Raw genomic sequence first — 144179 nt, 5'->3', positions numbered from 1 at the left:
CTTGCTGAGCTGCCAAGAATACACCGGACAGCAAAACACACAAGATGTTGGACGGAATGTTGCACAATGGCAAAACATTCACCCCTAGTCACAGATCTGGGTTTAATCCACCATTAATTTGCTCACCAAGCCACCCCAGTTCAGACATGGCCATATCCAAATCAGTCTTAACGCTGTGCCTCATGGGAACAGCCCAGACCGAACTGCCAAGCCATGTCTTCCCTGGACCAGAATCAAGCATCCTAGGACCGGTTTCTGGCTATCAGCCTTCATCAGCCAGGATAGCTTGACTCCATTGGCTTAGTGAGCAAGGGACCCATGTCTGGGCATACCCTACCCACATAGGGTAGACAGCAAAACACACAAGATAATCGACGGAATGTTGCACAATGCCAAAACATTCACCCCCAGTCACAGATTTGGGTTTAATCCATAGTTAGTTTGCTCACCAAGCCACCCCAGTTCAGACATGGCCATATGCAAATCAGTCTTGACCCTGTGCCTCATGGGAACAGTCCAGACCGAACTGCCAACCCGGACTGTGGCTGGCTACTTTATGCATTATGATGACTTTTCATCAAATCCAAGTGAACCTGAGCTGCCGACACCGCCTCTCCCTTCCCTCTTAAGCTTCGGGTTTATGCTTTCTATTTTTGGCTGAAAAACACTTACTATGTTGTTCCTTGGATACATCTATGGATTGCAATTGGCTTACTTTTGCTTGTAGTTTGGATTGGTTTGGTAACAGTCTATTTTCTACTTCTGAAAGTACACTATCTCCCAGAATGCTCTACAGTCCAACACATGAGCGTGGTTCTAAAACCACATGCATCATCACACCGTAAACTGCAGTTTGAGTCGCTGAAAGAATATTATGCAACAGGGTATCGTATGATGTGTATGGTCCTACTGAACTTTTGCAAATTCCATATTTGTTTAAAAAAAACTTGAATTATATTATCACCACTATTACTTTCTCTGATGATTGGGACATTGAAAGAGCTCATAATTTGCTTTCAGATTTAGAACAATCAGCTGCATTTTCAAATGATAAATTGTATGATGGTACATCTAACTTTGGGGACATGCTCTGTTAAGGTCACCAATTTGTACACAAAGCTAGTATCCCACATGCTGTTCACAATTAAACCCAATAAGAACACTGCCACTGAGGGAGTTGGGTGGCAAATTATCCCTATATTACCCTTCTTCTATTGAAACCTGGATCCAGCGGTGAGGGGTAGGCGCTAAAACGTAGCTCAGGCACTCCCAACCATGCGGTGGAAGATCTAACCTGAAGCTTTACCCGCTGGATACTGTTGTTATCTGACCTTTCCAAAAGTTAGGTTTTGGCAGCTTAACACAAGTTTCAATAGAAGAAGGGTAATATAGGGATAATTTCTCACCCAGCTCCCTTCATCCCTAATTTGGCACACTATTGTACATACACTTTAGATTAGGGAATTAGAGTAGACAGTTTTCACTTTTTAGATACTGGCTAATTAGTCCCATAGGTCCTGAAGAATCGCTTGTTTAATTGACCCCAGCGAGAAACATGTTGACCGGACAATAACAAAATCTAGAGGAACTCTGGAAACATAATATTCCAGCACTCTCCTCTAGTATTCGTTTTTAATTAAAGCAGCGACCATCCAAATAAATCATTCTTGGTACCCCTCGCTTTATTTTAATTCACCACTCAACGTCTACTAACCTATCCTGGCCCCATACCCGCACTTCATCCATACGGCTGCTGGAAAAAGATCTCCGCCAAAGAACCCCTCTATGAGGCATTGCCCGTGGGGTATTGCACCGCCGACCCAACGAGGAGCAGGCCCAAATGATGAAGCATGACGCCTGAAAGGGTGTGTGAGGGCATTAAATCCAACAAAATGGATCCCCAGGGTTAACTTCACGTCACCCCATTAACGTCATTCGCATCACACACGGTATCAATTTCCTCCTCCCTCTCTCTCCAGGAACAGCACGGCAATTTTTGCAGAACATACCACTATCACAATACGGTCCAGTCAATCTGATTAAAATGTGTGTTCTCCCAAAGTATACTTATCTTTTTAATAACATACCTCTGGAATTCCCAAAAGCTGAGATTCTTAAAATTCAGGGTAGGATTTCCTCTTTCATTTGGGCAGGAAAAGGGATTAGACTGTCCTGGAAAAAATTGAGGCGTAAACTAACACAGGGTGGCATGGGTCTACCTGACTTTCAGCTTTATTGCTGGGGTCTATCAACTAAAAAATGCTCAGATGTTATTACACACCCCGGATAATTCTTTAATGGGTAATATGTTCAAAGCTATGCTGGAGGGTGTAGGAGACTATGGTTTTATGTTCAAATTTGGCTCTCCCAAATTCTACAAAAGGCTCATCTGAAAACGCAGGGAATGGTGGCCAAGCTTTGGTCAGACTGTTGAGTCTGTCTGGGGCTCTCTTACTACAGCGAATGAGCTCCAGTGTGGGACTCTCCTGGACGCCGTAGTGCCTTTTAGAAGCCCTAGATTATCCGCTAAATGCGGCAGGAGCCCTAGTTTAGGGGGATCTGGTAGTGGACAGTAAATGTACCCTGTGGGAGTTCTGGAATCAAACCACAGCTGGAACTCTGTCCAGATTTACGTACCACCAGCTTACGTCATGGTGTAAATCTCAAAGTTGGTCTGGTTGTCTGGATGATGACATGGAGAAGGATCTGCAAAATCAATCCCTAATGAAGAAAGAAGTCGCCCTATGGTATAATTATCTATTGGCTGCAGCAGAAAGAAGAATGGATAAGCCATATCAGGTCTGGGAGAATTACTTGCCTGGCGAAAAATGGAAGGAGTTATGGCAAGTATCTATTGACATGCTTATTCAGTGATTAAATCTGCTGCACTCAGAAGAAATAATTTCTTCACACTCCATAGGATATACTGGACCCCTCTTAAGGTCTCTAAACTGAAGGGTAGAGGAACAGCAAACTGTTGGAGGTGCAGCTTTCGGAATGCAGATGATGTCCATATATTGATGTCCTGCCCCAGAATATATACAAATTTTGGTTGGATGTTGGTAAGACCCTCTCCAGGGTTCTGGGTGTAGACATAGAGGTAAGCCCAACTCTTATTTTTTTTGGTTTGGTGGTTATGCCGGGTGGGATACAACCTCAGTGTGGGCCTCAATGCAAATTGGTGTTTTACCTGATGTTGTTGGCAAGGAGGGAGATTTGCCTGTTGTGGCGACAGGAAACGCCTCCTAGTTGGAATGCCTGGTGGAATTCAGTTAAATATTACCGAGCCGTAGACGAGAGGGTTAATGTTTCTAGGGACAGGACTGATGGTGGCTGTTCCGGAATTGGCTGGATGAAACCCCCCCCCCCCCACCCCCCACCCCCTCCAAGTAGAGTGTAGATTTTGAATTACCATATGTTAGATCTGGATTCAGGACATCTTCCGATGATTAATACCTTTGGGTCAGCTCAAGTCGGGAATTCCCCGTCCAGAACATACCAGCTGAGACTAAGTAGCCACCAAAAGCTACTTGCGCCAGTGTCGGGACAGGTCGAGAGGCGGCAGTAGCTATGGAGGTCATATGAGGAAGAAAAAAAAAGAGAGAACAATTTGGCTTGTTTTTAAAAATAAGTTTATCCAAAACAGTTTTGTGTTATTTAATTTTTCCAGGCACCATGGTTTTCGGAGTGCTTAGGATGTCAAACAGTATAATCACTTTAAGGCTTTTTAACAGTATAATAATTTTAAGGCTTTTTATGAATATTGTAAAGGGAAGCTTGCTTTTAGATTATTTTAGAAATATTCTTTTAACCTTTTATTCCATTTATGGTATGTTGGCTTCTTAGGTAGCTTTTTTATGTCAACCCTTAGTATGAAGAGTGGGTGTTCTATTCCCGAGTTAGGCCCATGCAGCAAAGCAGCTTATTTCTTACATTGCCCTAACAAATAACATTTCAGCTTGGAACTTTTGCATACATATTGCCACAATAATGGATTAGTTTCTCTGAAACTTCTTTGTTTACATAACCAGCTTCGCACAACATTATCACGATGCCTTCAACATCATGTACCAGGCCTCTCTACACACTGGGTACAAAGGTCGGCCCCACTTCATCCACGAGGCGACAACGCTTTATACATATCCATAAAATCACTAATAAAACACACACATCATGAGGCTGCTTTTCATTATAAATAATATGCATCCTGATAGATTTGTAGAGGAGGAACTTCTGCTGCCACGATGATCCGTGCATGCTGAGAATTCATTGGATCGTCCCTTGGGGCATTCTCGGCTATACGCCCATGCCCACTCTAGGTACACTTAGTATAGGGCCTGTTTAGTAGGAGTACGCTAGATTACCATTCTGCATATCTGCCTGCATATATCTGCATATATTCATTGCTTCAGCACCATGGTAGAAATGTAACTACTCTTCACTCATTTGGTGCTAGTTATCTCATGTATTTGTTTCTGTCTCCTAATCATTGCAGCCATGTATTTTATACAAGAATACCATTGGTTCAATAAACAATTGAAAATGTCCCACTGTGTATTCTCTGTATACTTCTCAGAGACTAAGCAAGCATGAGTGACTGAGCAAATGGTTCTGTACTGTTTCCACGATCTCTGAGTGCTCAGGGTGGTCATGTTCAGTTAGCCAGAAAACCATTTGCTGCCTTGTAGGTTAGGAGAGTCTATGGTGGCACTGTGATCTAGCTAGTCTATAGGCCAACAGATCTTGTGGGATGTCTGGAATCAGTCTTGACACAAAGCCCTTAGGTTATATTGTCCAAATAATCCACAGATCCTACAGATTGGTAGGAACTAGACCACACCTCACCCTCAAGGAACACATCGTCAAAAAAACAAGATGGCTTGGTAACAGTTACCTCTTCTAAAGAATGTGAAACCCTTTCTCCCAGAAAGTGACTGTATGACTGACAAGCTCACCATTTCTGATTCCTGTCTGAGGTAGCAGGGCTGGTCAAAAATGATAGACTGGATTCTGGTCTGAGTGACTGCATGCCCAGATCTGGAACAGCAGCCGTATATGTTTCAGGACTGTGCTAATTCTTGTTCAGTTTAGGAAACAGTTGTAGACGTACATCATTAAGGAACACTGCATCATGACTCAGTAAATAATCCACCCCATGCACGAAATCCAGCACCCCCTGTCTAAAATCACTGTCTAATTGTATATCTTCCCTGTACAGCAGTTGTCAGCATTTCGGGTAGGTTTATGTTGTACATACACACATACTATTCATACATAAATACACACAATCGTGGTTTCTTGCCCCTTGTGCTAATTAATATGGTCTTAGCTCATTAAACCCTGGCTCATTCATAGTAATCTCTGAGTCATATTTATGCTTAATCTGATGATGTATTATATTATGCTGTTGTTTTCCAACACGCACTATGAAATGGGCTTACTAACATGCTGGTGCTTTACAAAATAAATACATTAAATAAAAACATGTATAAGTCAAGCCACCGGAGCACAAAGGAGTCATTTGCAAGGATTTGTTAGAATCCGTCCTCATCAAGTATTCATGACACAGGACTTCTGCGAGTTCTCGTGACTAGCAGCGAGCTCGGAGACAGATCTGCAAGGAACAGCAGACCTTAGCCTCTGCTATGTTCTTGCAATGCCAAAAAAAGTCACTTCGCTAAAGGGATAGCACTTTATGGGCCACAGTCTGCTTCCGCTGTTGCTCGCCGCTCTCCCTCGCTCAGTGAAGATATCCCTCGTGGACGGCTTCCATTTTATGCATGATTACTGGCTGACAAGGCAATTGGTAACCATTTAATGCTTTACAACTCTCGGAGCAGTTACAAATCATTAATACACATATTTGTGGTTTGCAAGGACAAGAATCCGTTCCTTTGTTGCAGCATGCTTCGGGATTTGCAGTGTATGCATTGTGAGTCACAATGACAAGTGAGACACACAATGTGACTTCGTACAAAGCATGTTCCCTTTCTCCTCACAAAGCCTGCCACGTGATGAAGCACAGGCCCTGTGATTGACAAAAGCTTTGATATTTTGCGTCATTTCTCTTTCTGTAGTTGAACCAAGAGGCATATCATTTGCAACATTCACTTTAGAGTTTGAATATACTAATTTGATATGTTCTTACAAGTTGAACAAGCATTTACAATGCAACGGTTTCGTCTTTGGAAAAGCCAAAGCCCCACTCCTTGTGATTTTCACTTAATTGTCTGGCAACAGCTGCACAGTCAAGCAAGAACATAAAAAACAATTTATTAGATCATGACACCCTGTGTATTCCGTACTATTTGGGTAGATAAAATTCATTGAAAAGCAGCTGTGGAGCTTTGGGTTGAACAGAAGATTGTGCACTGACCAAATACCTGGAACAGGCTGTTCATTCCATCCTCGGCATGCTACCCTTAGGAATGTTCTGGCCTTAATTTGGACTTTTCCCAACCAGGGGTACTTGAAGCAGTCAGGAATTTTTGAAATTGTGGGAAATGGAGGAACAAAATTTCAGCTTCATTGTTATGTAGGCAGGCCTGATTGGATGTAAGATAAGACATGCAGTTGAAAGCCCAATTTCATATCCATGTTAAGCTTGCAAAGCATGGTGTGGATTACAACTAAATATTTAAACCTTCTCTACATAACTTTATAAAGTATAGACTCTAAACTTGTAGAATTCTCAGCTCTGTGTGATAGCACTATTAGGGCCCTCATTATGAGTACACACAAAATCTGCCTCAATTTTTCTCATCCTTGGAGTTACGCTATAGAGGGTTTTGGAAATTCTGGAGGTGATGAAAGGTCGGGCTATTACATCAGGGCTCCTTAGAAATTACCAGGGGAATCAGTAATTCTGGGTCCAATTCCCTGGTTATTGCTCATTTTACCCTGGATTCTCACACTGAGATTTTGGCAACAAAGCAGATCTCTTAATTCATAGGTATTCATCCCACATAAATGTAGAGGCCTCTGATTATGAGGTCCAAGGTGCGGCATGAGTAGGTCTATTTCTTCCCAAATCACATTCTACATATCTTATTACATTTTGCTAGTTCAGCATGATTGGCCACGCTCAGTGGGCGCACTTAGTTCATGACTATTTTTCACCTGCCTTGTCTAAACCCGGGTTCTGCAGGCTGCCGTAATCCATAATCAACCGCAATTGGCTAGCTGGCACCAAAGCAGGGATTATAACTGTTGCAAAATGACTGCAAGCAGCAGTTTTCCCCACTTGCATTTTGGTAGAAAAGACCTGGAAAAAGCAAGCAGGGAAGAACAGAAATATGGTGAATTTTGTAGCTCAGATCGGGAGAAATGATGTGGTAATGTCACATCACTTACAGTATCACCCATGGTTTGGCCTAGCTTGACCTTTGCCCTCCTGCCAGATGTGCATTCGACCAGCGTTCTCCTCAGCAGACATAAATTGAACACGGAGGGCAGAAGGGGCCCGAGCAGCATTTATGCAGGTGCATTTCATCAGAAGGCTTTACTACTACCTTGAGTGCTAAAACAGATGTTACCAAACCCCCACTGTTTCTCATTAACGCTGACAGCAGTTCCACGAGACCCTGATTAATATTTGCTGCATTCAAACACACAGCTAATTACAGCTAATATTTAATTAAGAGAACTGGGCTTTTCGAAGAATTCTCAGTAGCAACTTTCAACACTGCGCTGCAGTGTTCCTGCAGGTATGGGCTGGGGGATTCGAACTCCCTACAGGCCACCGTCTTCAGACTGCCCTTCAACGGTCATTAGATCTGTCGACTGCACGTGGCGCGAGGATGAGGATCCCTTATAAAGCAATCCCTGGCAGACGTGAGGAGAACAAAAGACAAATACAAATACAGTCACACACATCAACACAGCTCCCATTTAACGTCACAACTACACCTGCCAACATTTGAAATAGCGGTATTTTGTTTCTTTTTTTTTACCACTCAAGTGGCATAACGTTTGCGAAATGAAGCCGCATCTACTGTAGTTAAAAAAAGCTAAGCCATCTCTTTCCTCGGGGCAGGAACACAAAGCCGCAGAAATGAAGTGCGCACATGCTGCTGCCGTTAACCTGCTGCTGGCGGGTGTCTCCGCTCCAGATACCACGCACTGCGGGGGGCGGGGAAGGTGCCTGCTGAATGACTTGGGCAGCAGGGGCTCGCGCGGCGCGGGACAGATTAACACCCGCAGTGCCCTCCCTGTGACGCAACGCCAGCGCCGAGCGGAAAAGAAAGTGAAATACCTGCTGCACCATCCTGCTCCCGCTCTCCTCCATAAACTTAGCAGATGCTCCAGTCCCCGGCCCGCAGTATCTGCCCAAAGCGGGCATCAATTATGGATGAGGAGGTGTGCGCAGGGCGCGCGCGAGAGCCGGCGGGACGGGAGGGTGGAGGGGCGACACTGTCCCACGCGCTCGCGGGATCCGCTCGCCTCTCAGCCTGCCGGGCTCGAAGCCGAGGTCTCTGCTGTGAGAAAGGCGCTTACGACGTGAGTAAGCGCCGGCAGACGCAGGGCACACGGAAAACTGTTTAAAGGAAACCACGAACTCGTGTAAAGAAACGTAAACAAGTCAGGTCCCGGGCCGGCAGCCAATGACAGCGCGGCCCGGGACAAAGGGGCGGGGCTTAAAAAAAGTCTCAGAAACGCCCCCGAATCGCGTTTTCGTGAGAAAGCGCGATTGACAGCCTCTGTCTCCCAATGGCTAGTCTCCATTTATGGAGCTAGCCAATGAGAGGCAGAGGCGGGGCCGACATCCATACTGAAGACAATAGTTTTCAAACTGGGAGGGGAACTTCGTGCCCCTCGCCAGGTTCGAAACCTAAAAAGGGCTGTATATCTCAACCTTAAATAAACATAAAAAATTGTAACTTTATTCAAGCTCTGTACCTATTGACACGAAGCTTTTCCGCTTGAATATGTTTTTAGTTTTGCGATGATATAGGGGCTTCAATGAGTCAGATGAGAGAGCTGTTTACTTGAAGTGGTATTATTTTTTAATCCATGCTAATTTTCAACAAAGCGCTTTTCAGCGCAAGAGTGCATTAATATTCATTAGAGCATGCTCTTTGCTCCCTTTACTTTTATGCTGTCAGTGATGTTTGCAGTAGGGAAAATCAATTTTCTTATTTAAACAAAATGGAAACGTCGATATTTTCTGGTGCATACAGAACAGGCCATTATCAAAGGAGTTAAGCAAAATAACACCACTTATAAATGTATCGAATGGTGCTAAATGGCACATTGGTGTTATTTTAGGTCACAGTCCTAAAATAGGACAAGCAAGTCAGTTTAAATAACCCAGGTTAATGTCTCAGGATGTCTTAATTGCTCGAAAATCTTTCCTGTCCCAAGGAGTCTTTGGAGGAAATATCTTATGTAAATTTTACTTTATGACAATTATTTTATATTTGCAAAGGAAAGGATCTGCTTGGTGACAGCACACTATTTTAAGCTTCCAACTTTCGGTTTCACCATGCTTTCCAAGGAAAGATCGGGAGTTATCCGCCAAAATACTTCTTATAATGGGCGTATTTGCCTTGGACGAGGCACCTTTCTCTGTAATATTGTTACCTTGCTGCAACTTTACTCACTTCGGGCCCGATTCACAGAACTAACTTCAGTCAAGCTCCTAAACCTACTACCATTTTGGTATTCACAGAAGGCGCTTACTCATTTTAGTATTAACAGAAGGCACTTAGGGCCAGATGTAGGTCGCCAATTACCGGTCGTAACGGCCGATTTCGGCCGTTACCGACCGGTAATTGGTTTTTGAAATGTAGGGGCCATTATTTTACAGAATCGGTAAATTTACTGATTCTGCAAAATACTGAATCAGTAATGTCACTGATTCGGTAAAACCCAGATGTAGGTAGCACTGTTTACAGTGCTACAGGCCTTCAGAATTTGATATTTTACCACCCAATCCAATTGGGTGGTAAAATAATGTGAATACCAAAATTAGTAAGTGCACTTACTAATTTTGGTATTGACAGAAGGTACTTACTCATCAATGATTAAGGGCTAAATGTAGGTAATTCCCATTTACAGACTCTTAAATACCGAATTTTACCGAATCGGTATTTAAGAGTCTGTAAATGGGAAGGGGGCAGATGTAGATAATTCTTATTTTAGAATTACCAAATCTGTATGATTCGGTATTTACCGATTCGGTAAATACCGAATCGGTATTGCCCATTGATTCCTATGGACCTTGAAGCCCATAGGAATCAATGGGAAATACCGATTCGGTATTTACCGAATCGGTAAACACCGAATCCTGCAAGGGTGCAGGGGGTGTCACTTTGACACCCTCTAGCACCCCAAGTACAGGCTTGTGTGACATGTGGCACACATACATGCCCTAAGGGCATGTCTGTGTTTCACATGGCACAGGTGTACATGCACAGATGTGCATGTACACCTGAATTCGGTATTTTACCACCCAATTGGATAGGGTGGTAAAATACCGAATTCTGAAGGCCTGTAGCACTGTAAACAGTGCTACCTACATCTGTGTTTTACCGAATCGGTAAAATTACCGATTCAGTATTTTACAGAATCGGTAAGTTTACCGATTCGGTAAATTTACCGATTCTGTAAAATTATGGCCCCTACATTTCAAAAACCAATTACGGTCGGTAACGGCCGAAATCGGCCGTTACCGACCGGTAATTGGCGACCTACATCTGGCCCTTAGTGCCTTCTGTGAAAACCAAAGTGAGTAAGTGCCTTCTGTGAATACCAAAGTGAGTAAGTGGTCAAATCAGCAATCCTTTGAATTTTGTATTTGCATTTTCAATTAAATAACATAACGATAAACATAATACACATACATTTGCAATAGAGTTCTGAAAAGTGACACCAGTATTCATAAATTACACATCCTTAGAGTTATAGGAGGCCATAACTACACCAACGCAAAACAAAAACTCAGCAGTCATAGTCAGTGGCCCCATTAGACGATCTCTTTATTGTTTAAATCTTTTTATTCATTTTTAGACAGAATAAGAACAGGACCGTATCAGAGTGCAAAGGAGACCGCAAGGTTGCAGTGTATAACATTACCACAGGCAATCAGCATGGAGCGGGTCAATAGAATCAACAAAAGAAAAACAAATAATGAGTTTCCCAAACTGGCCCCCCACCTTTACCTCCTATCCATCCCACCCGTCCCTCGTCCACCGAAAAACATAAAATTGGAAGGGGAAAGGAAGAAGGGGAAGGCTAAACCTTGATCAGTGGCATCTTTTACGATTTTTCGTGGAGCTGTCGCTTGGAATCTGCGTGTCTGGAAGACGCAGTAGTCGAAGATATCTAGACCATGTCAACTCTCAAAATTCAGACACCAGTAGGGTCAGGAAAGGCTGCCACAGCTCAGGGAACTCCAACCCCCTACCAGCCAGTCTGAGTGTGAGTTTCTCCATTCCCAGTACCATCCAAAGCCGTTGAAGCCAGTGTGGGGAGTTGAGCGGTAGGCCAATGGTTCAGGATGTTCTGTAAGGCTGCTCCCCTGGCAATCGCTATTAGTCGACCGTTTCGGGATTTAAGTGGGTATATTAATGGGTTAGGTAGGCCCAAGAGTATGTAGGAGGGAAAACGGGGGAGTTGAGTTTCTAAGTGAAGATCTATTTCGTCCAGGACTTGGGACCCATACGGCTGTATGTGGGTGCAGCTCCAAAGGACGTGTTCTAGTGTACCTCTCTCCCCGCACTTCCTCCAGCATAGATCACTGTGTCGAGAGTCAAATCCGTGCACGTGCTCAGGCGTACAGTACCAATAAGTAGCTATTTTGGTCAGGGTCTCCGTAAGGCCCACATGATACGCCGAGTGCCGTGCCCTGTGGTAAATTCCCTCCCATTCTTTATGACTTAGGGCTCTCCCTAGATCCCTCTCCCATCAGGCGCGGCCTGCAATATAGGTGTGAGTGGTAGGGGCCTAGCAGCACCTTATAGAGATCAGATATGATCCACTTGTCAGAGGTGCGAGCTATCAGCCACTTTTCATGAGGAGATAATAGTTGTTGTGCTTGTGGCCTAATGTGAGGGTGTAGTGCCCAGTGTCGGACCTGAAGATATGACAGGCGTTCCATTTCGGGGAGGCCATAGTGTTCCCTAAGCTGTGGAAATGGGATAATACCCTCTAAGTCAAATAGATGTCCCAGGGACTTGCAAGGGGAAGATTGCCAGGCTTGAAAGGCTCGGGCTTCAGTACCGGGTTGAAACTCCAGGATGTCGAATAGTGGTGTGAGAGTTGATGGGAACGTGGCCAATTGTGCATGAGTATTGGTTCCATCCCAGGATTCCATGATGGTGCTCGTGATATATGATGCATAAAGATTGGCTGGCCTGTGAGTTTTGTGGAGAAAGGGAATTCCCTGTAGTGGTCTGCCAGCTACTGCCAGGTCCTGAAACAGCCAATGCTTTTCCGATTCCAGCCGCTGCCATTCTACAAGATATCTGAGCTGAGTGGCATGAAAATATGACTGAGGGTCGGGCACCCCCACTTCTCCTGGTGGTAAAAATGCAACCTGGTCATGCGGCTGTATAATGTAAAACGCAAGAGGTCTGCCTGTGTCTGCTGAATCCAACCTGGCGGTGGTTGGAGGAGAAGGGTCTGGAATATGTATAGGGTTTGGGGGAGCATGGTCATTTTAGTAGCTGCTATTCTATCCAACCAGGATATTGTGCATTGTTTCCACCTGCTCAATTCCTCTCTGACACGTTTTCGGAGGTTGGAGTAGTAAATGTCAGTGGTGGCTTGAATTGTGGGGGCAAGCTGGATGCCTAGGTACGGAATTGCCTCATTTGACCACTGCAGCGGTGTTCCTCTTGGAGGTGGGAAAAAGTATGTGGAGAGAGGGAGAGACTGAGAGCCAAAGACTTATCCATGTTAATTTTAAAGCTCGACACTTGAGTAAAGTTGTGTAGTTCTATGAAGAGGGCTCGCACGGACGTGATCGGGTCAGAGAGGGATAGTAGGACATCACTGGCATAAAGACTAATGGTGTGTGTATCCCCTCCAAACTTAGTCCCAGTTATTAGAGAATGGCGACGAATTTGGAGTGCTAGGGGTTCCATATAGAGTGTGAAAAGGAGGGGAGACAGGGGGCAACCCTATCTAGTGCCCTCCCGATAGGGAACTGGGATGACGTGTGGCCATTGACCCGGACTGTCGCCATCGGCAATCTGTGGCAGTTTAAGATGCAAGCGCGAAGCTTTTCACCAAAGCCAGCTGCAATCAACACCATCTCCAGATAGGGCATATGCACCCTATCAAAAGTCTTTTCTGCATCGATGGCCAGAAGCATATATTCGCCTTGGGTGCGGGACGCTTTCTCCATTAGGTGTAGTATGCGCTCAGTATTGTTGCTAGTCTGCCTTTGTGGAATAAATCCGGCCTCATCAGGTGCGACCAATTGTGCCATGTAGGGCGCCAGTCGGGTCGCTAGGATGCTGGTGTAAAGGTTATTATTGATATTAAGCAGTGAGATAAGTTTATATGAGCTACAGATTGTCTTGTCCTTACCGAGTTTCGGGATGATGACCACTGCTGCCTCCAGCATCTCCCCCAAGATTGCGCCAGTGTGCTCGAAAGTGTTGAACAGTCACGTCAGAATGGGAGCTAAATGGTTGCAGAAGGTCTTGTTGAAGGCGTCAGTATAGCCCTCTTGGCCGGGGGATTTGCCCACTTTCAGGCGGGAAATTGCCGAAATGACCTCCTCCACTTGTATGGCTCTGTCAAGATATTCAGCCGCGCTAAGGAAAGGGAAGGCATGCCAGACTCCGCTATGTAGTCTGCACTACGTTGAAGATCAAGTGGGTCTCCGGCGTAGAGGACTGCATAGAAATCTCGAAAGATTCCAGCTATAGTCGCGTCATCCATCACCGGCTCGCCCTCTGGTGTATGTATAGTCTGGAACCCTTGTCACTGTCTAGCCTCGCGGAGCTTGTTGGCAACAAGGTGACTGCACCTGTCCCCCCATGTAGTAAGAGTGTCACAGTCTGGGGGCTGCGTATTCTGTTTTATCTTGATCTGGGGCTGCGAGTTGCTTCCTCTCTAGGCAAAGTTGGCGCCATGCCCTAGAGGCCTTCTCCTCTGATGTAGTTGCTCAAGTTCTGAGACCCTCTGAGTGAGTTCCACCCTCTTACGATCCCTATCGCGATTGTGAGCTGACGAGATCCCTATGAATTCCCCCGGAGGTCTGCCTTTAAGGCTGCCCACTGCGTGGCTAGGGGAGTGTCCGGATTAGCATTGAAGGAATTAAACTCTGTGATTGCTTTCTTGATTTGAGTAGGCACTGGTGGTAGCTACAATAGTGTGTCACGCAAACGCCAGTGTCTGAGAAGGCGTGGTGAGCATGGGAGGTGAAAACTGGCCAGGACTGGGGAGTGATCTGAGAGAGAGGCCGTCAGAATATCTATGTTGGTCACATGGGCCTGGAGGGAGGAGGAGCCTAAGAGATAGTCCAGGCGTGCATAGGTTTTGTGTGCCCCTGAGTAAAAAGTGTAACTACGAGTGCGGGGATGAAAATGGCCCCAGAGGTCAGACAGTCCCAGCTCCTGAAGCAAAGCTCGCCCTGAGGGCGGGAATACCCTGGCTTGAGTCTTCCTCTGGAAGGAGCGATCTAGGTCATTGTCAAAGACAACATTGAGTTCTCCCCCAATCAGCAAATGCCTGTATGAAGCAGCAGCCGCCTCCCATATAGCCGTGAGGAGGAACTTCGTCTGCCCCTCATTAGGTGCATAAATAGATCCCAGAAGTCAAGTCAAGTCAAGTCAGAAAATTTATATAGCGTGCTACATACCCAGAGGGTCTCAAGGCGCTTGAAGAAGGGTGGGGAATTATTGGTCGAAAATCCAAGTTTTAAGTTGCTTTCTGAATGTTGGGTGGTTTTGAATGAGGCAAAGGTGATTGGGAAGTGAGTTCCAGGTTTTAGCTGCCAGGTAGGAGAAGGATCTTCCCCCCCATGGTGGTTTTGTTGATGCGAGGTACAACAGCAAGGGCTTGGTTGGATGAACGTAGCTGGCGGGAGGGGGTGTAGAAGGAAAGTCGTGTGTTGAGGCATTCGGGTCCAAGTTCGTAAAGTGCTTTGTGAGCATGGGTTAGGAGGCGGAATGTTATCCTCTTATTAACGGGGAGCCAGTGGAGGTTTTTCAGGTGACTAGAAATGTGGTATTTACGCGGGATGTCTAGTATGAGTCTGGCAGATGCGTTCTGGATGCGTGGGAGTTTTTTCAGAATTTTTGCAGTGGTACCGGCGTAAAGGGTGTTTCCGTAATCCAGGTGGCTTGTGACCAGTGCGTGGGTGACCGTTTTTCTAGTTTCGGTGGGAATCCAGCGAAATGTTTTTTTGAGCATGCGAAGAATGTTGAAGCAAGATGATGAAACGGCGTTGACTTGTCTGTTCATCGAGAGTAAGGAGTCCAGGATGACGCCCAAGTTCCGTGCGTGGTCCGTCGGGATGGGTGCTTTTCCAAGGGCCACTGGCCACCAGGAGTCATCCCAAGCGGAGGGGGAGGTACCTAAGATAAGGACTTCTGTTTTGTCTGAGTTCAATTTCAAACGGTTGTTCTTCATCCACTCGGCTACTTCTTTCATTCCTTCATGTAAGTTGGTTTTGGCGGTGTTCGGGTCTTTGGTGAGTGAGAGGATCAGTTGAGTGTCATCAGCGTAGGAGATGATGTTGAGGTTGTGTTGGCGTTAAGTATGGGTGGAAAATCCGTTCCGCTCGCGGATTTTGCGGATTTTCGGTAAATTCGCAATCCGCGAGATTCGCGAATTTCCCGCAAAATCCGCAAATCCGCGAGCAGCGGATTTTATGGCTTGCTCGCACTGTTCGCGTGAGTTCGCGGCTTCCCAGTTCAACTTCGCGCCCCGCGAATAAGCGCTAAATTGCAGAAATACGATCTTAGCAAAACTGAAACTACTTACCAGGTTCAAAAGTTTAAGCTCATCATTAGTAGCCATTTCCTGTAGTGCTTCCTGAGGGGCCCCTCCAGAGTTCAGTTACCTACTTGCAACTATTATGTGACCCTGCTCTGACCCTCAGAATAGTTACACATATGCCACAAAGGTCCTGAATTACAGCTAAGGGAGACAAGCAGGAGCCAGGCTGGAAGTTCAAATCCAGTGACACATTAATCAGCCCCTAATTCATTATTGTCAGTTGGGGCAGGGCAGGTGTTGTAACTAATTTTGCAACAATGAAAGCACTTAGCAAGTGCAAAAGATCACTAATCAGGAAGCACTAAGGAAGCAGGTGCCAGCTAAAAAAATATTCTGTGACACATTAATCAGCCCCAAATTAATTCAGGTCACTTGAGGCAGGGAAGGTGTGCTTTGCTTTGCCACAATAATGTACACTGGACAACCAGAGGGTGCTGTGATGAAACAGAGGGTGACATGGGTGGGCCAGAGGGTGGCATGAGTAGTCAGAGAGTGGCAGTGGTGACAGAGGGTGGCAGTGATGAAGAAGAGTGTCCCAAACAGGCTGGATACGTAGAAACAACAAGTTCGCAAAACTTGCGACCTGACAGGTAAGTTCACGTTTGCGAAATTGTACAAAACCCTCGCGAACTGGCAGAAACCCGCGCGAACACAAAAAAAAATCGCGGTTATTGCGGATTGCGAGTTTGCAAATCCACAAAATTCGCGAACGCGAGATTCGCAAAATTCGCCCATGCTTAGTTGGCGTGCGATGGTCGCGAGGGGGCTCATGTATACGTTGAAGAGGGTGGGGCTGAGTGAAGATCCTTGTGGCACGCCGCAAATGACTTCAGTGGCCTCTGAATTGAATGGTGGAAGGCGGACTCTCTGAGTTCTTCCGGTAAGGAAGGAGGTGATCCATTCCAGTGCTTTTCCTTGGATTACGATGTTTCTGAGGCGTTGTAGCAGGGTGCTATGACAGACTGTGTCGAAGGCTGCGGAGAGATCAAGGAGGATGAGGGCGACTGTGTCTCCATTGTCCAGTAGAGTACGAATGTCGTCTGTAGCTGCGATGAGTGCGGTCTCAGTGCTGTGTTTTGCTCAGAATCCGGACTGTGAGGAGTCGAGGGATTTGTTGGTTTTAAGGAAGGCGGCGAGCTGATTGTTGACAGCTTTCTGGATGACTTTGGCCGGGAAAGGAAGGAGCGAGATGGGGCGGTAGTTTTTTAGTTCGGTGGGGTCAGCTGTGGGTTTTTTCAGAAGGGCGCTGAGTTCGGCGTGTTTCCAGATTTCCGGGAAGGTGGCGGAGTTGAGGGAGCAGTTGATGATGTCTCGAAGGTGTGGTGCAATGATGGAGTCTGCTTTGTTGAAGATGTGGTGAGGGCATGGGTCTGTGGGGGATCCTGAGTGGACGGAGTTCATCAGGCGGATGGTGTCCTCAGTGGAGATTGTGTTCCAGTCATAGAGGATGTTCAAGGGGGGTGAAGGTACGGCGGAAGGTTGGGTGGGTTGGTCTCCGGGTTGGTTATTGAAGCTGTTGTGGATGTCTGCGATTTTGTTGTGGAAGAACGAAGCTACGGAGTCGCAAAGGGTTTGAGAGGGAGTGATGTCGTTGGAGTTGGCTGTGGGGTTGGTAAATTCTTTGACGATGTTGAATAGTTCCTTGCTGTTGTGGGCGTTGTTGTCTAGTCGGTCTTTGAATGCGGCTTTCTTGGTGGTTCGGATCAGTTGGTGGTGTATTCGGGTGGCATTTTTTGAGGGCGTCCCTGGTGCTGGTGTTTGGGTCTTTTTTCCAGGCCTTCTCAAGGGAGCGACAGAGTTTCTTGGATTTCTTAAGATCATCGTTGAACCAGGAAGCGTTTTTGCTGCCTAGTTTGATTTGACGTTTTTTCAAAGGTGCCAGGTTGTCGGCGCTGTTGGTTAGCCATTGAGTGAGGTTAATGGCTGGTTGGTTGGGGTTCGAAGAGTGGGCAGGGGGGGTTTGAAGAAGCGATGAGGAGATCTGGTCAGTGGTGATTTTGTTCCAGTTTCTTCGCAGAGTAGGTTGAGGATGGTTGTGGGTTGTGGTCTTTTTGTAGGAAAAGTGAACGCAGCTGTGGTCCGTCCAATGGAGAATTTTGGTGTGACTGAAGGAGATATGTTTGCTGGAGGTGAAGATGGGGTCGAGTGTGTGACCTGCGTAGTGAGTGGGGGGTATTAACAAGTTGTTTGAGTCCGAGGTTGGCGAGATTGTCCAGAAGGGTGGTGGCGTTGCTGTTCTTGCTCTTTTCCAGGTAAAAATTGAGGTCTCCCAATAGAATGTAGTCCTCGGAGGGGAGGGCGTGTGGGGTGATGAAGTCAGTGATGTCTTCACTGAATTGTGCACGGGGTCCTGGAGGCCTGTAGAGGAGGGTGCCTCTGAGTGTGGTCTTGGGGTCGGTGTGGATCTGGAAGTGAAGGTGTTCGGCGCTCGCGAGGTTGACGTCTGAGCTGGTTGAGATGCGGATGGAATTCTTATGGACGATAGCGATGCCTCCTCCTGTTTGTTTGGTGCGGTCCTTACGGATGATCTTGTAGCCGTCCGGGATGGCAATGGTGATGTCTGGGGCTGATGAGGCGTTCATCCATGTTTCTGTTAGGAAGGCGACGTCCGGAGAGATAGTGTCTAGTAGAATCCAAAGGTCGATGGCGTGTCTGTGGACTGAGCGGGTGTTGAGCAGGATGCATTTAAGGTGGTTAGTGTCGGAGCTCAGTTTGGTGTTCGTGGATGAGGAGTTGGTCTTGGTGCCGTCGTACTTACAGTAGTTGCAAGAGAAGGGTCCATGGGTGTGTCCAGGAGCGGCTTGGGCGCAGTTGGGGGGTCGGCCGGGGTTTAGGGCTAGGAGGGTGGAGGCGTCATAAGTAATGCGGGTGGGGTGGGTGGTACGGGGGCCAGGGGGTATGGCGCTGGGCGCGGGCTTGGCGCGGACGGGCGTAGACGGGCTTACCTTTGGCGCACCTTTGGCGTGGCCGCAGCGCGTGGACGCTGAGCGTTGGGACATTGGGCATAAATGAAGTTGGGAGGGGGCGGAGCGTGGGAGGGTCAGCTGGGAGGCGGGGTCTGGGAGGAGACACGGGTGGAAGTAAATACAATCTGAAATGGCCGCCCGGTAATAAACCGAAACTGGGGCACAGCCGGAGCTCAACTCAATGCAATGTTGTCACAAAAGTACACAAAAACGCTTCACAGGTAATTACATCAGCCGCTATGCAGTTCGTGGCTTTATACAAATTAGAATACAGTAAAGTGAGCTACAACGATACCAAGCGCTGAGAACTGAGCAGTGCGCTGTAACGGGGCGGCAGGCAGCAGGTATCAGGGCAGGCAAGGCAGGCAGCGAGGAGAAAGCTTCCGTTGTGAGAGCAGGGAGCTGGGGGAGCGACCGTAATGGAGGGAATCCAGACGGTCAGAAAAAAGGTCATTTCTCCTAGCGAAAACTGGTTTGTCAGTAAGCGACCCCTGATCTCTGCTTGCTTCTGTAGCCCCCTCCCTGAGAAGGACCGGGTAACCAGGATGGCCACCCCGCCGATTTTGTGGTGTTGGAGGATAACAACGGTATGGGGAACACCCTAGCCCTCAATATATGATGATCTTTGGAGAGGAGGTGGGTCTCTTGGAATAGACATATGTCAGCCTTAGAATGCTCAAGGTAATGTAGAATGGCCCTGTGTTTGATTGGATTATTCAGGCGCCGCAAGTTAAGGGTAAGAACTTTAAGGGAATTGTGCACCATCAGAGATACTGGGTTGAGGTTAAGTGCGGTACATGGCGTTGGTCAAGTTGTGCAGCAACTAAACCATTAAAGTGGGAGAAAGCGTAAGGTGGCCAGCGGTGCAGGATATGGCAGTGCGCTAGAAGTAACCAGGGAAGGTGGACAAGGAAACCCAAAGCAAACCAAAAAAAAAAAAAAACAATCCCATTAACACTAATATCTCAGACAACAACAAAGAAGTCAAAAATGCAGAAAAAACCAAGTCTCTAGGGTTCGCCCGGAGGAGCTGGGTGGTCGTCAAATGGGGGCTCATGACGTGACCAAGGGAAGAGGACCAGTTCCCCCTTCCGCCCGCCAGAAACCAGAGAATCACAGCAAGGGCACCTAGTGGCCGGTGTCTCACTCGGTGACGGGCTTCCTTCCGGCCAGGGCATCGGCTGCGGAGGCAAGGGCCTCCTGCTGTCCCTTTACGACATCTGCCTTATTTGGTTTTCGGACAATCCGTCTCCTCCTCTGTCTCTGCCACCCCGAAGGCATGATCTCAGGCTCGGGGCTGCTGCTGCATCAGTCTTCGTCCTCGCCATGAGGCACTGTCAGACCCAACAGTTGACAGGACTCTGTGAGGGAGTGCATCTGGTGGAGCTTGCCATCAAAGGCGGAATAGGTGCCCCCAGGAGTACGTGATGTTGTGCTGTCTGCGATGGACCGTCACTGGGCGGAATTGCCTGCGGCACTGCAGGGTGACTAGTGCTAAGTCCTGGTACAATGCAGGAGAATGACCTTGAAAGGAGAGAGGGTGGAGGGTTCTTGCTTTTCCCAGGATGACTTACTTGGTTTTGAAGTCTTGCAGGCAAACTAATATGTCCACCGGGGGGGTGTTGGGTGACCTCGGAGGGTCAACTCTGTGTGCTCTATCTAAGACAATTTCAACATACGGAGCAGCTGCCAAGATATGGCGGAAGAGGCCCTGTATGAAAGCAAAGAGATCCTTGGTGTCGTCCGCCATCTTCACCCCTTGGATTTGGATGTCATGTCGACGCAATCTGTTCTCAAGGTCCTCTAAGTGAGTTTGTAGATCCAGTTTCTGATCATGGAGCCAAAGAACCTCCTGTTGGAGCATGGTCACCTCCGTGGTGGTGGTGTCATGTTTAGTCTCCAGGGTTGCGACCCGCTCCGCCACCTCACACAAGTCCCTGTGGATTTACCGCATCTCGGTCTGTCTTCACCATTTGTATATCAGCTCTGAGAGTGTTGAAGAGTGATTCCAGGAATACCTTAGTGATAGGCTCAGCTACGGCACCAGGAGTGCCATTGCGGGGGATGCTGCCATGGTCTCAGGGGCAGTCTGGACCCTCCCAAAAATGTCCTGCAGTGTTTTCTGCTTCCTCCTCGTCTGAGCCAAGGACATAGTCTTGAGGGCACCAAGAAAAGGCCTGAGCCGGGGGAAAATGTTTGTTCATGTTTCGGGGAGGGGGAAGAGGCCCCAAGTACCGCTGCCCGCTGCGATATGGATCTGAGCTTGTAGCCTCCGTGTCCCAGGGATCCATGCACGTGTTCCGAAGAAAAAGTCTGCCAGCAGTCCAGAGATATGTCGATCCACGTCCACTAGAAATACCACCATCAGAAAGAAGGCCGCCTGGCCAGCAAGGTGGACCAGCAAGACATGTGCGTCCTCCGGAGATGGCCAGCAAAGCAAGCCAGAGCAATCAGGACTGTTAGTGCGCACTCCACCAGGGCACGTAGACGGGCCTACACCACCGCGGGCCGCCATTTTCTATAGTCTGCAATGGTCTTACATGGCTCACACCCGTCCGTGGCACCGTAGGGCAGCGGAGGCCCGTGAGCTATGGACCAGTCACTCTCAGTAAGCAGTAAAGTGCACCCTACAGGGACGTCCAAGAGGGAGAGGGCCGTGACGCAGGGACCCCGTTACTTGAAGCTGATTACACCACGTCCAGCGGCTCTGGTGCACCCCCAATGAGGGCTCTCCCAGTCGCACTTAGCAGGGGCCTACCTCCTCCGCCGGTCTCCGAGCCGTCTCCCTCACCGATCCCCTCAGTGCGTGGTAATCACACTGCTATGCGCTCTGTCGCTACTTCCCGGCTACCGACCTCAGCCTTGCAACAATGGGCTCCGAGCTGACCTAGTCGAACCCGCCAGCGCACACCTGTCCAGTAGGCAAGGTTGGTCAGATGCAAGTCCAGGCTCCTCCGGCCAGATCAGCGGCCTCTGTGAGAGTCCTCGGTAGCCTGCATGCGTATACTGTGGGCAAAGCAGATCTCGCCGGTGCCCAAATCTACCAGCGCAAAACGCTGTATGTGTGTCGTGGCTGCCCGTTGAAATTGTGTCGGGGAACGGTGCTACCCGGCCCCCACCGCTAAATACCTGCGGTCCTCGCTGGGTCCATGCCCCTGTTTTGGCTTCGGTGCTGTGTGTGACAGACCGGTGTCACACTGGCTCAAATCCGGCGTGGTGTTGAGGTGTGTGGACCGCAACTTGTGGGCCCCCTGGGTGACTTTCCCCTGTTCCGAGGCTCACCACTCGTGCCCCAGAATCAACTTCGCTCAACCACTCAGAGCGGGTGGCAGGCCCAGTCCTCCTCGACTCCCTTCTGAACATGGCGCCGCTCGTGGGTCCAGCCAGACCAGGACGCCCTCTCGCCCGCCCGGCCGATGTGCTGCCGAAGATATAACACCGCAGGAGAGGAGGCGGGAGATTGTAAAGGCCTCACCTCCACCTCCAGTGGCTGCCGCTGGCCGGGACCAGCTTCACAGGCCCCTCAGCATACTCCCGGAACGTAGTCCCTGCCGGGCAGTAGATGGCGTGGCTGGCCTCTGCGCTTTCCGTTCCGACTGCCCCTGATGCTAGGCCTCTGCCGCACTGATGATGCAGCCGCCAGACTTGATTCCCTCCGTCCCGTGCTCGGCGCCCACCGCCGGCTGTTGTTCCACAGTCGGTAGAAAGGGACGGCGGGGTCTTCCACCACCAATTTCAGCGCTCCCCAGCCTTCTCAGGTGCTCAGAAGAACACATTTTGTCTGGCTGCCATCTTGGCCACGCCCCTAAATGATTTCTTTAAATGCATTTCTAATATACACTTCATCGTATGCCCAGTATTTCATATTACTAATGATTTGCAAGGTAAAGAGAGATAGTCAATCAATCAATCAAAACGAAGTTAGAAAACACGGCTGGTCACCCGCAAGGTTATCCAGCCACTGAGGTCCACACTGGTGGGGGTGTAAGTTGAATAGCCAGGTCTTGAGTCCCCTTCTGAACTACTGAATAGAGGGTGAAGTCTGAAGATGGAGGGGGATGGGGCTGTTCCAGGACTTCACAGCGAGGTGGGAGAAAGAGCACTCTCCACTGTTGCTTTTGGAAGATGCGGGTGTGTGAGCTAAGGAGAAGGAGGCTGATCACAGGAGTCTGGAGGGTTGGTGGAATCTTGGAAGTGGATGATATGTGCTTTACCCTTGCTGTGTAGGGCTTTGTAGGCGTGAGTCAGAATCTCAAATAGGAATGTCTTGTGGATGGGGAGCCAGTGGAGTTTCTTCAGGTGATGGGTGATGTGGATCTTTCTGGGGAGGTCGAGGATGAGTCTAACTGCTCCATTCTGAATGGTCTGTAGTCTGTTAAGGAGGTGTGTGTTGATTCCTGCATAAAAGTGTGTTGCTGTAGTCCAAGTGGTTGGCGACGTAGGCTTGAGAGATGGTGTGTCTGGTGGGACTAGGTGCCATTTGAAGTTATTTTGACGCATGCACAGAGTGAGGAAGCAGGCGGAGGAGACTGCATTGATCTGGTTCTTCATGGTAAGTTTGAGGTTCAAGATGATGCCGAGAATCTGGGAATAGTCAATGAGGGTGGGAGCGGGTCCCAGGACATTAGGCTACAAGGAGGCATCCCACAAGGAGGAGTCGCTCCTGAAAATCAGTACTTCAGTCTTGTCTGAGTTGAGCTTGATGCTGGTAATGCACAGGTGAAATTTGGGGTTGGTAGATAGGTCTTCGGAAAGAGAGAGGATGAACTGGGTGTAGTCTGCCTATGATTTCTGATGATGTTGGCCAGTGGGCTCATGTAGGCATTGAACAGAGTAGGGCTCAGGGATGAACCTGGTGGGATGCTGCAGTTGACGTTCAGGGACTCCAAGGGAAATGGCGGCAGGCGTATTCTTTGTATTTTTCTGGTGCGTAAGGATGTGATTCATTTGAGAGAGTCCTCTTGGATTCCAATCTGATGAAGCCTCTTGATCAGAATGTGGTGGGACACAGTGTTGAAGGCTGCTGAGAGGTTGAGGAGTATCAGGGCAGCCGGTTCTTCCCGATCTAGGAGGGTACTGATGTCTTCAGTGGCTGCAATCAGGGAGGTTTTGGTGCTGTGGTTTGTGCAGAGTCTGGAGTGGGATGCGTTCAGAAGATCGTTGTGAGTTGGAGACTTATAGCCTTTTCAAGGACTTTGACAGGGAAGGGGAGCAGAGAGCTGGGTCGGTGTTTTTGAGCTGATTAGGGTAGGCAGATGGTTTCTTGAGGAGGGGTTTCACTTCAGTGGGTTTTCACTGGTCTGGGAAGGTGGCCAAGGTGATGGATATGTTTTAGATGGCTGTGACCTTGTTACTAATGGTCTTGCTGCCAAGGTTGAACATGTGGTGGGGACAGGGATCCAAGGTTGCTTCTGAGTAAATAGAGTGCATGATGCCAGTGGTGCTCTGCATTGGGAGCTGGTCCCAGGCTGTGATCTGGTGGTCGGAAGTTGCGGCAGTGGGAGCTGGAAGGATGAGGATGTTTGTGGTGTCAGGTTGAGGTTCGAAGTTTTTGTGGATGGTAGAGATGTTGTCATGGAAAAAGTCTGCTAGGGTGTCTCTGAGTTCTTGGGAGGGGGTGATGATATTTTCCATTGCTGAGGAGTTGGAGAACTCCTTGACAATGCTGAAAAGTTCTTTGTTATGCTTGGTGCTGGCTTGGATGCGGTCGGCTATGTCTTTCCTTCTTGCCTTTTTCAGGAGTCAGTGGTACTGGTTGAGCAATGTCTTGAAGGTGGTCGAGTCAGTGTTTTCCTCACTGGTGTGCCATTTTCTTTCCAATGGCTTGCAGTTGCGTTTTGAGGTTCACAGTTCTTGAGTGTACCAGCCAACATGTTTGGAGGTTCTCTTGAGTTTGGTGGGCTTGATGGGGCAACTTTGTCAGTGCAATCGGAGTTTCAGCAGTGGAGCTTGTTCAGGGTTAGTTTAGTTGTTGGGGTGGGTGATCTTCAGGGCGTTGGTACATTGGCTTAGTTGTACAAGATGCCATGTTGGTGAGGTTGGGCTGTTTGACAGCGTCATCTGTGAGCAGACAGCTACAAAGAGGTCTCCATACATTCCTTGGTCTGAAGGAAGGAGGCTGCAGTTCTCCATAAAATCTCCAGTTGTGCATTACAGTCTGTTAAACATGCCCCCAGCTTTTTGAGATTTGCCTTTTGGCTAGCAACAGCGAAAGTAGAACAAAGTTCCTACAGAGTTTTACCATCAGTGCCACACATCAGAGCAGATAGGATTTGAGGTCCGTTGTTAATGCTTCTCCTAGCATTTTAGTGGGAGTGTTGTTCATCTCCACCCAATATTGATTGATGTACGAGCAGACCCATGCAAGACGAATGAATCCCACTTAGGGAGCACCAATCGAGAACAATTTGAGTCAGCTTGTAACCCCATTTTGCCTAAACTTCGGAGAGTGCAGTACAGCAAATGTAAATACTTGAAATGAATTTTTCGGAGTGCAGTGCTGGGTGTTAATCACGCTGTCTGAGCACAGCAAAATTCCCATTCCTTGTCTGTCAATGGAACCTGTAGAACAGCATCATCCCATTCCATCGTGGAAATTGGCACATGCACGGGGGCTTTAGCATGAGTCAGGGAATATAAAGATTCCATCAATTCTTTGGCTTATTTGGCGCCCAGCAGCATTTCCAAAGTGCTGTATGTGGGCAGTTCCATTGGGAAGTATGGTATGTATGTTATAGTCATAGCCCTGAGGTGCTAGCATAAGAACATCTCTAATGGTGTGTGGGGAGTGTTCACAAGAATACATATGTCAAGAATAGTGCCATCATGATACAAGTCCCCCATGACTCCATGTGTGCTTTCTTGAACTGCATAATCACACTATTTCATTCGTCAGCAGCAGATTTGGGCAGGGAGCGAAGGAAATGGAAGGTGAATATGGAGTAATATCCTATTTTTAAAGTTAAGTTTTTGACAAGAAAGAGACGTGCATTGGGTTGTATTTAATTCAGCAACGCAGCTGTGCGCTGGCTGCGTAGGGGATGAATAATGATGCATCATTCATTTCACCTGCCTATGGTTGTGGATGGTACAAGTAGTAAGCAAATTGTGCTTTTGCCCATTGATTATACAATTTCATGTCGGGTGCAGAGTGTCCCAGTTGGTGCACGGTTGTTTGCCTGCTATACAAGTCTAACCAGAGGAGAACTCAAAAAACTGAAAAACGCTTTAGCGAAGGGAATGGGTTTATTATTAAAATGATATAAGAATTGAGGGAACACCACCATTTTACATATTGAGATATATGCTGAAAGGTACACTGGAAATTTGATCCAGCACACTATTTGTTCTTCTAATTTCGAGATTGCTGCACCATAGTTTTCCCTATCTCTTTGTGAATCCAAATACCAAACATCTCACGCCTCTTATATCCAAATTGAAGGGGAAGGAAGGATGGTATGTATTTAAGTGCCTGGAGTTAGAATAAAGATTACTTACATTCCCCAACTGATAGCAATCCCGGAGATGCCTCCAAACTTAATGACTTCTACCAGGATCAAATTTAGGGATATCTCTTGATCTTGGAGGCACATGGTCATGGCACCAGCATATATTAAAATAAGCACAGTGCGTTATAAATATCTAATGGCATACCTGTCATAGATTTGGCGTAATTTGGCAGCAAGTGGTACTAGGATGAGCATAAACAAAATGGGAGCAGCCCTGCTTCGTGGCGCTGCATATCAGGAAAGGGGAAGAGGGTAGATCGTTAACTCTTATGAGTGGTGTGGTCCGTGTAAAGGAACATATCCATTTAACAAATAGAGGGGTTAATCTCATCTGGTTAAGTATAACAATAAGATAATGCCACTTCACTTTATCAAATGGCTTTGTGACATCCAATAGTGCAGCCACTGCATGTATTTTTGCGTTACTTTGGTGAAGGATACCAAATAATGTGAGAAGTAATGAATCAATAAGCAGTCTGGTACAAAGTCAGACTGGTCTGGCAAAACTAGGTATGGAGTCAAAGGGATAGATCTATTAGTGATGAGCTTGGCAAGAACCTTCACATCGAAAATAAGGAGTGCTGGAAGCCTATATGAAACTATTAGCTCAGATGGTTTTCTGAGCTTGAGCAGAGCAAATACTAAGGCTTCACACATAGATGGGGGAAGCACCCTTTTCTTATATGCCTCTTCATACAGAGTGAGAAGATAGGAAGTCAGCATTTCACAATATTATAAAATTCCACTGGAAGTTCAACTGGACCAGGAGCTTTTCCACTGGGTAGACTTTTGACCACTACTATTAATTCTTCAATAGAGAATAATTTACTTAGGTATTCTCATCTTGAGTCACTAAACCAGGGAAGAGGTGTCTCTTGCAGGTAATCTATATTTAGTGTTTAGTGGCCTGTGTAGTGGACTCGCAAAGGTGTGAGTAGCAGGAGTAAATCTCCTGCAGTACCTCTTCAATTTCAACATGCCTCTTTGTCTCAAATGCATGCAATGCCCACCCTGCCCAGGGCCTGTAAATAATATTGACCAAACATTTGCCTAGACGCATCCATATCTATGGCCCTCTGCATATTATATTATGTGATGTTTGAACTATTCTATATCAGAATATTCGGTAGGGACGTGGCTAGTCATCTATTCTCCAGTTCTTTAATGTTGTGTTCCAACCTATTCATATCTTATGTTTCAAGATATGAAAACTAGGAATAACCACTTTAAGCATGACAGCCACAGGATCAGTATTTAGTTTGAAATGCTCATAGATTTTGTGACACAATTCATTGAAAAACACACTATCTTTAAGCAAGTCTGGTGCCATTGTCTAATATGTGGCTGTACTGCACATACCCGGTATGCTCATATGTTATAATACTGGTAATGGTCAGACAATGATCGTGCAAGGGGATGAATGTCTGTGGCCCATGTGCTGATGTCAGTAGTTGACAGACTTAAATTGAACCTCGACCACATATTTTGAGCTGCGGATCTATACATAGCTTGGAGTGCTGCAATATGGCGCTGTCTCCAAATATCTATTAAAGCATGAATTATCATTATTTGCTTGAGGGCTGTTACAATGTGATCCATCCAGGATGACACCCAGAACATTAAAATCTCTGCTCTCAAGAAGTGAATTTAGGGAGGCACGCATAAATGTTGCCCATGAGGACTGAAAAAATGAAGGTCATCAGTGTTTGGCCAGTATTCATTGACCAATGTCCTGCACTTTTCTTCTGGTAACGTAACGCCCTTGTGTGTCTGCCACAGTGAGCACATGATGAAATCTCGTCCATTTTGTAATCCAAATTGGCAATCCACTGACATCTGATGAAAAAAATAAGGTGAATGTGTATGACGCCCATCTAGAGTACAAGTAGTTGTCCATGTTTTCTTTGTGGTGTGTTTCTCGGATTAACACTAAAGCTATATTTTGTCTAGTGGGGTACACAAAGACTTGCCTAGTATTTGGCTAGTTTTAGAGGTATTTAGCCCCCTATCTAGTAAGGACACTATTTTTTGAGATCACGCTTCATATAGGTGAGCTATTAGGCATTTCATGTTCCATGTCTTCATCTACCACATACTTCATGCTACATGTGTAAGCCTGAGTTTGCTGTGCATATATTTAGCATATCTTCAGTAAAGGCGCTCTCACCTTTTTTTCGCCCTCCCACCACACACACCAGCCACCCAAACCCATCAGTTTCAAGTAAATATAAACAATCAAATACCAAAAAAATACCTCTGACCTCAGGTATTTGAATTTGAACAGATGCAATTATTTTCCAATTCCATTTGGATATACTAATATGAACCATCCATTTTTTGTGCAAATAGATTAGCTCACAAACAGGTCTTAAGAAGTTATAGAAAATGAAACGCAATCCGTGAAACAGTAGTGCCAAATATGGTTAAACTATTCAGTTTTATAATGCCTGTGTTGGTATTCACATTTGGATACTTCAACAGAAATATAACTGAACATTTTCGAAACTGAAGAGCATTAAATATAATTCAGAAAAAAAACTATAAATAAGATTGTATATGTTATTTCTGCTAGTTCAACTAAGGGAGCTATCAGTGCACACAACCTATTGCCTTGTCCAGACAGGCAATCTGCGCACACGTTTTTCTATTGCAAGACCAGCTCCTAGAAACAACTTCTGTGCTGAACATTATTTTTTCAGATAAGAAAGACCTGATCAGAGAGTTGAAAACGTGTATTGGTTCGAAATTTAGAGACCTATTTATGAGGCTGTTTACATTGCTCTTGTACAGTGTTAAGACAGATTTTTTTTTTTTTAAGTTTTAAAACCTTTATTTTCAAATGGTGCACACATCTATTCAGCCTTACATCCCGGAGGCTAGGCAACAATTCAAAAAGCAGCAAATCAGAGTGCAAGAAACAAAGTATCAGAACGAGTGAAGGTTACGTTTTTCCATTTTTATATTTTATAAGAAAAGGAACAGGTACACAAAGAGGCGCCGAAACGAGCGCTAGAAAGAAGTCAATTAACCCAATATGCAGTGAGGCCTAGTCGAGTAGTCAGCCAAGCACAATGACAACAATTATATTCAGAACAATATAGATACTAAGAACCGATGGGGGAAGGAAACACAGGATAATAGGGATATATAACCGTCAGTTGGAGTCATGGGCTATGGGGTCAAGTGTTCTTCCAGTGGAACGGATTCCGGTGGTATGCAGATGTCACCCCTATACTCATTCCAAGCCCCCCACAACTTCTGCCATTTTTTGGGTTTACCCCTGGCCACATACACAGTCTTTTCTCGGAACATACACCAATCCATATTGGCCTTCCACTGTACCACTTTCGGGGCTGTTGTTGCTCCTCACATCTGTGCGATGTCCCGCTTTGCGACCATATTCCCAAGGGTCACCCACTGGGTCTGAGCAGTGTTGTAGTCCGTTGGGCCCCAGATATTTAGGAGGCATCTCCGGGCCTCCGCGTGTACTTCCACCCCGGTCACCTCACTCATGATCATGTGCACCCGCCTCCAGTAGGAAGCTATCACGTTGCATTCCCAAATGATGTGCATGAAGGTGGCGAGAGCACCACAGCCACGCCGACAGAGGCCGTCAGCCGAATGTCCCAAATGTATCAATCTGGGGCCAGTGACATAGACTCTGTGCAGGATCTTTAGTTGCACCAATCGAAGACGGGTGGGGATAGCGACCTCCTTGGGGGATGACACAGCACATTGCCAGTCCTCGTCGTCGATCTCTATCCCGTCCTGCACCCACCGATCTCTCACCCCCAGAAGAAGATCCGTGCAGACATTGATCAGTTTTTTATATGTCAAAGAGATAGCGCTGTCCGGCATGTGGCCGTCCAGTACTCGGTCTTCCAGGGGAGAACTTTCGGGAATCACCTCACCCTCCGGCCTGGCGGACAGGAGTGCGTGTCGCAGCTGAGCGTACCGAAAATATTCCGTTCCACCCAGCTGGAACTCCGTCTGTAGTTGGGCAAAAGACTTCACCTCCCCTCGCAACATCATGTCCTCCACCCTGGAGATCCCGATCATGTCCCACTTATCAAAGCCTTTAGTGTGCCACAGTTTACCCAGAATCTCAGAGTCATAAAGTGGAGTCGCCATTGTAAGCTTGTTCTTCCACCCCTGTGCCTTTGTGATCGTTCTCCAGATGTGTACAGCAGTTTGCTTTGGCCCAGACATCCGCCTATCAAGAGATCTCGTGTACAGCGCCCTATGATATTTCCCGCCATCCAGGAGCCACCGATCCATGGCGTACCCTGGACTATCCACCGGGCCATATAGGCCATGATTAATGGCCGCCAGCTGGGAGGCCCAATAGTATCTTCGCACGTCGGGTAATGCTATTCCCCCATCGTATCACGGGAGCGTGAGCTTTGTGATAGCAATACGTGGCCGGCCATCCCAGAGCAGGGCACGTTGCAAGCTCTCGATTTCGCCAAAGTATCTGGCCGGGACCGGGTCCTGAGTATTTTGCAGGGCATACAGGAATCTGGGCAAGGACATCATCTTAAATAACGCCGCATGCCCAAGCAGGGAAAGAGGAAGTTTACGCCACCCCTCTGACTCACGTCGGAGACGAAGAAGAGGGGGAAGTAAATTGTTCTCATAGCGTGCTTTGGGGTCAGTGGAGATGTAAATCCCCAGGTATTTGAATCCCTGTCTCGCCACCTGTATGCCACAGTCCCTCGGGAGATGAGGCGTCCCCCCTTTCAGGACGTATAAATGCGACTTTGACCAATTATTAACCAGGCCGGAGTATTTTTTTTATTTATTTTTTTTTTTTTTTTTATTAATGAGTTTTATATCGCGCCTGGTTACCCTTGGGCATCCCCGCGCTCATCCAGAGAGATACGCCAAAGCAAGAGACAAAAGAGTTAGGCAGGGAACAAATGAGTTTTTAAAAGTTTGCGAAAACGTAAGGTGCTCGTTTCCGAGCGCAGGTGCAGCGGAAGGGAATTCCACAATGTTGCCACATTTATGGAGAATCTTCTGCCACCGGTTCTGGCCTTCCTTACCCTCGCAACTTGCAGCAGATGTTGATGGTCTGAGCGAAGGGCACGGGAGGCCTTGTAAGATTGAACCATATCCCGTAGGATAGGTGGGCCTTTCCCCTGCAAAATTTTGTGGGCCATACAGAGTGCTTTGAAATTCACCCTCTCTCTGACAGGGAGCCAATGCAGCGTCTTCAGCGCAGGGCGAGCTGATTGACGCCTGGGAAGGTCCGTCAGGAGCCTGGCGGCCGCATTTTGCACTTGCTGCAATTTGTTTAAGGTAGATTCTGGGGCCCCCAGAAACAACGCATTGCTGAAATCCAGCCGTGAGATGATGATCCCCTGGATAAGTAACCTCCTAGAGGCCACTGGGAGGAGAGGTAAGATCTTCCGGGCTGACCGGAGCAGACCGAAACACACGCCTGCGGTCTTTTTAGCGTGTGTCTTAAAAGAAAGGTCCTGCTCCAGCCACACCCCCAAGCTCTTGATCTCCTGTTTGGGGGTGGGTGCCGCTCCCAGGCAGCTAGGCCAGCTACTAGGTGACAAGGAGGGAGGGGAGTTCCCCAGCATCATCAGTTCCGTTTTTGAGCCGTTAAGTTTAAGTGCTGAGCTGCACATCCAAGTAAAGATCTCCGTCCAACACATGTGCAGCCGGTCGGGTTGGTTTTCCGACTGGGGGAGCCCTACCACCAGCTGGGTATCATCAGCGTAGCTGATGATCTTGATACCCAGTGGCAGCACCACACTCTCCAGTGGGGCCATATAAATGTTAAATAATGTAGGGCTCAACGATGAGCCCTGTGGCACACCACACTGGAGAGGGACCGATGTTGACTTCTCGTGGCCTTCCCACACCTCAAACGTCCGGCCTTCCAAAAAGGACGCGAACCACTTCAGGGCCATCCCGGAGACCCCCACCCCTGACAGCCGTTGGAGTAGCACCTGATGGTCTACGGTGTCAAATGCCGCACTGAGGTCCAGGAGGATCACTGCCACCGATCCCCCTGAATTCAAAATGCTCCTGGCATTCTCCACGACTGCCAAAAGGGCAGTGTCCGTCCACTGGCCGGGGCGAAAGCCCGTTTGGGAGTCACCCAGAAGGGAGTTGGACTCCAAAAAACCCGATAGGCGACTATTCACCAACTTCTCCGCCACCTTGCTAAGGCCGGGGAGCAGGGAGATAGGCCTAAAGTTAGCAAGGTCGGCGGAAACCAGGTTAGACTTCTTCAAGAGGGCCTTAACAACCGCTCCCTTCCAACTGGGGGCACCACTCCTTGGGTGAAAGATAGATTTATGAGGTCCGTCACTGGGCCGCCGATGGTAGAGGCTACCTGCTTCAGATATTTCATTGGTGCAGGGTCTTTCGGAGATCCACTCTTCATGGTCGCCAGGACCCCGAGAACTTCTTCCACAGTGGCAGGACCGAGAAAATCCAACTCCACTGACCGCACCCTGGGCTGAAACCCTGGGTTACCACCCAAGGGAGTCTCCTGGGCTAGCTGGGGGAGAGATGCCAAGATGTTATCTATTTTGGTTTTGAAGAAGGAGGCAAGTTCTAAACATTTCTCACGTGGATTGTCGTGAATGACCTGAGGTTCGGGAGTTTTCAAGAGTTCATTGATGACCCTAAACGATTCTTTCGAGGAATTAGAAGAGGAGCCTATTCTCTCCTCGAAAAAATTAAGATTTCGCTACCCGGATGGCGGATTTATAGGTACTAAGAGCCGCCCGATATTCTCTCCGGCTCGTTTCGTTCCAATCTTTCCTCCAAGTCTGCTCCAGCCTCTTGCAGCCCTTCCTCAGTGTGAGTACTGACCAAAGAGTCGAAGCACATCACAGGCCACGATGAGAGACTTGCAAGGGGCAGTGAGGTACAGAAGGATGTCATCTGCATATAAGGACACTCGGTCCTCGAATTCAGGGGACCAGCGAATGCCATGTATGTCCAGGTGGTTACGTATCCATGCCGCCAATGGTTCAAGTGCAAGTGCGAACAAAAGGGGTGACAGAGGACAGCCCTGCCTGGTGCCCCTCTGAAGAGCAAGGGACGCCGAAACTCGACCATTGACCGCCACATTAGCCAGCGGGCTAGCATATAGAAGTTTGACCCACCCTACGAATTCCGGACCAAAGCCGAGCTTCACCAACACTGCCCACAGGTAGTTCCATTCCAGGGAGTCAAAAGCCATCGTGGCATCCAACGACGCCAGAACAGCTGGCTCCTCGAGTATGTGGGCCCTAGCCAGGCCTTTGTGGAGTCTCCGAAGGTTAAGGGCAGTGTTGCGGTGTGGAATAAAGCCCGACTGGTCCGGGTGCGCTAAGTCGCCGATTGCGCCAATCAATCGGTTGGCAAGCAGTTTGGCTAGAATCTTAGGCTCTGCGTTCAACAGAGAGATGGGACGATACGATCGGCACAAATCTCTTGGTTTCCCTTCCTTATGGATAACCACAATGGTGGCCAGCCTCTGGTCGTGGGGAAGCATACCCGTCTCTCGCGCCTCCAGGAACATGTTTCGTAAGGGTGGAGAAACAACATCTGGCTTGATTTTATAAAGTTCCACTGGAATACCATTGGGGCCGGGCGCTTTACCAGACTTGAGGGAGCGAATGGCAAGGGCAATCTCGTCTGCCGTAATGTCCCTGTCTAGGTCGTCACGGTCTGCCTCCGACAGGAACGGGAGATCAATATCTGCCAAGAGAGCACAGGAGTCGGCCTCAGACCGGTCCGAGACCGAAGTGTAAATGCCCTGAAAGTAGTCCGAGAACGACTCAACTATTGCCCTCGGATCAGTGACAAGCAAGCCATCGACCCCCAACACCTCCGGAACTACGCGGACAGCTCTCTCCTTCTTGTCAAGCCAAGCTAGGAGTTTGCCCGCCTTGTCACCGACATCATAGATTCTACCCTGTTGTTCTCTACCCATGACGATGGCAGCGTCTGAGGCAAGATCACGATATTCCAATTGCTTAAGAGAGAGGGTATGGAGCAACTCAGGCGTCGGGCCCGCCTCCAGTTGGGAGTCCAGCTCCATAATCTCTGCCTCGATGCGCACCATGTCGGCATCTCTATGTCTGCGGACGTCCGCTATGAGGGTGAGGGCCTCACCTCGCAGTACCGTCTTAAACGCCTCCCATAAGGTGGCGGCTGATGTGACCGACCCAGTATTCTCAGTAAAATAGAGCTTGATAGCTCTGGCCAGGAGTCCGCGCGTCTTCGGGTTCCAAAAATACCATGAGTTGACCACCACAGGCCGCTCGGTAACCACAATGTCGAAATCAAAGGACACCCCCACCGGGGAGTGGTCCGAGATGCCCCTTGCCAACAAGCGGGCCTCAGAGATCGCCGGCGCATGGGCCGCTAAGGCCAGGACGTAATCTATTCTTGAGAGGCTACCATGCACCCCCGAATGAAACGAGTATTGGCTCTGGGCAGGATGCATAAGTCTCCAGCAGTCAATCAGACCCATGGTGTCAAGGAAATCGGGCAACCAAGATTGTGAACTACGGAGGTCTCTGGGCGGATGTCTGTCTAAGGTCCCGGAGCAGACTGAATTGAAATCACCACCCACAATAAGCAGCACCTCAGGCAGATTCAAAATGGCGCTTCCAAGGTCCTGAAAAGTGTTGTTTTGTAACCCCGGGGGAACATAAACGGAAACCAGAGTCAGGGACCGCCCCTCCCATCTCCCCGTGACGGCAGGAGAACCCTGAATGTGCCACCATTGTGAAACCCTTCCTATTGAGCGCACAACACGTATTTCCCACCAAGTGTGTCTCCTGTAACAAAATAACATCAGGCATACTTCTTCTAAACAATTGCAAAACCACCCCTCTCTTAATGCGGTCACCCAAGCCATTAACATTCCAACACAGAACTTTTAATTTCCTATCCCCCATCGTCAAACCTCGGGCCTCCGCCGACCCCAGTAGACCTCACAGATACATTGAACGAATTAGAGCATACGTTGCATTGCCTTAGAAAAGGAAAGAAGAAACAAAGAAAGAAAGATAGCAAACAAGACCAACCCACACACCACCCCCCACCCTGCACTCCTGCATCAGACTAAAGATCCCCCCCAACCAGCAGTGTGCCTGTCGCCCCATGAACTAAACTACAAGAAGACCCTAGAGGAGTATAGAGATCACATAGTCCCCCCCCACCACCCTCCATGTTAGAGAAAAGGATATTCACATTAAAGTGCTACAGTATGGCTTGTAGGTCATAGTCAACAGGAACACCAACCGACAAAGTTAGTGTCATGAGTACTACTCCTGACGATCAGGGCCTCCAGAGGCACCCTCCGAATGTTCCTCCTGTTCCTCGCGTCTGTGCGGCAGAGTGTCCTGCCAGTCACTCACAGACTCAGGCATGTCGAAAAACATAGCACGGCCATCGCACTCAATACGCAGTCTAGCGGGGAACATCATGGAGTATTTCATCCCCAAGTCTCTGAGACGCCGCTTCACTCCAGCAAAACTTTGACGCTGTCTCTGAACAGTCCTAGTAAAGTCCGGGTAGAAGTTGACATCCGCGTTCTGGAACTTGAGGGGCCCATGCCGTCTCGAGGCCTGTAGGATCACATCTCGATCTCTGAAGTTGAACAGGCGGGCGATGATGGGTCTCGGTGTGGCGCCCGCCTTCGGTGGTCCACCCGGCATTCTGTGGGCCCGCGAAATGGCTGAGGCCCGCCGGGGCTAGATGAGTCTTTATCAGGTCCTCGACAAAGAGGTCAGTGGCCGAGTCCTCTGCACCCTCCGGTACCCCAATAATGCGCATGTTTTGCCGCCTGGCCCGTCCCTCAAAGTCTTCCAGCCGCCTTGAGAATAGGTCATTGAACAACCTCAAATTCCAGACCTCCGTCTGCAGGTCCGAGACGTCAGTCGTGAGGCTCGCAGTTTTAATATCCAGTGATTTCACTCTATCATTAGTCTTGCCAAGATCGGTCCTGATCAGGTTGAGGTCGATCGCCAGGGTATCGACTTTGTGCGTCAGGACCTCGTGTTGCTTATGCATCTCCGTTCTGATGCCAGCTGTAGCCCCCATGACGTCCCCGAGTGTTGGCTCCGACTCATCTGGCGAGCCCGCACGTAGAGAGTCTTTTGAATGAGCGGCCACAGTTGGCGAGGTCCTCTGTTGGGCGTACCGGTCAATCTTGTTGGTCTGGGGTTGGACTGTCTTCCTGCTGACCCGGTTCACCGTTCTGTCTGGGTCGCCCTTGCCCGCCATGTTGGAACCAGGGGCAGAACAAAGGGTTGGAGATCCCTTCGAGTACTCAAGCAAGTGCGGAGCGTAGCAGCCACAGATGTTCAGTCAGCGATAGGCCACTCCGCAACTCTGCTTACTCCGCCGGCTGGAACAGGAGTCACTCACTCGGCATATCGATCATGCACTTCATTGTCGCAGCCGTCGGCCATCACCGAGACAATGGTCCGCCCCTGGCACGGAACTTCAACACGACGTATCTTCGTCAAGGAGTGTCGGATTTTGAATCGGAAAGCAGATCCCGTCTCTACGACCATTCACCAACAAGAATCCACCACCGTGGAACAGGATTTCGATCAGGATTCATGCGGAGGGTCTGCGGAGCTCTGAGCTTACGCAGCCATCTTGCTTGCCCGCAAAGCTCCTCCTCCGTTAAGACAGATTTTTGAAACAAAGCAAAGCCACTTTGGTCGGCTTTGAGTGGCTCCAAAAATCTGGAGTAACGCCAAGCAGCACAAATAGCTGCATTGCATTAGTCTGCACCGCAAAGACAATCCATAGGCGTTGCATCAGTGTTCTCATGGATTCTGATGCTTCCCCCGATTTACAAGAACTTGTAAACCTGGGGGCATATTTTCAAGCGGCAGCGATAACTATTGCTCACCGTGCTTAGTGCTGGAACTTATCGCCATGTTAGCGATGTATCAACAATGCTTAGAGCTATGGTGATAAATTTTCCAGCGATAGCGGGGATGTCACCGTTTTCCAAGGAAGAACGTTGGTTTCCCAGCGATGTTCCATGGAAAACAGGGATATCCTTGATGATAAGGCCTGTGGTCTTAGCCACACAATCCACCTCCCATGTTCGGTATGCCTTAGTCTGGAATTTAACAGACATAAAATTTCAGCGTTAAGGCCCAGTTAGCATGAAAAAAATCAACGCTAAACCGGACAAGGCTTCTTGTACATACAACGAAGCAGTGTTAGTGATATTTTATAATGTAGTTGTAAGGGGCATGCCTACCTTGCACCTCATTACCGATGCGAGGCGAGGTGATAGGAAACTGGGCGCTAAGGCAAGGAAACACAGCTAGTGTGTCCTTGTTAATAAAGGGACAAAATTATCGCCACTTTTTGCCCGAATACGGACGCTAAAGCTGCGATAATGTTATCGCCAGCCCTTGATAATTTGCCTCTTGGGGATTTGCCATAATCTTACACCTTCCCAGTGAGGCCTAACGAAGAGCAATATCTCAATTTCTCCTCATTTTTTCCTCTTGCTATGCATGCTGCATTCTGCACAAGATGATTGCCAACACTTCCTTGTTTGAAGTGTTGGCAGCCAATCAGAGGCAAGCTCTGCTCCTGTTGTTAGGCTCCGCACAGATATCGAAAGTTTTCTTTTTTTAAATGTCTCAGGAACTACTGAATGGATTTACACCATTTAAATAAAGGGCTCTTTCTGAACCAAGGCCAACCTTTGTGCCAAATTTGGTGTAATTCCGTTCAGAAGTTCGGGCTGTAGCTTTGACTAAAGTTTCCTATGGAAATTAATATGGGAAACACGTATTTTGGCCTCCTTTTTTCTCGGCCCCGCTTGTCGAATCACCCCTAAACCTTTAAGACAGGAACTGACCAGAGCGGGCCACTAGTTTTGAAATTTTCGCAAAGATTCTTTAACCAGCGCCAAGGTTATTGTGAAAAGAAATGAGGCCCTAACTATAAATACCTACTGGCGACCACCAGTAGGTAATATATATATATAGGTAGGGTGCGCGGATCTTGCCATAAAAAAATAAATAAAACAGAGATTCTTTAATAATTAGCCCCTGGGGGGGCACCCAGCCCCGGGGACTAGCTACAAAATAAATGGTTGGGGGGGCTCCAAGGCCCCCCAGCAAAATACATGCGTGGGGGGCTCAATGGCTCCCCAAGCCCAGAGGACCACCACCCCCGGGACTTTGTGTATTGTTGGAGGGGGGCTGCACGAGCCTTGTTGTGGCTCTGGGGACCACCATCCCCCAGGGCCGGCTTCTGTAGTGTCTCAGGGTGCCCACCCCCAGGACACTGCTGTTTTCTATGAGAGGGCCGGAGTCTCGCTGCTCCCGCCCTCCCATAGCAAACTTGGTTTGGATTTTGAAAGAGAGAGCAGGAAACCTGCTCTCTCTTTCAAAATCCAAACCAAATTGCTTTTCCACACGGGGAGCTGCATGTTAGCAGCTCCCCATGGGGAAAAGCAATGCCAGCTGCCGAAGGACGCGGGGAGCTAGCTGGGACCGTGGGGGCATTTATAAAACAGAGGTTCTTTGATAATTAGCCCCTGGGGGGCCAAATCCTGGGGGCAAAATTATTAAAATTTATGGGGGTCAGAGGGGCCCCCAGCCCCGGGGACTAGCTACAAAATAAATGGTTGGGAGGCTCCAAGGCCCCCCCAGCAAAATACATGGGTGGGGGGCTTCATGGCTCCCCCAAGCCCTTAGGACCACCACCCCCCAGACTTTGTGTATTGTCGGAGGGGGGCTGCACGACCCCCCTCCTGGAGCCTTGTTGCGGCTCAGGGGACCACCATCCCCCAGGGCCGGCTCCTGTAGTGTCTCAGGGTGCCCACCCCCGGGACCCTGCTGTTTTCTATGAGAGGGCCGGAGTATCGCTGCTCCCGCCCTCCCATAGCAAACTTGGTTTGGATTTTGAAAGAGAGAGCAGGAAACCTGCTCTCACTTTCAAAATCCAAACCATATTGCTTTTATACATGGGGGGTTTTATTTGTTCAATAATTTTTCAGCACTATTAGGACCTGTTTCGGAACAATCCAAGTACCTAAGCCTGAGATTAATCAGTGGCTGTTCTATTTGATCCAAAAAAAAGAGTTCCTAAGCAAAGGAACAAGAGATGTTACCACACTAACATCATATGTACAATAAATGATTAATAAAAATACAAGAAACCAGGATTTTTTGTTGTCTGAAAATTATTACTTTAGTTCAAGGCAAAAAAATATATTTCTATACAAAAGGGGTGAGCATTCACATGGGGTAGGGTACATACATAGATATAACTTGGATATTCAAGGTAGTAGTTGTTTTTCCTTTGGCATATCCAAATATTGAGTCCAGACTGCTTAAGCACAGTAATTAATTGATTTCAACTAAAAATCAGAAGAAAATCAAAAGATGACATGAAACAAAAAATGTGCAGAGTTGGACTAAACAAGTCTTGTTTAGTCCAACTCTGCACATTTTGTTTCATGTCATCTTTTGATTTTCTTCTGATTTTTAGTTGAAATCAATTAATTACTGTGCTTAAGCAGTCTGGACTCAATATTTGGATATGCCAAAGGAAAAACAACTACTACCTTGAATATCCAAGTTATATCTATGTATGTACCCTACCCCATGTGAATGCTCACCCCTTTTGTATAGAAATATATTTTTTTGCCTTGAACTAAAGTAATAATTTTCAGACAACAAAAAATCCTGGTTTCTTGTATTTTTATTAATCATTTATTGTACATATGATGTTAGTGTGGTAACATCTCTTGTTCCTTTGCTTAGGAACTCTTTCTTTTGGATCAAATAGAACAGCCACTGATTAATCTCAGGCTTAGGTACTTGGATTGTTCCGAAACAGGTCCTAACAGTGCTGAAAAATTATTGAACAAATAAAACCCCTTGCTGGCCATTTCCTATTATAACAAACTCTGCCCGAGCCCGCAAGGGTATATTGTGTTGCTCACCTCCCTATTCACTTTATACACGGGGAGCTGCATGTTAGCAGCTCCCCATGGGGAAAAGCAATGCCAGCTGCCGAAGGACGCGGGGAGCCAGCTGGGACCGTGGGGGCATTGCGCCTCCCCCCACGGTCCCCAATGTTTTATATAAGCCCCGAGGGATGGGGTGCCTGGGGATAATAGAAATTAGTGGTAGGAGCTATTTTTGTTTTTTACTGTGAAATTAGGAGTCGCACACCCAGCTCAGTGCGGCCCCCTGGTGTGCACGCGTTGGATGCTTGACTCCTAACCTGTAGGGTGCGCAACTCCAGCGCATTTGCTGCATGACTTCTACACATTGGGTGCACGACTCTGACGCGTTGGGTGCGAGACTCCAAGCAAAAAATAGTAATATTTTTCAGATTTACATCAAGCTTATATGTTTAGATCTTGGGTGGCTCTAAAAAGAGCCCTTGTATTTATTGATGGATTTTGGTACCTACAAGTAAGTACCTATGCAGAGTCTTAAGTTCAAGAGGAACACTCTGTTACCCTCATCTGTAAAATGTACACCATCTCTCCTATAGATGCCATCCATATTGAAACGCAGATTGTTGTGGTAAATGGACCCCATCTTATAACCTCGGAGAAAAGCAGAAACAGATTTATTGACATATTTCCTAGCTTTTTCAATCTGTGGACAAAATGTATTAGACCAGTTCCATTTCTGCCTTTGGCATACGTTAAAATAGACAAAGGAAGTTTGGGGGAAAAATGACATCAATTCTGTAAAGGTGTTCTTCATAAGCATTTCCAGACCTACCCCAGTCAAAGTGCCTAGTTCATTGCCACCACAGTGCACAATTATGAGGTCAGATGCGAAAAGGATTTAACCAATGGCATCAATTGATGCCACGTTAACCCTCTCCGTCCAATATTTTTAATGTCTACATTTGGCAAAGCTAGGTCTTTGTCAATGCCTCTGTTTTCTGCATACCATTGGCTCCAGAAAATATAGATGTGTCCCACAATCGACACTCTAAGCATCTTGAAGGCGGTCTGTATGCACTCAGATGGTCTCTATATGTGAAATGGCAGTTTGAGAAATGAGATTTTTCTGAAATGGTGGATAAGATGCAGTTTTGAAAAAATAAAAGAAATGATTGGGTGTTTGAGATCATTCTAGTCTGAAAACTAGGTTGCATGTTTCTGTTTTTTAAAAGCATGTTTCTTATTGGTTAAGAAAAACTGTTTCAAAGGAGCATTACATAGGATAAACTGATATTTTGAAAAGTCAGGCACACTTGCTGTTTAGATTAGCAACATTGTGTGCTGAACGTATGACCTGTGTGCTCAGTTGAGTGTTCTATAAACTGTTACTATTGTAACAGGCAATGAGCAGATTGGGGGTAGGAATTAAACGTATGTCATTTAGAAAGGGCTGAAATGTGTAACCAATAGAAATGTGTGTTAGCTTTTGAATTAATGTGGGAAGCAATGTGATTTGATATATACATGTATATGTGTGCAGAATGAAAGGGAAACTTTGCAATTTTTTTTGTTTTGCTAAGAGCTGCACAGTACAGAGACTATGTATAAGAAAATCTGGCGTTGGACTGACGTACTTCTTAATCTACAAATCAATTTGAAAGGTATCTTATTCATTTGTGAGAGGCTGTATGTGTTGTGTTTGTTTTTAATAAGATTAATGTGTTTCTCTTAGTAAAGTCCAGGGAGTAGACTTGCTTGTCTAGAGTCACTTTGTGAGACTGTGTTCTAAAATATGTGAAATGTGTGCAGTCATCTCACCTGTTCCAGGCCATTAAATGTTTTTTACTATAGTGCAAGGTCTTCTGTTATTTGTCTAGAATCACACTGTGAGTCAGTGTGCATTTGGGAAAATTGTGAGAGAAGAATTTGGTTTCTTCATGTGTTTGCAGAGACATAAGTGCTGAAAAACCTTTCTTGTCAAGTTTTGATAGAATTAGAAAATAAATATATTGGTATGGGGGTCTGAGGGAAAGTTTAGAGTCCTATATGGATTTAATCCCCCTAATTCTAATAATCACAAAACATAATAGAATCCGTAGGACCCGAAATATACTACTAAGAATCTACCTTTAAAGCCAAGTGTATAGGTACTAACTGCCAAAAGTGCTGTTAAGCATTCGGTAGAGCAAGGAAAGCAAAGAAGAAACAGAGAAATTGTGCTTAAAACCACCTAAGGATAACTGGTGTCCCATCAATACACAATCATGTGCCCGGTGTCATCATCTGGGATCCCAAACAACCCTCTCCTGACCCTCCTGATTATCAGAGGGAAAAGGGAGAGAGAGTTGTATCCTTCTGTACAGTTCTTACAAAAGGAAAAATTCAGATGGGACTTGCTTAGAGAATAGGTGATTGAGATAATCTCTAGGCTACATTGCAGAAAACTGTGAAAGAAATGTGACTAATTAGGATAAACCACAGAGATGGAGTACTACCCTTTCTAGTACTTTTGCTAACAATCTCTAGTGTGCTTTTCTATTAAAATCAGTGTGAAAGTGAAATAAGATAGGAAACAGTTAGGAATTAATCACTATTTCAGCAGTCGACATGTTTCAGTCACTAGGATTACTCTCCCTGGCTTTCTTCAGGACCTAAAAAAACCTTTGTCACTGCAAAAACAAAAAAAGAAGAAGTCATACATACAGTTTTACTGCTGTTGTATTCGTATTCTAATCCTTGATGCAAGCATGATGTCTTGACTGCATCTAGGAAAAATAATAAATGAACATAACAACTCTCTCTGTATCATAGCTTTCCAATTTCATCATACCTAGATACAAAACCTTTATTGAAAAACTTTATTGAAAAGGGCTTACCATTCCTTCTCAAGGAGTAAGCCTCACCTCTCTCGGCACCAGCTCAAGTTATGTTAGAGGTCCCGCTCTATAGGAAAAAATCCAACAACACTAGTTTATGGAAACATTGATATACCTAATTATCACTGTGTATTATATATCCAAAACAAGACCGAGCATACTGTTAAAAATACTTGCTACCATCAAAAACTGAGTAAGGACATATCTGTTGAATATGCGATACCTAATAAAGGTGGTTTGCCCCCAGTCACTATTGAGGTTTTTTGAGTTCAGAAGGAAAAACGAGAAACCATAGATGTACCTCTTGTGTGGGATTTTAACAGGCAATGTATCACTATCTGTGGTACTTAACCACTTGGATGCTAATGACAAGGGTAACTTGTCATGCACTGCCCATTCATTTCAATGGAAATCTCATTATATGAGTCTAAGTCCCTTAGCGTCCAAGTGGTTAATAGCATTATCCTCTAGATGTAAACCTGCTATTAATTTGTATAAAATTGATACAAAGGAAGAGATAAAGCTTGCTCATTTATTTTCCGTTTTGTACAATAACCTATGCGGTAGAATCACACGGGGGAAAAACTTGAAAAAAACTTCATCTTACCATTGTGCATCCGGAAATATACATTCCTGGAGGAAAAACTAACAAATATTGTGTGTATAAAGATAGTTTTTTTTTTTTTTTTTTAAAGCGCAACAGCTGCCCTGGCAACGGGGCGTCCCGGCGCTAGAACCAACATAACAAACTGGAAAAGAAGCAGGTGGACATCTACAGGGGGGGAAAGAGGTGCGTTTTAATCGCTTTGCGGAAAGCCAATAGGTTGTTCATGCTATGAATATGGAGGGGGAGGGAGTTCCATAACTTAGCCCCTAACAGTCTGAACGAGCGCCCTCCTACACGGCAGTATTTCGTGTAGGGGACCAGGACTAAGTGTTGCCCTTTGGAGCGAAGGTTTCGTTGGGGGTTATAGGGCGTTAGCAGTGGGCGAAGGAGCTCAGGTCCCTCAGTTCGCAGAATCTTAAAGGCAAAGATGAGGGCCTTGAATTGGATACGGGCTTCAACAGGCAGCCAGTGCATTCTATGAATAGCAGCTCTCGCGGAGCACCTTCTAGGCAAGCCTACTATAGCCCTGGCTGCGGAATTCTGAATCCGTTGAAGTCTCTTAATTTCCACTTTATTGGCTCCTAACAGCAGAACACTGGCGTAGTCCAACCTGGCCAGGATGGTCGATTGAACAATCAGTTGCCTCGTTTTGGAATCAAAGAAGCCTAAGATGGGATTAAGGCTCCTCAGTAATCCAATACAAGTCGCGGCCACTTTTTTAGTGTGAGCCTGAAAATTAAGTGCAGAGTCCAGCCAGACTCCCAAGTTTTTTGCCAGATTTTTTGGAGGAGGGGCTGGGCCCAGTGAGCAAGGCCACCAAAGGTTGCTCCAGCTGTTGGAGTTTTTGCCCATGATCAGCACCTCCGTTTTACCACCATTGAGTTGGAGGCAGTTCGCTGTCATCCAATTGGCGACAGCGGTCAGTCCATCCCTGAATCTAGTGGCATCAGGGGAGGGAGCCTCCTTGAGGCTGATGACCAACTGGGTGTCGTCGGCGTACGACACCATTGTAAGATCCCATTTTTTGGCGACTTCCGCCAGGGGTTGCATGTATAGATTAAAAAGGGATGGACTGAGGGCAGAGCCCTGTGGCACTCCTTGTCCTATTTCTTGGGGTTTAGAGATGAAGGGGGGTGCCGATACCTGGAAGGATCTGTTCGTGAGAAATGAACGGAACCACTCTAGTGCTGAGTCTATGATCCCGATGTTTTCCAGTCGTTTAAGTAATATAGCATGGGAGACCGTATCGAAGGCCGCGCTGAGATCGAGCAAAATCAGCGCAGCACTTTTACCGGTGTCCATGATTTCTCGCAGGCGTTCTGTGGAGTTAAGGAGAGCGGACTCCGTGCTGTGGCCCGGCCTGAACCCGTGTTGGGAAGGGTCCAGGATGTTATTTTTTGCCATGTGATTGTTCAGCACTTTGTTCGCGTGGGCCTCCGCTAGCTTCGCTACCCAAGGTAACAGCGAAACCGGCCGGTAATTCTCCGGCTTCAAGGGGTCTAAGGTGGGTTTCTTTATAATGGGTGTGACCCAGGCCTGCTTCCAGCAGATGGGTACCGTGGCCGTGGTGAATGAGAGGTTGAGAAGAGAGGTCAGAGGTGGGAGGAAGAATTCCAGGGCTCCTTGAAAGTAGACTGGTTTCATGGGGTCTGCAGGTGCGCCAGATTTTACTTTCCTGCATATTGTAGTCAGTTCCTCGCGAGAGATGGCTGGAATGCAGGAGAGCCTGTAACTCTCACAGATGACTTTGGGGGATTTAATGTCCTCTGGAAGGTCGTGAGTGAAAGAGTTGTAGATCTTCTTCACTTTATCGGTGAAGAAAGTTGCTAGATCATCACATTGCTGAGTAGAAGTGATGTGAGAGGCCGGTTTATCTCCATGTTGCAATTTTTGCACAATTTTAAAAATGGTTTTCATGGGGTTGGGACTTGTTTTAATTTCATTCGCGAAGAAGGCTGCGCGAGCTAAGCATGTACTATTCAAGGTACTAGACACTATTGAACTATAGTCAGTCTAAACGGGCACCGTGTCAAGAATAGACTAAGATAAGAAAAATCAGAATGACTTTATGTCTTCGGAAAAACATTTAGAGAGCGGGTAATAACGTGTTTTAGTCAGGGTACTGTACTCAACTGGGGCCTCAGAAAACCTTCCAGGCAACAATGGCATGGTACTGCTATCTTATCTACTCCAAGACGGGGTTGACTTACACCAAAATACCCACATTACAAACATTTCATTAGTAATGTTGGTTGCGTACACCCAGTTTAGAGAGAAAGTTAGCGAACCAAGGTTTGAAAAGGGGGAGATTAAAACGTCATCGTAATGAAATATTTGGAATGTGTGCAGTCACCTTAGTTTTTGTAGATCAGTCAATGTGTTCTGATAAAGTCCAAGGGATAATCTTGCTTGTCTAAAATCACACTGTGAGACTGGGTACATTTTGAAACTGTTGTGAGAGAAGCCTTTGGGTATTTTATGTGTTTGTAGATATATAACTGGCTAAAAACCTATCCTGTTGCCAAGTTTTTGGTAGAATTTGAAAGCAGTCATTTTTTATGTATTTTAAAATGTGTCAGGCTTGTACTCTAAAGTGCAGTAATGCAATATGTGGAATCTATGCAGTCATCTCACCTGTTCCAGACTAGTAAATGTTTTTTGCTAAAGTGCAAGCGATACTGTTATTTGTATAGAATCACACTGTGAGTCAGCGTGAATTTTGGAAAATAGTGAGAGAAGCATTTGGTTGCTTGATGTGTTTGCAGACACATAAGTGCTTAAAAACCTGTCTAGTTGTCAAGTTTTGATAGAATTAGAAAATAGTCATTGCTAGATAGAGTTAGGCTTTAACACTAAAATGCAGTATTGAAATATGTGTAATGTGTGCAGTCACCTTAGTTTTTCTAGATCAGTCAATGTGTTTTCATAAAGTCCAAGGGATAGTCTTACTTGTCTAAAATCACACTGTGAGACTGCGTACATTTTGGAACTGTTGTGAAAGAAGCCTTTGGGTACTTCATGTGCTTGCAGATATTTAACTGGTTAAAAACCTATCATGTTTCCAAGTTTTGGTAGAATTTGAAAGTGTATTTTAAAGTGTGTCAGGCTTGTACTCTGAAATGCAGTAATGAGATATGTGGAATGTGTGCAGTCATCTTAACTCTTCTAGACCAGTGAATAGTGTTGCTTCTCTAGAATCACACTGTGAGTGTGTGTTCATTTGTAAGGCATTGTGAGAGAAGCATTTGGTAATGTTATGTGTGGTTGTACTACTATAATCATTCAGTCATTATCCAAGTACTTATGCAGCGATTCAGAGCCTTAGCACATGCACTGCTTCAAATTCCTATAGACTATGCATGTAGTAGTCTAACGACCTTCACACTTGTGTTTCAGGTCTACAATTCCCTAGTTAGTATCCATACACTCCTGCAAACACCCTCTGACTGCTCTTGCAATCCAAAAGTGACTCTTTCAGTTTCATGAACTAATCCTTTCACTAAAGTAAAATGTAATTAATTATTACTTCACCCCGTGTTTCTTCTTATAGCCCTTATCTACCACAGAGCCGCAGCTGTCACCATACCCAAACTACAACGCACCATCAAAGCCACTTCAAAACATGTACCTTTCCAAATGACTGGAAGCGCGCTGAAGTCAGGCCCCTGTTCAAAAAGCCCACAGCTGACCCCACTGACCTCAAGAACTACTGGTCCATCTTGCTACTCCCCTTCCAGCCAAAGTTGCAGAGAAAACCGTCAATAGGGAACTGTCTTGATTCATCAAAGAGAATCCCATCCCAATCCAGATTTCAAAGCAACCACAGCACCGAGACCGCCCTACTTGCCACCACAGACAACATCTGCACCCTCCTAGACCAGGGCCACTGCACAGCCCTCATCCTACTCGACCTATCAGCGGCCTTCGACCCCATATCCCACCGCACACTAATCACCAGACTACACAACGCCGGAATACAGGGAACAGCCCTGGACTGGATCCAATCATTCCTCACCGGAAGAAGCAAAAGGAACAGGTTCCAACTCTTCCTCTTCGAACCCACGAAAATCACCTGTGGAGTCCCACAAGGGTCATCACTGAGCCTGACCCTCTTCAACATCTAGATGGCCCCCCTATCGTCTGACAGCACGGCCTCAACATCGTATCCTACGCAGACAACACCTAGCTCATCCTCTCCCTCACCAAAGACCCCACCACCGCTAACCTGAACTTCCAGAAAGGAATGCAACACATCGCAGTTTGGACGACCAACAGCTGCCTGTAGCTTAACGCCGAGAAGACAGAAGTCCTCATCCTTGGAACCATCCCTTCAGCATGGGACAACACCTGTTGGCCAGCAGCCCTTGGAAGACAGCCTGCCCTCTCAGACTACACCAAAAAACCTTGGCATCATACTCAACTCATCACTCACCATGAACCGACAAGTCAGTGCCTTCAACTTCAGCTGCTTCAACACCCTACACATCCTCTGCAAGACCTTCAAATGGATCCCCCCTAAGTCCAGGAAGACAGTCTCCAGGGCACTCATCGCCAGCCGACTGTACTATTGAAATGCACTCTACGACGGCATCAACAAGTCCCTACTCCGAAAACTCCAGACAATATAGAAAACCGCCGTCAGAAAGGGGCACACGTTTACAAGGCCATTAAATGCTACCTAAAGTGGCATTACGTGGCCTTGTAAATATGCCGGTGCACATTGCGCCACCGGAACATCACTTTTTTGTGCTCATAAATAACCTGAATTTCTGCTAAAGGTTTCAGGGGAATGGTCTCCAGAACTGTACTTTGCCACTCTACGCAAGTTCCATTTATCTCCATTCTTCAATACCACATAGAAGGGATGTACTTCCTTCACCTTGAATGGTCCAAGAAACTTACGGATACCTCTGACCCAACGTCCAAAACAGACTTTGACGCAATCACCAACCAGAATGTTAGACAAGTTTTTTCCATTTTCTTGTACCTTCCTGGAATCATGCATTCCTGGAATCATGCACGAGAATGCTAACATCACACTCACCACCATTATTTCCTTCAATCAAATCTCGGATCCACGGAGGCACCAGTTTAGAGGCTGGTTTCCTGCCCCGCATGGCTACAAAGGGAACTACACCAGTAGTGGAATTTTCTGTCGTGTGATATTCCCATACTAACTCGTTAAGAGTTCTTTCAATGTCAAGGTTGTTGGCGAGTATAGCGCCCTTAATCATGCGATTGGCTCTCTCTCCAATCCCATTGGATTGTGGGTTGTACAAGGTGGTGAACAAATGTTTTATACCACACTCACTCAGGAATCCCCTCGTCTCACTAGAAGATAATTTGGTCCCGTTGTCCGTGATAAGGACCGAGGGATAGCCTTCCTCCTTAAAAATTGTGCGCAAAACTTTGATAGTAATGCGGGTAGTTATGAGCCATCAAGTATGAACTTCAATAACTACTAGACCAAATATCTTGCTGGGGTGGACACCAGGCATAGGTCCAATAAAATCAAGGTATATACTATGCCACACCGCACCCGATCCTGGATGGAACTAGGGGTGAATTGAGGTCCCATTTAAGTTGCTTTTCAGATTCACAGCTTTCACTGCACCTCTCCACCCACCTAACCACATCACCATCCATTCCAGGCCACCAGAACTCGTTTCTCAACCTTTTCTTTGTTATAGTTTGGCCCAGATACCCTTCATGAGCCAAGTCAAAGAGTTTTTTGCGAACATCAACAGGGGGAATCAACTTATCCTCACGCATGATGATCTGATCTGCAAAAATAGATAACTCATCAATGACTGCATTATAGGATCGGACACTGATTAGCAAGGTACTTTCTCTACGTCTGCCTTTAGAGATGAGATTCTTAACATTCCTCAAAACCTCATCATGAGACATGGTCTCTGCCCACTCTTTCTTGCTGACCGCGCCACAACTCCACAGAACTACGTCATTCATACATGAGATAGCTCCTTTGCACTCCTTCTTAGACACTCCTGTCTTATCCACATCTTCCCATTTCAAAGACAAACGTGACATGAAATCTGCCTGAACGTTGCGCCAGCCTGAAATGAACTCCAGATCAAAGTTGTACTCCTGTAATCTTGAGGCTAACCTGGCTAGCCTGGCTGACCCCTTTCCATTTCCTCCTGGAGAGAGTATCTTCAACAAGGGCTTGTGGTCAGTGCAAAGTTTTAACCTAAACCCCACACATACATTCTGAAATACTCTACACCCCAAGCAGCTGCCAATGTCTCTTTTTCTATTACAGAATAGCATCCCTCAGTAGTAGTCAAAGTACGAGATGAAAATGCCACTGTTTTTTTGCTATTTCCGTCACTTTGTGCCAACACAGCTCCTAACCCGGTGTCACTCGCATCAACAGTGATGATAGTCTTCTCCTGTACATCAAATGGAACCAGAATGCCAGCATTGCATATCTTAAATTTAATTTCATTAAAGCATTTCTCTTGTTTATCCCCCCAAATGAATTTGACACTTTTCCTCAAGAGCACCTTGAGTGGTTCTGCTTTACTTGCAAAGTTCTTCACGAACTTCGAGTATTACTCAATAAGCCCAATGAATGAGCGTACCTGGTCTCTATTCGTGGGGACAGGAGCCAACTTTATGGAAGCCAAAAGATTTCTCTTAGGTTTTCCACCCTCTGAAGAGATGGAATGCCCCAGATATTCCACCTCTGTTGCTAAAAAGGAGCATTTCTCCCTGCGGAATGTCACACCAGATTCTAGAATTCTCGCAAGGGCATCCTTTAAGGCAGCATTATGGTCACTCACACTCTCACCAAACACTAAAATGTCATCTTGAAAATAGATTACATTCTTCACACCTTTGAAAACATTCGTGACCATTCGGTGAAATACACTTGCAGCTTAACATAACCCGAAGGGCATCCTCGTGAATTGAAATATGCCTTCGTTGGTGATAAAAGCTGTCAAGTGTTTGGAAGATTCGTGCAAACGTATTTGGTGGCAGGCGTGACGAAGATCAATCTTTGAAAAGTACTTCGCCTCTTTCAGCAAAATCATCATTTCGTTTATATTGGGCAGGGGAAACGTGTCAGGAATTACATTCTGGTTCAAGCTTCTGAGGTCCACACAGAAGCGTAAACTACCATCAGCTTTCTGTAAAATTACGACTGGAGATATCCATGAAGAACATTCTATTGGCTCTATAACTCCACTGGACAGCATCTCATCCAACATCACCTTGACCTCCCCCTTCACTGCAATGGGGACCTTTCTCAGTTTGTGTTGTACAGGGACAGCATTGGGTTTGAGCTTAATTTTGTGTACGTATCCTTCAATGTTGCCTAGTTGCTCTCTGAATACACCCATACCTCTTTCTAAGATGTCCCCTACCGAGAGGTCATCCACTATCATAACTTGCTCAATAGCACGTTGGTCAATTTTGATGTGAAGGTCAAATTGATGATACCATCTTAATATGGGGGTCCAGATTCTGCTGCATACTCCTTCCCACTCACAGTTCTTCCTTTAAACATATTATCAGTTTCCATGTACCCTAAAATGTCTATTTGTTCATCCTGATACCCCCAGGATTTATGTCTTTGGGCATTAGCTTCCTATTGGGCCACTCCTGCTTGAAGATTCTTTTGGGAATAATGGTATACAGTGACCCTGAATCAACCATAAGGTCAACGCTCTTATCTCCAATGATAAATCCTGCTTTGGGCCTGTGTTTCCTCCTTACATCTGAATCGTGAGACTCAGTGAAAAGGATTTCATCATTCTCACTTTCATCATATGATGATGGTTCCACACACAAGATTCTGTCTGGTCTGTAAGGGATAGCAGGCTCCTCGGATAACATCACTACTTTGCCTTTGTTAGCATCTCTGCACATTCTAGCAAAATGACCTTTCCGTCCACACTTTAAACACTTTTTCCCAATGGCCCAACATTGTCTTGAGTCGGACGCATGGTAAGCGCTCCCACACTTTCCACAAATTCTGTTACCAGTTCTATTGGGAAGTTTCCTACTCCCAGGGGTATTTCTCGTGCCTTTAAACCTGGTTGAAGCGGCCACTTCCCCTTTACAACCCTCCACCACAGAAGTTTCACTGTCACCAGATATATTGACCTTAGCTTCTCTACGATCCATTTCCTTCATGCACAAATCAGACTCCTCAATTATTTTCAATTGCATCCTTTAGAGATGGGTCCTTAGCAGCCCATAAACTTTCCTGGGTCTTTCTGATTCTACACTGAACAATTAGTTGGTCTCTAATCATTTCTTCGGTCATGGGTCCAAATGTACGTTTTAATGAAAGTTCCCGAAGTCTAGTGACAAACTCATCAATAGACTCACCTACTCTCTGTGGCTGGGAATAAAACTTATATCTCCTCAACGCTACGTTAATTTCTTTCGCAAACCTCAATTCCAACCTTTTTCTCGCCTCCTCACAAACATCTGCAATAGGTTGGCCTCTCTCATCGCTACAGGCAAATATTTAAAAATGTGTTGGCCTTCCTTCCCTAGATTAGTTAGTAAAATTGCTTTCTTTATACTACTGGCATAATCGTGTGCGTCTAAGGCCTCTAGGTAATTGTTGAACATTTCAATCCACTCATCCCATTCTATACTTGGATTCCCTGGCTGATTTAGGAAATGAGGGGTGTGGACACAGCAGAGAGATCAAGGGCATTTACATCCATATTCTACTTTGACGTTTTCCTCAATATGCCAAACTAAAATATCTTAGTGCTCTACTCCCACTTTTACCACAATGTAGTATGAAAACCGAATGAGTATATGGAAACGGGACACAGCTTTGTCACAAGAATACGTACTACCCTTCATTAAATATATACTTCTTTTGTACCTTTAGTAACAAGCATTAACTATTTTACGCCATTAGATAACAACATCACTTTACAAATCAGAGCACCTGTCATACGTCAGAGTTAACAGTAATGTCTAGCCTCTTCACAAATTTCTGCCAGGGGTAATGCGTTGACTCTAGTCCTTTAAATAACAAGTCTAATTGTCCCACATGTTTTTTGCATTACAATGAAAGTCAATTAAGTACCACTTTATGCCCTTAGTTGGCAGCGTCACATCAAGAACCCCCGCACTTCCCTTTTTGAAATTCAACTTCACGCTAAGTTTCTAATGAAAAATAATTTCATTCAGAAAGTGACTCTTTCTTTCCCAAATACTGTTAGCGTAGCGTTTCAAGTGCATTAAACGACAATGCTCTTTTCAGTCAACATAATTCTGCAGGTAATCATGCAATGCTGCTTGCACCAGGACATGTTTCTCACAGCGGAATATGTTGCTCCTCACATTCGCCTCGTCACTCACGTTCCTTTCACAATTCCGGATTGAATTGCCCCTCAACAACTGCTGAATGACATACGCTTCAGCTGACACGACCGATAGCCACAGTAAATACGCTTTAGCTTGAACAGTATTTACGCATTGCTCCGTGTTGCTAGCATTCCTGTCACCCACGTCGAGCATCTAAATGACCTCGTATCCTTCAGAGGCTCTAGTCAGCTGGCATTCCTCTCATCAGCTGGTCGCAATTATGAAGCGAAGACACCATGGGGTTTACTGAAGTTTATTCAACCATAACACAACACCAGCGCCCGTTGTCTTCAGCCAGCGGAACGTCACTGACTTAGAACCAGCGGCGCTCACCATAGAACGTTTGGCGTTCGGGACATTCCCCTGTGGCGCGGGGGTGCGACCACAGTGAAGTCACAACATTTTACTTTTAAAAAACATCACTGGCAACATTGAAAAGCACCTTCTGTGGGGCAATTTGATGTTAACATTACATTTTGTGCATTTTAAAGCTAAAATATTACAATGCCACCGAAGCTCTTATAACCAACACGTTCAAATAATACAAATGCAAATCAGCTTAGCGATACAGAAATTGCAGCTGAAAATTTCTAATACCAACAACAAACTGCTCACTTTTGAAATGTTTCTTCTGTTGAGTTGTATGGACTATTGTCATGTTTGGGAAGATTTGGTTGGCTTATGGTAGACATGTCTGTACTGACACACCTCATTACTGTGCAAATCCTGATTATGACTATATAATATTTTGTTGGCTGTAACAGAAGGCAACATTTCCAACAGAAAAACCTTACGTATAACCTTACGTATAACGGGGCTGCATAGTGCATCTGTTTATTACATTGTTATTGCTGCTTTATTGCTTGATTTATCTTCATAAACTTCAGCATGATGAATGCAGTGCTTTATATGTTTTTCCTTTGTTTGATTCTGTTATGATTCTACTGGAAAACTCGATTTATGTATGGCAACCTTGAGTATAAGAGGGCACACAATTTACTTAGTGATATTTCCTTGTCATTTTAGTTACAAGTGAATGTAGCAATTACAGTGTCACCTCTTTGCCATCAGCAATTTATTATAGACCACTTAGCACTGCTCAGTAGTGCTTGGCCTTCACAGAAAAACAGTACTGAATGATGCATTTCACTTTGTGCCTCGCAAACTGTTACAGGCCATGAGGGGTCTTGTAGAACAAGTCTTCATACAGATGTGTTGCAAACGTGATTGCTATAGGATCATAATGTATTAAAAACAAAGCAAAAATACCTGTGTTAAACGTCTTCACATTCATGTAGCCAAATTTCAAAATAGTGTGTCTGCATCAATGCCTACATTACCACATGTTTATAAGCATGGAAAGCCGGCCGTGGTATGGTGAAGGGACAGGCGGCAATATGAGCCTAAATTACCTGTACAAGTAGCAAGGTGAATATCAGATATCTTTACACATAGCATGCAAAATGAACCTTTCCGTGAATTTGGTTCCTTATTCCACGACAGGTTCATGAAGGATGCATCTAAAAGCACACTTAAAGTCCCGATTCCACCCATATTTGAGTATAGGAAGTTGAGTAAGGCACACTGAAAATATCGATCCATAGCCTCAATATACGTGACCTATACAATTAAGGGAATATATATCTATCACGAGTAGGGACTGTACTTTGAGTAACAAATGATAACTATGCATACATTTCTGTTTAATTAGCAAGATTATCTACTCACAGGCTTTCTAAGAAAGGTAAAAATTTGCTTTCTACTGACTTTAAAGAACAATACGTTTTTAAACATTACAATTGGACTCCCCATGTGGTTTAGATGTTTTCTGTAAGAAACTGGTTTATTGGTTTCCGTGGGGGGAGGTGGGGGGGTAGACCCACTCAGGCAACAACCACACTCATTGTCAGGGAAAAGCAGTCAGGTTAGTTTCGATGCAAAGTGTAAACTATGGGGGTCATTACGATGGCGGACGGACCTGAGTTCGTCCACCATTGTGGTGGGGCTCGGGATCGCCTGTACTGCATGTGGCGGTCCGGCACACCCAATTAGGATGTGACTGCCACCATGGCAGTCGCATTTTGCAATTTAACATTGGTGTTGGGTACTGCTGACTGCAGCACCTGCCGCGATTTTAAAAATGCATGCTGTGCATTTCACTGCACTACTTGGCAGGCACCACTTGATGCAGTGAAATGTAGGTGGGCACCATGGGTACCCACCAGGGCACAAACATCACCCCCAAACACAAGGGGGGCCTGCAATGGGCCCCCAAAACCAATCCGGTTTACCCGCCACGGAAAGGTTGGCTGAAGCCAGCATCCTAATTTGGCAGACAGTGTCTGCTAGGCACAGCCACCATCTTAAGGATGCAGACCGCTCCCCCAGGCAATCAGAATGATTGTCTGTGGCAGCTCCATGGCGGACGGTCTTTTCATCTACCACGGTCGCAGTTTTGATCCCGCCGGCCATCGAAATGTGGTGGGGGGAGAATCGCGTTCCAAGGGCCGGCCTAGGGTCGTGGATGGTTTTTGCTGTAGCATGAAGAATCATTTCATTAATTTCATAAATCTTTATTTCGGTAATTTATCACCATAAAAGATATTAAAGAACCGTTTCATAAAACTGTTAAAACATTAAAACGTTAAAACATTCCAAGGTCCATCGGAGTCCATAAGAATATTTCATTGGTACATGGTATCACATTTTTACTACGGTAAAGTTCAGTGACCGGCCTTAAGGCACTGTCTTCTCAGAGACCACATTGCACCTAGGTATTTAGCCACTGCAAAAACAATGTGTTCCGACAAGTCTGTTTTCAGCACTCTGAATGCGGCCAGGCACTCTGCAAACCCCAAATTCCTGCATACTGGAACAATCCATTTCTTACGAGTCACGCTATAAGCCGGGCAAAAAAAAATTATGTGCAGCTCAGATTCATTGGCCACTCTGTAAGCCGGACATAAGCTGACTGCTGGTTCGCTCCACCTACTAGTAAGGGCTCGAAGTGGAAGAGTCCCGTGCCTCCATTGCAAATAGAGTTTCCTGAGTAAGGCAGGATATAATTTGTCCAAGGCTGGTTCAAAGCTGTAGATGTCCTTGATACGTAAACATGACTCCGTGAATGTCCCAAGGTTTTGTCGACGACAGAGTGCCGCTATTTTACTGTCATAGTAAACCTTTGCCAGTCTCTTTTTGGGAATTAATGGGCAAGTGGATAAAGGGTCAGACCAGAGAGTCGATAGGCCTAGACCCTCCAACTCAGTTTTAATGAATTTAAACCATTTAATTTTCCCTACGTTAGGCATAGCAAGCACCTCCTGGAGCCCCTGCCTATAACTAATCAGTTCTGGAACACCCCACAACCTACGCCAATAAGCCAAGGGACGCAATGGCAGTTCTTGATCAAGAGGTCGCATCCCCAGATCTAGCCTTAGTGGAACAAGAGGCGTACTGGGGGGAAGTGCTACCACCCGCCTGATGAACTTGTTCTCTTCTTTCACCAGGTCTGGAGAAACTGCATGACCCCAGAGCTCACAACCATACATGGTAGCCCCCCTTGCCTGTGCCCTGTAGATCTGGAGACGTGGACCAACGGGTTGGATGGATGACCTGTTTTTTCCCATGAGCTTCATAATCCCACCCGAGTACTGAACCAATTTGAGTAGTGCTTTCTCTTGGTGTGTGCACCAGGACATTTTCTCATTTAACATAACTCCAAGGTACTCGAAGGTTCGCACCCTTTCGAGTCTACTTTGCCCGATGTTGGGGCTAGAGCGGAGTTTTGGTGGTGGATTGAAGACCATAAATTTGGTCTTTAGAGTGTTAATTTCTAAACCATGTTTCCCACAGAAATCCACAAAGCCGTTAAGAACGCGCTGGATCCCCATCGGAGACTTTGAAAGCAGCAGGGTGTCGTCAGCGAACATAATCGCCGGCACCCTGCTGCCTGCCAGCTTAGGAGCGTCAGAGTTAACAACCCCATTCAGGTGGGAGATTACCCCGTTGACGTAGAGGCAGAACAAGGTCGGTGCAAGCACACAGCCCTGCCTTACCCCCCTGTCAACGGGGAACCTGTTCGACAGCGCCCCCTTCTTGCCACACCTCACCTGTGCAAAGTTGGCAGTATGGAGACGAATAATCATCTCCAACAAACCCTTAGGGACCCCCAGTTTGGTCAACACCTCCCTAAGATACGGGGCCCAGATCTTAACTTCATGCCTGTAGAGGTCACCTGGGAGCTTGTCTAAGCCTGGCGCCTTTTCAGCAGCGAGGCCCATAATCGCCATAGTGAGTTCCTCCAGAGTGAACGCATCCATAGGGGATATACTTTCAGTGTGTTGGATCATTGCTAGTTCGGGTAGGTTCCCCAATTGGTCCAAATCGGGCGCGCTATCCAGAGTTTTAAAGTGGTCCTCCCATACAGTAGATGCAATATTTGCATCTACTGCCGCAATAGGTTCAGCAGAACCGTGTTTGACGATCTGCCAGAATTTCCGGGCATCTCGAAGTGCAAGGGCAGCCGACATTTCAGACCAGTTATCCTGGTCCCATTCCATTTTAGCATTGCGAATAATAGACTTGTAGCCAACCGCTTTTCCCTAATCCTACTAGGGGTTTCCCGAATTTTAAGGGACTCCAAAAGATCAGCCTTTGCTCTCCTGCAAGAAGCATTGAACCATGAGGCTCTTCTCCCCTTGGCCTTTTTCGTCCTGGCCACAGGGTTCAGTACTTCTGCTAAGTTAGAACAGAGCTCAGAGTGAATATCCCCAAGCACAGTAAGCTCAACAGGGGTGGGTGACTGAGGGATGAGATCCACAACTTTTTTAAGGGCAGGGACCACAGTCGCATATAGCCTCTGGATATCATTAGGGTTCTCCAGGAGTTTTGGCCATCTAATTCTACGTCTATTGCTAGTTGCGACTAGACCAACAGGAAATGCAAAATTTTCTTCTGCGATACCAGTGGGCATTCCCTGGACCGCGAACCTAAATGATAGTACATTGTGGTCACTGTCAGTCCTTGTGACTATCCCGAAGTCCCTCACTTTAGCCCAATCCTTCGTTGAAACCAGGATATAATCTATTCGTGACTCCTGCCCTGGTCTATTAAAGGTGGGCTTAGGTGGAATATCTCCCTTGAGCCGCCCATTACAGGCCCTCAGTGAGTGGGATAAAGTAAAAGATGGTATTTGGGTGGCTAGAGGTGACCATGACTTTACAGGGGGGCCCGGCAGGGTGGGTATCTCCCAGAGGTCATCCTCTTCACTAATTACCCCTTCCAGATGATCCGGGAGGGGCTCGTACTGGATATTAAAGTCCCCCCAACTATAAGTGAAGGGCAGAGGGTGGCAGAGTCGAGGAACAAAGCTAGATCCTCGATTGTCCCCGAAGTACCTGTTATCCCAACCGCTCTTGAGTGTACATTTATCAATGCTACACTCACACCAGATGCCCACTCCAAAACAACGCACTGAAAGTCCGCTGAGTTGGTTTCAAGGTTTCTCGCCCTGCATCCGAGGTGGGAACCTACCCAAATCAACAGGCCACCAGACGGTCGTCCCTTTCCACCCCATTTTGCCGCAATGCCAAAAGAAGCGTACCCTGTGTGGGACTGTTTTTCCCTGGCCCACGTTTCCTGGAACAAGCATATGTCAAGTTCTTCAATGAATTCCCCCCACTCTGGGGAATCTAGTTTATTGGCCAACCCGGCAACGTTCCAAGAAAGTATGGAAACTACGCCGGGAGCCCCCGCCTTATCAATAGTATTAGATACTGAGATGCACCCGCTTGCCCTGCACTGGCTGTGCTTGGGGCAGGACAATCTCTCTGTTGCCAGCGAACATATTACATACGGCGCCTTAGGAAGGGGGTTATCCTTATTGTTTTGACCAGCTGTATCTAGGTGGGTAATTTTATCATTTGTTGGCTCAGTGAATGTGCCAATTAATAAACAACAAACTTAGGGGTCTGAAATTAGAAATCCAATTGTGATTCTATGATCTTGTGACCATGTCAAATGTACATGGGAACAAGCAAAGTAGAACTAACAGAACATATCACCAAAATGTGAAGCACCGGTAAGCTTAAGTCACCCCTGGTTGAGGATTCCCATCAAAAGTCTATTATGAATCAATATTCTCATTTGGTAATCCTTATCGGGTATTGTGTCTCTTGATCATTGAGACCACTAGCATACCCTGATAACCAGTTCGGGGTAGCGACCCACAATCACAAGGTACTACCGCATGGTGTTGATACGATGGGAATGTGCAGTGCAAAAAACATATAAGTGGTGGTTTAAAACAGGATAGGGAACTTAACAAAAAGCCAGTTTTAATAAACGTTAGCCCCTTCCCCTTTAAAAACAAGAACAGTGTAACATAATCATCGCAGTCCACACAAATAGCTGCGAGGAGACCAACATGTTTCAGCCACACCGGGAGATTCCCCAGGCTTTCTTCAGGGTCTCTGTTCTATATCTATGCTACTGCTTGTAAGTGAAAACAGTGTGAAAAACTATACAAAAAAACACACAAGTGCAAAACCAGTAAAGGATATATTATTCCTTCATCTGTGTAAACTCCTCTCTTCGACACCTGGTGACTAAGTAATGTCTGTTGGGGACAAACATACAAGTGGAACACAATCAACTAACATGGTCTGTTAGAGGAGATACATCATTTCCCAAATATGTACAACTTCATTACTCACCCAGAGTGTCTGGGGAGTGGACCTCACCTCTTCCTGGACCTGGCTCAGGATATGTGAGACCCCGCTCTACAAGAATAGAAACCGACTTCATAAATACAAAGAGCAGAGGGATCAACTCATTGATCTACTCTGACCATGTGCAAAAAATGAAGTCATAAGGTCTTCTATACATGGAGTTTACTGACAACCACCAACTGGTTCCCACTTTACCCTCCTATCCATTCCATTGTTAGCTATGAAATAGGTCTCTACTCACATAGTTCTGACCTAATCAAAAAGTTAAAGGACAGTGGACAGTCTGGAAAACAGCCTAGGTGTAAATCAATTAGGTTAGGAATGGTGGAGCTGTAGTCCTACCTGTCCGTCGTTGTCTCCGACTGAGACTGAGTCAGGGGGAGGCACCGAAATGCCTTTGTTCCTCCTATTTCACTGTTCAAGTTTGTAGAACCCCACCCAATCGGGACCTTCGAAGGAGGGGCTGAGCCAAAGGATTGGGATGGCTACCCTGATCATCCGCGTTGTCTTACATCAAAACGCTGAGATAAGGGATTAGTGACGGGGGAAGGCAGGTATGTATGTCTGTCTGCCCTCGATTCAATCGTAATGCAGAACGGGGCTTGCGCGCGTAATCTCGCGAGACCGCCGAGTACAAGACTACAAAGTGACGTCACGCACTAGGCTTTTGTAGTCTACGGGTGCCGTTTCCGCTCTAGAGGAGCGATGGTATACGCTCCGGAGTGGAGAAATACACCCAAACAAATCCCGCAAAAAGTGACCAACATAAATGAAGCATGATCGTGGGCTGCCGAGGACTACCAAATGACGTAATGTTGCTAAAATCGGTAGTTCGTGTCGGGATACAGTCATGGCGAGATGCAGTCATGACGATGTTGCCTTGCATTATACTATCGATATGTGTGGGTCACACATCTAGATTGAACTATAATGCAATTGGTAGAGGGAGTAAAATTGCTGAATAAAGAACGTTGCATGTATAAAGAACGTTGCATGTATGTGATTCACTACTCAAGCCCCAACTAGGGGGGAAGTAAAATATGCTCACCTAGCAGAGCTAACAGGAAATACACACCCACTAATTTATGTGATTTGTATGGAACAACAAGCACCTCGGGCATGTCAGTGGAATAATGTGAGTGGCTGTCCATGTTGTTAAATCTCTTCTTATAGTAATATATATAAGATATATAAGAGGATACAGTCACCATAATTCCTTAACAAGATCAGTGCCTCTTAGGTCTAGGTCCTCCCACTGTCACCTATCTGCATGTATACTTAGGATAGATTGAACCAAGGTATATCATCGTTCAGTCCCTGGCGATCTGTGCCCAATTTGAAAACCCACTTTTGTTCTCACAGGAACAGAAATCTCGATACATCGCTCACATGTGGTGGAATGAACGGTTTTTCCAGGACATGCCACCTGAAATCTGTTTCTGCATGATTGTGTGTTATAAAATGTTTGGTGAGTTTAGAAATGTCCTTCTTGCACCGGAAAGTGCTTCTGTGCTCTTGCATCCTCACGCGCACCTTTCGCGTGGTCATTCCCACATAACGTTCATTGCACGTGCAAGTTATGAGGTAGATCAAGTTGGTACTATTACAGTTGGAAAACTGTCGCAGTTCCCAAGGCCGGCCAGTACCAATGTCCACACTAGTAGTTTTGGATGTTAGAGGGCAAACAGAGCATGCTCCGCAAGGATGGTGACCCACCACAGGAGGTAGGTCCCACAAAGTGCCTACCTCTCTCCTGGGTGTGGCTCTCGGGCGAGTGTGTACCAGACAGTCCCTTAGGTTTCTAGAGCGTTTGAAGGCAAAAAGCGGAAATTCAATTTTCTCTTTTCCACTATTCAGAATACGCCAGTGTTTCTTGATGATCTGCTGGACGCGGTTGGACTTAGTGTTGAAAGTACTCACTAATGTCAAGCGGTCCAAGGGTGGTTCCTCTGGTCGAGGTTCAAGTAGTGCAGCACGATGGTTATTCGCTGCTCGTTTGTATGAACGCTGGACAAGTTTTTTGGGGTAATGTCTGGCGGTGAACTGTTTAGATAGATCACCTGCATGACGTTTGAAAGTTTCTTGAGTAGAACAGTTACGACGTACTCGGAGAAACTGTCCGAAGGGCAGATTATCCCTCAGAGACTTAGGGTGTTGGCTTTCATACAAGAGAAGGGAATTTCTTGCCATGGGCTTGTGGTATAGTTCACTCTCTAGACCTGTCTCGGTACTATAGATCGAGAGGTCCAGAAAAGGAAGCCTTTCTTTGCTCAGCTCCATAGTGAAACGTAAATAGTTGTTCTGACTATTGAGCCATTGGTGGAACATAAGGGCAGATTCGCTGGTCCCTCTCCAAACCATAAGAATGTCATCTATGTATCTTTTCCACCAAATTATAGATGAAAAGAAAGGATTGGTGGGATGCAATACTATGGTTTGTTCAAACTTGTGAACATATAGGTTCGCTAGGGAAGGGGCAAAAATACTCCCCATACTGGTCCCGGAGATTTGGTGGTATATCTGGTCCTCATACATGAAGAAATTTTCTTTCATGGCTATGGTAGCCAGGGCCATGATGAAAGGCACAGGGGTGATGAAGTCCAATTCCGATTCCTCCAGGATGGATCTGGAAACATACATTCCATTTTAGAACCACTTTCTGCTTTTGCAGATTACTTCCTCAAACCTTTGGTACACACAATGCCTACCTATCTCAAGGACACTACCGATGTCCTGAGAGTAGTTCCTGACATAATTTTTGATCGAGAGACTGACTATCTAGTCTCTCTCGATGTAGAGTCCCTGTACACCTCCATTCCCCAGGATGCGACTCTAGATACCATCAGATCCATCCTGGAGTAATCGGAATTGGACTCCATCACCCCTGTGCCTTTCATCATGGCCCTGGCTACCATAGCCATGAAAGAAAATTTCTTCATGTATGAGGACCAGATATACCACCAAATCTCCGGGACCAGTATGGGGAGTATTTTTGCCCCTTCCCTAGCGAACCTATATGTTCACAAGTTTGAACAAACCATAGTATTGCATCCCACCAATCCTTTCTTTTCATCTATAATTTGGTGGAAAAGATACATAGATGACATTCTTATGGTTTAGAGAGGGACCAGCGAATCTGCCCTTATGTTCCACCAATGGCTCAATAGTCAGAACAACTATTTACGTTTTACTATGGAGCTGAGCAAAGAAAGGCTTCCTTTTCTGGACCTCTCGATCTATAGTACCGAGACAGGTCTAGAGAGTGAACTATATCGCAAGCCCATGGCAAGAAATTCCCTTCTCTTGTATGAAAGCCAACACCCTAAGTCTCTGAGGGATAATCTGCCCTTCGGAAAGTTTCTCCGAGTACGTCGTAACTGTTCTACTCAAGAAACTTTCAAACGTCATGCAGGTGATCTATCTAAACAGTTCACCGCCAGACATTACCCCAAAAAACTTGTCCAGCGTTCATACAAACGAGCAGCGAATAACCATTGTGCTGCACTACTTGAACCTCGACCAGAGAAACCACCCTTGGACCGCTTGACATTAGTGAGTACTTTCAACACTAAGTCCAACCGCGTCCAGCAGATCATCAAGAAACACTGGCGTATTCTGAATAGTGGAAAAGAGAAAATTGAATTTCCGCTTTTTGCCTTCAAACGCTCTAGAAACCTAAGGGACTGTCTGGTACACACTCGCCCGAGAGCCACACCCAGGAGAGAGGTAGGCACTTTGTGGGACCTACCTCCTGTGGTGGGTCACCATCCTTGCGGAGCATGCTCTGTTTGCCCTCTAACATCCAAAACTACTAGTGTGGACATTGGTACTGGCCGGCCTTGGGAACTGCGACAGTTTTCCAACTGTAATAGTACCAACTTGATCTACCTCATAACTTGCACGTGCAATGAACGTTATGTGGGAATGACCACGCGAAAGGTGCGCGTGAGGATGCAAGAACACAGAAGCACTTTCCGGTGCAAGAAGGACATTTCTAAACTCACCAAACATTTTATAACACACAATCATGCAGAAACAGATTTCAGGTGGCATGTCCTGGAAAAACCGTTCATTCCACCACATGTGAGCGATGTATCGAGATTTCTGTTCCTGCGAGAACAAAAGTGGGTTTTCAAATTGGGCACAGATCGCCAGGGACTGAACGATGATATACCTTGGTTCAATCCATCCTAAGTATACATGCAGATAGGTGACAGTGGGAGGACCTAGACCTAAGAGGCACTGATCTTGTTAAGGAATTATGGTGACTGTATCCTCTTATATATCTTATATATATTACTATAAGAAGAGATTTAACAACATGGACAGCCACTCACATTATTCCACTGACATGCACGAGGTGCTTGTTGTTCCATACAAATCACATAAATTAGTGGGTGTGTATTTCCTGTTAGCTCTGCTAGGTGAGCATATTTTACTTCCCCCCTAGTTGGGGCTTGAGTAGTGAATCACATACATGCAACGTTCTTTATACATGCAACGTTCTTTATTCAGCAATTTTACTCCCTCTACCAATTGCATTATAGTTCAATCTAGATGTGTGACCCACACATATCGATAGTATAATGCAAGGCAACATCGTCATGACTGCATCTCGCCATGACTGTATCCCGACACGAACTACCGATTTTAGCAACATTACGTAATTTGGTAGTCCTCGGCAGCCCACGATCATGCCTCATTTATGTTGGTCACTTTTTGCGGGATTTGTTTGGGTGTATTTCTCCACTCCGGAGCGTATACCATCGCTCCTCTAGAGTGGAAACGGCACCCGTAGACTACAAAAGCCTAGTGCGTGACGTCACTTTGTAGTCTTGTACTCGGCGGTCTCGCGAGATTACGCGCGCAAGCCCCGTTCTGCATTACGATTGAATCGAGGGCAGACAGACATACATACCTGCCTTCCCCCGTCACTAATCCCTTATCTCAGCGTTTTGATGTAAGACAACGCGGATGATCAGGGTAGCCATCCCAATCCTTTGGCTCAGCCCCTCCTTCGAAGGTCCCGATTGGGTGGGGTTCTACAAACTTGAACAGTGAAATAGGAGGAACGAAGGCATTTCGGTGCCTCCCCCTGACTCAGGCTCAGTCGGAGACAACGACGGACAGGTAGGACTACAGCTCCACCATTCCTAACCTAATTTATTTACACCTAGGCTGTTTTCCAGACTGTCCACTGTCCTTTAACTTTTTGATTAGGTCAGAACTATGTGAGTAGAGACCTATTTCATAGCTAACAATGGAATGGATAGGAGGGTAAAGTGGGAACCAGTTGGTGGTTGTCAGTAAACTCCATGTATAGAAGACCTTATGACTTTATTTTTTGCACATGGTCAGAGTAGATCAATGAGTTGATCCCTCTGCACTTTGTATTTATGAAGTCGGTTTCTATTCTTGTAGAGCGGGGTCTCACATATCCTGAGCCAGGTCCAGGAAGAGGTGAGGTCCACTCCCCGGACACTCTGGGTGAGTAATGAAGATGTACATATTTGGGAAATGATGTATCTCCTCTAACAGACCATGTTAGTTGATTGTGTTCCACTTGTATGTTTGTCCCCAACAGACATTACTTAGTCACCAGGTGTCGAAGAGAGGAGTTTACACAGATGAAGGAATAATATATCCTTTACTGGTTTTGCACGTGTGTGTTTTTTTGTATAGTTTTTCACACTGTTTTCACTTACAAGCAGTAGCATAGATATAGAACAGAGACCCTGAAGAAAGCCTGGGGAATCTCCCGGTGTGGCTGAAACATGTTGGTCTCCTCGCAGCTATTTGTGTGGACTGCGATGATTATGTTACACTGTTCTTGTTTTTAAAGGGGAAGGGGATAACGTTTATTAAAACTGGCTTTTTGTTAAGTTCCCTATCCTGTTTTAAACCACCACTTATATGTTTTTTGCACTGCACATTCCCATCGTATCAACACCATGCGGTAGTACCTTGTGATTGTGGGTCGCTACCCCGAACTGGTTATCAGGGTATGCTAGTGGTCTCAATGATCAAGAGACACAATACCCGATAAGGATTACCAAATGAGAATATTGATTCATACAAGACTTTTGATGGGAATCCTCAACGAGGGGTGACTTACGCTTACCGGTGCTTCACATTTTGGTGATATGTTCTGTTAGTTCTACTTTGCTTGTTCCCATGTACATTTGACATGGTCACAAGATCATAGAATCACAATTGGATTTCTAATTTCAGACCCCTAAGTTTGTTGTTTATTAGTTCAGTTCCTATGGGGGATAATACTTAGGCTTGGTCTCTAAACATCCCTCCAGCCCTGCTATAGTGTTTGGTTTTTCAGTGAATGTGCCGCCCGCACGATATTCAACAACATCCCCCTCTATGTGCCTAGTCTCACCTGTAATTTGATTACAGTCTCCAGGGAGATATTGTAATAGTGGGGAAGCAGAGCGCGGTGAAGAGCAAGACAAAGAACAGTGGGGCTGATTCACAGAACTAACTTAAGACAAAATCCTAAACTTACTACTTTTGGTATTCACAGAAGTTAGGATTTTGTCTTAAATTTGTCTTAAGACAGACTTAAGTTAGGATTTTGTCTTAAGTCTGTCTTAAGTCTGTCTTAAGACAAACTTAAGACAAAATCCTAACTTCTGTGAATACCAAAAGTAGTAAGTTTAGGATTTTGTCTTAAGTTAGTTCTGTGAATCAGCCCCAGTGTGAGTCTGCCAAGGACGGTGTGTCAGTAACCCTATGGGAAAGTCAATCCACATCCTCAAGGCACCCAAATCTGTTATGAGTGGGGGCCCCATTCCACCCACCATGTGTATCTTGCCAGTAGTTGGGTAGCCCACCCTGTACACAGTTTCTCGCCGGAATCCAATTCCAATTTCCCCCGTATTAGAGTATAGACGCGGGGGATAAAAGTAAGTTAGGGGTCTAGATGTTATGGACGAATTTACTCCATAATTGCTCCATGAATGAATAAGGTGTGCAGTGTTGGGGTCTTCGAAAGAAACAATAACGCAATCACCTGTGATAGACTTGTGCGAGGTGCCTATCCAAGGGACCCGTCGCACCATAAGAATTTTGCTTCTCATGTGATTGGGTAACGGCCTGTTTACATTAAGACAATGGATTACCTTGTTTTTTAATGAACCAAAGTCTTCCTGCTGTTGGTATGGAATTTCCGGCACCCCCGTTAACACAACTACATACGGTCTTACATCTGGGGGAAGATCAACATAACCCCTATAGTGATTTTTAATAGGTTTTATTCTCTGTGGAGTGGAGTGGTAAGTGTTATGATCTTTAGCCCTCGGGACTGCCATGGCTTTCAGGGCTGGTGCAGATTGAGCCGGCAGCTGATTTGCACCCTCCGCTACTCTATTAACGGAAGTGCTTGTAATGACCTTATGCCGAGGTTTCGGAATGGGTTTAACCACCGGAGCTACTGATGAAATAGCAGCAGGTACTGATATTTTTTTAGCGTTTCCCAAACAATATTTAAAAATTCCACATCCTTTCCTTCTATCGTGCAGAGTGGTACCCCACCATTCTCACTTTCTATTACAAGATTATCATATTCCCCCACCGATTTTGCTGAACTAAATTCTAATACTGAGGGGCAAATATTTCCCATGGGAAGGGGTGCGTGGGATACCTGAGATAGTGCTTGAGAGGGTAACTGAGCCTTTGCAACCTTAGCTTTTTTCCTAGAATAGGCAGAAGTATTATTACGCTTTCGTTTGTGGATGGCACTCTTTTGGGGGTAAGGGAAATCCTCCCGCTCATTACCTTACGCTTAACAGTCGGTACCGTCTCCAAAGGGGCCCCCTCAACCCTAGCCTCAACCCCAGCCACCCCACCCAATGATGGACTAAGGATGGGGGGGATGCACGTGGAGACCCCACTTTCGATGCTGGGGCTGGAAAGGATGCAACTGCTGGCTGATGGATAACTGCCTGCGTCAAAATAGGAGCTGGGCCCACTGGGCGGTCAGGTGTTTTGGCAAGGGCAAAGTGACCTAGAGAGGATTTTCTGGCCATGGCCAGCTCCTGGGATAACCTTCTAGCTGCATCAAGTTCAATGGAGACCCTATGCTGCATTTTATTGATCTCCATATCTATGGCGGTATTGGTCCTGGTGATAAAGTCATCAAGTGTCCCATTTTGCAACTTCCCTTTGGCTGCCCTACTTCTATACTCACGCGTGGACATAGCACCTTATCTTCTGCGAGCACCGCTAACAGGTGGATTTACAATAACAAAGTTGAGGCCAAGGGGTATAGCCCAGTCCAGTCTCCACCGGTCTCTAACGGCCTCAAACGGCCCGCTCTTTGCCCGGTCTTCGCCCCGGCCTGAGTCCCGTGCGCGTCCCACGTGCACGTGCTATGGCGTATTCATATAGTTGTTGGAATGGAAGTGAGCGGGAAGAGACATCAGGTGCGCTGGGTTGTTGAAGCACGTTGCCTCCTGGGTCTCGCAGTCCCATCCCCTGCCGGCGTGCTGGTTTCCAATCCCGGGTATTCTGCTTCAAGGGCTTCTGCGTGTGACAGTCTCTCTGGGCAATTTGAAGAACAGCTGCGAGCGGCTCCCGCGAAGTGGGGGCCTCGAGCCATAAATAGCCTGGCGCTGGGGGGCGGGAAGAGACACCAGGTGCGCTGGGTTGTTGAAGCGCGTTGCCTCCTGGGTCTGGCAGACCCGTCGACTGCCGGCGTGCTGGTTTCCAATCCCGGGTATTCTGCTTCAAGGGCTTCAAGGGCTTCTGCGTGTGACAGTCTCTCTGCACAATTCGAATAACGGCTGCGAGCGGCACCATGAAGAATCAGTCAGGCATTGTGGATGGTTGTTGCTGGAGGTTAAAGTTGGTGGTCACCACAAGCTATTGTTTCTGTAGTACAAAGCGCAGATCTCGCACTGCCGGTCATCACTGTAGCATGAAGAATCAGGTTCACTGAAGCCTCGTTTTGGCGGCCATCACGGACAGCAGAGTCTTGGTGGGACCTGGCCTGTTTGCAGTTTTGAAGAGCACAAAACTTCAGAAATTCTCCTTTTTTTTTAAAAGGGTTCACTCTGACGCCAGCTGAGGATCCACGACTTGGGGTGGCACCTCTTGGGGAACAGGTACTCACTCTAGCAGATGTCAGCTGGGCTCAGGTATGTCCGGTTACAGGTCCAGTTGAGCAGATCTGCTGGGCAGTTGCAGAGAGGCCTCCGGAGCTTGTTGTGTCCCTTTAGCTCAGAACAGGAGGTCAGACAATGGACCCTTGGAGTCACTTTGGTAGCTTGGGATGAAGAGAACAAGTCCAGTCTTCCTTCTCAGAGCTCAGAGCAGGAGTCAAATAGCATGGCAGTCCTCTGGGGGACATTTCAGACCTCAAGTAGCAGGGCAGTCCTCAGGGTGTAGTAGCAGGCCTCAGCAAGGCCCACCAGTGCAAGGGGTTCGCCCTGCTCTACACAAAGTCCTTAGACCAATAGGAAGAAGTTGGCACAGAAATTGGAATAGAAAAAGTAACTTTTATTACACCTCATGAGGTGGTGCTACGGTTCAGACAGTTCCCTTCGGTATTGCAAGAAGTAGCACCACGAACTAAGAAAGCATGGTCCATTTATACCCACACAGGGTCTCAAAAGAAGGCAGTACAAACAAAAGAGCAAGTTTTATGTACATATAAGGTAATATTGAAAGGCACAATCGATCAGTGGGAGGAGCTAACGGTTTTAGGAACTGGTAAACACATTCCTGTCTGGTACTAATCACTAGCAGATATGGACCCTACTCGACATGCGCGAAAGTGGGGGATGCTAAATATAACTCATTGCTGGGCAGATTTCAAGCGCAGTTAACAGGAAGATAGGACAAAGCACATGGTCGGCACGCAGTAACATGTAGCAGACAAAATGGCTGCTATGAATACAAAATAGAGTCCACTGAATGTCACGATAATAGCTAAAACTAAGATGTCTTCTGCTAATGCTTAACTTAATTGCTGTTAAATTACAACAAGGGGAACAATGCAAATCTCAAGCTGAAGAGCAATCCCCTGGGAAACAAAGCAGGCCTCACGCAGTAGAGCAGCCATCTGCGGGACAAGGCAGGCCTCAAGTTGGAAGACAGTCCTTCTTTAGTGTCCGCAGGAATAGGATTTTACTGAAGAGTGTCTCTTAAGGTCCGATATTTATACCTGTTGCCAGCCTTTAAAGAGGGGTGATTTCCTATTCTACCCCCATACCTGGTTCTAGAATGTTCCTCCCTTTCCCTGTCAATACTCCACAAAGTCTGGGAAGACTATCTCAAGTTTCCTTTAGTGTGCTGGAGGCAAAGCCTTTGACATGCAAGTGGGGCTGGGTACAGCTCTGCCCACAAACATCCTGGCCGGACAGGCCATCCTGTCTACACCGAGTCCCCTTTTGTCTCACTGTCTGGAAAGAATGCACACAGTCCAACAGCAGAGCCCTTCCCAGTCGTGTGACCCAGGACACAGGCAGAAACCACAAATGAGTATGATAGGAAAATGGCAACATCCTAAAAGTGCCTTTATAATTCCTGATGGTGAGAGAGAAAGTTCCTCCACGTTTCCATCGATTTCAGTCCTTCCTTGGTAGAGCTGCACATTCTGATCCATTTGCAGTCAAGTGTCTGTAAGATGACGCAAAGACACTTCGCGACTTCCAACATCAATAGGCTTGTAGTAATACTGCATTGGATCCTACTTTGGTGTTGCACAATTCAGACCTTGATTTGCTGAGTTGTCTGTCCAATGTGAATTGAGTGTCAAGGACACCATATGCAGCAGATCACGTTAGCAGAGCTACAATTGGAAAGCACCTTCAAAATTGCATTGATAGATTCTTGTTCAAACACTTTATTGTTAAAGATATACCTAGTGACAACGCATTACAGCCACTTATTTTGACCCCTTAAAGACAGGCTGCCCCACATTTTGTCCAAAGTATTAATCTTTGATTCTATTGGGCCTGCCGATTAAACCAAATGGTCCCTAATGTTTCTGCCTCTTTTAAATGTGAACAAAGTTTCTTCTAGCGAGGGTGAGAAAAGAAGTATGCAATTCCTGTGAGGGTTAAAAGAGGAGGAGGCTGGGGTGGTCAACACCCCTATCCTGAGGTGGAAACGGGGTGTCTCCAAATTTGGGAAGTGGAGTCCTCACACACCCCAGTGGGTGTCATGCTTCATCACAGTTTTAACAAACAGGGGCAGTTCTATTACTTGAACCTGAGGAAGAATAAAGACTAGAATCCTAACAAGGGTTTAATTACTGCATTACACAAAACACAAACTTAACAAATCAAACAAGAAAAATTATTACTACATCACATGAAAGACAATACCCCTACATAATAACAAATTATCTACAAAATTGAATAAAGTTATAATAAAAAGTCACAAAACAGTGGTGCTCACAAAGTTACATACAAAGCACATAAATACGGGAATGACTGTGTAAACAAAAACAGTGGCTGAGGAAAACTAATACATAGAGATTGTTACAACATAACACAATAGCAAACGATGCTTCCTCTTCAGTAGAAGCCACAGATGGGAGTCAACGGCATTTCGACCAAACTAAAATTGTATGGTCATCATCAGGATAACATACTTATTGACATGTATTGGATGCTCTGTCATTAAGTATTGTTTGTCCTGATGATGACCATACAATTTTGGCTCCCTCAGGACGTGGGGGGCTGGCAGGGGCCACGGGTCTTGATGCTTCCTGCGGTCCAATCAGTGAAAAGTGAGTGCCCTGAGTGAGACCTGGGGACCCACAAGAGAGGCCGGGCCATGGGGGATAGGGTCCCTGGGGCCGAAATTCGCCTGGAAGGGGAACTGTTGGCCCCCCTTCCTTTAATGACATTTTTTAAAAGGTCCAGCCCAGGGGATGGGGTGCCCGGGGCACAAATTGGCTCAGGATGGGGGACTGCACAGCCTGCCTCCCCATTAAAAAAAGGGTGGTCCTGGAGAATGTGGTCTTTGGGCCCAAAACAACCCAGGGAAGAGGTCCACATGACTCCCTTCTAAAAAGCTTTTTTTTTAAAACAATCGGCAGGTTGCCAGAAGCACTGTTCCCTTCCTCCAGCACTCTGCAAACATGCTTACTAATGCACTGCTGGTAGGGGGATGAAGTCCTCTTGGCTCCAGAGGGTCCTTGGGGGTCAACTACATCTCCTGTTACCTCCAGTAAGTCCCACACTGGGGATTGATGAGAGGTTTTCGAAGACCACGCTCCCTTTCTTCACCACTCTGCAAATGCACCTCCTAATGCACTGCTGGGTGGGGGATGAAATTCTCTTGGCTCCAGAGGGCCTTGGGGGCCATCTACCCCTCCAGTTACCTCCAGTACATTCCACAGAGTGCGATTGCAATGAGGACTTTAGAGGCCACTTCATTTTTGAGATGTCATCAGTAATGTCTCTGATAATATCATGGGTGATGTAATATGTCAGGTCATAAGCAATGCATTGAGGGGGTGTAAGTTATAGTTAGCTCAACTAACTATACCGGCTGAATATCACTGGTTTTGTATGTGGGAAATCTGAGCCTAACTATAATGTGGCTATAACCTTTGTTTTCCTTTAGTGAATATGTATATTCAGGGAGAGGATTTAGCCTTACGGCTAGAGCGGTCAGCCTCAAAGCTGGGGAACCAGGTTTTGAGAGGGAAGCTCAACATCCTGTGATTCTGAGCAAGACACTTAATCTCCCCATGCCCAAAAAAATGAATGTGTCCATCTGTAACGAAACTAGTGGTCATGTAAAGTGCTCTGATTCCTGAAACCTGTGGCGCTATTTAAAACTCTAATGAAAAAAAATATATAAATATGTAGTCACTGAAAAAACAAAAGGCTACAGGGACATTATAGTCGGGCTGACATTTCACTTGTACAAAACCAGAGAATTTCAGCAGTTATAGTTAGCTAAGCTTACTATAATTTATGCCCCCGCAATGCACTCCTTATGTCCGTACCTATTACATCACATGACATGACATGGTCAGTAACATCACTGATGACATCTCAAATGATATCACTGGTGACATCATCCACAGAATCTCTGACGCACCCACTCACTCCCCATGCAACCTTTCATACACACATTCCAACTTTGACACTACCATTCTCGAAACCATTGCCACACACCCACACCAGTACTTACATATCAACTCACTGTTTCATAAGTCTACACACATCTTCTCATTCATACATACAGCCACTGGTACACCAACTCACTCACTAATAAAGTCACTGATCTAGCTACTCATACAGCACACAGCTACTCACAAACTCAAACTCACCCATTGAGCTACTCACACACCTACTCACTCACCCACAGAGTCAATCACACAACTACGAACTCACCTATACAGTTATACACACACCAACTCACTTATTCATACAGATATTAGCACATACTTTCTCACCTATACAGTCAGTTACACAAGCACACACTCACCCATCGAGCCACGCTCACAATCATTCACTCACACATACAGTCACATATATACTCAAACACTCACCTATACTGCCTTTCACTTATGCAGTTACTCACCCATATACCACTGCCATATCCATTCACTCACTGGCACAGCCATACACACACTCACTTACCCATATTGCCTCTCTCAGATGCACTCATCAACCCATACAGCCACTAATTCACTCACTCACTCATCCATGAAGGGAGTCACATGCCCCTCACCCACCCAATCAGACACTCATACACCCATACAGGTACTCAGACAACCAATCAATAACCCAAACAGCCACTCATGTACCTACTCACCAACCCATTCAGCCACTTATACCCCAACTGACAAACTGATAGCGACATTCACACAAATTAGTCACTCACCCATACATTCACCAAGACATGTATAATCACTCACTTATAAAGACAGCCCACTAATTCCTCTTTTATAGGCACTCATACACCCACTGATTCATTAATACACCTTGGTGTATATATTTTTAACACTCTTAAATGTTTTAGAAACAATCACAGTCACTGGATGATGTCATCAGTAATGTCACTGCCCATGTCATGACTGATGTAACATGTGAGGTCATAAGCTGTGCATTGCGGGCGTGAGTTATAGTTAGCTCAGCTAACTATAACTTGCAAATTTCTCTGGTACTGTACAAGTGAAATGTTAGCATAACTTTAACGTCCCTGTTACCTTTGCTGATTCAGTGAATTTTTAATTTTTTAAAAATGATCTTTCCTTAATATAACATCCCTGCAATCTTTGTTTTTTTCCGTTTCTAAGGTTTTTTAAAATTCTATTTCTTGATTATAACGTCAATTTTTTTAATGAACCTCTAAGATTTTCATACTTTCTTTTTATAATTGTGTATTGTGTATTATATTTATTTTATATACCACTCATTTTTTGAGTTGGTATGTGTTTATTACAAAATACATTAATAACTGTTTTTATTTTTAATAATTGTTGCATTCACTGTAGAGAAAATGTGATCAGTAAATGTATGTATGTCATCAGAGTGACGTCAGTAGTCGCAAAGAGCATGTGGTTTGTATTAAGTGTAACATATATGTATACACATATTTACAATATATTTAACAGTAGCAGTTTATTAGTGTACTTTATAAACTCATACTTTTACAGCGATTTTCCAGAACTATCTTCAAACGTAATTTTTCGTTCCTGCAAAGACCCAAGAAGTCACAAGGATGTTGTTAACCGCAATGATCGCGCCTTTTTCATGAAGTTTAAAACATATATATCCATACATACAACAGTATTTTACACACGTCTTACAGTATTCTCTAAAGTGATGTTTTTGTAGAGAGTTTCAATAAAAATCATCCTTAAAACTTAATTTGTCTTTGCTCAGTGACTCCAGAGGTCACGATGGCGTCAGTAATCGTGATCCCTGCGGAGACGTCACAAAAGCGGAAAACAAAAGCCATTCAATGGTGACCAACACATCCAAAAATAATATGTAAAAGAATCCATTCTGAACATTGCACTACACAAATAACTACATACATACTTCTTTTAAAGCATGTTAGAACTCATATTTTTGCACCAAGTTTCTTTAAAAACCATCTTTCAGACCAATTTTCTATTTTTGCGTTTATTAGGGACGTTGCGACGGCGCCGTTAACTGCAACGTTGCACCTTTTCCAAAAAAGTGAATACACATTCATGCACACATTTTGCAGTATTTTACATACTATGGGTTTATTACTGTACACTTCAAACTCATGTTTTTCTAGTCTATTTCTAGAACCCATTTTTTGATTTTGCAGTGAAGCCAGAGATCGAGGTGACATTGGTAATCGCGAACCCCATGGTTATGTTACAAAAGCAGAAAGAAAAAGCAGGAATTCAGTAGCCATCACTGCATTAAAAAATGATAACTATATCATTAATTTTAACCATCACAGTAGATAACTCGCTATATAAATAACTCCATAAAAACATTTATCAAAATCTGAATATCTCTAGAACATAGTGTATTAACCTCATCACTGTGGCAAAAATTCCGCTGCAGTACTGAAGGTTCTGATAGCGGGCGTGGTCATGACGGCTCTCGGCTGTCATCAGCACACGCCCACCGTGACGCATGACGGCCGGGAGCCGTCATCAGCATCGAAGAGGTTAAACATTCACAGATTTTTTTTTATATTTCCACCAATATTTGCGCCAATGTTGATAGTGGCGATGTCTCCCAATGGTACACAGGGGGCCAAAGTGAATATCGTGTCCGATTAAAATGATTTATTTTGGGCACATAACGTGTTTCACTAACACCACAATTTTTCAAACATGGGGTCAGAGTACCTCTACTGTGACAGCTTATGCCCGTTTTTTCTGAATTTTTCAGCACCAGGACCTATTCCCGATGGATAAAATGGTGGCTGCAACTTTCTGTTCAAGTTATGTCCAGCCAATCAGAGAATTCCCGGTGGCGCGTGCATTCACGATTTATTGTTAAACCACTGCAAAATATCCGCTGCCAGAGATATCACTATAATTTTAAACTTAAATTTGTCAACAGTTGCTGAACAGATTTACACCAAATAAGCAAAAGGCACTGCCTTGTACTGAAATCTTCCTCCCTGCCAAAGTTGGTGTAAGTCCATACAGTGGTTCGGGCTGCAGGTGTGGCTAAAATTTCCTATGGGAATTAACATTACAAAAGCTACTCTGTTTCACACCCCAGATTCTTGGTCCCCACTGCATGGATCACCCCCAAACTTTCTATGACAATATGACCCACCTTTGACACTTTTTTGGGAAAATTTCATGAAGATTGGTCAAATGACACCAAAGTTACAGTCAAGTCAAAAAATTATTTTCCTATGGAAACTAGGTCCTAACTAAAACTACCACCAGTAGGTTTTATATATATATGTACACATTTCATAGTTAGCTGGGCATTTCACTCATACAAAACCATACGATGTTGCCTACTTCCTTTTCAGACAAGAGTAAAGAATTAGAAGAAGATTCCCTAATGACTTGTTTATTGAATTCACCTCCGCCCTATGTTCAGAATGCGAATGCACCTCTGTTACCCCCTCCTGTTGCTCAACAAGTGGTTGCTCAATTACCGATTGTCCAGCAACCAGCTCAGCCCCTTAATGCTTCCTTGTCTGCTTCTGCTCCGCCCTCACAGCTTGTACTTCAGCCCCTGCCTTCTCCCGCTCCTATTCTTCAGCCTGCTACGTTTCAGTCTCCGTTGCCTTCTACATCTGTAATACCTCCTATTCTTTCGAGGGATGCTCCTATTTCACAGAGGAGGATAGCAGATGCTGTTACAAGTTTCTTCTCTCGTTTTGTTAGGTCTATAAAAATGTCTCCAGCTTTCTCTAGACATCAATCTTGTTGTCAGCTTCCTTTTGCGGACGAGAAAGTAGCTTTGGGTTCTCTCGCTCGCAAATGGATTGAGCATGGACCAGAATAAAGTACCAATGATATCATGAGTTGTTTTCATCAATGGGGGGAGCCCACGCAGAGATATGTTTTCAACATCATGTGTCAAACTCTTATTAGAAGTTGGGAAGATATGGAGTTAGATACAGTCCCTTCGGACCTCCTGAAATTACAAGGTGATTTTGATAAAGGTTTTATTGTAGGACATCGAGTTGAGGAGGCGGTAACTAGACTCATTGCATTTTGAACAATGTTTCTATCCCTGTCCTTTTCTGAGGCTGATCCCGTCAATAAAAAGGGTAGCAAGAATTTTCCGATGGCTGAAGTCCCTCCCATATGGAGAGAAGAGGTGGTTGGTCCACCTCTAATCCCTGCTCATTTCCAGCGTATATGGGTTCACGAACCCCTGGAAGAGGTCTGAAGTATTGGCGCTTAAGCAAACTCTTCCCGACCCCCGTAAAAATCCTGCTGGATACTACAAAGAATTGTCCCAAACAGTTGATGCTTGTATTATGAATTTGGCCGACATTGATATGTTATTTGAAAATGTTGTTCCACAAGGTATATGGGCACGGATTCATAGGGAAGATCATTTGGCCAAATTGGGTGGTGATTGGGCTGCTATTAGAGCTGCGGATGCGAATCAGGTGGGTGGTGCAAAACCCGAGATTTGATTACGGCTCTTCCAGGTAGAATAATTGAGTTAATGAAGACAATGATGCCGGCTGTATGAGTAAATTGGGATAAGTTGGCCGCGTGTAAGCAAAAGAAATATGAAAGTGTCTCGGACTTTTTCACTCGTTTCGAAGAAACATTTATAGCCCACAGCGGTCAGGATTTGAGTGTAGAGGGGGGTCAGCGATTGTTTGTGGACAAGTTTGTATATAATTTGCTCCCGGAATTGTCGAATAAATTGAAGAGTTCTGAAAGTGCATGGGCTGTCTTTTCTCCTGCTAAAATATTGGCTACTGCACAGTATTATGAGAATAGGGATAAGGAGGAGCAGGAGAGCAAGAGAAGAAAAATAAGGTTTTGAAAACTAAAGTTCTTTTACAGCAGGCATAGCCGCCTCGCTCGAATCAGCATCAGCAAAACACTCAGTTTCAGCAGCCTCCACAGTTTCAGAGACTGTTGCAAAAACCTGAGTATTTTACGCCAAGACCTTCATTAGGTCCTAACCAATGTGCATATTGTAGGGAGGAAGTACATTTCAAAAGTAGTTGTCCAGTCTTATTACAGCTTATTAATGGGATGTCTGCTTCTCGAGGTCGTGGGAATTTTCAGACAGGATCTAGGGGAAGAGGACAAGGTGCCTCCTCTCAGGAGCAGCGTTCTTGTGTCCCATCTACCTCGAATTACTTTGACCAGCAGGCAGTTCCGTCTACGCAGTATTACAATGATAATTACTACGTTGAAGAGAGGGCTGACAATTTTCAGACTGAATAGGACAGCCATGGACGAAGTGAGGGAGTTTTGTCGATTCCAGTAGATAAAAATGGGCCGTATGTCACTGTCAATGCAATCGGTGTTTCAGAACCGTTTCTTTTGGCTACTGGTGCGATGATAAGTTCGATCATTCATTCTAAACTCCCTGGGCTTGTCTGGCTTAATAAATACTTCTGTGGATTTTCTGGCGCTCCAGTCCGTAATCCGGTTTCTTGCCCCTTGCCTGTTTCCATTGGTCCTTATGATTTGGAAGCTCCACTGATCCTGACAACTGGTTGTGGTGAGAATTTATTGGGTTTAGATTTGTTAAAACTATTGCATGCAACATTGTATTGTTCCCCTTCTGGTGTGCATCTCAAGTTGGGAAAAAGATTGATGTCCCCTATGTATTTATCTCGGGACAAGTTTCCATCTGAGTTACGTTCTCTCCCAGAAAGTCTTTGTGCCACGGGCCCGAACAACGTGGGTCATCTTCCGATCCCACCGTACGTCGTCACAGTTAAAGATAATGTTCGAATGCCACGCATTCCTCAATATCGTATTTCTAGTGATGGAGAGAGAGCATTGTTGGCTATTGTTGATGACTTCATTCAGAAAGGTGTGGTTGAAGAGACTAGAGGCAATGTCTGTAACAGCCCTGTTCTTCCGATCCTTAAGAGGACGGATCCTTCACAGCCTCCTGTCTATAGATTTGTTATTGATCTAAGGGAAGTCAACAAAATAGTGGTACCACACTTTCCTGTTGTTCCGGACATTACAGCCTTATTGAAGATGATTCCTGCTTCAGCGGCTTGGTTCTCAGTGATCGATCTTAAGAATGCTTTCTTTAGCATCCCCATTGCTGAGGAGTGTAGGGATATCTTTGGTTTCTCTTTGGGTGGCCGAAGTTTTCGCTTTAAGTGAGCTCCTCAACGCTATTGTGAAAGTCCCTCTTTTTACAGTAAAGCTCTTAAATGTCAACTTGATACTTTTCCTTTACCTCCAGGTGCTACGTTTGTTCAGTATGTGGATGATTTGCTGGTGGCTGCTGATATGGAAGATGTGTGTAGGAATGTGACTGTTGCATTATTGCATCATCTGGCTGTTCTGAATCATAAAGTATCGCCCTCCAAGTTTCAGTATGTCCGACAAGAAGTGACCTATTTAGGTCATCTCTTGTCGAAGGAGGGAAGGCGATTAACCCCAGAACGTATTCATGTTATTTCACAGATGCCTGTACCCACCACACAGAGAGAAGTACGTGCCTTTCTGGGTATTACTTACTACTGTAGACAATGGATTCCCAATTTTTCACTTTTGGCCAAACCATTGATGGCATTAACATTGAAAGATACGCCCCATCCGCTCCCTTGGACGGATGAATGTCAGAAAAGTTTTGTTGATTTACGTACTGCCCTGTGTTCCGCTCCAGTGTTGAGTACCACACTACATTAGACCCAGTAGCTAAAGCTTTGCCCAGTTGTCTTAGAGCTACAGCAGCTGCCGCAATTTCTATTAGACAGTCTGCTGGATTAGTATTAGATAATACACTCATTGTTATGGTTCCACATGCAGTGGATACCTTGTTAAATAGAACTAAGACGCAATATCTCACGAGTGCTCGTTTGTCTGGTTACGAGCTGACACTTCTGGCGAGTCATATACATATCAAAAGATGTAACACGTTTAATCCAGCTACACTGTTGCCACTCCCAGATGAGAAAGACGATCAGGAAAAGCATGATTGTTTTCTTCGAACAGAAGATGAGACAAAGGGGAGGATTGATTTAAAGGACACTCCGCTCAAGGACCCGGACGGGATCCTATGGGTGGACGGTTCTTGTTTTAAGCTTCCAAATGGAGAAACCACTTCTGCCTATGCTGTCACCACCTTATGCACTATTGTTGAGACAGCACGTATTGGACTTAATTCAGCCCAAGCAGCTGAATTAATAGCTTTGACTAGAGCATGTGTACTGTCGAAGGGAAAGAGAGTGAATGTGTATGCAGATAGTCAGTATGCGCTCGGTGTTGCGCATAGTTTTGGAAAGTTGTGGAGAGAAAGAGGATTTTTTACCTCTCACGGGACAAAGATTCAGCATGGTCAGTTGGTGACTGATCTTCTTGAGTCACTTACTTTACCAGCACAGATAGATCATAAAGTGCAGCGCACATAAGAAAATCACAGATGATGTGGGTCGCGGAAATGCGTTTGCAGACGAGGTACCGAAAACTACAGCTAGAAACACCACTAGTCGAATGTATGTGGCAGGCCCTGCAAATTGGGTGATGGAAATTGGAATGTGTGAAGATACGATTGAGAGTGTGAAAATGATTCAGGGAGAAGCAACTGAGAAGGAATTGAGCATGTGGAAAGAAAGTTACAAGAATGTTAGATCCAAAGGACAGAGTTGTCGGAACATCAGCGATGGTTGTTACCGGACGCTTATATGTTGCCGGTCGTGACTATGGCTCATGGCCCAGCTCACATTAGTGCAAAAGGCATATGTAAGCTCTTGCTCCGGTATGGCAGAATGAAGGAATTCCAAAATGTGCAGAAAATGTGGTTAAACATTGCATTGTTTCTTTAATGCATAACCCAGGAAAAGGAACCCCAACTCCAGCAGGCCATTTTGCTCCCCCGCCATATCCCTTATCGCTGCAACAACCTTAAGTATGTTCTGGTGGTGGTATGTGCCTTTTCCCGCTGGATAGAGCCTACCCCTTAAAGATAACACTGCTCTGTCAACTGCTAAAGTACTGATTAAGGAATTCTTCCCTAGGTTTGGTTTGCCGCGCATTGTCTGGAGTGACAATGGAAGTGAATTCGTAGGCCAGATAATGCAGAAAGTATTTTCTGGTCTTTGAATCAAACAAAAATTCCATGTGGCAAACCATCCACAGTCAGCGGGTTTGGTTGAGTGTTACAATGGTACGCTCAAGCTTAAGCTGGCGAAGATTCAAGCCAGTACAGGTATTGCCTGGTCTGATGCCTTGCCCCTAGCAATTTTGTCAACCAGAACTACTGTACACTCTCGTATGGGACTTAGCCCATATGAGGTGGTATTTGGATGCCCAACTAATGTTTGGGGTGTCCCCCATCGCAAAAGATACTCAGACATACCATATCCTCTGTTAATTGACTATTTGCATGATTTGACTACTAAATTAAGTGTTATTCGTCAACAGGTACAGAGTGTTCTGCCGGAGACCTCCACAGACCCAGGTCACACTATCGTGCCCGGCGACTGGGTCTGTTTGAAGAATTTTCAACAGACTGAGAATTTGGAGCCTCGGTGGTCCACGCCTACGCAAGTGTTGCTCTTTACTCGCACAGCCGTCAATGTGGTGGGAAAACGCAATTGGATACGTGGAGTGCACTGCAAAAAGGTGCCACTTCCTTTACCCTTTGATCAGTGGACTCGCAGTGGTGTAAGAGAATCGGACACTGCAGCCGTTCCTTGTTTTGTCCTTTTCAGTGATGCTTAGATTTATGGGACTCAGTCTGAAAAAGCGGATGACGATATTCTTCAAGCTGCTGTGCCTGTGCATCGTCGAATAGACACCACCAGCTCAGATATACTGTTCAAAGATCAGACCGTGCCGAGCAAAACACGCTACAATTTAAGATCAAGACCCAATGAACTGAACTCTTGAACATTTTTATTAACGAAAGACATTCTTTTTTTTGTCTTTTTTGCCTTTCTGTGTAATATTAGTATTAGAAGTGCTATCTGTCTCCGTCGCAGGGTCACGGTAGGAGACTCAGACTGTAACCTGATTCTGTTCTTTCAGTAAGCGGCTAGTGCCTCAGGATATATAGAAGCGATTAGCTGAGTGATCGAAGAAGAGTGCAGTGAGCGACATTTTTTTTAGATAAAGATGGATGGTACAATCATTGAAGGTAGGGAAAATAGGAAGCAAGAAATGGGATCAAAATATTGTAAATAATTGCGTAGTCGATTTGGCGTAGCTTTGTGTGTTCTTATGTTTTTGTGTATTTTATTAGCCTGCACAGCATGGATTGTTCATATTTTTCAATCAAGAAATGTTGCTAATACTACGACTTCTTTGCCTTCTTGACTTTCTGTCTTTTCACACAAAATGCATCCTTTACCCCCACATGAACAGATAAGGAGAGCCGAGTACATGAACAATACGTTTATCCAGTTGTTGCACCAACATCAGTTGGCCATTAATACGACTGATTGTTGGGTGTGCGGACTCATGCCACATAATACATAAAATGGAATGCCATATCTGGTTCTTCCTTTTTCATACGAAGGTTCAGCTTGGGTCTATTTGACAAGGTTTTTGGCCGCATACCATAACAGACTTAGAAGCCCTGTGAGAACTCCTGGGAATGGATTACATTTTAGTCATAGCTCCTTGATAAAAATCATAGTGGTAATGGCCAAGATTGTAGAGAAGAGTAAGATTCCATTAGATGAAAGAAAGCTTATGATGGATGGAATGTTACCCACTATGTCTCCATTCTCAGCGACAAAACTAGAAAAGGCGAGTCTTCCCCAGTGTGGACTGTGCCCCATAAAGGAAATCTTTGTCTCCAGATTAACAGCAAGAAAGTTGACAATATCCTGAAATGTACATATACATATGTTCTTTGATTTCTTGAATTCCCTCCGCTAGTTCCGTCTCAAGGAACATATTTTGTTTGTAACGATCGAGCTTACACTTGGTTACCTTCTAACTTATCTGGAACCTGCTACATAGCTTTTCTCCTTCCCCCTACATATACGGCTTCGTCAGACCATCATAGAGTTAGACATAGCAGAGGCGTATTCGATGCCAAAGACACAGCAGAACTAGAGCGAGGAGATTTCCTTAAAGGATTCCTTCCCTTTTGGGGTCCAATGGTTAACAGCAGACACATTAGGCAATTGGTTTGAGTGGTTGAGACCACTATTAATGTTACCGCAGGTGCGATAGGTAACATTACAGCAGAGCTTCAAGCGAACCGTCTTATGACGCTTCAGAACCGAATTGCACCAGACTTTATTCTAGCAGATCGAGGAAGTGTCTGTAGATTGATCGGATCTAGTTGCTGCATTTATATTCCAGATGACGCTCCAGCAGTATACCAAGCCATTTCCAAATTGCACACAGTCTCCGAATCGATACATCAGGATGAAGGAGATTGGTCTTTAATGGGATGGTTTTGGGGAATATTGTCAACTTTGGGATGGAAGATCTTAACATTCTTTGGAGTAATTCTAGCTGTCATATTCACTTGTTGCTTGTGTGTTCAGTGTGGTCCTGCAGTTTGTGGCGTGTTGGCTACTTTATGCGTTCCATGATCTGCTGCTCAGAAGACAGAGAATATTAGAATGATGGTGCAGCAACAACTTGAAGATCTTATGAATATCAGTGTTGACTCTGACTCAGATTAGCATGAGTTTGTTTGTTTTTGCCTGAGTAATGGCAAAAGGAGGGTCTGAGGTTCTGTAAATTACAAATTTGTTTGTGCTTAGCCTCCATTTTGAGATCGCCGCCATTTTGTGTTGCCCTCACTCAGGCAGCTCGGCGAACGCGATGTTTTTTGTCGTTTCCACTTTGCATGTCAGGTGGCTTCCTCGCTTATGTTTACTAACGAGTGTCAGGGTCTGGCCGAGTACACTAATTCCTGTCTGAGCTGATTAATCCCCTTCCGGACTACATGTCATTTCATACCATTGTTTCCCTTAAGTTATCTTATCTGCTGTCCTTCGCTACACATCTCATGCATTCTTCTGTTTCTTGACTGTCCTTCTACGACACACCGCTGTGTTTTCTCTGCTAGTAAACCGAATTGTGTGGATTCATTTGTGATTTACTTAAGGGGTCGAATGGCAAACAGAACCTGGAACTTGAGTTGCTTTGGCTTTAAAACATTGTCTATAACATTTGCTTATAGCTCATGCTCGTGTGTGATTGCATTTTTGCATTGTGCTGTATGATATATAAACCTGTGCGCCACGGAGTTAAGTGGCAGTCTCTTTTGAACCTTGTTGTACTGACAACTTCTTAGACCACTGTACTAGGTGCAGCTAATAAATACCATCTTCTACGGCAGACAGAGAGTCCGTGTCTCTGTTTTGACAAGGCAGGTGAATCCCGGGGATTTAGGCGTACACTGCACCACCGGGCCTTAAGGCTGTGGTTCTCCACTGCTCCCGTGCCTGGCAAAAGTGACAGAGAAGATTGTCAACAAACAGTTGACTCGTTACCTCAAAGACAACAACATCCTGGACCCATCCCAATCAGGCTTCCGCAGCAACCACAGCACCGAGACTGCCCTCATCGCTGCCACAGATGACATCAGGATCCTGATGGACAAAGGAGAAACAACCGCCCTCATTCTCCTGGACCTATCGGCAGCCTTCGACACGGTCTGCTACGGCACCCTATCAGCACGCCTCCACAACGCCGGAATCCAAGAGAAGGCCCTGGCCTGGACCAACTCCTTCCTCTCCGGCCGAACCCAGAGCATCTGCCTCCCACGCTTCTGCTCAAAAAACACCGAGATCATCTGCGGCGTCCCACAGGGATCCTCCTTCATCCCGACGCTGTTCAACATCTACATGGCACCGCTCGCCCACGACGCACAACAACATAATCTTCCCCTCAACATTATCTCCTACGCCGACAACACCCAGCTGATAATATCCCTCACCGAAGACCCCCAAACCGCCAAAGCCGACCTCCACTGCGGAATGAAGGCCATCGCCGACTGGATGAAGGACAGCAGACTAAAGCTAAACTCAGACAAAACAGAGGTCCTCATCCTCGGACCCACCCCATCAGCCTGGGACGACTCCTGGTGGCCCACATCACTAGGCACTGCCCCGGAACCCACCAACCACGCACGCAACCTGGGGTTCGTCTTCGACTCCGCCCTCTCCATGACCAAGCAAGTCAACGCAGTCTGAGCGTCCTGCTTCAACACCCTCCAAATGCTTCACAGGATCTTCAAATGGATCCCTCCCGACACGAGAAAAACCGTCACCCAGGTCCTCATCACCAGCAGACTCGACTACGGGAATGCCCTCTACTCAGGAACAACCAAGCTCCTGAGACGACTACAACAAATCCAGAACAGCTCGGCACGTCTGATGCTTGACGTCCCCCGACGCAGCCACATCACACCCCACCTGAGAGGCCTACACTGGCTCCTTGTCAACAAGAGGATCACCTTCAAACTCCTCATCCACGCACACAAAGCACTACACAACACCGGACCTACATACCTCAACAACTGACTCAGCTTCCACACCCCCACCCGCAGCCTGCGCTCGGCCAACCTCGTTCTCGCCACAGTTCCTCGTATCCGGAAAACCACCGCTGGCAGCGGCAGATCCTTCTCCTACCTCGCCGCCAAGATCTGGAACTCCCTCCCTACCAGCCTACGACAGACCCAGGACCGGCTGGCCTTCAGAACACTCCTCAAGACCTGGCTCTTCGATCAGTAGCAGCCCCCCCCCCCAGCGCCTTGAGACCCTCACGGGTATATAGTGTGCTTTATAAATGCAATGATTGATTGATTGATCCTTCTTCATGGGCCAATGTGAGCATTTAATTAACATTTTACAGCAACCCAAAGTCCCTGCGTGTTATGTGAACAAGGGTTTGTGTTACCCGAAACACATCATGCCGAAAGGAGAGATAATAAACCTAACCGAATACTCTATCAATCAATCAATCAATCAATCAAAGCATTTATATAGCGCACGACTCACCCAGAGGGTCTCAAGGCGCTCGGGGAGGGGGGTCCGCTACTGCTCGAACAGCCAGGTCTTGAGTTGCTTCCTGAAGGCGAGGTGGTCCTGGGTCAGGCGGAGGTGGGTCGGGAGGGAGTTCCATGTCTTGGCGGCGAGGTAGGAGAAGGACCGTCCCCCTGTGGTGGCTTTTCGGATGCGGGGGACGGCGGCGAGGGCGTGGCCGGTCGATCGAAGCTGGCGTTTGGGAGCGTAGAAGTTGAGGCGGCTGTTGAGGTATCCTGGGCCTTGGTTGTGTAGGGCTTTGTGTGCGTGGGTGAGGAGAAGGAAGGTGATTCTCTTTTGTGTTCGGGAGCCAGTGCAGGTCTCTCAGGTGTCCGGAGATGTGGCTGCGACGGGGGATGTCCAGGATGAGTCGTGCTGAGGGGTTCTGGATCCGCTGGAGTCTCTTCTGGAGTTTGGCAGAGGTTCCGGCATAGAGGGAGTTGCCGTAGTCCAGACGGCTGGTGACGAGGGCTTGGGTGACCGTCTTCCTGGTCTCAGTGGGGATCCACCGGAAGATCTTACGTAGCATGCGCAGGATGTTGAAGCACGACGAGGAGACGGCGTTGACTTGTCTGGCCATGGAGAGGGAGGAGTCCAGGATGAAGCCCAGGTTGCGTGCGTGGTCTGTTGGTTTGGGTGCGCTGCCTAGGGCGGGGGGGCACCAGGAGTCGTCCCAAGCGGAGGGTGAGAACCCCAGGATGAGGACTTCCCTCTTGTCCAAGTTCAGTTTCAGGCGACTGTTCTTCATCCATTCGGCTACCTCTTTCATCCCTTCGTGAAGGTTGGCTCTGACGGTGGCGGGGTCGTTGGTGAGGGAGAGGATCAGCTGGGTGTCGTCGGCGTAGGGGATGATAATGAGGTTGTGCTGGCTTGCGATGTCTGCGAGGGGGCTCATGTAGACGTTGAAGAGGGTTGGACTGAGCGAGGAGCCTTGAGGAACGCTGCAGATAACTTGGGTGGCTTCAGATCTGAACGGGGGGAGGCGAACTCTCTGTGTCCTTCCGGCGAGGAAGGAGATGATCCACTCCAGTGCCTTCTCCTGGATTCCGACGTTGCTGAGTCGCTGCACTAGTGTACGGTGGCAGACAGTGTCGAAGGCCGCGTAGAGGTCTAGGAGGATGAGGGCTGCTGTTTCTCCATTGTCAAGCAGTGCTTGGATGTCATCGGTGGCTGCGATCAGGGCGGTCTCGGTGCTGTGGTTGGCTCGGAAGCCAGACTGCGAGAGGTCGAGGGATCCGTTCGTCTTGAGGAAGGCGGCCAGCTGCTTGTTGACGGTCTTCTCGATGACATTTGCAGGGAAAGGGAGCAGCGAGATGGGGCGGTAGTTCTTGAGGTCGTTGGGTCGGCTGATGGCTTCTTTAGTAGAGCGCTGAGTTTGGCGTGCTTCCAGCTCTCCGGGAAGGTAGCGGTGTCGAAGGAGGTGTTGATGATGTCCCACAGGTGTGGTGCGATGACTGCGTCAGCCTTGTTGAAGACCTGGTGAGGGCAGGGGTCGGTCGAAGATCCGGAGTGGATGGAGTTCATCGTGCGGACGGTGTCTTCGGTGCTGATCGGGGTCCAGGTGCGGAGGGTGGTGGTGGGGGGCGGTGGTTCGGTCGTGGCGTGCGTCGGTTGAGTGCTGAAGCTGTTGTGTATGTCCGCGATCTTGTTGTGGAACTAGGAGGCGAGGGAGTTCCAGAAGTCTTGCGAAGGGGTGATGTCGTTGTTTCCGGCATTGGGGTTGGAGAGCTCTTTAACAATGTTGAAGAGTTCCTTGCTGTTGTGTGCGTTGTTGTCCAGTCGTTCCTTGAATGCAGTTTTCTTGGTTGCGTGGATGAGTTGGTGGTGTTTTCGGGTGGCGAGCTTGAGGGAAGTCATGTTGTCCGGTGTTGGGTCTCTGCGCCAGGTTCTCTCGAGGGCTCGGCAGTTCTTCTTGGAGCTCTTGAGTTCGTCGGTGAACCTTGGGGCTTTCTTGCTGCCGGGTCTGCTAGGCGGGGTCCTCAGGTGGGCGAGGTCGTCTGCGCAGTCGCTGATCCACTTTGTGAGGTTGATGGCCGCTTGGCTGGGGTTCGTTGTGCTGGTGGGTGGGTTCTTGCTCAGGGAAGTCGTGAGCTGGTCGGCTGTGATCTTGTTCCAGCTTCTGCGTGCAACCTGTTGCTGGTGGTGGTGGATCGTGGTCCTTCTGAAGCTGAAGTGTACGCAGCTGTGGTCCATCCAGTGGAGGCCGGTGGCGTGGCTGAAGGTGATGTCCTTGTTGGATGAGAAGACGGGGTCGAGTGTGTGTCCGGCGTAGTGGGTGGGGGTGGTCACTAGGTGACCATCCCCAGGTGCGGAGGGTGGTGGTGGGGGGCGGTGGTTCGGTCGTGGCGTGCGTCGGTTGAGTGCTGAAGCTGTTGTGTATGTCCGCGATCTTGTTGTGGAACTAGGAGGCGAGGGAGTTCCAGAAGTCTTGCGAAGGGGTGATGTCGTTGTTTCCGGCATTGGGGTTGGAGAGCTCTTTAACAATGTTGAAGAGTTCCTTGCTGTTGTGTGCGTTGTTGTCCAGTCGTTCCTTGAATGCAGTTTTCTTGGTTGCGTGGATGAGTTGGTGGTGTTTTCGGGTGGCGAGCTTGAGGGAAGTCATGTTGTCCGGTGTTGGGTCTCTGCGCCAGGTTCTCTCGAGGGCTCGGCAGTTCTTCTTGGAGCTCTTGAGTTCGTCGGTGAACCTTGGGGCTTTCTTGCTGCCGGGTCTGCTAGGCGGGGTCCTCAGGTGGGCGAGGTCGTCTGCGCAGTCGCTGATCCACTTTGTGAGGTTGATGGCCGCTTGGCTGGGGATCGTTGTGCTGGTGGGTGGGTTCTTGCTCAGGGAAGTCGTGAGCTGGTCGGCTGTGATCTTGTTCCAGCTTCTGCGTGCAACCTGTTGCTGGTGGTGGTGGATCGTGGTCCTTCTGAAGCTGAAGTGTACGCAGCTGTGGTCCATCCAGTGGAGGCCGGTGGCGTGGCTGAAGGTGATGTCCTTGTTGGATGAGAAGACGGGGTCGAGTGTGTGTCCGGCGTAGTGGGTGGGGGTGGTCACTAGCTGCTTGAGTCTGAGGTTAGCGAGGTTGTCCAGCAGGGTGGTGGTGTTGTGGTCATTGTTCTCCAGGTGGAATTTGAGGTCCCCGAGGAGGATGTAGTCAGCGGAGAGGAGGGCGTGCGGGCTGATGAAGTCGGCGATGTCTTTGCTGAATTGTGTGCGTGGTCCTGGGGGTCTGTAGATGAGGGTGCCTCTGAGGGTGGTCTTGGGGTTGATGTGGACCTGGAAGTGCAGGTGTTCGGCGGTTGTCAGGGTGTCGTCGGTGTTGGTCGTGATGCGGATGGTGTTCCTGTGGATGATGGCGATGCCTCCTCCGGTCTGGTTGATGCGGTCCCTTCAGATGATCTTGTAGCCGTCTGGGATGGCGATGTCGGGCGCTGAAGAGGCGTTCATCCAGGTTTCCGTGAGGAAGGCGACGTCTGTGAAGTAGTGTCGAGCAGGTTCCAGAGCTCGACGGCGTGTCTGTGGACGGAGCGGGTGTTGAGCAGGATGCACTTCAGGTGGCTGCTGCTGTTGCTCGTCTTGGTCTTGGTGGGTGCGGGAGTAGTGCAGGTCCGGATGCAGGTGAACAATGCAGGAGCGGCAGCTGAAGGGTCCGTGGGTGCGTCTCGGGGTGGCTCGGTAGCATCCCGGGATTCGGCCTGTGTTGAGTGCGTTGAGGGTGGCAGCATTGTACGTCTGGTGGGTGGGCTGGGGTCTGCGAGGGCCAGGGGTCCTGGCACTGGGTGCGGTCCAGGAGCGGACGGGCGCAGACGGGCTTACCTTTGGCGCACCTTCGGTGCTCAATCGGTGCTCCCGCTGCGCGCGTCCGCTGCGCGGTCGCTCTGGGGGTGTCATAAGAAGGGGGACGGGAGGGCGGGTCAGCTGGGCGGCGGGAGCGGTGCGGCCAATGGGCCGGTGGTGGGTGGGGCCTGATGTGTGCCACGGCGGGAAACTGGCGAGCGGGCGGCTCAGCTGTGGCTGGGCCACTCGGGGGGGCAGGGGGGCGTCGGAGGCGGTAAAGGCGGCAAAAGGCTGGACTTGGCAGGAGCAGGAGGCGGCAGGAAGAGCAAGGGGGTGACCCGGCCTGGTGAGAGGCGCAGCGGTCACTCCCGAGCACTCCTTGCTGTCCCCTTAAGAAGGGGGACGGGAGGACGGGTCAGCTGGGCGGCGGGAGCGGGGCGGCTAATGGGCCGGTGGTGGGCGGGGCCTGAGGTGTGCCACGGCGGGAAACTGGCGAGCGGGCGGCTCAGCTGTGGCTGGGCTGCTCCGGGGGCAGGGGGGCGTCGGCAGCGGTAAAGGCGGCAAAAGGCTGGACTTGGCAGGAGCAGGAGGCGGCAGGAGGAGCAAGGGAGTGACCCGGCCTGGTGAGAGGCGCAGCGGTCACTCTTTGACTGCCTGGTGGTCCGTTATTTCTGTGGTGCCCGCTGGAGAGACAGAAAGTAGTTGGATATATATATTCACTGAAAAAACCATAGGTTTTTTCAGTACATTTCAAAGGTTTTGTAAATGATAATTTTTAAATGTATTAATTGTTATATTTTTTATACTGATTTACTACATTATTTTAAATTATTTATTTTCAGATATTTTGGGCCCGATGTAGGTAATTCTAATTTACCACTTCTTAAATACTGAATAATACCGATTCAGTATTTAAGAAGTGGTAAATTAGAGGGGGGGCAATGTAGGTAAATCAGAATCGGTAAATACCGAATCGGTAAGATTCTGTATTTACCGATTCTGTAAATACCGAATCGGTATCCCACATTGATTCCTATGGGCCTTAAAGCCCATAGGAATCAATGTGGAATACCGAATCGGTATTTACCGATTCGGTAAATTCTGAATTTTGCAAGGGTGCAGGGGTTGTCACTTTGACACCCTCTGGCACCCCAATTCTGGACTTGTGTGCCATGTGGCAAACAGACATGCCCTAAGGGCATGTCTGTGTGTCACATTGCACAGGTGTGCATGCACAGATGTGCATGCACACCTGTATTCGGTATTTTACCACCCAATAGGATTGGATGGTAAAATACCGAATCTGACTGGCCTTTGGGACTCAGAAGAGTCCCACCTACATATGGAAGTTACCGAATCGGTAAAAATACCGATTCGGTATTTTACCGATTCGGTAAATTTACCGAATCTGTAAAATAGGCCACCTACATCAGGAATGACCATTTACCGGTCGGTAAATGGCCACCTACATCTGGCCCTTTATTTTTAAATTAAATTACACATTTTTAAAATAAATTGAAAATAATGTTTTTCAAAATATTGAAATTGTAATATTTATTTTATTATTTAATATTTTTTTAATTTATATATATTTTATATGGCAGGCAATGATATCCTATGGAAGGAAATTCAAGTTACTGGTAAGTACAGTTAAATTTACTTTTCAGTAATAGTAGTGAGCTAGATTGGGGAATTAATTCCTCTTTAATCCTGAGGTCCCCTATGAGCCAACTAGCCCACCACGGTACCTCCAGTATGCGCCAGGCAGCTGTGTCATTCAAAGGGCATGCCCCCTTTTTACAACACCCTCCAACACAGCTTTGTGACGCTCACTGGAGATACCTGTTGGACTAGTTGCCCCCTAAGGGACCTCTGTTTTGAAAAGGAATTAATTGCCCAACTTAAAATGCGCCTCAGGGCATGTTTGCACTGACATCACCTCCAGCACCGCCCCCTACCTTCACCACTGTGCTAAGGCGCCCTGTAGAGTGTTCTAATTTGGGGTTTTAAGTCCCCTTGCATACTGGGGGTCCCTGGGGGACCCTGAGGGCCAACTAGCCCACCGGTAACCTCCAGTGGGCGCCAGGATGCTGCATTGCAGAGAGGTGTAATGAGGCCACACCCCTTTTTACACCTCTCTGCAACGCAGCCCCAGGGGACGTTTGCAGAGGGGAAACTAATTCCCCTTGCATACTGGGGGTCCCTGGGGGCCAACTAGCCCACCAGAAATCTCCAGTATGCGCCATGGGGCTGCATTGCAGAGAGGTGTAATGAGGCCATGGCCCTTTTTACACCTCTCTGCAACGCAGCCCCGAGCACGTTTGCAGAGGGGGAACTAATTCCCCTTACATACTGGGGGTCCATGGGGGCCAACTAGCCCACCTGGAACCTCCAGTATGCGCCAGGGGGCTGCATTGCAGAGAGGTGTAATGAGGCCACCCTCCTTTTTACACCTCTCTGCCATGCAGCCCCCTGGTACGTTTGCAGAGGGGGAACCAATTCCCCTTGCATACTGGGGGTCCATGGGGGCCAACTAGACCACCTGAAACCTACAGTATGCGCCAGGGTGCTGTGTTGCTTTGCCCCGGGGGTGGGGTCCCCGAGGCAGTGTGGGGGGATTGCAGCCCCCCACCCTTCTTTTTCACTATGCCCCCGGGATTTGGTCCCCCTGGGGGGTAATTTGAAAAAAGCAGACCGGGTTTAAAAAAAAAAAATTGTGGGCCTTGGGGGTACTTGTGGGACCACCTGAGCAGGCCTAGGGGGTCAAGCTGTTTCTACCCTGCACCCTTTTTGCATTCTACACGTTTGTTTTTCTGCTTTCTTGTGCCTCGGTCTACCGAGCACAAGGTGGCTGCCATAACTTCCTGGTTTGGAGTGTTTACAGCCAATGAGCATACAGCTCGTACTCGGAAAGGTACGCGTACGGTACTCGTACTGTCGTACCGTACTCGTACCCCACGATTTTTATAAACAAAAAAAATTGGGGGGGGCTTTGGGGGTCCTTGTGGGACCCTCTGAGTAGGCCTAGGGGGTCAGGGCGTTTCTACTCTGCCCCCTTTTTGCGTTCTACACGTTTGTTTTTCTGCTTTCTTGTGCCTTGGTCTACCGAGCACAAGATAGCTGCCAATACTTCCTGGTTTGGAGTGTTCACAGCCAATGAACATGCAGGTCGTACTCGAAAGGTACGCATACGGTATTCGTATGGTACTCGTATGGTACTCGTACCCCGCGATTTTCGTCCCCCAAAAAATTTGGAGTGGGGCCTTGGGGATCCTCGTGGGACCCCCTGAGCAGGCCTAGGGGGTCAGGGTGTTTCTACCCTGCCCCCTTTATGCGTTCTACACGTTTGTTTTTCTGCTTTCTTGTGCCTTGGTCTACCGAGCACAAGATGGCTGTCAATACTTCCTGGGTTGGAGTGTTCACAGCCAATGAGCATGCAGGTTGTACTCAGAAAGGTACACGTACGGTACTCGTATGGTACTCGCACCCTGCGATTTTTGTCCCCAAAAAAATTTGGGGTGGGGCCTTGGGGATCCTTGTGGGACCCCCTGAGCAGGCCTAGGGGGTCAGGGTGTTTCTACCCTGCCCCCTTTTTGCATTCTACACGTTTGTTTTTCTGCTTTCTTGTGCCTCAGTCTACCGAGGCACAAGATGGCTGCCAACACTTTCTGGTTTGGAGTGTTGACAGACAGTGACAGACAATTAGCATTCAGCTCATGCTTGGGAAAATACAGAGTACAGTAAGCTTACAGTAAGCTTACTGTATGCACCTCTAGATATACTTATGATTTTACTTTTGATTTTCTCAGGAACTACTGAATGGATTTACACCATTTAACAAAGGAGTTAAACGAAGACATTACGTAAACTCATTATGGCATGAGGAAGTAGAACAAGGATGAAATTGAAGAATAATCGTTTACACAAAAGACAAAATATTAAGGTTCGATTAAACATCTAAAAATCTTTAAATATATTCAAACATTAGAAATAGTACATAAGCTGAAAGAAAAGGCACGTTAATCTGATCAGTCACGCAAGGATGGGACTAGTGAAGGGGCTGTAGGGAGATATCCATAAATTGGAGATCAGTATAGAGGCAGTAGGAAGGGGGGGTGGGAATAAGCCACACACTAGGGAACTTCAAAATAGAGATAAAAATGAATAATGGTAATGAAGGAAAATGAACTTATCTGCTTGGAGCCGCATTAAAAAGAGGCAGAATATTGATGGCTCATGCCTTTCATGTGTTGCTATTGTCCTATTCTAGAACCTTTTAATATTGTGATATAAGCGGCTGCTTGGATTGCATTAAAGGAATAATGCATAATGTAGCCTCAGTTTTTGTAATGAAATCCAGGTGGATGAATTACAATTCATTCACAAGTACACCCTCAGAGTCACAAACAACACCAAGAACACACTCAGCATTGTCAAGCAACTGCACTTCAGGTTTCACACCAACCCCCTGACCATCCTCAGACTAACACTCATCTACAGATCTCCAGGCCTACATCCACAATTCCGCTAATTCATCAACAACTACATCAGCATGCACGTCCTCACCTCCACAGATTACATGTGGCTGGGGGACAGCAACTTCTGGCTGGAGGACAACCTCACCACCATCCTGAATTGGTACATCAACATTTGCATCCACTTCTCCGACAAGCAACACACTGCCCCACACCCCGCTACAGATCCCCCGAAGATGCTTGATCTAAGTCACCAAAGACGAGCTGTGTGGCACCCTCACCCAGGACACTCCAACCAACACCATCGCCACACCCTGCAACCTCACACACTGGATGAGCGACTGATCCAACAATCTTGCTACATTGACAGACTTTCCTGTGAAGCACAACAACAGTTAAGCACCCTGGGATAATGCAGACCTACTGGAGTCATACATATCTAGCCGGACTCTTGTGCAAACCTTGTGACACAAACAACCATCAGTTACCTTTCAGCCCTGGAAACCGCCACACACAGACATCACCATATCATCAGCATGGAGAAGAGGACATCCTTCGGATAGGGCCTAGGCACCACCACACACATCATCAAGGAGCTAATCAGCATCGTGAGTGAACTATCTAACCCCAGCTCTCCATCCAAAAGACATGCCACCCTTGCAAGGCCATATGTAAAGAAAGTGGTCCTAGACACAATTTTTAAACACTGCAAGTGATGTGAGTATTACTTCTTCACAGTCAACAAATAGTCAGACTTAATCTGAACACAAAAACACATGGAGATGTATTATTAGCTAATTCAGCTATAAATGCAAAAAATGCAAAAATCCCAACACAACAGTATCATGACAAATTCTACTGCAGTTTATTTACAATTTCATAAAATTTCAGCAAGAAGAAAAGAGAAAAGTTGGTGCTCAGGTGAAGAAAGGTGTAAGTAAAGGTTTGGAGTGACTCAGTGCAACAAAGAAGATATTTTTACATTGCACATGTAAAGCCTACCCACACACAGTATATATACAATATTATACAGGGGGACAGGGAGGGACTGGTGTAGGCTTTGAACAATACAAAATGGGGGGATCGTCAACGTTTCGACCCTGGCGCAATAAGGGAAAGTCACGACCTCTGCTGCAGGTCTTCTTCAGGACGGTTGGGGGGGACTGGGGACGGGGGAGCACCACAAAAAATTGAGAAGGTGTAGCAATTCCAGATCAGTTGGGCGATACACCTCTGACTGAGAAGTTCAGCTCTGACTGAGAGTTCAGTTGAGAAAACGTTTGGTACAAAACGGGCAGTCGAAATCAATCGTGCCTAGTCCGGTAGCGCAATGGACATTGTACCGGTGGTAGAAGGCGAGGAAGAACTAGGTCTAGTTCAAGAGGACCTCAATTTAGTTCGTTATTCCCAGTAGTTCGGATTTGGGCAGGCCGTAAATTGTAAGATTTGGTAACTCTAAGCTCAAACCGGCAGCTCCCGACTCTCGCATCCGAGAGAAACCACGTGGATGCAAGAGTCGGGAGCTGCCGGTTTGAGCTTAGAGTTACCAAATCTTACAATTTACGGCCTGCCCAAATCCGGACTACTGGGAATAACGAACTAAATTGAGGTCCTCTTGAACTAGACCTAGTTCTTCCTCGCCTTCTACCACCGGTACAATGTCCATTGTGCTACCGGACTAGGCACGATTGATTTCGACTGCCCGTTTTGTACCAAACGTTTTCTCGGAGTCCTAACTTCTGTGAATACCGAAATGAGTAAGTTCATGCTGTGAATACCAAAAGTAGTAAGTGCATTCTGTGAATGCCAAAAGTAGTAAGTTCATTCTGTGAATACCAAAAGTAGTAAGTGCAATCTGTGAATACCAAAACGGTAGTAAGTTTAGGATTGAGTCTTAAGTTCATTCTGTGAATCGGGCCATATGTGTGGTGCAAAAAAGAATTAGTGGAGTGGGTGTAGGTGGATTAAAAATACCGTTCTTAGTTGGCCTCAATAGATTTATTATACTCCTAGGCAGGTATGTTAAAAGTGGGGTGGGTATCACTACTAACCAACCTATAATGAGGATTGGTTCAGTGAAAGGTCAACATGTTTCATGCTACCCCTAGCATTTCTTCAGGACCATGCCGGGACCAGCCCTGCATTTGTCACTCCAAAGTACCTAGTTAGGCAGTTATAATTAAAATAACAAATATACACTTAAGTAATAAAGCATGCGTTCGTGTTAGAATACATACGATTTTCTCTGATTTCAGATGCTGTAAATAGAAAGCATATCATTAGTAGCATTTGACACCTCCCCAAACGGAAGGCTCACATAGTATACTCTCAAGGTGCACGCAACCTGGACTATGGTGGATGGTTGCACCATAATGGCGCGTGCAGGCTCTCTTGTCAGATTTTAGATGATGACTGTGTTAACTGGTTGTGAATTCACACATAAAAACAAGACAGGACCTAATGTGACCAGGACGGTAGACACATATAACACATAATAGATGAAATGAGGAAAAACACAATAAATGGAATTAGGAAAAAACAGAGAGTAAGGCTCTCTGTATTTACTTGTTGCTGTGCTCAATGGCACCTCATGGTCTCTCTAGGGATTCGATTTCACCGTGTGGACTCACTGCTGGTTGTCCGTTACGAGGTAAAAAAGAAGGACAGAGATCGGTAAAAACATGCCCGCCAAATTGCTGACGGCAAGTGCACTGGCTTTCAGATCCCGTTTGTCTGAAAACTCGGGTTTCTATAAGTATTACTTACTTCCTTGCTGGTGAAACCGATCGCTAATACCTAGTGTCAGCTTCCCCGGGACCGCATCTTACTCGGGAGTCGCGCTGGTTCTGTTTTAGTGAAACCTGAGCTTCCGGGTACTCCCCCTAGCCACTAGACCGAGAGCGGGCAGCGGCCATCTTGGGAGGATGTGATTCAGTGGTACAATAAACAATATTGACAGAGTATGGCGCTACTGCACAAAATGAGTTGCGCGAGCGTGACTGGAGTTTTGAAAATGCGATATTATTGTCAAGTCAGAGCATGTATTTCGCAATGCAGGCTTTGGTGTTATATATTTGAAGTGAACAAAATAAAATAAAAAAATTAGGAGGACATATGGCAGAGGTATCGCCAATAGTAGTAGTAGGGCCAATTGGGAGATTTGTACAGCATCACCCTATTCAAAAAGCGACAGCTATTGTTTAATGTGACGAAGTGATACCGCTTGATGTCACAAGAAGAATAAAAAATAAAAAAAATTAAAGTAGGAAGCTATACTGCTCATTAATGATTAACCCTAATCAATGCACACCTCATGGTAAGGGGTTTGTGAGCACCAAAGGGGGCAGTATAACAGGATTTCCTAGTTCAAATAAGAGGTTAAAGTTTCTACAGTCATACTAACCATCGTATTATTAGTGACATATGTCTCAAAAGTAGTTCTGATGCTCAAGGCAACCGGTACCTTGTGTGATTGAACCAAACAAATAGAAGGATACCTGTGAGGGATGAAAAAATTAGAAAAGGTTAATTCCTGAAAGCACCCCAAGGAATATCATCATTGAGTCCACAGGTGTCCGTGTGTAATTTGAACACCCATCGTTGTTCACGCTCATGAAGTATTCTTTCTTGGTTTTCCCTTGTTTTCACAATTTCCAGGACAACCCATGTCATATCGTTGGGTGTATGGTTGTGTGGAGTGCAAAGAAAACGATGGATTTAGGCCCAGATCATTGTACTGGGGTGAATGTATGACATTGTTCTACATTCTGTCCATCAACTGTGTTTTTTGCAATTTTCACCCCGAGTGTGCTGGGTATACTCAGACGTGAGTCCCAGGCTGTCCACACCACTGGAGTCAAGCTATCCAGGCTGATGAAGGCTGATAGCCAGAGACCGGTCCTTGGGTGCTTGATTCCGGTCTGGGAAAGACATGGCTTGGTAGTTCGGACTGGACTGTTCCCATGAGGCACAGGGTCAGAGCTGATTTGCATATACCCAGTGTCTAACCCAGGGTGGTGTGGAGTGCATAAAATCGATGGATTTAGGCCCAGATCATTGTACTGGGGTGAATGTATGACAGTGTTCTACGTTCTGTCCATCAACTGTGTTTTTTGCAATTTTCACCCCAATGATGAAGCATGTCACCGGGGGGCGACTACGGTGAGTGAGGGGACACTAGAAAGACATTTTTCTTTCTTAACTGGTACCACTGATCACTCAGGAGAGTTACCATAGTTACCATGACATGAGCTAGGTCTCGGAACCCAATACATTGGATTCCCTTTTTTGCACAGTCAATATTTGGAGGGCGACCTAGTCTCTCGTTCCTCCTTCTCCCTTAGTTTTATATCTCCTTTGAGTACGCCACATTCCATGTGAGCTGGAGGCATGTAGAGACCCAGGCCCTTCTTAAACAATGTAAGGCAGTACCACAGGATTTCCTGGAACATCACCCTGCTTCCCTACCCGGCAAATGTCATCAAGAAGACAGTCAATGAACAACTGACCAATTTCATCCAAGCAAACACCTCCAGGCAGCCTGCCCTAGTCCATCTTCCACAGTAATCACACCACTGCAACCGCCCTCATTGCCACCACCACCAACATCTTGGACCCTGCTCAACAATGGTGAGACCAGCCACTGCCAGATCCAACCTTGAAGAAGGCATGAGGTCCGTTGACGAATGGATGAACATCAGCCACCTGAGGCTGGACTTGGACAAGACTGAGGTCATCATCTGTGGATTTTCCCCTTACGACTGGGACAACTCCTTGTGTCCCACCGACCTGGGCTCCACACCAGCACCCAGTGACCACGCATGCAAGCTGGTGTTCATGGTAGACTCCTCCAGCAAAATAACGATGCAACTCAACACCATCTCTAACTCATGCTGCAACACCCTCCGCATGTTTCAAATGATCCTCAGATAGATCCACTCCTAGGCAAGACAGACAGTCACACAGGTCCATGACACCAGCCGGGTCAACTACAGCAACGCCTTCTATGCAGGAACAACAACCAAACTCCAGGAGGACTTGTACACATCCGGGGTGCATCCGCACACCTCATCCACAGCATCCCCCGCTACAGCCACATCACTGTCCACCTGAGATACCTACAATGGCTCCCTGTCAACTGCAGGATCACCTTCAGACTCCTCACCCACACTCAGGAGGCAGTCCACAACCCCAGATCCAAAAACATCCTTGAACGTCTCTCATCCAACACCCCTTTGCCCCAACTCGGTCCAGCCAACCTTGCCCTGTCCACCATTCATCACATCCACAGAACAACTGCATGCAGGAGATAGTTTTCTCACCCCGCCAAACAGACCTGGGACTCCCTCCCCAGGCACCTCCACATGACCCATAACCTCTACGCCTTCATGGTACTCTTCGAAACCTGTCTGTCTGAGCAGTATTGCACCCCCGCCTCCCTCAGCAGCTTGAGACCATCACGGTTGAGTATTGCACTTCATGTATGAATTTGAAGATACATTGTGACCTCTGTGTGTCCTCGAACAGACTCAGATCACAGTGTATGGATGGCTTGAGTTTGTTCCACACTCAGGCATACTTTGACATATCCCCAGATGTATGTTGTTGACTCATGCTAAATGACTGCAACATCAATTTACCTTGTGATTGTTTTCTTTATTTCTCTGTCAGGTGTGTGATTCGTGAGTAGGTGATAGGTGCTGTACAATAATCCAGAGAATCCAAAGTTCATAGAGGGAGATGTGATGCTTTGCAGTTGGAGTCACCAGAGTCCAGACCACAGTGCTTGGCATCATTGTTCAGACTGCAACCAGCAAGTCCATGTGGCAGAGTATGACAGTTAATGAGGTGATGCTGTTGCACACAAAGTCATGGTGCCAGACCAGGTGACCTGGGAGATGTGCAGGACCCGCTGCCTCTCATGTTTTTTTCCGTGGATGACCCACCTTCCTTGGTGGACCCTGATATGCAGGCCTTGAGGATGCATGGGATGCTCCGTCTGATGATTCCTCCTCCTCCTCCCTCCCTGTGCCTAGTGGCGGTCTTCGCCTAGAAGTGTGTTTGCTGGTGACACAGGTAGGGTGCTCCATGTTGTCTGCGACCTGACAGAGTCAATTGCTCATGTCCCTTTGCACCGCTGGGAGCTCAGCCAGTCTTGCCACCATCCGTCCTTGGTGTTATTGTTGACTGGCGTGTTTCTCGGCCTGCAGGTTTTGGATGTTTGTGAGGGTCATCACTACCTGGCTGGGCTCCCTGGTGTCCCGCCGGTATGCCTCCAGGATGTTGCGCAGTTCTGACATACCGGGCCCTGCAGCTGTCTGGTCGGGTTCTTGCCTCCGCCTGCCGCCACTCCCACCACCCCTGCCCACACGAGCCTGGCCTACACTTGTGGGCACATCGGGACAACGGGACCCCCGAGGGATGGCAATGGTGGAGTTGTCTGCCACCTCCTGGTTGCCCGGCGGACTTGTCCCTCATCGTCAGACTGGCTCAGTTCTTCACTGCGGGCAGGGCTCCTAGATGTCTGCTGGGATGTGGCAGGAGTGTTGGTGGTGGTTTGCACAGATACCCTGGATCCAGGTGCTGCAGGGGTTTGGACAGCAGAGGGGCAAGGGTGGTCGGGGTCTTCCGTGGAGTGGTGAGAGGCATCACTGATGGTGGGATCAGGGTCCTGTGGAGCCTGGGACTGTGAATCATCTCCCCCATTGTTGGGGGTAGATTCTGCATGTTGCCCTGTGGGTGTGAGAGACAGACAATGTTAATGCCATTTCATGCAACAGCTATGGTTCATACACACTGTAGTTGGCACTGTTCCACCAGGTAGTTGTCTGTGCTTTGCATTGTCCTCAATGTTCACTTGTGGATGGGTATGTTGTGGGGTCAGATTGATATGTGCTCCTGAGTCATTGACATGTGGGGACATATTTACAATAACTGGTGCATCCCTGCAAATCAGCAGGGATGCGCAAGTTATTGTGTGACACAGCTCCGCCAGCATGGATGCGCCGCATTTACAATGGGGTGCACCATGGGGAAAAAACAGCACAGATGAGTCACACATCTGTGCTGTAAAAGTGGCGCATTGCTGGAGTTGCGTCGCAAGTGCAATGCAGCTCCAGCAGTGCTCTGGGGGGACCTATCTGCACAATGCTGCGTCAATCCTTACGCCTGCTTCAAGCAGGCGCAGGGTTTTGATGCAGCATGGGCTTAAAAGTGACTGAGTGAAATCTTCTAGATTTCACTCAGCCACTTTTAGGAGGAGTTCCGGCGCCAGAACGCCCCCCCCCCCACCCCTCTGCACAGGAACACCTACTTCTGGCGCAGGGCTTTGCAACGTGACGCATCTTCCAGAAGTGTCACCTCGTAAATACCCTGCACCATGGTGCCACTTTTGTGCCGCCACTGCGTCACAAAAGTGATGCAACAGCGACGTAAAAGAGGTGCAAGGGGCTTGTAAATCTGCGCCGTGGATTTTTGGCTTGGATACTTCAGCAGATTTGTATTGGTCTTGTTGTGTTACATGGCAATTGTAACAGTGGGACACTCCATTGCCTGTCCCAGGAGGGTATGTTTGTGTAAGGGGTGTGTGTAACAGGCCATGCTGGTAGTTGGGGTCTGAGTTGGCACTGGGCCTCCCTCATGATGTAGCTGTCCCCCCAAGGAGCATGCTGCCATGACAGTGGGTGTAAACTCCTGTCCAAGATATCAGACCTTGTTGTCCTGGTGTTTGTGTTTGCACTGGTCACAAGAGGGCCTTGTGCTGCCTACACCAGGGCCCAGTGTCAGCTATTTTGTCAGTACTTTCCCACTCCCTGTGCTTTGAGCATGGTGCATGGTTGTGTACCTGGGCCATATGGGATGAGGGCAATTAGGTCTGATTTGGAGTCCCACAATGCATTTTGTTACACCCACCCTCCCAGCATACCGGACGTCCATTCTTGGATCTGTGCTTCCTGTAGCATGGGACATAGCATTGCCTTGCTTTCTCAATGGGGCATACACATGTTAGTGGGATTAGCGCTGTTTTTGGCTGTAGTTCTGGGCGGTGGGCACTTGGGAGTTGGTGCGGGCATTTTTTGTACTTGGGGTGTGGGTGCCATCACCCCCATGTTACATGAGTTGTTTATGTACTCACCAGGCTCTACTACTCCTTCAATTCCATGTACTCCCACCAGTGGAAGCAGGGCCATCACCTTCTCCTCCCAGGGCTGGTACTGTACTGGTCTGCGGGGACCGCCATCTCCAGTGTGCTGGCTCTGTGCGTAGTCTTCATCCATTTCACGCTTGATCATCCGCCGCAGATCGTATCACCTGGCCTGGCACTCCTTCCTTGTGCGTCTGATGGGTGCAACAGCATTCACCCTATTGACTATCCTCTCCCACAGGCGGGTTTTCTCAGCTATGCTGGTACGTGTGACCAATGTGCCAAACATCTGTGGCTCGAATCTGATGACTTTGTTGACAACTGTCTCTATCTCCTCCTTTGTGAACTTTGGATGCTTCTGTATGGACATGGTGTGGGGTGACGGTGTGTATGGGCGTGGGTGCGTGAGTCTGAATGTGAATGGGGGTATGTGTGAAGGTGGATGTGTGCAGTTGGTGGTGTGTCGGCAGTGTCTGTTGCAAATTGAGTCGGTTGCAAAGGATCATGGTTTGTGTGTTTGGGCTCTTTTTATTGGTAAATTTGTGGATGGGGCTTAGTTTGAATTTTTGGTGATTGTGTTACAAGGGGTGGTTCTGAGTTAGCCCCTCTGTTTGCCTTTTTGGATCTGCCCAGGACATTCATTCCATGATTTGTACACTGGAGACATGTTTTGTCGTGTTGTGTGGGTCCTTTTCACACTCCTTGCGCAGTTTTACAGTGTCCGCGTGGTTCAGTACAGCTCATTTAGTTGTATTTGCTTCTGTTTATTTGTGTGCTGACTCGGTCATACGCAACGATCTCCGCGCTACGAGTCTTTTTCACCCTCCTTGTGCTGTTTTACGGGGTTCGAGTGCACGTCGTTCAGTGTGGGTTCGTCTCGTATTCGATTGTGTGGCTCGCTCATATGCGACGTTTTCTGTACGAATTGCATTCTGATTCTCCGGTCTGGATCGTACTTGTCGGGTCGTACAGCATGTTTACGATTCGTACAGTTCACTTTGAGGGTCCGTGTTGTACGGATTTTCACTTGCTATTTGTACGGTTCGCAACGATTCGGTCGTATATTTTTCCTATGAATCATACTACGGGATTTGGACGAGTTGTACGGAAAAGGCTACGGATTCGATTCGGTCGTACGGATTTGTTTACCGAATCAGAATCAACTCCATAGTGTCCATTTACTATTGTATTGTGACACCAGTGAGAAACATTGTGCCTCAGATCTACTGTGGTCTCCTTTGAACCCCACTTAATAGGAGGGAAGTTCATCAGGATAACTACCTCCTGGGACAAATAAAATAAATTAACGTCCCCGACTAACATTTGGTAAGGTCTAGTTAAATTCGAAGCGTTAGCTTTGGGCCCTTCAGACAAATGATCACCTCTAGCGACAGCCCTCAAGCCAGCAGAATACCTGTGGGAAGCTGTACCCACTGCACTCACTGGCACACCAACAGCTGTAGATGAACCAAGAACCAACCCTAGGATCTTGAGAACCCTTCCACGTGGGTCGTCTAGCCATCAGTCCTGACTTTGTGGTGTCACTATGATCACTAGAGTTACTCCCCTCCCTTAAGAAGGCTGTGGTGTGGATCAAGCTGCATGACTAGTCACTGCAGTCACCATCTCTACTTTCTCAATTGAAGAACTAAGTTTGGACTGAGCGAGGTGGGTGTGCATGGCCTTTATCCCAGCAAGTCGTGACACAACAGGAGCCAATAACAATTTTACCAGAGATTCAAACCTAGGAATTAGTTTATCGATAGCCTGGTCCAGATCAATACGACCCAAATTTCCTGGGCGGCCACCTTCCTAGGAGATTGAGCAACCCCCACCCCTCTTTTTTTAACAGAGGTCACACAAAATAGTAAAATCTTGTTTGGCTATCTCTGTATCATTACTATCTAAAAGACTCGCAATAAGGTTTTCTTTGGGTATAGAACCAACTAGATCTCCCAATGTCAATCGATCAATGTTGGGAACAGGCTTGTGAGAGCAATTGGTAGGCTCAATGGAAAGTATCCCCTTGGTTAGGGCTATTTCCTTAGAGAAGACATTAGCCACCCTCTCTAGAAACGAGTCTTAGATGGTTACTGTGTCCCCTCCAGAGGTGCCTGCATTCCGCTTCCTCTTGCCCATGATCTTATAAAACAAGATTGTCACGAAACCGAGCTCCCTGACCTAGATGAGCTCCCTGACTCGGACAGACGGGGTGTACCTGCTAACATTTCTTCCTTTCCACCCCGTCCGCAGGATCCTTTGGATGTTTCCTGGGTTTCCCCGGCTCTGCGTCCAGTACATTCATCTCTGTATCCAGCTTCGGTGACGCTGGGGGCGTGCTCTCCGGCATCTCCGGCGGTCGACCAATCAGGTGACCGGACGTCATCTGACATTGCCCAATCAGAGGAGCTGGGGGCGTTTAAGGAAACCCCGTCTTGGATTGTCGGCGCAGAACCTTCGGAACGCCAGCCGAAGCATGAGGAGGACGCCACGGAGGAAGACGGAGGAACTATCGTGGAACCGCTGATGGGACCCCTGGAGCTGAGATTCGACAAGCCAGGAGGCCAACGATACCACGAGCCGCCCCGCCACACTTCCAGGGGAGAAGTGTGGCTCCACACGGTATGAGGGCGTTTTCAGGGGTTATTTAAATCACGGGGTGGGACGGGGTATCCTGAGGGTGGTCACTATTGCCGTACCTTGCCGGTCGCCTACACTCAAAGACTGCTATAGTTGGTGGTAGCACCCTGGTGATCCCTCACTACCCTACCCTCCTCTCACCTGTTGTATATATCGACCCCATCCCCTAACGTGGCTGCTTTTCTTTTCCTTTTTCCCGAGTGTATCTCCGGACCTGCGGCCCCCTCCGGTTGACTCAAGAGTGGAACCGAAGATTCCGGAAGTCCCAACGGAGAGACTCCACGTTTTTGACTTGTACCCTACTGGATATTGTGTTCTTGAATCCTTTTGAATCTAACTCGGTATTCTCAAACCGAATAAAACTTGTTAAAGATAGACTCCAACTCGTGGCGACTCTCATTCTCCCGACCCCGTTCCCCACAAGGATATATCTCCTTGGGCAAATAGTTCAGTTAGAGTTTAGAACTGGCTGTTACGCCATGGGTCCCTAAATAGTAACCTGGGGCTAAAGACTGTTCTTTCGCAAATGCCAGGTGAGGGGATATAGCTTTACCCGGTACACCTTCAGAACAACACAAGAACGGACAATACATGTTCCGAATGTGGAAAGTACAGGGTATAAATAAGAATAGAGTAAATATTAAGAAGCTGTACCTTGAGTTGGCAATGTCAACTATAGCCCAGCATGTTTTCAGAACCAAGACCTCGTCTGGCCGTGACCCATGCAGTGGGAGCCCCTGCCAGCCAAAGTAGGTGCCTCCTGTCGCAAGAGTGGCAACCTGGACGGTGGCCAGCTGCAGGTGTATCTGGGGCCTGTGGTTCTCCTGCCCCTTTGCTGCAGCAATAACCAGTGTTTCCTGACACTAAATTCTGATAGGGCTGGTAATTGCAATTTTTTGGTAAGTTTACTACTTTTCGGTTTTCACAAGCTACATATGGAGTGTTACAACTCCAGACTCCTTATACTTGTGTGTGCAATCAGGGTGGTGAACTCCACACACATAGGTATAAAGAGAGAAAGCTGTAAAACTCTGCAATTAGTTTGTGAATACCGAAAAGCAGTAAACTTATACAAAATTGTATGTTTACATTTGTGAATCAGACCCTCAGTGTATAAACAGTAAGGGCCCTGTTTTTTCAGAGCCAAAAAGTTACCAGTGCCATAACCTCTAATTTCCACCACGTCCATTAGTACTCATCCCCTCCATAGCTTTAGAGGTCGAGTCCACCTCCAGAGACTGAAGAAATAAATAAAAACTACCATGAATTACCAATCCCACTGTGGTTGTAGCCTCTAAGGACTATTCATACCGAGCATTCCTCCTGCTCTTTTTTCTGTCGTAACGGGACAAGAACAGTTTGAACGTTGACTACTGCTGGGCTTGGGCCATATATATAGATAAGATATTATCCCCTGCTTGCAGGGCAAGCGGGTGAGCAAGGTTTCTCTTTGTAATCCTTAATATTCCTCTTCCATTACTTCTTGGATTGAGCAGATTTTTGTGTGTTCCCTAACTATAATCAGACCAGAGACGCATTGGAAACACTTCTGGGTCTTTGCGCATGTGCGGCAGTTGGTCTGGTTCGGTTATGAGTGTTTCCACCCTTTCTAGCTCAATCTTGTTCATAGCAGAGAGTAAAAGTAAGAGTAGGTCCACATAGTGGATTACGATTCTACTCAATATGTCTGTGGTGGTTTTGTGCCCATTAACGTGTTGTGGATGATCATTATGGGGTAATATTCAAAAAAGAGGAAGAATGTGGTCTCTTCTACAACCTCAGACTCTTCATTTTCTCCCCCCAAAGATAAAAGGCTCTCTAGGGACGGACAGGATGAGAGGCTTAAAAGGCTTATCAAGAGTCTTTGCTTGAGATGAAATTGGATAAGACCCTTGTTTCAGAAAACATAGGTCATTTTGGCTGATACATATTCAAATTCAGAGGTGGAGAAGGGACATGTCATTAAGGAACAGAAGGGTGAGTACATATTGCCAGATATTTAAGCATATTTTAAGGCTAGTATGGAGTTTCAGGATGAGGAGGTGCCTCATGAATTTACCTGTTCACATTTTGTTTGTTTATTTAAAAAGCTTTATATAGCCCTGGCTAGATCTGGAGGAGTCAGAGCGCCTTACATGAGGATTAGTGAGTTACAGGTTACATAGTTACATCAATTAAATCAAAGAATCACGGAGGGGGGTGGAAGGAAACAACAGGGAAATGAGGAAAAACAATGTCAGTTGACCGGTTGGGTAGATGACGGCCGAGGGGGTGAAACCAGGGCCAGACTCCTCTATAGTTGCATGTGTCAGCCTCACCGGGCATCGGCCAAGGTTGCTTGTGCACTGAGGTAAGTACAAACAGTATTGGTATCCACCCAGAGCTACAGGTTACATAGTTATATCAATTAAATCAATGAATCATGAAGGCAGGAGGAGGGGGAGGGGGAGGGAGAGGGGGAGAGAGGGAAACACAACGGGGAAACTAGGAAAACAATGTCAGATGACCGGCTGGGTGGGTGATGGCCGAGGGGGTGAAACCAGGGCCAGACTCCTCTATAGCTGCATATGACAGCTCCACCGGGCATCAGCCAAGGTTGCTCGTGCACAGAGGTAAGTACAAACTGTTTTAGTATCCACCCAGGGGGCATCGTCAAAGGTCCATCGAAAGTTTTATCAAAGTTCCACCGGACATGGACCATGTTGATCCGGCTCCGAGGTGAGTACAATGTTTAAGGTTTTAGTCCAGGGGGCTTCGTCAGATCAATTGGCAGCACCCATCCTGGAGTTATTGGGACCTAAGCCTTAATTTAGGGTTGATATGCTCAATGGCATTGCTTCCAGGGGACAGGACAGCCATCTTAAGGTCAGGCATATAGAATGTGTAGGACCAGTGTTGTAGGGCACTCAGCTGTTGCCCCACGCAATTGTCTTAGTGTGAGTGAGGCTGTCGTAGGACTAAGTGTAAAAAACAGTCTCATTGCTGTTCTTTTGCGCTGTGGAGATCCTGATGTGAGCAATGAAACCCTTATAATGACGTGTTTTGGAAAAGGGAGTGGAAGGACCCAGATAAAATCATTCTTCCATGTTTTATGGATAAACTGTACCATCTCTCGGATGTGCAGAATTCATTGCCAGGTAATATGACCATTGACTCTTTAGTTGCTAGTCTTGTGGAAAGAACCTCTCCCACAGAGAGCGCAATTATTAAAGGCCAATTAGATAAGAAAATCAATTCTGCTTTAAAAATTGTTTATTCAGGAGCTCATGGAGGGTTAAGTGATGGCATTTACGGAATCTGTGTTACAATCACTAATTACTAAGTTTAAACGTATTTTTAGGTCAAGGGAAGAGGATGCAAATTGTTATTCTCTTTTGGAGAACATAGAGATCAAGCATCTCTCTAATATCTCTTTTGACATCGCCAGGGCTACTGCTTTAGCTGGAGGAACTTCCATCGCAGCAGACAAAACCTGGTGTTAAAAGATTGTTGATGCACTGTCTCTGCTCAAAATGCATCAACTTTGAGAATGCCTTTGGTGGTACTCATATCTTTGAGCTGAATTAGAGGACAGACGAAATTATTTAAAGAAAAAAGGCATTCCTCATCTTTTAAGCATAGATACTTTGTCCCACATAAATGTTTCATAACAGGAAGAGGTTTCATTTCATTAGTCCACCTGAAAGCAACATCAGCAGCAGCAGAGTAAATTCAAACCAAGAAATGAGGGTGACAAGAATTCCAAGTCCCCTAACAAGCAAAGGCCCTGAATTCTGCACTTCCTATAGGCCTGGAAACTCTCTACCCCAGGCAAATGGATTCTCCAGATTGTCAAGTTTCTAGGGGCCAGATTTACAAACATTTTGTATCATGGTTCCTCCACTTTTGTGGGGCATCCATGATGCAAATGCTAATAGATATTCCCAAAGCCACGCAAGAGCTGATTTACGCTGCCTTGTGTGGCTTTGTAGAGAAAGGTAATGCAATGCAGCTGCTTGCACTGCATTGCGTTACGTTTCATTCTGGGAGGCATTCCATGGGCGAAACGTGCATTCCCATGCATCCACCCAAGGATTTCATGCAATCCCAGTCTTACAAAGATTAGTAAATCTGGGATTATGTGAAATGGCTACGTCTCCTAGAGGATGGCGTAATGAAGATAATCTTTTTTTCAGAAATCTGCAGCGCATATCTAAAGAGGAAATGGCCTCGAGAGCTTGTTTTTGTGAAGAATGTATCCCTGCCTGCAAAACAATAATTCTCCTTGCAATGCAGGCTCCCTTGCACCATGGTGCAAGGGTGCGAGTGTTGATGCTAGGCTTCCTGAAGTGTGCCAGCGCTTTGAGAGAGCAGGAGTGTGCCATATCTTGGAAGATATGGAGCATTTCTGCTCTCTCCCTTTCACGCAATGCAGCACAGCAAGCTGCCTTGGTGAACTGCGTTGAGGTAAAGGTTAGTACATCTGGCCCTAGGCTTGGTTAATCTCATTAAACAACATTCAGAGCCAGTAAGGTCGTTGCCTATGCTCCTGGGTCACATGACGGCACTCGTATTTATGGCACCTTGGACAGGGCTACATCTACACCTACTTTGGCTGTATCTACAGTTTTTTTGGGATCCAAAATCAGACGACTTCGACTATGGGGTACCAGTCACACAGGAGAGGAGCTCAAGTGGTGGCTTCTCCTGGAATCTCTGTCAAAGGGTGTGCCCCTTGAGCAGGACATCCCAATTAATAATCAATACAAGTGCCTTTGGGTGGGGAGCGACACTGGATTTGATGACCTTCCAAGTAAAATAGCCAATACCGGAGAGCCGATGTTCCTCCAATTGGAGGGAGCTCACTACAGTTTGAGGGCAGTGATGCATTGTCAACAGTGGATTTAGGGCTACAACGTGATTGTCAGAACCAGGGTCGGACTGGGAACAGCAACCAGCCCTGGACGGGACGGGAGGGGGGTGCTCCCGCTTTTGTTACAGGGGGCCAATATTGCAGCACTGCTGCAAAACCGCCCACCAGTGACAAAACCAGCCCCTATGGCCACAGAACTACCTCTCTCCAATCCCTTCGGCGCACCGGGGAAAATGCCCGGGGTCCGCTACGGCCAGTCCGGTCCTGGTCAGATCCGACAACACGATGATGGTGACATATCTGAACAACCACGGGGGTAATCTTTTGTAATTTGTAAAGTTCTTGTTCTGTGCGTGCTGAAATATACTTACTCAAGGAGAAATACAAAATAAGATCACTGAGGCTGCATATTTAGGCTCCACGGTGCCAGTTATTGAATCAGGCGGTGAATATTGAATTCGTATTTTGATCCCATTCGTCTTGTTCATTTCTAGTCTTTCAAATCTTTTATTGCTGTTGGGCAAGTTTGTTCTTAGTAGAGTTCAATATATTCAACGAGGAGAGGACACAACAATTAGATATTAAAACACCATTAGCAAAGTTGAGCGAGAATCTGTAATGCATGCACCGGATGAGAGGAACTTTCTTTCATGTGCTTGACCCACTTTTGCAATGGAAGAGATAAGTGTATGCAGAATATTACAGGTTAGCTGAGTAAGGTGTTTGAATTCAGTGCAGCATACATCAAAACCGTACAAGCTCAGAAGTCGCACTTTAAATGGATATTAAATATTCCAAGTAATGTATCATTTTACAAAATAATAGTCAGCACTGTGTGCGTGACATATCCTGTCACATAGTGCAGTGTCACATTATTTCGCTGCAGAGCTCCAAGCTTGCATGCATCTAATCAGCATTCTCCCACGTCAGGGGCATCTTGCTTCTCAGGTGGACTGATGATTGATTTTGACTTGAACAGACATGCTGTAGGAATTATAAATTATCTGCTCCAAATTGGAACTAGGAAGTATACAGAGGTCAGTAATTATTTTTCAAGGAACTCTACCCAACTCGAACATATTAATTCCCAGGCTCTCCACCGGGGAGGGTTTTTGATGCCCGACGTGCTTTTGTGTGGTTTTGAAAATGTTTACAATTTTGATTTCTTTCTGATGGTTAATCGCTTAGCAATCAAACGTTTGATATCAGCATTTTATACCCTTAGTTCATTTAATGTTTGGGCTCATTTAGTTTCAATGTTCTTTAAAGGAACAACATTTGTGCTGGCTTTTATGTGTAGACCTATGCTCTATAACTATAAGAGCGAGCCATCAGAGAAATTATGTGGAGCAAGAAAAGATCGAACAACAGTGACGAAGGGAGAAAGGGTGGATGCCAAATAATCTTCAAGAGCAAGTTAAAGCGGCAGGGAGTGTGAGAGGGTGGATGAAAAAGGGATCCAGTGGTATAAAGACGTGACATCCCTGATATTCGGTAGTTCCGGTATTCAGCATTGCTGGTGGCAGGAGACTAAGGAACACCTTGGGCACCAGCACTGATTAAAAAATTAAGCAGAAACGAGGTAAGAATGTGGATAGGTCTGTGATTTAGAAAATAAGAGTGGTCTCGGACCAATACCTTTTTGCAGGGCTGTCCCCAAACGTTTTGTCTTCCTGTATTGTTTTCTGATCTGTTTTTATTGGCTTTAGTCATCTGAGCACTTTGCCACTGCTATTCAGTGCTAAAATGCATGTACTCATTCCTTTAAGCTTGGTATGATTGGTCTATTTGGAGGTTTAACAACAACAAACTGGTAGACGGAGGGTCCCAGGGTATATTTAATGACCACACAGTTACATCCCCCTAACCAAAAGTACAAATAAAAAACAGAATAACTGTGGGTCAAAAAAAGTGTCTTAATGAAGTGTGTCTGGATGACTAAGTGCGTGCTAATAGGGTTGTTAGAACAGCACACAACAAGATATTGCACTATGTGGGAAGATATCCATCAGTTACTCGCCCTTTGCCGCCCTGTCATCATTTGAAACATTTCCCAAAGTGGAGAGTCTTAGTTGTTGCCACTTCAACAAGGGAAGGATGTTGTGCGGTAGGGGAGATGCTGTTTAGTAACTGAGGAGCAGTGCAAGAGTAAGTTTGTGAAAATCAAAAAAAGGGAAGACAGTGCTCTATAATAAAAATGGATAATGAACGCTGAGACACTTTATTCTGGTACCGTTCATTTCCAAGGTTAAAAAACAAATCAGTGCAAAATGACCAGCGAGTAACCCTAATAGTCACTGGCTTATTGTGATGGTCGACATGTTTCTGCGGTAGTTTAAATATCACTAAGTATCTCCCGCTTCTTCAGGACCTATGGTATTTGCTACTGCTCAAAGGTGCGATAAAAATAATTTTTGATACAGATATCACCTGTTCAAACCTGGTGATCCTCCTATAGGGTAAGAGGAACGTGCCACTCCTTGCCTGGCTACAGCTCAGGAAGATAGTGCACCGTTCTGCCCGTCAGTACACTCGGCAGCCGTCTGTGCTGTTTGGGGAGCACAGACGGCAGGAGGATCACCAGGTTTGAACAGGTGATATCTGTATCAAAAATTCTTTTTATCGCACCTTTGAGCAGTAGCAAATACCATAGGTCCTGAAGAAGCGGGAGATACTTAGTGATCTTTAAACTACCGCAGAAACATGTCGACCATCACAATAAGCCAGTGACTATTAGGGTTACTCGATGGTCATTTTGCACTGATTTGTTTTTTAACCTTGGAAATGAACGGTACCAGAATAAAGTGTCTCAGCGTTCATTATCCAATTTTATTAATAAGCACTTTCTTCCCTTTTTTTGATTTTCACAAACTTACTCTTGCACTGCTCCTCAGTTACTAAACAGCATCTCCCCTACCGCACAACATCCTTCCCTTGTTGAAGTGGCAACAACTAAGACTCTCCACTTTGGGAAATGTTTCAAATGATGACAGGACAGCAAAGGGCGAGTAACTGATGGATATCTTCCCACATAGTGCGATATCTTGTTGTGTGCTGTTCTAACAACCCCATTAGCACGAACTTAGTCATCCAGACACACTTCATTAAGACACTTTTTTTGACCCACAGTTATTCTGTTTTTTATTTCTACTTGGAGGTTTGTCAATAGAGCTCGTAAACGGGCCCATACCACTCCCCAGGAAGCACTTCTCGAAAGGAACTGTAAACAATCTAATGATTGCCTGCCAGTCATTCTGACTTATGACCACCTGTCCACAAAGATTCGACAGGCCATAAGAAAACATTGGTCTCTATTGTCCACTGCAGAGTACCAAATACCACAACCAAGGTTTGCTCTCAAACGTCTGAAGGACAAACTAGTGCATACACGACCGGCAGAGCGCACCTTGAACACCTCCATTCCGTCTGGGCACTACCCATGTGGAGGTTGCTCAGTATGTGATTTAACCGAAAAGACAACCAATGTGCAGTTGCAGAATAGAAGGCCTTGGCATCTAAACAGATTGAGCAACTGTAATAGTGTAAATGTGATTTACAGATTGACGTGCCAGTGTGGGCTGCATTACATTGGTTTGACGTCTCTAAAAATTAAGGTTTGTTTCCAGGAGAACCTTAGCACGATTAAATGAGGAAAATTGACCACACGCCTGGTACAACACTTTTTGGAACATCAACACCACCATAGAGCCTTTAAATGGGTGGTGTTACAGAAACTAGTGTGTGAGTCAAGTAACCTGGAAAATATACTTGCCACTAAAGAAGCCTGCTGGATATTTTCAGAGAAAGTGGATCAGATTGGTCTGAATGACCAAATAGAGTGGAATAAAACCAGCAAATAGTTATATGGAGAAATATGATCCAAAAACTATATGAAGAGAGGGCGGCCTCCTTTGCTGACAGTGATAATATAGGGATTGTGACTAAGCCAAACTGAGTATTCACTAACTTGACATAGAGAAAGTGTTTGGTTTGTTTGTGATTGGAGCGAGTGTTCCTAATTTGAATAAGCAAGATGTTTACAAGCATTATTGGGTAAGGCACTCTCACCTTTATGAAATCCATTGATGCTACCTTGTGTCCTGTTGGATACACTTAGGGGAAGCTTTTGCCTGTGAACACTATTAGTCGCTGACTGGAGCCATAAACACTTTCTGACTCATGGTTAGAGCACTACATTTAGAGCATTGTTGAAATTACCATTGTTTACAGACTATGCCCCTTGTATCGATTTGGGCGTTGGGCCGTGGCAGGTTCTATGCACCTAGTGGCATTCAGGCACTATGGATTGGGATGTCTATCATGGCGCCCGCTGTATTCCCGAGGTCGGGTGGTATACAAGGTGTTTTATTTCACATAATATGGCCAATTAGATCAGTTGATAGCCGTATACTCGGGTTACATTTTTTTGAGAACTCAAAGATTTGTGTGAGCCGAGCGCTAATACTATGCGTTGTATATATCACTCACATATAAAATTTATCTATTTGGGGATGTTTAAGATGGCGCCTAAGCTTACATCTTGCATGGCGGTCCCATGATGGGCGTGAATCACGTGGTTATGTGATGCCGCAGTGGAGTGTTTATGGTACCCTGAGATTGGTAGAATCTTGAATGCATCGACACGTCGGTCAGCGGCGTTGGTACACTCTGTGAGTTATACTGCTGCGTATCTGCATTTATACGCTAAGTTAGCAGTGCCGCTTTGTTATGCAGCCAGTATTGCTATTGTTTAGAAACTATGCGGATACTTCAAAGAATTGTTAATTGGGAAGTCCAAGATGGAGTATGAGTTTAATTTCCTCAGTAGCGGTCATGTGACGGTGTGAATGATGCAACGCCATAGCTGATTGGACGGGCTCCTTTTAAAGATAAGGAAGTTCTTTCACACTGACACACCAGGTTGAGATACCGCGCGAAGGTCACCGGATAGTGGTAAGAGTATATGTGTAGAGGGTCGCCCGTGGTTAGGAGATGGCCGTGTTGCATTCACGCTCGTGGGATATGAGTGAGAGGATGTTTTTGAGGTTTTACAAAAGTGTGCCTTGTGGTTTAGGTATACCAGCTGGTCTGCACACAATAGCCAAGGCGTGGCCGAGCATGAAGCTGATGACGGCTTGCTATATTGTTTCACATTGGGATATCGAGTGTGTGCCTTAAGTTAATACACAGAAAGATGTTGGTACGCACTGGTGTATTGAATGATTGAAACCAAGGCTAAATGCCAAATATGGTATTTATACTGACAGTGCTGTGATATAGCGACAGACGATTATAGATGTATATAATGAAATGTGTATATTTACACAGATGAACCTATAAGCAACGGTTATGCTATTTGAGAGAGATCAAAGTATAAAATGTATACACCCTCATGACTGAGTGTGAGCTGGTTCGTGGGCCCATGGCTTCCACTAGGTAAATGTTATGATCTCTATAGGACATGATGTGGGGCCTGGTCTCAAACCTTGTTCTGATTCTACCAATACCTCCACTGAAGTAAGCTGCGAATGGGGGTGTTTCCCCCAAAAATGTTTTTTTGTCAGTCACTTTTGATTTAATGTTAGATGTCCAGGGAGGTGATTGCTGAACTTGATTGCCCTAAGGAATTTCCTGCCAATTTATAAAGGCAATGAAACATGTTGGCCATCCTTGAAGAGGTTTACAACATGCTGTGTTTTTAACGATGAGCAAACTCACACTTCGGATTAAAAGGGTACAATTATACATGTGAGTTTAGCTCAATTTTATCTGGGACATTTTGTCTCCCTTTTGTTCACGGGGTCTCCTCTTTCTGTTTGTCTTCTTTAGTAATGTATTGCTCACACTGTATTTTATTGACACATTCTTTTTCACTGGACGCACAATTGATATTCTATATGAGAAAGTTACGGATGATTACAAAAACGTGGGCAAGCTGGCGAGAACCTGCCAGTAGCTCCTCTGGTGGTGCGCAGGTGAGGTACTTTCTCATTTCTCCAAACATTTTTTCTTCGTGGTACATATATACTTAAGTATAGAGGGTATGTTGTTTGATGAGTGACTTGGCTAACAATGTCTTTTCTTTTTTCGAAAACATTACAGATATGGGCACAGACGGCCAGGTCAGACTGTATAATTGAGCAGCTGAGTTTGGATGGAGACAAAAAGTATCCCCCTATACTAATCCTACGCAAAATATATGACTGGCGCCAGAGAATGCCAGATGTTTTGTGTTTTAACATTTAAAGTTACTTACCAAGTCATGGAACTCCCCTTTGACCGCATATATACGTCACCACTAAGGTAGGCCCTGGGTACCCTTATGGGCATGGTGTTGTGTAGTTTAAAGGAAGGACATGTGCCTTTATTGTTTGTCCTGTCCTGGTAGTGACAAGCAGCCTATTTGGTTTCTCACTGCTGTGAGTGCTGCTCCTCTCATAAGTATGCATTGGGGATTCCCTGATATGTTTTTAGAGGTAATTTCTGAAAGGAGTAACGTTGCCATGATTGGTATATTTGGAAATGTGGTGATAAAACATGCTTATTGGTGAAGGTGGATTTTTCATTACTTTTTTAGAAACACCACTTCTAGAAAGTGGGTTTTTGTATGTGCTTATGCTGTTTGTGCTTTACAGCGTGACTCCAGTCCACATCTAGGGTAGAGTGACAGTTTGGCTTGTGCAATCTTTCCAGACAGCCAGCTGGTCGGGAGGGTCTGCGGGGGGGCAGGAGCTCCCGCCCCCCCGCAGACCCTCCCGACCAGCTCCCTTTTTATGACGTCCCCAGAGCAACCGCGCAGCGGGAGCGCCGATTGAGCGCCGAAGGCGCGCCAAAGGTAAGCCCGTCTGCGCCCGTCCGCGCCTGGACCGCGCCCAGTGCCAGGACCCCTGGCCCCGCAGACCCCAGCCCACCCGCCGGACGTACGACGCCGCCACCCTCAACGCACTCAACACCGGCCGAATCCCGGGATGCTACCGAGCCACCCCGAGACGAACCCACGGACCCTTCAGCTGCCACGCCTGCAAGTTCACCTGCATCCGGACCTGTCCCGCACCAGCACCCGCCAAGCCGAACACCAGCAGCAACCACCTCAAGTGCATCCTACTCAACACCCGCTCCATCCACAGACACGCCATCGAACTATGGAACCTCCTCGACACCACAGCTCCTGACATCGCCTTCCTCACGGAAACCTGGATGAACGACTCCTCAGCGCCCGACATCGCCATCGCCATCCCAGAGGGCTACAAGATCACCCGAAGAGACCGCGGCAACCAGACTGGAGGAGGCATCGCCATCATCTACAGAGACACCATCCGCATCGCGACCAACACCGACGACACCCTGACAACCGCCGAACACCTGCACTTCCAGATCCACACGGACCCCAAAACCACCCTCAGAGGCACCCTCATCTACCGACCCACGGGACCACGCACACAATTCAGCGAAGACATCGCCGACTTCATCAGCCCGCACGCCCTCCCCTCCGCTGACTTCATCCTCCTGGGGGACATCAACTTCCACCTGGAGAACAACAATGACCGCAACACCACCACCCTGCTTGACAACCTCACCATCCTCGGACTCAAGCAGCTGGTGACCACCCCCACCCACCTCGCCGGACACACACTCGATGCTGTCTTCTCATCCAGCAAGGACATCGTCTTCAGCCACGCCACCGGACTCCACTGGACGGACCACAGCTGCGTCCACTTCACCTTCAGAAGATCCACGATCCACCACCACCAGCAACAGGTTGCTCGAAGAAACTGGAACAAGATCACAGCAGACCAGCTCGCCGCTTCCCTGAGCCAGCACCCTCCTGCCAGCTCAGCGAACCCCAGCCAGGCCGCCTACAACCTCACAAAGTGGATCAGCAACTGCGCAGACGATCTCACCCCACTGAGGACCCCGCCTAGCAGACCCGGCAGCAAGAAGGCCCCATGGTTCACCGACGAACTCAAGAGCTCCAAGAAGAACTGCCGAGCCCTTGAGAAAGCCTGGAGAAGGGAGCCAACACCGGACAACATGACCACCCTCAAGCTCGCCACCCGGAAGCACCATCAACTGATCCGTGACACCAAGAAAACAGCATTCAAGGACCGGCTGGACAACAACGCACACAACTGCAAGGAACTCTTCAACATCGTGAAAGAGCTCTCCAACCCCAACGCCGGAATCAACGACATCACCCCGTCGCAAGACCTCTGTAACTCCCTCGCCTCCTACTTCCACAACAAGATCGCTGACATACACAACAGCTTCAGCCCACAAACAACGCTCCCCACGACCGCACCAACGCCCCCTACCACCACCCTCAGCGCCTGGACCCAGATCAACACAGAAGACACCATCTGCACGATGAACTCTATCCACTCCGGATCTCCGACCGAACCCTGCCCTCGCCACATCTTCAACAAGGCCAACGCTGTCATCGCACCCCACCTGCGGGACATCATCAACACCTCCTTCGACATCGCCACCTTCCCTGAGAGCTGGAAGCACGCCGAACTCAGCGCTCTACTAAAGAAACCAACAGCAGACCCCACCGAACTCAAGAACTACCGCCCCATCTCGCTCCTCCCGTTTCCAGCCAAAGTCATCGAGAAGACCGTCAACAAGCAGCTGGCCGCCTTCCTCGAGATGAATGGGTCCCTCGACCCCTCACAGTCTGGCTTCCGAGCCAACCACAGCACCGAGACCGCCCTCATCGCTGCCACCGATGACATCGAGCCCTGCTGGACAACGGTGAAACAGCGGCCCTCATCCTCCTAGACCTCTCCGCTGCGTTCAACACTGTTTGCCACCGCACCCTAGTGCAGCGCCTCAGCAACACGGAATCCAGGAAAAGGCCCTGGAGTGGATCATCTCCTTCCTCGCTGGAAGGACACAGAGAGTACGCCTACCACCGTTCAGATCTGCAGCCACGGAAGTCATCTGCGGCGTTCCTCAGGGTTCCGCACTCAGTTCACCCTCTTCAACGTGTACATGAGCCCCCTTGCGGCCATCGCACGCCAACACAACCTCAACATCATCTCCTACGCCGATGACACCCAGCTGATCCTCTCCCTGACCAACGACCCCGCCGCCGCCAAAACCAACCTCCACGAAGGGATGAAAGACGTAGCCGAGTGGATGACGACCAGCCGCCTGAAGCTGAACTCAGACAAGACGGAAGTCCTCATCCTGGGCTCCTCGCCCTCCGCCTGGGACGACTCCTGGTGGCCCCCCGCCCTGGGCACCGCACCCAAACCGACAGACCACGCACGCAACCTGGGCTTCATCCTGGACTCCTCCCTCTCCATGACCAGACAAGTCAACGCCATCTCCGCGTCCTGTTTCAACATCCTGCGCATGCTACGGAAGATCTTCCGGTGGATCCCCACTGAGACCAGGAAGACGGTCACCCAGGCCCTCGTCACCAGCCGACTGGACTACGGCAACTCCCTCTACGCCGGAACCACCGCCAAGCTCCAGAAGAGACTCCAGCGGATCCAGAACGCCTCAGCCAGACTCATCCTCGACATCCCCCACGCAGCCACATCTCCGGACATCTGAGAGACCTGCACTGGCTCCCCGTCAACAAGAGAATAAACTTCCGTCTCCTCACCCACGCACACAAAGCCCTACACGGCCAAGGCCCGAGCTACCTCAACAACCGCCTCAACTTCTACGCTCCCAAACGCCACCTCCGATCGATCAACCACGCCCTCGCCGCCGTCCCCCGCATCCGAAGAGCGACAACAGGAGGAAGGTCCTTCTCCTACCTGGCCACCAAGACCTGGAACACCCTCCCTCCCGACCTTCGCCTGACCCAAGACCACCTCTCCTTCAGGAAGAAGCTCAAGACCTGGCTGTTCGAGCAGTAGCGGCACCCCCCCCCCCCCCCCCCAAGCGCCTTGAGACCCTCCGGGTGAGTAGGGCGCTCTATAAATGCCTTGATTGATTGATTGACACAGAAAGGGTTGGGTGTGTATAGATACATATGCATTCATATACATATTGAAGGTCTTCCCAGACTGGGAGAGTGAGGGGCATTGAGTGCCCTCACGCAAAAGGGCTTGTTTACTCCCTACTGATGTCTAGAGCCAGAGCCGGGATTTAATGGGGGTGTTGTGCACTTTTAAACTTCTTTTGAAGTTACCTCCGCATCGAAAACATTTTGAGTATAAGTACAGGGGCTCTGACCCCATGTTTTCACGGTCTGCGTAGAACTTGTAAATAAACACTGCTGCACTAGGAGGAACTGCTGTGCTGCTAGGAAAACCACCACTTGGACTTTGCTTTGTTGTGCTGACCTGCTGGAAGGACTGCCTCTTTGTATACAAGGAATCTGTGTGCTGGCCTGCTGCCTACATTCCTTCTTGTATTCCTCAATAATCTCAATGGGCTTGAGCTGAGCTTGCCCCCTTTTCCTAGGGATCTCAGGACCATCAAAGATCCCTCTTCCAGCCCCTGCCGTGGGACTCATGTTTTCCCACCGCATGTTGAGCGCTTTGGAAGGAAGTGTTTATTGAGGTCTGCTGAGTTCCTCGAGACTGGGTGCCTTGAGTGAGTAAATGGGCGCTGAAGTGCAACAGAGTGATCTGCACCTGATCCCCCGTGTCCTGGGAGGATCCTTGGAGAGTTGGTGTAGCAAGGCGTCACTAGTGGTTGTTCTTCGTTTTCTGTTTTCTCAAGCGCAGCACATGTGAGGTGCTCCAGTCTGCCAAAAGCCAATAGGGCGGACGCTTTGAAGAACTCAGCGTGTGTGATGGCCACTTCAAATTTCTCCCCCTGGGGCATGACCCAAAGCCGGCCTGTCTTGCCACCTACAGCACTGGCATGGGGGAGAAACCAAGAGAGGTTGTGACCAGCAGAAGCGACCCCATACTCTAGGCCGGCACATACTCCTGCAGGTAATACCCCCTATGATGGCTACCTTGGAGCGAGAGAAAGTGGGTCCTTGGGGACACTCATTGCAGGGGGCTCTCATTGCAGAAGGCACTTGGGATAAGCAGAGGCTGCCACAGTTGCACCACATGGACGCGGGCAGCTGCCTTTTAACTCGTGTATATAGGGGACCGTTTGTGGTCTCCCTGCTACAGTGTGGGTGCCCCTCCTGTCCTGTTGTTACACACACCTGGGGCACTGTTAGATTGGTAGGATGGGGTGGGACCTCGATGAAGGCCCCTGATTCCCCCTGAAGATTTGAAGCATTTAGAAACTCGCTAAGATTACCTTATGAACTGCAATAGACATGCAGGTGCTCCTGTGGCCCATATGATTTGCGTGGGTAACGTATATTGTGAGATAGCGTCATGGGCTTTTTGTAGTGGGCGATATTGGGAGTTTCATGTTTCTGTTCATTACATGCTGCACTGCCATAAACTACTGTACTAAAGGTAATTCTCATGTGATTGGTGGCACCTGCCTCATATACCTAGTATTTATGATTTTGTTGTGATATGTGGTGATTCACATGATTTGTTACAATCTGCTGCAATATATGCCCAGTTGTTATGGTATGTTGTGTTTACATTGCACAGTATAGAAGATAACTGCATGGTATGAACAGTAATGAGGCTTTGGTGAAATGTGCACATAGCAGACTTCTCTTTTCTTGTACACATTGTGAAGTTATGATAGTTGCCTAGTTGGCAAAGTGTTTATTGATTCATGTTGTTTGGTCTATGTTATGTGCATAATGTATACAGTATTTTTATATAATCTTCTTTGGTGTCTCTTTTTGTGGTGTATTTATTGTGTCACTGGTGTGTGTGTGTGTGTGTTGCGCAAACGCTTCACACATTGCCTCTGGGATAAGCCTGACTGCTCTGCCAAGCTACTAATGGGGTGAGCTGGGGTTATATCTCCCTTACTCTGACTCTAGTCAGGGTAAAGGAGTTATGTGTAACTCCCTTACCCTGACTAAAGTGGTGGGTTCTGCCTGGCTTAGGTGCATACTATAGCCAACCAGAAACCCCCTTTTTAACTGTGTTATTAAATATCACTTCTACACCGAATACTGTAATGATTTTCCTAACACTACAAAGCTGGTATATCAATCAGTGAAAGATACACTTGTAATTAAAACAGCGGGAACAGGTAATTAATTGCTTTGAGCTCCATGTGAACTGAATATAAAACAGTTAAAGGGAGATTTCGTGAAGAGGCATCACTTGTAAAATACTGAGATACAAGTCCGGAAGTTACAACCCTCTCACCCCTCTATGTCACGAAGCATTATTAATATGAAGCACAGATTGTCGATTGAGTGTTTGGCTGCACTTGAGACCTAAACATCCAATGATTTTTTTCTACTACAGGACTCTCTATAGGCAGGCATCTTTGGTGGCTTTATTTTTTTGCACTCTATAGGTAGAGGAGAGCATAAAACATGCCGAATCTCTGGAAGGCACAGAGAGGATGTTTAAACATGGAAAGTGGAATAGGCAAAGGTCAACTGGAAAGAGTGCAACACTGTAAACAATATCATGTTTAAATGCTTTATATCTCATTCGAATGCTGTTGCTGAGTTTATTCCTAAGATCTACCAATTTTATCACTTAAGGGTACTGAGACCCTGTAAAGGGAAATGATAAATAGGTTGAGGCAGAATGAGAAAGGAGAAATTCTAGTTCCAAACGGCGAAACAAGGCTAACTTGAAAATGAGAATGACAACATGAAACTGGGATGCAAAAAGAGAGTGCAGACAATCTCAAAAACATTTTTCAAAACATTTGAATACTTTTTGGGAACTGAAGTAAAATAAAAAAGATATGAAGGTGCAAGCTGAGTTACAAGTATTACTTGTAACTGCAGTTTTAGATAAAGCCATGTGTTCAAGTTCCCAATAACAAGTTACAGCAGGTCCTATTTCATTTGAGATAAAGACCCACAATAGCCTCTTTTTACCATTGTTGGCGTCCTCAATGCCCCAAAATTAGGCCAATTATTCAGTATCTCATGGCCGCCAAGATTTTGGCCATCAAAGCATTTTAATGTTATTCTGCCACTGTGGCAAACTTTTGTAATTTTCAAGGACAACTTCATACTCCATGCTGATACATCTGCCATCTTGCTCAAATCCATCACTCTCACTGATCCACCAACATCCATTAACAACTGGTAGCCTGGACAACCCTGTCTACATGTCATGTGCCCTTGACAAGCATTAAACCCAGACGGTAAAGGACTTTTTATGTCTATGGAGGTCGATGTTTTTGGCCAGGTGCCGCAAGCATGAGGGGTAGGTGTGCCGCCACTCCAGCGCGATTACGAAGGTTCCAGTAACTTCAATGCGCTGGCCTCACGGGAGTACGCTGCGAGGCCTGATCCAATCCCCCCTAGGGTCGCCTAAATAGAGCAGGACCCCGAGGCTCTCTTTTCCTCCGAATGAGAGAGGTTGTATCTACCTTCTACATATTGTATGAACATTTAGCTCATCTTTGGTATTCTGTGTAGTACTGTATTTAGGTCCTGACGAATCGCCATCTGGCGAGAAACATGTTGACCACACCAGGGGGTTGAGTTAGAGTTCTGTAAACATTTTACGGTCTCTAGTTCCCCTCTCACCCCTTTTAACCAGGGAACCAGCCACGGTAATAAAATTCAGTGTGGACTGTTTTACCCTTTTTATTTCCACTCACGTTTTTCACTGACTACACCACTCTATCTCCTCACTTACACCCACCATCGGCAAGGAACTAAAGAACCCCGCTAAAAGAGTACCTTTTGGTACTCCGGCAGACATTGCAGCGCCGGTCTGTCGAGGGGCAGTGAGTCGATGATGACACTGGATACCCTCCAGTAAGGGTGTGTTTCACACCTAATACTCTGGGTGTATGAGGCTCTCCAAGTTCCGACTAGGGAATCTTCTCAGTCACGTTATTGACTATACCTACCCACCCTTATCTCCACTTATTCACACCATCTCTGGGGAAATTTGTACTCTGCTGTAATATGGAGGTCGATGACCAGCATACATCCAGCTTTGTCAAATGTGGGCTTTGAGCTTTTATTACTATCTGGGGGGATTACAGCAGTGCACTCCTGGTATCTAACAATGAGTCACTTTTGACAAAATTACAGATGATTCACAGCACAGCAGTCAGACTTGTCTATGGTCTTTTTTCCAGTACTTCTTCAGGTCCAATTGGCTCCCCGTGGGAAAGCACTGTACTTTTAAGCTTGTTTGTCCTGCCCACAGAGCCTTGTATTCAAGGCCTACCCTCAGTCGAGAATACTTTTTTACCAACCAACCAGGGGCCTTGCGTCCTCTAGTACTGTGCTGGCATTTTTTCTCCATATTTGATCGACTCTCAATGGAGGTAACTCCTTTTCTTTTCTGGCTCCTCACCATTGGAATTTGTTCACACTTCGTAAAATTTCCTAAATTAAAAAAAAAAACGTTAAAAACCTGGTTATTCTAAGGTCTTAGTTGGAAACAGCCTTCTGGTTTGAAGCATTAGTACTGGGATACTCTTGTTGGAGTGAGTTATTGCACTTTATAAATGCAATTAACGTAACATAATCTTCACATCCAAGACAACTGACAAGTCAGCATTCACATAAAACCACATGGGTTAGATTTTGTTACATATGTAAAGGGGCCCTGTGATGCAAGTATCCCTTTTATATGTCCATGGATACTATTTTGAACGTGTTGCAATATATTATTTGCAGGTTTTTCGGCTTAAATGTGTCGAACAAGGAAGGTGCAAAAATTATGTTGCAATGTGAAAACTTGCATAGGTCCCAAAATACTCTTACGCAAAATGTGCAAAACCTTTGGCATTTCAGATTAACCAAACTGCTATGTAAAATTTTACTTTAAGACATGTTCTCCTCAAACATTTTCATGTTGAACCAGTCTTCTGCCACCATCTTGACTGATATCATCACGGATAAAAGTTACTCGAAATGCTAGTGAAACGTATTTTCTGTAATACACTAAATAGCATAAACATTTTACATATTTTGTGGAATAACTCCAAATTTTAGACTCCCTTATCTCAAACTAAACTGTATGGCTACTTTTCTTGGGTGAGCCAAACCTTCAATGTATTCGTCATTCAATTCAATTCAAAATAGTCTTTATTCAATATTTTTCAATCATAAAAGACATTTACATACTTGCCCCCCACACAACAGATAGTAAGATCCATAATTAATCATTTCAACTTTATCTAAAAAGAAAACAAGAAAATAGACTAGCTCATCAATGTGCTATTAAAAGGAATCCATGGATCCATTCTTTAAATATATTATATTAAAAAAGAATAAAACAGTATTAAAAAGAAATTCATTCGATGCTAAATACATCAGTCTCTTAATACATTTTACAAAGTCAAATAGCAACATGTAACAGCGGACCCAGGGGTTATTGCAAACTCATTTTACGGGCCCGGATTATCCACATCCAGTGAAAGAATTTAGACATGGCTATAACAACTGGCTGAGAGGTATCAGTTCTTAATATCCTAATGGCCTCACTAGCAGTTTTGAGGCCTAACTGAACACAAATCGGTTTTAGCCAGGATTTTCTAGGTGCGTTGTATTCTGGGCAGGCAAACAATACATGCCCAATGTCTTCCCTTTGTTCAGGACAAAAGGGACACACCGAACTTTGATTCCCACGCCATTTCGCTGTTAAAGCATTTAGTGGTAATGTCCCCACCCTCATTTGATGGTACTTCTTCCGGTCCCCTGGAATGGTAATCCAATCCCAATAAGGTTCTAGAGCCGGTACATGCTTGAGTTCTAAGAAGTCGTTTGTAAAAGATGGTTCAATACAGCGACCAAAGCTCTTAGCCCCAACCATGTTCCAGTACAAATCATGAAGTGTTTTCTTAGGTGGGAAAACATTCCTCACAGGGTCATCCCATAGTGGAGATAGGCCCATAGCCATATAAATTGCTTACACCTCCCTCATCCATGATATTTTATGAGCTTTGTCGGAGTCTCTAACCTCGAGGAAGCCCTGAGCATACTGGGAGAGTTCCGGGGTTAACCATAATCTCCTCCAGTAAGCAACCGATCTATATTTGGCCATATCCTCGAAGTTAGGAGTCCCTAGATCGTAATGGAGAGGTATCAGGGGAGTGGATACCGGTAAACCAGTTATGTTGCGCAAAAATTTATTTTGGGCAACCATCAACTTTGTAAGGTTACTGGGCCCCCAGAGTTCGGCCCCATAAAGGACCGCTGCTCCAACCTTGGCATTGTAAATCTTTAAAACCGGGGTAATTGGCCTAGTGTGTGACGAGTAAAATTCCTTGGTGAGTGCTCCTGTCAGTTGTGCATGCCTCGTGACCAGCTGGTTGGTGTGCTGTTTCCAATCTAACTTGGATGACAGGGTAATACCCAAGTAGTTAAAGACTTGGGTCTGTTCCAGTTGTACCCCGTCCATAACCACCTTCCCTCTTACAAGCTTCTGTTTGTGTAAGACCATGAATTTTGTTTTGGCTGTATTAATAACAAGACCATGGTCTATGCAGAACACTTCAAAAACTCCAATGGCCTTCTGAAGACCCTGTTGTGTTTTCGAAATTAGTAGCGTATCATCCGCAAACATCAACAAGGGGATCAGCTTTCCGCCCAACTTGGGTGCGTCGGTCGGTTGTTGCTCAAAGTACCTGATCACCCTGTTGATGTATAACGAAAAGAGGGTTGGGGCTAGTACACATCCTTGGCGTACTCCCCTTGCAATGGGGAATTTGTCAGTTACGCTGCCCTGCTGATTCCATCGGACTTGAGCAAAATTATCCTCGTGCAATCTAATTAGTAACGACAGGATATCTGTTGGGATGCCCTGTTCTTGTAGGGATTTCCACAGCTTAGCACGAGGGACCAAGTCAAATGCTGATTTAAGATCATCGAAGACTGTAAAAAGCATACCCCCACAAGTAGCACTACACGCCAACATAATAAAACGAATCTAAAAACTTGATCAATGGTACTAGTGTGGCTTCGAAACCCTGCCTGCAGGGGTGAGAGAATGTCATTTTCATCTATCCAGCCGTGAATACGCTGCAGCAGAAGCGTCGCCACTCCTTTTTGTATGCATGCAATAAGGCTAATAGGCCTATAATTGCCTGGATCCGAGCATTCTCCTTTTTTAAAGATTGGGATAATCTCGGCTCCCTTCCAGGACTCTGGAATAGGCGAACCCTTCGCAATGCCATTGGCTAGCAACTGGATGTAGGAACAGAATCCAAGCCTGGGGCCCTCGCTTTTGGGATGTTGTTCAGAGTTTTTAGAACATCGTCTTTAGTAAAGGATAGGTGGCTAGCACTCACAGTTATGTTCAAAAGTGACTTAACGCCCATCTTCATCTCCATCCTCAGGAGCGAATTGGGACGCATAATGGGAAACCCAAGCGTCTGGTGACATATGGTTCGTGGGTTCACCTCTTTTAACCCCTCTTCCCCACTTAACCATATCCCAGAAGGAGGAGATAGATCTTTCTTTGCTGGCTCTCAAGAGATCCCTCCAGTACCCCTTATCTCATTCACCTTTTGCCCTGAGTTGTGTTTTATTATACACGACTCGGGCTTCCTTTATCTTTGCTATGTCTTTAGTCTTTACTGCATCTGACAAGGCCCTGTAAGCAACCCTGCAGGATTTATCATACCATTGATCCTCCTTCCTTACAGGCCTACTCTGTTTTTTAATAACCTTTTTAACGAAGAAAAATCTCAGTTTCATAAAAAACTCATCGTGAATCCTACTAACATTAGATACCGGAGCCTCCGGAGTAGAGTTACTCCTTAGGTCTATGATAGCCTGGGTGGTTAAGTCCCTCATCGCTGCAACACTATCTTCATTTGTTACACAATTGGTCCATCTGATTCGTCTGTGGTTGTTCGAGAGGGCAATTTCCACACTGTCCCTCGGTCCCTCACTTTTAGGTAGATCAAACAACCTAAATAACAAAATTAGTGGGTCATGATCACTTTCAGCCCGTGGCTCTATCCACATGTCATCAACACTGGACCAATTCTCCTTATTAGTTAGAATATAATCAATACGACTATGTGATGTGCCATTGTTAAAGGTAGGGGCACCCTGTTTGTCAGAACCCGTACTTCCATTAGTAGCCCTTAGCCCGTGCTCCACACATAGTACTTTAAATTGCAATGCGGCCTCTGACCATCTTTTAATAGGTAATAGGGACAACTGAGGGATTTCCCAAATATAGTCCTTTTCCACCGTAAGGTCTATATCATAGTTATCTAGGGGTTCAAAAGAACAATTAAAATCACCAGCAACGATAACATTGCTGTTCAAACAGTGTTGCTTAAGAAGAATATCTAGCTGATCAACTGCCTCAGTAGGTTTACCGCCTGGATGCCCCCTTGAGTAAATATTAAAAATAAAGAGGTCCTTGCAGTGTAATCGTTGGAATTTGACTAGCAAGATGTCAGAGCTATTAGTAGCCAACTGGAGAACAGAGTACCCACTGTCCTGTTTTACCCATGTCACCAAGCCCCCCTTTAGCCTTCCCCGTAGACTCGGTGTGGCTGAGATATAGAAGTGTAAGTATCCTTGCTTTGGTTCCTGGGCTACCTGCCAAGTTTCCTGGAGGAGGATTATATCCTTAGTGTCCAAGAAAGCTAGCCAGTCCAAGGATGTTGCTTTGCTTTTTAGGCCTGCAACATTCCATGACACCAAGGTAAATTGAGCAGAAACATTACCATTGGGTAGTTCCGTACTAGTGGGTTGACTAACCCTACACTCTTGGGATGAGATACTTTCACTCAAACTATTTTCTGTTACCACCAAATTTAAAGTTATTTTTGTATTTGCGCTGTTGGTAGTATTGCAAACAGGTGGATCATTAGGGTCATTAGTTCCTTTTAAGACCACTAGAGTATTTTGTTTGCTCATTATTTTTATCTGGTGCGTGAGAATATCACTTACCAGGGTAAATGTCTGAGCTATAGGATCTCCCGCTTGATGATCACCAAGTGGTATGGAGCATGCAATCTTACGTCCCCTCTCAAGTCAGTCACAATCATTTACCCCCGATAAGATCCCGAATCTATTTCCCAAATCCATTCCCCATTCATTAGCTGGAGCCTTTTCTCCCCATCTGTTTCTCACAGTCTCCCACACTGGCCCCGGGGTCTTGGGGAATGTTACATTTTGCTGTTCACCGTAGAAAATGTTTAGAGTGAGGGGGACAACAGTCCCACTTCTTCTTTGGGGCGGAAGAATATTAGTCAAGACATTGGGTAGGACAGCCGGATGGGAAAAAGTCACCGCTACACAGTCTCCTTTGAACCTTTTTGGTCGATTCCCGATCCAGGCAACGCTTTTCGCTGTCTTGATTTCCCCGCTAGCTGCTGTTTCCCTCCTGGCGCCATCTGCATGTTTCCTGATAGCCAATGCAGCGCCTTGCTGGACAGTGATGCTGGGGATTCCAGTTGACCACTCGCCAGAGGTGGTACATTGGCCAACACCAGTACCACTGGAGAGGCTTCCACTATAATTTGGAGGGGATCTATTTCTTGGCATAATACCGGCGGAATATTTAGTGTAGCCAAACTACCGTCTGTGGCCGCAGAGTGATTATTAGTGCTTACTGGAACCTGAGTCAGGCCAATAGGTGGTGTCGGGCCGCCCCCTCCTCTGTTGCACTCACAACATTCTCCCCAGTTGCTTCTACCAATTTCGTAACTAGTGTTGCTAGTTTATCAACCTCACCCACAACCTTACTCTGAACCCCACCCATTTTTTTAATCTCAGCGTTTAGTTTATCAATTTTGGCGACCATAGGCTTAATAATGGACTTAATTTTACATTCGAACATTTCGGCTATTCTATGGAGCAGCTCATCGTCCATAGTGCGTCTTACATTATCATCCCCGTACTCCACACTTTTAGCCTTGATTTTCCCAGGGGGTGATGCCCTTTTCCTCCTTAGTCCTGATCGTAAACCAGCTCGTTTTGGCTGGGTCTTTCTGCATGTTCTGGCTTGTCGAGTATCCTGTTCTGATGAAGAGGGATCTTCATCTGTAGTTTGGACAGGTGTCTCAAGATCAGAGTCAGCGTCATTTTCAGGGTCGATCACGACGAGGATTTCAGAATCAGCCGCCGGGAGAATATTTTGGTCATAGTTATCACCTGCATGTGTGTTAATATCTATCAGGTCAATGGAAGCATCTAACGATGGAATATCTACCTGTGAGGATGCTTGAGTTGGGCTCATGGGTTGGGGAACAGGTGACTGGCTTAATCCCAGTGACTGTCTCCTTTCACTGTTTATTTTCGTAACCACCTGGACCATATAGTTATCTATAGTCTTGGAAGTAATAGTTGGGGCTCCTTTTTCAGGCATACTGAACACTTGGTAAGTAAGCGCATTGAGATAATATATAAAGTCACAAGTTCAAACAGTAGTATGGGTGAGGAAGTAGAATGTTCAGCTTAAATTCCCATATACAGTTGCATAAGAGAGTAGTGGGTATTTTTCTTACTTCAGAGGCGTGGAATAGGGCCCAGTCCAGTCGCGGCCAGTCTCGGACTGTCTAAGACTGTCCGCCCTTAGTCCGGGCTTCGTCCAGGTGTCCCGCGAGGCGGGGCTGGTGATTGTTTTATGCGCCTCCTGGCGCTTGGTGGTGACGCGGCAAACCTCAAGGGCTGCTGGACAATGGAGTCCGCCCGTCGCCGGTCTCCTCACAGCGGCCCCGCTCTAGGTTGGAGAAGCGGCAGGGCAGTGGGAGGCAGGCGGAAGGTCCGCGGGCAGAAGGCTGAAGGCAAGTCCTCACGAGCGGTTAGCAGGCAAACAAAGGCAGTGATAGTCCCCCGCTCAGTGGGGCTGGTGATTGTTTTATGCGCCTCCTGGCGCTTGGTGGTGACGCGGCAAACCTCAAGGGCTGCTGGACAATGGAGTCCGCCCCTCGCCGGTCTCCTCACAGCGGCCCCGCTCTAGGTTGGAAAAGCGGCAGGGCAGCGGGAGGCAGGCGGAAGGTCCACGGGCAGAAGGCTGAAGGCAAGTCCTCACGAGCGGTTAGCAGGCAAACAAAGGCAGTGATAGTCCCCCGCTCAGTGGGGCTGGTGATTGTTTTATGCGCCTCCTGGTGCTTGATGGTGACGCGGCAAACCTCAAGGGCTACTGGACAATGGGGTCCGCCCCTCGCCGGTCTCCTCACAGCGGCCCGCTCTAGGTTGGAGAAGCGTCAGGGCAGCGGGAGGCAGGCGGAAGGTCCGCGGGCAGAAGGCTGAAGGCACCCTCCTCCTCTTTTGTTGACCCCCAATGCCCCCCCCCCAAGGGCGAGCTTACCTCACTTCCCCCTATCACTTGGGGGAGCCTGATCACCTTGGTTCCCCTGGTCAAATCCGGCTCTCCGCTAGACCCCTGTCCCGCTCACATTCTCCGCCATATTTTTGTTTCCTGCCCTGACCCTCCCCTCCATCTTCTTAACAGCTCTCTTACTCAAGGCATCGTTCCTAAACCCTTGAAATCTGCGGTAATTGTGCCCATCCTAAAAAAACCCGGGGCAGATCCTTCTGTCCCCGCCAATTTCCGTCCTATCTCCCTCCTACCATTCCTGGCCAAGGTGCTCGAGCGCCACGTCACCTGCGCTCTGAGCTCTTTTGTGGAGAATCACGGTGCTCTTGCCCCCCGTCAAGCCGGTTTCCGCCCTGCACACTCTACGGAGTCCGTTGTCCTGTCGGTCTTGGACACCCTCAGGGAGGGCATGGACACTAATCAGCACCAGGCCCTTGTGCTCCTCGATCTCTCAGCCGCCTTCGATACGGTGGATCACACCATCCTCCTCTCCCGTATCGCAGCGGCGGGTGATCGGGGGGACCGCCCTGGTCTGGTTGTCCTCCTTCCTGAGCGACCGCACCCAGGCTGTTCGCCTGGGTGACTTCACGGCGGACGTCCGTAAAGTTCAGTGCGGGGTTCCCCAAGGTTCCTCCCTTTCTCCTCTCTTGTTCAATCTGTACATTGCTCCCCTAATCTTCTCCCTTCAACAGATGGAGGTCGGCGTATTTAATTATGCGGACGACCTCCAGCTTGTCTTCAATCTATCTTCTCCTTCCTCTATTCTAAACTTTCAATCTGTTATGCTTCACATCAGGGACTGGATGAACCACAACCACCTTAAACTCAACCCCGACAAAACCGAGTTGGTGTTGACGGGTGGTTCATCCAGCCCCTGGTCCCCTCTTTTCTGGCCCCCTTCTCTTGGCCCTCCTCCCACCCCCGCTTCCTCAGTCAAAACACTTGGTATAAAACTTAATTCTCAACTCACCCTTCACTCCCAGGTTAGCTCTGTGGTATCTTCTTCCTTTCTTTCACTGCGCACTATACGCATGGTGTCCCGTTTCTTCACTTTCTCTGCTCTAAAGCTCATCATCTTGGCCATGGTGGTATCCCGCCTGGACTATGGCAACGCCCTGTATGCCGGCATCCCCGCCTACAGTCTGCGTCGCCTACAACAGATCCAAAACCAGGCGGCCCGCCTGGTTTTCAAACTCCCCAAATTTCACCACTCTACCCCGCTCCTGAAATCACTCCACTGGCTCCCTGTGCGAGCCAGAATTGAATTCAAGCTTGCTTCCATCACCTTCCGGGCCCGACACGGACTCGCTCCTGAGTTCATCTCCTCCGAGATTGTTTCCTATGTTCCCACCAGGGAACTTCGTTCGTCCTCCCAGTCCCTCCTCACCATCCCACGCTACCGGAGAAAGAAGTGGGGAGGCTCTAAATTTGCCACCCTCGCCCCTACCCTCTGGAACTCCCTTCCCCTTGAACTCCGCACCATCTCTCTCTACCCACAATTCCGTAAACAACTCAAGACCTATCTATTCACGAAATCTTTCGAATAATAACTTTCCTGTTCCCCCAGCTTTTTAATTTAGGATCCCGTCAGTAATAGCGCCAAGAAACCGCAGGTATACGTGCGCTCTATAAGAAATTTTAAATTCAAATTTTAAATTCAAATTCAAGTCCTCACGAGCGGTTAGCAGGCAAACAAAGGCAGTGATTTGTCATACAATAATAAACCCCAGCCAAATTTTCACTTACCCCAAATCTAAAGGTTGCCAGGAATATTACACATCGGAGGTCTGAAGATTCTAGAGAACCCTCCTCATTGAGAACACTAGGCTGTGTAAAACAGTGGTGCAGTACTTTCTGCCATTTAGCCCTGCAGGATGTGTTGGACCCTTAGGCAATGACATAAGTTCGACTTAATAGATTTGAACTTGGTGCTCAGTTCCAAAAAATTACCTCTTCGCTTTCTAACTCTAGATGTCACTTTTAGTATAGGGCTGTCAAACAGACCAAAGGCCTTCTCTTCTCCAGTGCTGGCAAGCCCATTAACCCTCCCTCTACCCGTAAAGAAAGTCTATTTAGATGGAAAACCTTGCAACCACACTAGATTATGGCCTCTTCTCTTGATTTACTCACTGTTCTAGTTGATTGCTGTAACATGCCTATCATCTCCCAGCCACCAGAAATCGAAAGTAGGTTCTCCTTCAATGGCACACCACTCATTTTGTATGGTTGGTTCTACCGAGGGGGCACCAGTAGAACCATTTCAAATGAGAATCATTAAAACAATCACAAGCTGCTCAGTGAAATATCATCATCTTACATGAGCCTATGTAATTTTGGGATCAAAATCTTCAATTCTTTATCCCTCATAACTGACTATAAGAAAAGTACTAGTTCATCTGAAATCATCTCCATTGACCCAATATGCAGTGTTCTGGAGAACAAGCACAAATGACACAATGATAAACAGGGCAACACTACACATGAGGGACAAAGGAAGGTTGTTCTAATGCTAAGTGTCAACCCTAAATTCCCAAGGAGTGTGGATAAATGACAATGTATAATGAGCATTGTAATTTGCCTTAATGCATATGTGATATCTTTCTCCACAAGAAATAAGGTTACCTCAAGTGACAGGGCCTCTAGACCACTTCAGAATAGGAACCAGAGACTTACCTCACTCTATACTGTATCTGAAATGTAAGAAGAATCCTGAAACATATATAGTAACATTGATAGCATAACATGGATCTGCAACAAACAGTAGAACGTCATCTGCACTTAGCAAGACCCAATCCATGGTACCGTCACTCTAGACAAACTCCTTGACTGAAGTACATCCTCAACACACTTCTGTAGTGTATCTAAACTTGTATCTGCACATTGCATGGATAAATATTAACACATTATTTTGAGTTTCTTGTTTTTCTTTCTTTATTCTTATAGTTTCTTTTCAGCCGACACGTGTTTCGTCGCATACACTGGGAAATCGTCCCGCAACTTTCTCAAGGCTCTACAATCTTTGGTATATTCTTTTCTTATGTGGTGATAATTTCATCCCACATAGTGTAAAATATCTGTCTTCTGCTTTAAAATCGGTTCTCCATTCAAGAAAGGTCTCCGTCTGACCTCTCCACGAGCTCGTACGGCAGTTCTGTCATCAACGTAGTCCAAAAACCGTGACTCTCGAGTGCGAGAACCGAGAACAAGAAACTCAAAATACTGTGTTAATATTTATGCATGCAATGTGCAAATACATGTTTAGATACTCTACAGATATATGCTGGGGATTTCCTTTGTGTATTCAGTGGCCTTGTCCGCAATTTTGCGGGAGGTTGGTGGTTCTCCTCACCTTACAGCACCATTCAGAATTTAGGGTCTATTGAAACTAATTTGTGCAATTTTCATGAGTGGCGCCATTTCACCTAACTCAATACCAATGTCTGTTCAAAGGTCCTTGACTGAAGTATCCTGTCTGTTCCATCAAGCTATTGGTCGATGGTGAAGAGCATCAAAGACAGGGTCATTCTGGTCTCATACATCTCTCTGGCCCTAATTGTGGACATAAAGTTGTAGTCACTTTGAACACATCTGTGAGTACCATATATAGAAAGGCAACTCAGGACAAATAGGGCCTAATTTAGAGTTCAGCCGAGGGGTTACTCCCCACAAATGTGACAGATTTCTTTTCCACCGTACTACACGCTTCATTGGATTTAATGCACTTGTATTGCATCGGATATCAGTTGATTTAAATTACACTGGAGACCCATCTGGGTTAACAAAAATATACCAATACTGTCTGCATATTCTTTGTTGCTAATTTTGTGATGGGCCAGCATTGGAGCCAGTCTCTGAAGAGTCAAAATGTTCTGGTAAATCTACAATATATGAGGAGAATAATAATAGGCCAGAATAAAACACTCTCTTAATCTGTTATGAGTTGGTGTTAGACCAGACTTGTTGACAGATTTAACTGCTGCCAAGTGTCTTTGTGTAAATGCACCAGGAAGTGCAAAAGGGTGTTCTCAATCCTCCACAATTTCAACTTTTGTCAAAAGGAGTTTCTGCTGACTTTATGAAATGTGATGCAATAATGAGTAAAGTAGGCAAAGCATGTAGTTTTCCTTTCTTAGGTATAAGGCTTATGGTTATTATGGTATTAAGTATAGACCAGGCAACATTAGTTATTTTGTGTTCATCTGTATATTCTGTTAATTTTTGCAACAGTATGTTGGAAAAAATGCTTTGATCTGTATTGATAAGACCCAATAGATGGTAGTTTATTGTCTCCTACTAGAGCTCCTTTTCATTAAGGGTCCGTGATAAAGAACCTTTCGAGGATGAAAGGATTAAGTATGTTTGTAATAGTTTTTTGAAGAGGTGTTCCAAAAGCTTACTCCATGAAGATGTATTTTACTTCAAAACCAACTATTAGGATTCCATCTAGCCCCGAATATCGAGACGACTTCTGAGGAGTAATTATGTGATTTCTTTATAGAGTGGCAGATTAAATATGTTCAAGTTCAATTTGGGCAATAAATGCGGTAGTTACCATCCAGAATATCCTTGAGTATTTAGTCTTGATTTGTTCCTGTAAGTTTGTCCAAGCTCCGTCATATTTGGATCAGTGTTCTCCCAAGAAACGTTTTGAATTTGAATTTAGTTGTTTGATTTTGAGATCACAATTTTCAAAGGGAAAATATTTTATCAAATGTCTTTTTTTCCTATTGAGGGCCATTTTTTTGCTATAAATAATCCATTGTATTTATTCAGTTGATAGTTGGGCTAGCTTGTTGATCAACTTTTCCAAATGGTAATTAAAGGAAAAAAACGAATATTTGAAAGGCAATTTTTCTAGTTGACTATCTAAAATAGAAAAGGGTTTAGGTCCTTGTTCAATAGTTCCGTAAATTTGTCATCCAAAAGTATATTCAGTTTCTTTAACAAGTCAGTATTCCATTTTACAATAAAACTGTTGATAATTACAGATTGCTCCTCTTAAAAGATTTTAAAGTTGTCATTTAATTTGTGTTTTAGCAGCATGCTAATAGCTTGAGGGTTGTGATCAATTTCATTTCTTGTAAAATGTTAAAATTGCTGTACATGTTGAGATCCCCTGCATGTAGGTAAGCATAATAAATTGTGGAACTAAGGTTTTTTGGAAACATTTGATTGTACTGGGCAAAAATGAACATGTCTTCCAATTAAAAATCTAAAGCCCAAGTCATTAAAAAGAGTACATATTTTCCCCAACTGTTTTAACTTTTTGTTTGTTAGTTGAGCATCATGGACATTGTCAAAGAAGTTGAATGAGTCGTTGGGAGAAAATGTGCTTGTATTAAATAACACATTTTCAACTAACATAATCAGTTATTATGATTTTATATTGAGAGTAAGTTTTGATGAAATGTTCAATTCCTTAAAAAAGTTTAGTTAATCGTAGAATTATTCTTTGTACATCTTAGAGGAATATGAACACTCATAATTACGAGTCATTGATCATTAATAGTCATGTTTTGTTGCTGTTTTTAAAGGAGTTGCAAGTATATAGGGGTTACCTTAAGTTTTGTTCCTTTCATGTCTGAGGTATTGCTGACAAGAGTTATTAGACTTCAGCTTGGTAGGCCCTTAGAGTTTATCCTTGCAGGTACTTTTAATGTGGGGAAGATGTTGAAAGTAAACATAGACACTATATGCCATAGTTGTGTACAATGTTTAAGTTTGGTCCTCTTAGATTCAATTGTTTTTCAATTCCAGCAATATTCCAGGACCACATTTGAAGGCTGCCTTTGCATAGGTGCATAACTCTTCTGATAAAGGTCCTTGCATGATTTTTGAACTCTCAAAAATAATGCTATTTTTCCTCAGTCTTTTTTAACTGTGCAAAATGCTTGTGGCTTTTGAGAGACAATACTCTGCCGAAAATAGAAATCATTTCGGAGGGTTCATTTCAGGTTTATTCAGAATAGTGATATTGTTATTAAATCTTTTTTTAATTAGTTTCCTCTGTTTTTGCAGCTACAGTCACCAAGGCATTGCTACTGTGGTGTGGATATTCCTTTTTGTGATGTCACAAGAAGGTCATATTTTTATTGAAACTGCAAGGATTGATTGACCATTTTGTGTTGAAATGTTATGTTGTTCCTTGTTTGATCTTGATAGGGAAATATATTTATGGAATTGATGTCATTAGTAATGTTGTTGGTGGGACTGATACAGTTATCGCATTCATATCTTCCAATAAAGTGTTATTAGAGGATACAGTTTTAAATGTTGTTTGTGGCTGCATTTCAGTATCTAATATTTCACAGTTTGACTTGTTTATCCGTTGCCCAATTTTAACATGAAGTAAATGGACCAAGCCAATAATTGCATATGTTCGCACAGTATTCTTTTGATTGGTCGTGAGAGTTTACAGGTGACATTTAACTTCCTATGAGATTAGTATATTTTAGGGTAAAAATTGCTTTCACATAATTATGTGAAATGTATGGAAAATTGTGTGAAATACACAAAATTATGCAATTAATGCAATTTGTGGGAGTAGAATTAATCCCTGTGTCCATTTTTGACATGAGGATGCATTGTGTGCAATCAAATCATGAAAAACTCAAGTGCTGAGGACAACAACCACGCACGTTCTGGTTGTTTGTATTTCCGCACTCTTGCAGAGGACTGCCCCTGTGTGCAAAGTGCAAAAACAACAATTCCAGTCAGCAAAAAATATAGGTTAATCATGCAAAAAGAGGGATTTCCTCTCAGTCACAGTATAAGAGAGAGAGAAGGGAAAACTGATGGAAACAACAAAAACATAAAGAGAGAGTGTGACACAGAAAAGAAAAATAATGCTAAAATCGGAGATATCATTGAGGAGTCAGATATGGGCAAATGAGAGGCATCGTAGATAAAGATGGAGATAGTGAACACAGAGTAATCAACATGAGAATTAAAAGGATAAGAGACAGGCAAAGAAATATAAACCCAAAATCAGCACAAGGTAGTGTTGATGACAAACAGAAAGGCCTCCTATCTGCAACATAGCTATCAATAATTCATGAAATACAGTAACCCTTGGTTGTGTGGCATCCACTGCACATCAATGAAGACTTTTTATCCAGAGTGCCACTGCCTGAAATGTTGAAATCAGTCTTTGCAAATACTTTTTCCATCTATTGCAATATTATGGAAAATATGATCAACTTGTAAGGGATGTTAAGGAAAAATGAGAAGGAAAGTAAAAGTAAAGGAATATGCTTTTCCTATTTTGAAAAAGGATAAGGACATATTTAAATTGCATATGCAGTTTATTTATATTGTTTGTGAAGCTATAGCTTTTTTCCTCATTTCCTAGGGAAATAAGCCAAAGGCCATTCACAATGTGGATTTGCCGAACACAGCTGTATTGCCCTAAATTGTTTAAAACAAAAATTTCAGGATGTATGAATCCTGTGCAAAGAAGATCCCAAAAGACTCAGGGGCATATTACCAACAACTAGTGATAATTATCGCTATGTTGGTTTAGCGGGGATATTTATATCGCCGAGCTGCGGCGATTTTTATCGCTTAGGAACCTTGCTATTATCAAGGGTTATCTCCTAAGTGATAAAAATCGGCCGAAATGCATGAATATCGCTGAAAAGTCAGCAATATTCATGCATTACCGAGCTAATGCTCTTAGTCATGTTATCCACCTACCATTGGATAACGAGGCTAAGAACTGCTATGGGGCAGGTGTTAGCTTTTGGAGATATTCGCGCTTACAGCGAATATCTCCAAAAGTTGGTAATAGGAGATAGCGATGTTAGCGACTGTTTCCAGTTGCTAACATCTTGGCACGCCCACTTTGCATGTCAATAGTGATAAATATCACTGACATGCAAAGCGGGGCCCAAGATGGTCGCTATCTCCTACTAGCTGTCGCTAACTGGTGTTAGCGACAGCTAGGTAATAGGGAGATCATTTTATCTCTGCTTTCTTGGATTTTAAAGCCTAAAAAGCGGAGATAAACCCCCTTGATAATATGCCCCCCAATTAGGATCCTGGATTAGTAAACCAGCCCGGTATTCACAACTTCTTTGATAACAATATTGTTGTACATGAGCCTAGAGGTTAGGAAAGGTTGCCCTTTTTCATTTTCTTTTCCTCAACACAATGTTTGGTGCGCTGTGCAGGGTAATGGGGGCCTCGATATAAATGTTTCTATGATGGAGAAACAAACAAAGCTCTGCAGAATTGCAAATCTGAAGGTTTATTAGGAAATATGCTATGCATGATTTGAGAAAAAGCTGCCACATCCATTGATGTGCCTCTAAATTAATTTGTGAATATTCTTTCTTTTTTTGCGAATCCACAGAGGATGCAGACATTTGCAGTCCATAAACCTCTCATTTTTAACCTCTTCAAACCCAAATTGGAAAACTTCGTTTAGATTAGAATGCGGTTGCTTTCTCTGCTTTTCATGAATACATAGTTGATGCTAGTGAGGGCCAGTGAATTTGTGTAATTCTGTGGATGAAGCATTTACTTCAGAATTATGATGTTATATTTGCCAAAAATGTGCATGATTTGACAAAACATATTTTTTTTACAGCTAAAATGGATGAAAGTAATACTGCCAAAAATGCCACAAAATGTCTACTTTTTGCCACTCAATTTAAAAAAACTTACAATATAATTGTATCCTTCATACCACATAGTCTTAGTGTCCTTAGTAATGGTCAAGCTCTACAGAGAGGTATGGGGTTCTGTCATTATGATGATGAAATATATTTTTACAGTGAATCGTGTTCCATATTTCATGATTTCCTGTGCAGTATGGGTTTCTCGCTACCTTTTGTGTAATAAAATATCCCCAACATGCACTATTACATATTTTTACATAATTGTTTCTATAGTTCAGCTATATTTTCCACGGTAAATGCATTTTGTGATATACCTATAACTTTGGTCCCCATAGACACACTTAGTCAATGGAGCTAAGGTCCGGCCTGGCAATTTTCATGCAGTTGCATGCAGGGCAAAATATTTTAAGTGGGGCTGAAAAATGATATATTTTGCCACCTTAGCTACGAAAGGAAGTTTGCTCACCACTGCAGCAAAAAAGATTGAAGAATTTTACGCCAAACTTGAAATGAATATTGAACTTTAGTCAATAAGTGTGGTTTTTGTCATTATGTGTATAGTTTGATAGCATTAAGGTTTAAAAAAAGCGCTGGGTGGGCTTGAAGGGGTGAACACTTTACATATGGTGACAGTCGAAACAGAATTTTGGTTTAATTATAACTTTAGCAAAGTTTGATGACTATACATGAAATCTGGGACACATGTTGAACGTACTCTTGGTGTTTTCAAATTCATTTACATTCATCAAGGTGAGGCCAATCTAAAGAGGGGTTGGTTAAAAAATTGCTAATTTGCTAATAGCTTTTACACAGTGAGTTAAATCAGTACAAAATTTGGCAGAAGTTTTAGTCAAATTATTTTTATATTGCAACATCAAGTTTTTTTCCAATTCATCAAGGTGGGCCGAGTTAAGGGGGCAATAAAATGCTCATTTGCTAATAATTTTGGCTCTGTTTGATGCCTGTACATGAAATGTAGCCGGTAATTAGCAAACTAACACTCAGTCTGGGTGGTGCAGGTTTCATGCAGATCCAATACAGGAGAGGGCAAGAGAAATTTGGGAAGGGAGTCAAGACATTTTGATTTAACAATAACCTTGGCATGATTTGTTAGAGTTGCATGAAATTTGGTAGACTTGTCATGTTTATCTTTCTTTTGATAGTCACAATTTCATGTAGACCAATCGTTGGTGTGTGGGGGGACACATCCAATAGGGAGGTCAAAGAAATGTTCATTTGCTATGCCATTTGACACATTTGGCAGACATTGAGCAGGTGTAGCTTTTTGTTGATTTCTCAAGTTTTAAGCAGATCTGCTATAGGGAGAGGAAAGATCAACGAGCTGCAATAAAAGTTTCATTCACTAACATATTTGGCTTTGTTTGATTAAACTGATTTCACAGATGAAACTTGACTTAAAAGAGCACTGATGCACTTTATTTCAAAACCTATGTAAGACATTACGCACTATAGTGCAATGTTTTGTGTATGATACTAAGCAGCCTATTTGTGCACAAGCACAGGGTAAGAGAGGAACAGCAGCCCACGGTTAGTGTACATGACTTTGTTCAGCTCTCTCCACATAGTGCAACACAGCACAGCAACTTTGGTTGCTGTACTGAGGTTCACTTTCATTTAGGAAATGTGCCCCAAAACGTGAATAACTCGAAGAATGATGCCTCCATGAGTCTTCTCTGTCACAGATGGAAAGCATTCCAGCCCTCTTCACTGCATGACTCTAATACAACCAGAGATCTCTTCCCTTCTTTCTAAATGTGGTGATTCGGGTACTTTCAGTGACCATCTAGTCGTTTGGCCAAGTGGTACCGTAATCTGACTCTGACCAAGAACACGTTACCTTTAGTGAACAGCTCTCCCATAGAGAGTCCTGTAATAGAAAGCCCAGCGCTATTGGCCTGCAAGCTGACCAGTGACAGCGTGCACATTTTGGGGATCGCGGGCAAATCATATTTTAGGGGCCCCTATACAGAACAAGTGTAGTTTTTATTAACCATTTCCTGCTAATTAAAGTCTACATGCCAAACAAGACTAAATATATGATACATTTTAGCAAAGTTAAGTTTCTCAGGGGGCCCTTTGGAAGGTGGGGGCCCCTGGGCAATTGCCCACTTTGTCCATGCCTTTAAACGTGTCTGAAGCTGACAAAAGATAGGCCTTTTAGGCCCAAACTGGTACACTGACATAGGAAGTTTAGAATTAGTTCCTTATCTAATAATCCCATATTTTGAGAAAGGGGTCATTATATTTCCCTAGGAGTCCTTTTTTACGTAATCATTCTTGTAACCTAGAGTGATATAAAGGATTTCTAACCAATCATATCTTTTTAGATTTTTATTTATGAAAATGTTATGTTTTTACGGAGTGGTGGGAAAAAGTAATACATAGATGTTCAAATTATAACGGGCGTGGACATAATTGCATTTTGAAACCTTATAGTTTTTTTTAATGATTGCGCTAGTTAATGCTGAGATCTCATTCTTTAGATAAAATGTGCAAAAACAAGAGATACCTTCCATTACCAGTAAATTGTTAGGGCAATTACCTTCAGAAGCATAGCTGCATATCTCGAACATTTTTCAAAGAAAATAGATGTCTGTTTTTTTCCATTAAAATAACCATTAGTTTTTCTTTCCTCCTGGTCTTTTTGGTCATACGACGACTCTCATGAAGAAAATACTAAGAATCCATTAGCACGACAGATTTAGCCATGTGTGAAATAGAATTGCATAGTCTCTGATCATCTCACTACCTAGACATGAAATATATCACGTGACAAGTATTATCCCTTGCTGAGATGTACTAAAATGTCAAAAGGGACACAGGATAGAACCAGCTCCAAAGGCATGTCAAGTAAAGGAAATGAAAAAGGAGACGAATAGGAAACTGTTAAGCTGTTCACCCTTGTATAACCTTTACCTGGAAAACAGAGATACCTTTTCATGTTGTAAAAGCTGCTTTATAAAACTGTCATGCAGTGAGGAAACCACTGCTGTTCCCCTCCCCCAAGACCCTGCCCATCTATTATCATAGGCCAATTTTATTGCCCATCATGTAGCAGGTTTAATCTCTTTCAGTGTAATGGAGTTTGCAAGTGACATAGGGTGAGCCTCAGTTATTTCGAGACAGGTGAAGGACATCCAAAGATTTTCAATTTGTACATCAGGATTATACAAATTGTATATAGTCTCTTGAAAATATGTTTATTATGTTTTGATCTGTTATTGCACTTTCCTTTCAAAGAGGGGAACTGTTGGACAGCTTTCATCACCTGAATATTTTAAAAAGCTTGGAAATTGACAAGAGACCTTACTCCGAACAATATATTTCCTATTCTGCCAAGTGAATGTCCATTTAAAGAGCTAAATACATACTTACAGTAAGTATCAACGGGGATCCTAACCATATATATTCATCGGACTGAACAGCTTTGGAGTGCGGTGGTTTCTTTATATTATGAAGAAAGGGGATATATATATATTTATATAAATATAAATATATATTAATATATATATATATATATATATACACACATATATATATATATATATATATATATATATATATATATATATATATATATATATATATATATATATATATATATATATATATATATATATATATATATATATATATATATATATATATATATATATATATATATATATATATATATATCAAAGCTCCCAAGTGCCCACAGGCTAGGACGCACACAACCAACAGCTTGCTGAAAAGCATTTCTTTGGGTAAGGTTGAGTTCCGCATTCCGATACAATTACAGCTCTCATGTCGAAAGTTAAAAGCCTGAAGCATTTCTGAGGTACTGCTCTCTTCAGAGGCTCGACAAGAAGTTTGCGCTGTTTGACACACCCAAACAAGTTAATTAACCACCCTCAGATGGGCTACATCATAATGTTCACCGCAGTGCCTGTTGGGCCTTGTGGTCTGTGGCAGCAAATTACTCCACTGATGGGTGCACGATAATTTAAACTGTTCACTTTCAAAGCCCTCAGATGGGCCTCGGAAATACGTGTCAGTCCAAAATCTCATCAGCTGCTGGTTCCTTTGCGAGGCTCAGAAGAATTTCGGGCCCCAGGACCCCCAGTCATCACGGGGTGGTGCTATCCTTTGCGGCTGGGCTGCCGCGTTTACCATCAAAGCTCCCAAGCGCCCACAGGCAAGGACGCACACAACCAACAGCTTGCTGAAAAGCATTTATTTGGGTAAGGTTGAGTTCCGCATTCCGATAAAATTACAGCTCTCTTGTCGAAAATTAAAAGCCTGACACTTTTCTGAGCTACTGATATCTTCAGAAGCTCGACAAGAAGTTTCTGCTGTTTGACACACCCACACAAGTTAA

The sequence above is a fragment of the Lissotriton vulgaris genome, chromosome 3_1 (genome assembly GCF_964263255.1).
Source record: "Lissotriton vulgaris chromosome 3_1, aLisVul1.2, whole genome shotgun sequence".
Classification (NCBI taxonomy): Eukaryota; Metazoa; Chordata; class Amphibia; order Caudata; family Salamandridae; genus Lissotriton; species Lissotriton vulgaris.
Note: the sequence above shows the minus strand (reverse complement) of the source record.